Here is a 124,722-nt window from a genome sequence, read left to right as displayed (position 1 = left end):
GTTTCCACCAGACTATTGGAGCGCAAATAGTCACTTCTAACCCATTAACCAGTTTAATGTCTCTGCCCCATCATGAAAAATTAATATATGCCTGCCTTCATTTGATCAGCAGTTGACCCCAAATAAATCTGTTTTTGGTGTCTTGAGTTTGGTCTGAGCAGTGGTGGGCGGAGTTAGTGTAAATTGCCTCTGCCAACCAGATGGGCTATTTGCATTTAGAATAGACACTCCGAATATTTAACCAAGCCTCACATGCTTCACTGAGCAAAGGCCTACAGCTCTCACACACTCACATGCATACGCCTTAACACAGTTAAGGGGCCCTGTAGCTGATATCAGTGTGCTGGCTTCTGTGACAAGTCAGCAATATTTTACAGTTGCAGCCCCTTTATCTGTTAAAGGTAGTGACCTCAAAAAAGCACAGTACCAAGCACAAGCACAAAGCTAAAGGGAATGGAGAGATGGAAAACCCCTTTAATCAAACTGTTGTTGTTCTTGGTATGAGTCAAGCTTCATAAATGCTCTTTGGTAGAGTTGGATGGAAATGTTTGGAAGCATGCTATTTGTTTCAGTATGCCTACATTGATCATTTGATCACCCTATTTTACAGCATTTTTAAGTTGAAGGATAATTCCCTACAAGCTATATAAAGCCAAAGGTTACGTCTTTGTTTTTCATGTCTGGTCTCTTCACGTGTGCAGCAAATTCTGCAGGCTACATGGAGCAGATTAGCTAAGTCAGAGCTTATTTACAGTAACTGGTTTCCAGTCGCACTTGCTTCCCAAAAGCTAAAAACACCCAAGCCCAGTGGAGAAGTCTATATTTAGGGTAGGATCTGATTTCATACGTAGTCTATTTGAAAAGTGGAATCGGCTCAGTTGTGCGGACAGACGTGTGTGAACCCACTGCACTCAAAAATTCAACCAGTGTTTACCATCTGCTACCTGCTAATAATAATGGCACTGATATGACTCTGGATTATCTTGCATAAAGCTGTAATGTTACTGTCTATTTTCCCACAGGGCCCTGTCACTAACTACTAACTAACTACTAGAAAATAAATTGCTTTTGAAAGTGTCATAAGCTTCCTTAGAGGGAGAACAGATGAAAAGTCACACCAATCAGAGCCTAGGTATAGTTAGAGTGGCTCCCCTCTTCCCCCAGCTAGAAGGTTGACATGTTCCTGTTTATCCAGAGACTTTGGAATTTAGGCCCTGTAGCTTAAGAGACAGTGCTAAATTAACATTAAGGCCAAACATTTAAAGTAGGACTCATAGGAACCTTAGAAATGCCACTGTCATAAAATGTTGCACCATTAGACAGCAATAAAATGGATTCAAAAAACACTGAGGCTATGCAAAATGTTCATGATGTATCATTTGATAGTAGTCTCTTTCCAGTCGGCATGTGACAGTGTAGACAGTCCTAAAGTGGAATGTTTCTATGGTGATGCACCATCTCACGGAAAGTACAAGACGAGAGTTTTCATTAGTTGGCATCTTAGTTTATTCATTTTATTCATGTATTTTTCAAGCGTTCAAGTTCAGAACAGACAATTCCTTGGTGGATAATTATTTCTCAGTGTGTGACGGGTCGAGCCATTAACAACACTGCCTAATCCTTGTTCGTTCAAATGTACACAAACATGTTTTAAAAAAGCTCCACTATGTTACATTTAAAGGATTATTCTGGGTTCAATACAAGTTAAGATCAATCGACAGCATTAGTGGCATGAAGTTGATTACCACAAAAATTAATTTTGAATAAAAAAACAAAAAAAACAAGCAAAAATCGGGGCTACAGTGGGCCATTTACAATGGAAGTGAATGGGGTTGATTTTTGGAGGTTTTAACGCAGAAATGTGAAGCTTATCATTTTATAAAAGTACTTACATGAATTCTTCTGTTAAAACGGTGGTATTATTTGAGCTCTAGAGTTGTTTAATTCATCGTTTTTACAGTTGTTTTAGTTTTTTTCGGTTTACGGCATTACATCTTCATAGCAACAAAGTTGTAAAATTGGAAATAACTTTACACAGGAAAGGTTAGTAAGCAATTTTATCACACTAAAATCATGTCAACACTAGGGTTGCAAAATTCCGGGAATTTTCAAAGTTGGAAACTTTCCATGGGAATTAACGGGAATTAATGGGAATAAACTGGAAATTTGCAAAATTGCAAGTTAGCCTATAACAGGGAACTTAAATGTAGTTGAAAAAAAAAACCATCTTGCAGCATAATCTTGGTTAAAACAACCAGATTTAATGCAAATTCAGTTGAATTTCTACTCTGCGCATTCCTCAATTACATGCACACAACACACTACTTACTGCAGGCTGTTTACTACAGCAGGACCATTGAAGCCACACTACTGCATTTGAGCCCAAGGACTACATCAAGTCAAGTAAGTTTTGATGATATTATTAGGGTAAATATATTTGATCTATGGTATTAAAGTTTAACTAGCAAATACTAAATCAAAATGTGTTTATACAGTAGCTAGCTAGCCAGTAAATCTGATATGCTAAATGTAAGGTAGCTAACACCACTTCATTGACAATTTAAGAGGCTAGCTATCATGGTGCTAGCTAGCTCAACTGTGATGCTGTTTCTTCTGCCTTCTGCTAGCCAGTTTTCTGTTATCATACAAGAACGTAGGTTATAGTTTGATTTAGCATGCTGATTGAGGAGTGTTCATCTTGAAAATCTAGCCTATTTCTGTCCATTTGTCCAGCATCAATTGTAAAATATTTTTACCATTCCAGAATATTCCAATTGTTTAGCTAACTATTTACAGTATATATCTGTGCATGGCATTGCATTAGTGTTTTTTACAAGCTTTTTTCTAATCTTACTCTACAGAACAATGCCGCGTGCACCGTCTGATGTGTGGATACATTTCACCTCAGCCAATGTAGAAGGAAAGGCTGTGTACATTTGCAAATACTGTGCAAAGACCTATGTTAAGAATGCCACAAAGATGCAACAGCATATAGCCAAGTGCCCAAAGTTTTTCCAGTATTTCCAAAATTCCCCAGCTTAACTTCCTATGGAAAGTTTCTGGAAAGTTTCTGGAAATTTACCGGAAATTTTCCGCCCCTTTGCAACCCTAGTCAACACACATATTGTTTATGTCCTGTGGCTATGCTTTTGATACTTTTTGTGTATTTTAACATTTACAGACTGGCCCCATTCACATCCATTGTGTCTGGCTGCAACCCAGATTTTTGCTTTTTTAAAGAAGGGACAGGACAAAATAATTTTTTGTTGTACATATCTGTGGAATATTCCTTTAAAGCTGAAGTGTGTAATTTCTGCGCCACATAAACAGAAAAAATAAACATTTTCAAACAGCAGTTTTTGTGTCGGGCTGGACAGGTCGCTCAAAACAAAGGAATTTTAATAGCGCCACAGAAAGACACTGTTTACAATTTTAAGAAAATTAACCTACAAATGGCTTACTTATAGTTGTTTCTGCATATTAAGCTGGGATAGAAAAATGTATTTTAACACCAAAAAAGTTACTTTAGTTTTAAAATAAGATACACCAAATTCATAAAAATTTTTTTACAAAAAAAGCATCAACAAGACCAACCTGCTGTGACTTCTTTACCCATAAAATTGCCAGGTTTCATTCTGGTAGGTCACATGACTCAGTGTGGAATTTCCCCTGTTCTGCAGAAAGCCACAGAATAAAAGCCTTGTTAATAGGGGAAGCACTCGTGCTCACCAGCAATTTCATCACGGCTTTAGGCCATAGCGAAGAGATGATTGGGAAGAAAAAGATAAGGAACCAAGGTTAAAGGAGAGGACGTCACCATTCTTGAACTCACCACTGATATCACAACAAACAAGACCATTCAGAGTTCATTCAGTCATTGTGCAGCTGCAAATTACTGTGACCGTAGTTATTTTGTTTAAATGCCAAAGCATTCTAAAATGCCTTTGGAATGTGTTTAGATGTAATTATAGCAATTATTTTTATTTAAATATAAATTTATACATTATCTGACCATGATAATTTAGGGCAAGGCAAACAGAATAATCAAATGGCAATGATGAGGCTTAATGACTATAATGTACACATATTTATTAACTAGCAGGGCTGGATCTAGTGGGTGGGGTGGGCTTAGACCCCCAAAATTATACCTATACCCAGACCCCCCTCAAGGGCAGGTGAAGCAAAGGGTCGACCCTAACGAAATGTGCTGGAACTGAAGACATGCGCACACCAATATCCACAGAGGTAATTATATTTCATTCCATTGAAGTCTTTTTAATACATGCAAAAAATAATTTTCAGGAATAAAATATAATGAATGTTCTGTAAACAAAGCAGTTTATACAAATGTTTAAAGTTCAAAGTGTTTAAAGTGAATTTGTTTGAGATAAGTTATTTTTGTAACAGGAACTGTATAATTGTACTTCACTTCCTTGAGCTGTTTCTCACATGGACAAGGACAACCAGCAAAAATATAATTTATTGGTCTAATGTCTTCCTCTATGTACACCATTCGTATCTGAAACTTAATGGAGAACAGTCACTTCCTTTGTACTCTAAGCATCCATAACTGCCCCACCAAGGATTTATTGGTATACAATGAAGGGTATGTTCATGCAGTGAAGGGCTCTTACTGTAGGATAATAGGGCACCACTGGGTCTGTGTGGATGGTCGCAGTGCTTGCACGTTTGAGTCACATGAAAATTCCTGTCGTCTCCCCCTTGTGTCATTTCCATAAACAACAAAGGGCTTGATGGCGGAAATTTGTTTAGCCTACTTCTGGGTGCAAGGTTCCCTTGTGTCCCACTCAGCTAGAAAAAGTGCCCCACTTACACTTCACTACTCAGTCACAAGAACACATTGAACAGACTGCAAAAATGCTCCAGTTGTCATGTACAACTGATTTTGAGTGTTTTTGTCAGAATGGGCCTGAAATGAACTTTCAAACAAAACAAAATCTCTGTAGCCCCCCGACCCAGTAACCCAGTAGTCTAGATGGGAACCAGCCAGGTTGACTTGGAGGAACGAACAGGATCAAAGTTATGTCTGTTCAGTGAACAACAACTGATGGCCTACATATATCGAATCATCAAACACTTTCAATGTTATTACAAAATAACCTACTTTAATATACAGTGGCACCAAAATGTATTTGGACACTTAATCCACACTTAAAAATGAATGAGTCCTGGTCCCATGGTTATTTTTAGTGGATATAAGACATCAGTACCACTCAGGTTCATACAGGTGTCCTAGCAGAGCAACAGCAGGTGTCGTTTATAACTTTAACTTTGGACATGTTCTACTAATGTTTGAAAACCAGCAAGTGTCCAAATACCTTTGTCTTCATTTTGAACAGATTATGTATTTTCTTTTTAAATTTAAAACAAACTACTTTTTTGTTTAAATGTTTTGCTTGAAAATATATTATAATCTATATAATAAATTATAATAAATAATTATAATGCAATAATAAATGTTACTTAGTTTGATTTTGGTTATCCAATACAATCCAAATTTAAGTGTCCAGATAATTTTTGGGACCAATAGAAAGTCTAGACCAGTGGTTCTCAACTTTTTTGACTCCCATTCTGATGGTTGATGTGAACATTAGCTGAAGCTCCTGACCCGTATCTGCATGATTTTATGCATTGCACTGCTGCCACACGATTGGCTGATTAGATAACCGCATGAATAAGTAGGTGTACAGGTGCTCCTAATAAAGTGCTAAGTGACTGTATTATCTGTTGCTATATTTATTGCATCATTCATGCAAGTGCCTTTTTGTGCTTATGACCGTAATTAAGTAGTTTATTTTTCTGCATTTTGGCCTATTGTCAGCCTGTCCAATTTATAGTGCACACGCTCACGTACAGCAGATCCACACACCAGCTGTCGACTCCCCCTCCTCTTACTGTGCCTGTTGATCTCTGACCAGTTCTGTCCAGGAGCAGAGAGAGGAAATGTGAGTCACTTGCTTCATCTTACAGATCTATTGGTCCATGCATAAGGTGCTTCTGGGCACAGACGCCAAATCCCTCTAAACCTTCTGATCCTGCATTTTAGATTACAAGAGCCACTTGTCTGCAAGATTTCCCCTGAAATAGAAGTAAGCACTATAGGATACAATGCTTGTGCATAATCTATGCAACCTCAGGCAAGTCTGTGAATAATTTTGAAGTGTTTAATTCAACACTGGGAAAAGGTCACTTTGTAGCCCACCTGGAGCTTTTAACTGCTCTGGTTTTCTTCTTCCCCAATCTGCTCTACTAGAGGACTTACCTTCTTAAGCAAACTCTTTTAATTATTTATTTATATTGGGGTCCAAATGTCTGAGACCGCAGTAAAAAATAGGGGATTTTTTACCCCCATTTTCACTTTGACCTTGTTAAAGGGTGTTCACCCAAACATGAAAATTCTGTCATCATTTACTCACCCTCACTTCATCAAAGATGTGTATGACTTTCTTCCACAGAACACAAAAAAAGATTTTTAGAAGAATATCTGGAAGTAAATGGTTATTAGGCCTTTGAAGCTCCAAAAAGCAGATAAAGTCAGCATAAAGGTAATTCATCAGACTCCAGTGGTTTAATCAATGTCTTCTGAAGCGATTTAATCGATTTTGGGTGAGAACAGACCAAAATGTAACTCCTTTTTCACTGTACATCTTGACAGCAGTCTCCTTGGCGATCATGATTTTAAGCTCGATTACACTTCCTATAGCACCATCTAGTGGTCTGCGCATGTGTCAATCACTTGGAAGTGTAATCAAACTTGAAATCATGATTGTGCCTTGAGACTGCAATGGCAAGATGTACAGTTAAAATGGAGTTCGATTTTGATCTGTTCTCACCCAAAATCAACTCGATCACTTCAGAAGACATTGATTAAACCACTGGAGTCTTATGGATTACTTTTATGCTGACTTGATCTCATTTTTGTAATACAAATTTGTGTATTAAATTAGAAAAATGCAAAAAAGAAGCACTTTCACTATTGGTCTCAGATTTTTGGACCCCACTAAATTTCAGTATTTCTTTACATTGACCACGTCAGTCCAGTGGCTCGATTATCTATGACCTGCCTGATCCCAGTCACGTTTTAACACTTGACACCTCATCCCACTACTGTACAGCCTACTGCCCTAGATAAATTAATAGGCTGCTTTTTCCATCCGCTCAACTCTTGAGGTGATAACGACATTCATATTTGGAGCAGTGGCCACTAACTAACATGATTCTAACCAGCGGCGTAGCTAGACCCTGGCTGATAGGGCTGAAGCCCCGGATCTTTTATTAATAGCCCTGAATTATTTTATTTTTATTTTTTGTGATGGAAAAAAAATATGTAGGCTTAATGTTAATTACATCAGGGACAAAAGCAAAAAGGCAGGCTGCAATTCTGGCTTCAAATGTAAATGAATTCTGATCAGTGAGCCCAACTTGCATTAATTGACAGTTCACACTTTGACTTTTACTTGCTGTTCATGCTCAGGTTCATCAGACAAATTGCTAGGAATGCCTCGTGTGGGAACTTTCTATTTTCTCTCATGGGGGTGCAGGTTTTCTGAATCAGAGGCACTGAGATTTTATTATGCAAGCCTTATTTCTTAATATATAATCTATAAACCTCATTTCTAATCTTCATTTGTTTATAACAAGCCACACACCAAGTAGATTTTAATGCATGCACCAGTCATCTTGTTCGGTTATTCGGGTTTAGTCGGGAGTCGGTACGTGGGAATAAAGAATGTTTATTGCAAAGGAATTTCCTCAAACGCTACTCAAAATAGCAGCACAGTGAGCTATAAGCCTTAATAGCACAATACAAAGGTTTTGAATAGATAAATTTCACATTAAAGTCAAACAAAAATGATCAAACTGTCACTGCCTGTATGTGCGCCCTGCCCGTGCTGGTTCACATTTTCAAGTCATGTGCATGAAGTGAAACTGCTGCGTTTAAATAGCCTCTTTGGGGTGCCTTGATTTTTAAATGGTTTCAAATCAAATGACATTGAACTTGTCTAATTATTGTACTTAAGTCTGTACACCAGATCAAAAGGGGAAAAAAGTGCTGTCTACCGTTTATCAAGCGTTGAAACTTTGCTTTATTAAAAACAACCTAGAATCATGTTTAATAACAGTCATGAAACCCAACGCTGAGTGATCACCAAGTGATCCCACGTGGCTATAAAAAAAAAAGATTTTGATAATAAAGTCGTAATATTTTGTGAATAAAGTAAAAATTCCGAGAATTAAGTTGAAGCATTATGAGATTATGAGATAAAATCATTGCATTGTGTGAATAAAGTAGTATATTAGAGAGGAAAAAATCTCAATATTAGGCTAAACAGAGCGTCATTATCACAACGATAGAATGGACGCCGAGCCAGCAGCTTCATTAATGCACGAGATGGATGTGGAGGACATCGTTACATCATACTTTAGGATAGGATTTTGCAATAAAGAAATCCTTGGTCTTTTGGCTCATCAGCACAGAGTTATTAGTATCCGGACTCTGCAGCGGTTATGTAGGAAATGTAATTTATTCAGGAGAAAGAACCAGACAGATTCGAGAAGTCCCACTTGGCATTGTTATTGGGTTTTCCTCTCTAAACAATACTGTAACTGAGGGGATGCTATCACATACAATATCTTGATATGGACTTATATAATTCATAGCAGTTCCAATTATGTTTTGCTTCACTTGAGTTTGAGCCTATATCTTCTCGTAATTTGTACTTTATTCTCAAAATATTATGATAAATGACAATTGCAAATTTAAATTGTTAAACTACGTTGATTTTATTGTTAGTGTTAGTTTCTGCACAATGAACAAACGAGCTGACAAGTTGTACTTCTCACTTTGATCCTCCGCAATTTAAATTAAAAATGTCTTTGATCCATTTATTGTGCGCCTGACATTTGCTCATATAACGTTCTGAACATGTGTCAGTGTTGTGTGCTTAATATAGGCCCTAATTGTTATTTGACAGGTAGGGTGGTTATTTTTTAAGTCATGGAAGGAAGGATTCTTCTTATTTTTATATTTTAATATGCCCTGTGGGATAAGCCCCAGATGTCACTGAAGCCTAGCAATGCCCCTGGTTCTAGCTGCAAGTTGCTGATGCTCCATGACCTTAAGAGAATTTGAGATACAAGATGGTTTAATATATTTCAGTGCATGCATTTTGAATGCTGTCCACCTGGGTTACATTTAGCCCTCCCACTTGGCATGGTTCCCTTCCCCAGATATATTGCACAGGACTGGGATGGGCACCACCACAGTTACGTAGTGCTCATGCATACTCAATGACCATACTGGGGTATTTGAACCAAAGGCCAGCTGAGTTGTTCCTTATCATTCTCACATGGGCGGTAGTCACTAGTCTAATCCCTCTTCATGTCTTCCAGAGGAGAGAGTTAAAAATAAACTGCCATGCCTGAGATATCTGCATACATATCACATTCTGATATTGATGCAAATACAGGCCTCACGTTTCAGTATAGATTTCACTGCCTAATAGGATTAACTGAATTACCCCAGCAAGGCCTCTTGGCCAATTAGACTTCAACTTAAATAGTGTGCACAGATGTCTCCAGAGCCAGGGCCAGTAGGAATGGAGCCATGGACACATTGCACTCCTCACCCTGTCTAGTCCAACCTTGAACTAGAATGCACAGCATTGCACCTCAAATAAAATATTTACACCAGGTTATTTGTGGTCAAGCAACAATGCAAAGAGCTAATGTGGGCATAGGGAAACTCAATCAGAAGAGCACCTAATGCAGCTCATTTTGGTCTTTACTAAGAGATCTGCAACCTGTTTCTGCAGAAGTCAAAAGGAAAACCAGAAGTTAGCAATGGTTTCTGAAGTATTTCTTGACAGTAAGGGAGTGTACAATGTCTTAGAAATGTAGCTTGACAAGAGACTTGAGACTAATTTAAAATTAGTTATGTTCTGAACCCATAATTAACAAAAACTTCAGTGACAGAATAACCAGAATGACAAAGAAAGGGCTGTATGCTCAGAAAATGGAGAAACTGCATTATTCACAAGATGCCTACAAACACAGTTGTAGGATTTGAGCTACAAGCAAAGAAATTATGTGCCTCTCTGCACCTCTTACAAACCATCATTCCAGTTTCTGCATTCTGCAAACCAGGCTGGCATTTACTCTAGATAACTAAAAATCTGAATTATTCAGAGATCTCATACTGATGGCTCAGTAGAATATTGCTCTATTGCTCTCTTACAGAAGCTTTCACGGTTGTTGTCTGCATATTGTAGAAGACTAGAAGTTGTATAAAAGTATGGACTAAGAAATAAAATGATTTGAATTTCCTGTGTCTTCAAGTTTAGGTCCGAACACACTTTGGCTAACACAAGATCATATACTGTAGACCACTTTTGATGCTTATGAGCAGGCTAATAACAAAAGTGTTATTGAAATATGCAACTATTCAAACTAGCAAAAGAACTACCGTTGTCTGGGGATGCATTTTGCTCATTTTATTGTGTATATAGGAGAAATGTACTTTGCTGTTTACAGTAGTTACTTTGACATTTAGGCTTGATTGCACAAAATATGTTCTTAACTCAACACATAATTTGGTATATTAATGTAAATTTACTGTAAGATAAAATAAATATGAATTTAAAGGTCGAATGAGCAATTTCCAAAATAACAACTTGAGTCCAGCCTCAAACTCACGCCATTGGTTGAGTCAGTGTTGCTGTGTCAGACTGATCAGGATGCTCAAACAAACAGATAAATTATTTGATAGTGCCTTATCAGTGTCATGCCCACATCAGTCTCCACTCCTTCCTTTTCCTGCTGAGTACTGATTACCCATACCTGTCATCCATTATTGTCATCCATCATCAAGAACTCTCTATATACTCACCCCTTCCTTCAGTTCATTGTCAAGTCTCATCTAGACCCAACTGATGTTTCATACATCCTTCTTGCCTCCTGAATTACCATCTTCAGTTATTTGTTCATTGTGGTATTGTTCTTCGATTATTTCTCCTATTTTGTTTGAGCTTGTTTTGTTTTGTGTTTCATTTGGATTCAGTCATCTCCTCTGGTCCTCTTTTTCAATGACAAGACTTGACCAAGAAAGTAAACCCAGCGGGAGCGGCGTCTCCTCTCGTTACGCTCGCTGATCATGCCCATCTTCTCCAGCGTCATGAGGAAATGCTGACCAAGATTCTGAGCACACTGGAAAAAATGCAGCGGGCGCGACCTGGTGTGTCCATGGCCTCAGTCAGCACATCATCTTCCGCAGCTCAGGTTCCGGTCTCGCCTAGTCCAGCACCGGCAACATCAGGCAGCCCCTTGGCGACTCCAGTGAGCTATTCTGACACCACCGAAGAGTGTAGCGGGTTCCTCCTCCAATGTTCACTGACGTTCAAGAGGCAACCTCAACGCTTCCCCACCGAATGCTCCAAGATCGCTTATATCATCTCCCTTCTCACCGGGAAAGCTCTGCAGTGGGGAGAGTCGAAATGGCAACAGGGAGGTTCGGTCACACAGTCTTTTGATGCTTTCACAACTAATTTGAAGGAAGTGATTGAACAACCGATGGGGAAGTGAGCAATTGAGCCGTCTTCAATAAGGCAAGTTGTCTGTCCCAGATTATGCTCTTCGTTTCCGTACACTTGCTGTGGCCACAGATCCATCTCACCGGTGTCGACGATGCTATGGGGTTGGAGAATTTAATCCAGTTTTCTATCCGTGTTGATAGGCGCCTCCAACAAAGTGCAGAAGAATCCACAGTGTTCTATCCACAACTCATTCCAGTGCCTAGTTTTTCTGAGGTTGAAAATATGCAGATAAATTCTACCCGTCTGACACCGGCTGAGCGGCGTATGAGACAACTCAACAACCTCTAATGTGGAGCTGCCGACCATGTACTATTTAAATGCCCTATCCACCCAACTAGACTCCTGGTAAGCTCTCTTACGTGTGATCCTATTTACTTCCAACCATTCCATGTTCCCATCCTGATCATTACTCCTTCTTCCTCCCTCATGGCTCACGCTCTCCTCGATTCTGGCTCAGCAGGCAACTTCATCTCACACTCCCTCTGTCACTCAACATCCAAACCAGCTCCATGACCAAACCCCTTCCTATCCGATCAGTAGTTGGCAAACCCATTGGTTCAGGATTCATCGAGCAGCAGATGGAACCACTTGTCATCCAGGTAGGCGCCTTGCACTCCGAAAAATTAACTTCTGGTTCTCAAAAACTCCACTAATGATGTGGTTCTTGGTCTCCCTTGGCTCTGTCATCATAATCTGGTTATTTAGTGGATCACCAATGAAGTGTCGTCCTGGGGAGATCGCTGTTTTTCACAGTGCCTGTTTCTACCCAACCGTCTAACATCTCCTGAGCCTATTATCTGTCAAACTACCACCATCGAGAGCCCTCACGTCTCTCCAAAGACCTCCATCCTTCTTGAATACCAGGATTTAACAAAATTTTCTGCCCACAAAGAGCTTCCCAACTCCCTCCACATAGACCCTGGGATTGTGCCATCAACCTTCTTCCTGGAGTCTAGCAAGTTCTACCCTTTGTCTCTTCCTGAACAGCAGGCCATGGAGGAACAATGTGGAAGAAGCTCTAAGTCAGGGGTATATCCATCCGTCTACATCACCAGATGCTTCAAGCTTCTTCGTGGCCAAGAAGGATGGAGGTCTCCGCCTTTGCATCGACTACCATGCCCTTAATAACATCACTGTGAAGTTCCGATATCCATTACCCCTGGTTCCTGCGGCCCTGTGACTACTGAAAAGGGCCAGCATCTTCTCCAAGCTTGATCTTCGTAGTGCCTACAACCTAATACGTATCCGTGAGGGGGACGAATGGAAGACCGCCTTCATCACTTCCAGTGGGCACTATGAATATCGGGTGATGCCGTATGGTCTGGTCAATGCCCCCTCAATATTACAGTCTTACATGAACGAGATATTCCATGATGTTCTTCACCGTTTAGTTATCGTCTATATTCATGATATCCTCAACCTTAGAAGAACACACTTATCATGTAAGACTGGTTCTGCAATGTGTTCGGGATCACCATCTGTACCTTAAGGCAGAAAAGTGCCTCTTCCACCAATCCTCCATAGTCTTCCTTGGTTATGTCATCAGTCCTAGTGGTATTAAGATGGACACCTCAAAGGTAAAGGCAGTAACATCCTGGCCCCACCATTGACCATGAAGGAGTTGCAAAGGTTCCTCAGTTTCACCAACTTTTATCGACGGTTCATCTGGAACTTCAGCACGGTAGTCGCACTACTTACCAGCCTACTTAGAAGCAAACCCACAATGCTTCCCTGGTCCTCTCAAGCCTCCGAGGCGTTACAAATACTCAAGATGACATTCACCACGGCACCAGTTCTCAAGTACCCCGATCCTGAACTCCCTTTCCTAGTTGAGGTCGATGCCTCCACTACCGGAGTAGGCACAGTCCTTTCTCAATGACATGGAAACCCCACGAAGCTCCATCCTTGTGCCTTTTTTTCAAACTGGCTCCGGCTGAGCACAACTATGACGTTGGGAATAGAGAGTTGCTAGCTATTAAACTGGCACTTGAGGAGTGGTGCCATTAGTTGGAAGGAGCCCATTTCCTGTTCACTGTCATCACCGACCACCATAACTTGGAATACCTCCAATCTGCTAAGAGACTCAACCCCCAACAAGCATGCTGGGCATTGTTTTTCACCCACTTCCAGTTTACGGTCACATATCATCCAGGGTCAAAGAATCTCAAAGCAGATTCCCATCTGTATACTCCGGACCATGCAAGCTCCACACCCGACCCAATCCTTCCTCTTCCATCATTGTCAGCCCCATCCAATGAGATATGGAGCAGCAAATCGCCCAGGCCACAGCAAATGAACCTGCTCCAAACACCTGTCTGCCTGGTCTCACCTACATTCCCTCACTCCGTAATCCCAACTCCTCTCCTGGATCGGGACACCTAGGAACCTCCCATACCCTCGACCTTGTTCAGAACAGATATTGGTGGCCTCAGCTCTCTCAAGATGTCAAGAACTTTGTCCGCTCCTGCCCTGACTGTGCCATGGCTAAGGTCCCTTGCTGACTCCATGCAAGAAAGCTACAGCCACTTCCAATCCTTCAAAGACCTTGGTCACACCTAGGCGTTGATTTTATCACCAACCTTCCTCCATCCCAGGGTTTGACTTGTGTCCTGGTAGTGGTCGATCGATTCTCAGAGGCTTGCCGACTGGTACCACTTAAGGGATTACCTACTGCCATGGAAACCACGGAAACCCTGTTCAACCCTTGTCTTCAGAAACTACGGACTGCCTGAAGATATTGTTTCTGACCAAGGTCCCCAGTTAATTTCTAGGGTATGGAAGGCATTCTTCCTTCTCCTGGGTGTCTCCATTAGTCATTCCTTGGGTTATCACCCCCAAACCAATGGCCAAACTGAGAGGAAGATCCAGGAGATAGGTTGCTGCCATAATAACCAGCAGGAGTGGAGCCACAATTTATCATGGGTGGGGTACGCCCAAAACTCCCTTTGTCATCCTTCCACTGGTCTCACCTCCTTACAATTTGTCCTTGGCTTTCAACCCCCATTATTTCCCTGGTCTGGAGAGCTTCCGAGGTTCCTGCCATGGATGACTGGTTTAGGAATAGCGAACATACCTGGAACACCACACACCCTCATCTCAAACACAGCATCCGGCACCAGAAGATCCAGGCTGATGCCAGATGATCCGAAAACCCCCAGTACCTTCCCGATCAGAAGGTCTGGTTCTCCACCAGGGACATTCATCTCGGCCTTCCCTGTCGAAAGTTAAGTCCTCGATACATATGTCCTTTCGCCATCACACGTCAAATCAACCCGGTTACATATAGATTATCACTCCATTCACATTACAGAATTTCTTCCACTTTCCATGTCTCACTTCTGAAGCCTTACTTACCCTCTCTCGCTCTCCTTCCCCTGCAGAAACCGATGGGGGTCCTTCCCCGCCACCACCGCTGCTCCTGGAATATGGCCATTTTGGACTCCCGGCGTCAGCAGGGTCGGCTACAATACCTCATTGACTGGGAGGGGTAAGGTGAGTTCAACCATCACTACCTGGACCGTCCTGCTCCCCGAAGGCAGGGTCGTCCTCCACGTTGGGTGTTCCGTGCCTCAGGAGCAGCCCGTGGGGGGGGGGGGTTGGCACTGTCACATCCACATCAGTCTCCACTCCTTCCTTTTCCTGCTCCTTTTACTGATTACCCACACCTGTCATCCATTATTGAACTCATCAAGAACTCTACATATACTCACCCCTTCCTTCAGTCCATTGTCAAGTCTCGTCTAGACCCAACTGATGTTTTTTCCTCCTGAATTACCGTCTTCAGTTATTTTTTCTTTGTGGTATTTGTTTTTGGATTATTTCTCCTAGTTTGTTTGAGCTTGTTTGTTTTGTGTTTCATTAAACTCGTAGCATTTGGGTTCAATCATCTCCTCTGGTCCTCTTCTTCAGTGACAGTAAGGGGGATTTCTTTCTCTACGATTCCAACACCTGAACTCTTCATATCCCGATTCCATTCATCCATTAATCCATCCATCCATTATAGCCACTTATCCTATGCAGGGACACAGGTAGTGCTAGACCCTATCCCAGCTGTCTTGGGCCGAAGGCAGGGAAACACCCTGGAGAGATGCGATCCGATATCAGTGTTTTTTCTTTGATCAGTTTATAATATCTATAACTCACTGTGTGGAACTGATTGGAAGTATTGTTTTATGTGTAAAGAAACACAAAACTCTAACAACACAAAATTGTTAGACAAAACATGTGTAGCCTATTAAGAAAAACTTTTTGTTTTGTAGTCTACTGGATAATGCAGTTGCAAAATTAATAGTAATCCAAGTGAAAGTCTTCAGTATAAAAGAAACCAGGTCTCTTTACACATTTCTTTTTCCAACTTGTACCTGGACAGAGCTCTTTTTGTTCACTTTAGTTGTAATAGGATATCAGTCTACTTTTCAATCACAGTTATTTTCTGAAAACCAGTCTGTTGTAATTTTCAAAATAGTAGTAGTAGTAGTAGTAGTAGTAGTATTAATAATTACATTATTATTATGACTAAATATTTAAAATGTATTGGACAATACTAATATATTTCAATTTCAATTTTTAATTTCATAACTTTAAAACCTTCAGGCTTTTATTTTGGTGCAACACTTCAAAAAGACTTTTGAATGTTTGTGTGTGGGCTAGTTCACAGTAGTTAATGTCGCTTCTCATTCAAAATCTGGTGAAATGCTCCACTGGTACAATTCTCAATGCTTGTTATAACCAAACCAAACTATCAAGCATCTACATCTGAGATGGAGCTTGTGTGAAGCACTCACATATTGTGCGCCGCTTAACGTACCTCCCTTAAAAAGGTAAACAAAACAGACATCCTTACCCTAAACCTGCATATAAACCTAACCGATTGTGTCCAAAAAAGCAAATGCAACATGAAAAGCAAATTTTTTCAAGCAACCACATCATTTCATGTGACTTCTATGTTACTTTCATCTCATGCATCAGCTAGCGTGTGTGGCTAGGTTCGAGTCTCAGTCTTCCAAGTCCAAAGTCCAACACTCTATCAGGTGAGCTATCACACATGTTAATCACAAACGTGTGTGTAAATAAAGGTGGGTCTGTAATACAAGTGTTAAAATGTACTGTTTTTCAAATGATGTGTTACAGTAAAAGTGTTTCGATTTCATAACATAGCAGAGTGTGAGTAATAGAGTAAAAAATAAGTGTTTATAATCAACCACTGTAGTCGTGATTTGTGTGTAAGTGAATAAAACGCACAGTTGTTGTAGCACCTCTAGTGTTCATTTCACCTGGAAACTGCGGCAAAACATAGAATGTGGCACTTAAAACTCAATTTGCACAAATATATTTATAGTAACGTTCATATTATGAAAGTAGATTGGCTCATTCTGTGAAGCGTGCTGTACATGCAGACTGTATATTTATTTACTAAACACAGCCCTTCAGTATATTCATTTATTAAACATAGCCTATTGCTGCCAATACCGATCCAGTTATCGGATCGGTGCATCCCTAGAGTAAATTACAAGAATCACCATTACAGTAAATACTTTGTCTCACCATACAACAATAAACTAAAAACCTTCAGTAACATTTTATTCCAAGGATCAGTTTTGACTTAATACAAATTTAATGTTACAGAGTATACTATGGCTGTGTGGTTGGCCTTCAGTCTGCTTGTGACGGGTGTTTAATCCCTGATCAAGTGTCTGTAATTGCTTTGCCTCTGACTGAGCAGATGAGCCGGACTCACTCACTTACCTTGCCCTGAATGCCGCCTTGTCTATTTTTATACTGATCCATGACCAGCTGTGCTGACCCAAATCATTATCTTAATCAATGTTATATATTTCACAAAACTGGCTTTGGATCAGTGGAAAAGCAGACTTCTGAACAGCACCCTATAATAAGCAGACAGACGTAGAGTCTTTCAAGACCTTCCTTTTTGCCCAATTCTGCTGACATGGGAAAGCACTCAGTGGTTAGGGTGGTGGGAGAACAAAGCTGAGCTGCTCCAACAGCTGCTCGACAGAAGGCCTGACCATAGAAAGCCTGTGCTTCTTTCACCATTTGCTTGCATGCAACAAAGACAACAAACACACACATCTAAAAACACATACACGTGACTCTCTCACACAGACAAATACATATCCATGGGCAAATGACTCTAAATGGCTTACAGAGCCTTACAAACTGAGAAGCTTTTCAAATAAATCTTAAATTAAAAAGGTGGTAACCTTTGATTGTTACCTCAAGGATCTATTTCTACTTGATCTAACCCAGAGTAATGACTTTAGTTGGTACAACCTAATTTGTCAAGTTGATTTAGTTAGATTAAAAAAGTATTTTATTATGCGAGAAGAAAGAGACAGTGGAGTGCTAAGTGAAACTAGCACAGCTATGTACACTGTAAAAAATGTTTTTGTAACCTTAAAAATGTGCTTCATTTGGTGGTTTTATCCAAGTCAAAACTGTTATTTACTTAATCAACCTGAAAAATTTGGTTACACCAAAAAAACAAAAAACAAAAAAAAAACCTTTTTATGTTTAAGAAATGTAAAGTTTAAGAACATTTTTATGGGTTAAATCTTAATTGCAGTTTACCACTTTTTTTTCAGTGCAGGTGTTACCAGGGAAAACAGTCAATTAAACAGTTTAGCGATCATAAACAAAAATAATTGGCTGCAGAATTCCATGATTGTCCAATCAGAATCAAGTATTTCAGAGAGCTGTCTAATGAATAGGCAGATACATGTTGGACTACTTTAATGCTTGTTACAATCACAAAGGTCACTTCACAGAGTGCTTAAGAAACTGTCTTCTCCTTTTCCTTTGCTTGGTCCCTTTAATAGCAGCACACCTTTTAGATGCTGAATCTGATGCTGAATGATTGAGTGCTGATACCTTAACCTTTTTTCAGCATCATTTAAGTAGCTCAAAAGTCACTGAACCCAGTACAGACAACAGTTAAGTAGCTTAGAGCTGCATTATTGTTTTGTATCTAGTCAGTCACGAGTACCTTAAGAATAGGTCACTCCTGTGTATTTGTGGTCTGTAGGGAGAACAACTCATCCTACAAAAGACAGGCAGGAAGGAAAGCCACCTGTAATCTTGTCCAAGACGGTTTTCTGCATTGCAGCCAAATAAAACCTGACACTGGGTACAAATAACCTGTTTACACAGCAACAGCGATGACTTGCAACAAGCTTCCAATACTATGGCATGAGCCAGTGTCTAGCAAGTTCAGTGACCTGCACAATATGCTATGGCTGGCCTATAGCCAGTTTAATGCATGTTGACCTTTTTTGCATAGAAATTATTATACTATTACCAGATGTACAACACTAATATTGGTAACAGTTTACAATAAGGTTCCATTTGTTAACATTATTTAACTACAACATGAACTAACAATGAACAATACTTTTACAGCATTCATTCATCTTGGCTAATGTTCATTTTAACATATACTAACTTGTTCATATTAAACGTGTATATGTTAAAATTAGTTATGCATTATAAACAAACATTAACTAACAATGAACAATTGTACTTTTATATACTAACATTAACCAAGATTAACAAATGCTGTAAAAATATTTTGTTCATTGTTAGTTCATGATACCTAATGCATTAACTATGTTAACAATGGAACCTTATTGTAAAGTGTTACCCTAATATCAATTAAAATATTTTCCCATGTCAAAAAGTTTCGATTCGGGTTAAAATCTGGCATGGGTCCTGATCCCATTCCCCCCTTTTCTCATTCCAACTTTCTGCTCTCTACATGTCATATCCATTAAAGGAATAGTTTAACCAGAAATAAAAATTCTGTCATAATTTACTCACCCTCAGGTCATTCCAAACCCGTAAAGAGTTGGATAAAAGTAGTCTATGCAATTTGTGCATAATAGTCAAAATATTTTGAAGGCATATGATAGGTTGAGTCCCTTGAAATTTGAAATTTAAGTCATTTTTCAGTGAAATTCTTGACGTCCGTTGCGCATTCATGAAAGCATTAGAGAAGCTTGTTCACAGTGGCATGAATGTTTACGCAAGAATGTTGTTTTAAGCGCTAAGCAGCATAAGTTCTCGCATTTACATAAAACCTATCGTATGCCTTCAGAAGACTTGGAAAATAATGCATGAGTCGCATTGACTACTTTTATGATACATTTGAGTCATTTTTTAAGCTTTAAAATGGGGCCCTATCCGCTGCCATTGTATTGACAAAACAGACTGAGATATTCATCAAAACATCTCTTATTGTGTTTTGCATAATAACGGTTTTGAAGGACATGAGGGTGAGTAAATTATGACAAAATTTTAATTTATTTCTTTAAAGGCACAATTCCATTAAAAAAGTTATGAATGCCTTTCATAAATTGCATATGGCTCATACCCCTGCAGGTTTATGGAACACATTCTGCTCTAGAGGTTTGCCCAGGAGAAAAATAGGCCACTCAGGGGAAGCTTTTGGCAATTTTCTTTTATAGCACTGCTTTTGAACAAAACCATTCCCTTAGAAAAAAAAAAAAAAAGGCTGCAGTCCAAAAGTTCTTTCTCTTTTGTAAATATCAGTATATACAGAAATACTCAGTCTATTCAGTGCATCAAGAGGTCAGACATAATTCATTCCCGTTGTGGTGTCAATACTCCCTTTTCCGTCTGGTGACTTTTTAAGTCTGGTGTCCATCAGAGAATTGTAGACTGTGCTTTCTCTTCTTTTGTTTGAGTCAGTATTGCATGTAGTAATGTTACACTATAAGTTATATATAATATATAGCACGGACAAAATAAAGGTTAAAGTAGATCAAAATGAGGAGGGATGGAACTGATTTTATATTGTTATTTAAAATTTCCACAAAACACTTCATGTCATGACAACTGGGACATTGAGTGTGGAGTCAGTCATTGCTGATGTCTCTTGTCTGGCTATTTAAACATTTTCATGAAGGTGTATGGAGAGCTACGCCAGAGAACTCTATCACAGTTTGCTTTTTTACCTCTTTAAAGGCTGTGCTTCTCTGTTGAAGCAGGTAACAACTACCAGAATAGAGTTTTAGGAAGATTAAAAAGAGAAAGGGTTAGGTAATTACTATTAGTGGCCAGGAAGAGAGAAAAGTGAGAGCAGATGCTGTGAGTTTTTATGAGGGTGCCTGTAAGAATAAAAAAAAAAAAAAAAAAAACTCATTCCTATTTTTCTTCCCACAGAAATAAGTTGTTATGTTTACACCACAAAAACAGGGGCTCACTATAACCCCAAGTTTTCCCAGGCAGACGCTCCTCAGATAGACATTTCTAAAGAGGAACATGTTCTCATTTTCCTGCTCTCCAGGCAGACTGTGGAATCATGTGCTATTTCAATTCTGTCTGAGGCCTGCTCAATTCAACCATAAACAAATCAGCAAAAACAGACCACAGACAGCCAGAGACCGAGCATAAATTAGTTAAAGGTTAAGAGAGGAGAAGACAAACAAAGGTGAGACACAGACAATTTCAGGAAGTTCATTCTGGAATAAACAACTGCTGATAAGGTTAAACAGAATAAATAAATCACCTGTAGATAAACCTGACCACAACACTGGTTGAGACACAGATAAATGGGGAAGTTCATAAAACAAAACAAAACAAAACAAAAAAGCAAAGACCAAAACAACAAAACAAAACAATATAAAACACAAAGCAAAGACCAAAACAACAAAACAAAACAAAACACAAAGACCAAAACAACAAAACAAAACAAAACACAAAGACCAAAACAAAGCAACAAACAAAACAAGAAACAAAACACAAAGCAAAAACCAAATCAAAACAAAACAAAGCAAAGACCAAAACACACACAAAAAAACAAACAAACAGTTGAGAAAATACATAAAACACCTGTACACCACCCCTTTCTCATAATACATCTCATAATAATACGTTTCCATTTTTAATGTTTTTTCTCATTCTTATTTTTAGCATAAAATAGCATTTTTTACATTTTAATCACCATAAATTAAAGATAATACAAAAATTACTACAATTATGTATAAATAAATACTTCATAATTTAAACATGTTGTTTTTTAGCTGCATTACAGTACTTAAAATATTTTAGCATTACACTAATGTGTTCAAATTATTATTTGGATTTATTGTTATTTTTCTTCAAAGCGAAAAATATAATTTCTTAATTCTTTCTTTTTATTTTGGTGTGAACACTGACATATTCTTGACAGGTTTTGTAAGATTCACATACCAGATTTAAAAACCTGTTGATGGGGTAATACAAGTAGGCCAAACTTCCTGTTGCTACCTCTTCCTTGACTGGGTTGCAATCATTGGCTCGTCCTGACCCAAGAACAGTGCTGCTGTTACTGAGGCCTCTGGTTGTTGCACAGGCATGTGGAATGTTCGGGTTGTGGGACAAATGTTCCTTAAATGCAGCCCCACCTACGAAAATGTTTGCCACCACAGTTGTGGGGATCTGTGCGTGGCTTGTGCGGACATGTGTTAGACTGCAATTGCATGAGTGCCTGCGTGCAGGGGGCAGGGCAGGGCAGCGCAAGTTTGCTGAGCATAGGTTTAATAAAGTATGCCCTCAACCCAATGGCGAAACTCAAAGCATTATCAGAATGAAAACAAAGACATGCAATGATTGTGACAGCAAATGCAGATTCACCTCCTAAAAATTTCATGTTTATTGTACAGTGGCACATACAGAAGATTAATGAATATTTTGTTTTGGCAAACTTGTCAATCCTGATTCTTGAAAAAATGCCATGAGAATTCTTTCAATTAGAGTTGCTGTTAGCCAGAACTTACCAGGCCTGTTGCATGGCCTTAGCTATAAATACACAGCCTTCCATAGCTTTTACAACCATAGTCTGTCACAATAATGACATGGTCATAGTTTATAGCATTTTTTTATGACAAAGTAGTCTGCACTGACAGTGTGTGAATAAAAGTGTAAAATTCATAACACATTGGCAGGGCTGGGAGGCTTAATTTTGAAATGTATTCCACTACAGATTACAGAATACATGCTGTAAAATGTCATTTGTAACGTATTTCGTTAGATTACTCAAGGTCAGTAACGTATTCTAAATACTTTGGATTACTTCTTCAGCACTGGTAGATTTTTTCATTTGTTTTGACTATAAAAACTCTGCCAGTACAGTAAGACAAAATACAATGTTAAAAATACATTCTCTGAAAAACCTAAATATCTTATGCAGTGTTGTTTCTAAAAACAAGATAAATCAAATTGATCTTGTTTTAAGGATTTTTAGATATTTTTACAGGAAAACAATACAGAAATTATTATCAAGAATATGATTTTTGCCCTAATATCAAAGGTCTAACTAGAAAAAAAGAAATTATGATCCAACATTAATTTTCTTGATAAAAAAATATGATTGTGCCTGGTAACATGTGCATGTAAAATGGCTAGAAATAGCATTTTAGCTTAGCGTAAAGCTGACAATTTACACAAGTTTTATTTTTATTTCTTGTGCTCCAAACTTACTTCAAACTTACTTCTCTGTCTGCTCGTATGAATGTAACACATCATAAGAAAGTGTTTCACCGCTGTTCAAATGCACTTTGGATCGCATCATTTATATGTATAAATGTTTTTCTTCTGCGAGGACTAAATATTAAATGAAACAAATGACAATAAAATGCAAAGTAATCTCTTCAGTAATCAAAATACTTTTTGAATGTAACTGTATTCTAATTACCAATTATTTAAATTGTAACTGTAGAGGAATACAGTTACTTATATTTTGTATTTTAAATACATAATCCTGTTACGCGTACTCCGTTACTCCCCAACCCTGCACATTGGTGACTCACTTTACACTGACATATTTCATCAGCAAGATAGAAGCTCTCAGTGTGACTGCTACTCAGGTGGGCATCCAATAAAATCTGTTTGTTTTTATAGCTGATGCGATCCTTCCCATCCAATCTTTTTCATCAGATCTTCTGCTAATATTGACTATTCTAGTAATGGTGTGCTTAATTTAACATTTTTATTTTTTGAGTGAAATTGTATTAACTTAATTCAGTTGAGGAAAACTTTTCCACACAATTAAATTGAGCCTTCGAAAATCAGCAAAAATCATATTTTATAATAGATTTGTAATAGTCTTGTATGAACTAGATGTAATGAAAATGTGAAGGTCTGAGTGGTATTCGAACATGGTCACCTGAACACACTTCAATGCAGAGTATCAGACTACATGCATAGCTTATCACTCTGCTCAGTGTACCTTTTTTGTACCTCTAGTTAGGTTTTTTAACTAGTTTTGGGAACATAATTGTACCATAATGACCTACTGTGCACCTTTAAATGTACTGTACATTTGCCACCACTAGGGATCCATATTTTAATCTAGTAGAAAATTAAATGAACTAAACTACATGATGATGTTACATTAAAAAGTAACGGTCAGTTTCCAACATATCTGTGTCTGCCTGGATCTGGACCTATGTACATTTGGTAAGGCCTACAGCTAATGAATATTAATGTAATCCCAATGCAAATGGATGAAGCAAACTTCCATTTTACAAATTATTTTAACTGATTGCACTCAAAATGATGTTGTGACAAAATGTTCAAGAATTGTGTTGCATTTAATTAACTGAATTGTAAAAGCAGCAATTTATTTTACCTTGCTAGCACCATCGAGATAAAATGATGACTGTCAAAATGGCCAGATGGGAGAGAGTAAAAATTGCCTTCTCTATTTATACCTTTATCATAGTTTAACCTCGTGCGACCCTGCATAAACATGCATGGACATTGTATTTTGGTTTCGCTATACGCAACGCATAATTTTAATTCAATTAAACTGACTGATCTCAGTTCAGGAGACTCTGTGCTGTCAGTAAAGTGTTAAACTTTCAATGCACGAAGTCATGTGACAAAATATCACGGCACTGACCACAGTGGAGTTTGTATTTGAGAGAAACGCAAACAAAACAACATCTGGTAAGAAACCGAATTAAGTTTTTACATTGAAACCTGTTTGAATCAAAAGATTAGAGTCTCTAGTTTCATCTGATATGCCATTTTTAAAAATTTGAGCGATTTATCGCAAAACGCCACGCTGCTAAACACAATGTACAGAAATGTGTACTTCAGCGCCTTTTTTCCTTTATTAATCCTGTATTTACTGTGCATTATCACACTGAGAATCAATGGGCTCATCCAAAAGCTGAAATATTTTGATTTCTGAAGCTAATATGTGGAGTTAGGATGAAAATAAGGTGCATTTTGAACTTTTCTGAGACCAGGGCAGACAGACAGCACACTGGAGGCCAAGTCATTCACTAAATAAGGAGCAAGGGAGCATCCTATAGCTCTCTATGCAGCTAAATGCATTCACTCCTAACATCCAGTCAAAAGTTCAGTTTCAGGCTGCAGATGATGTTTGGACCACTCAACATGATTGGTAGACATGGGACAATGATAATCAGTACATAGATTCAGAACATGGTTGGCAGTGACTGGATGATGCTGGCCATTACTTTGAATCAGAATTAATTATGCACATTTCTGGTATATTGTCTGTAAAATCTCAAAAACATGAATAACCAACACTCCTGGAAACATAATAAACAATTTGATGAAAAAAGCAGACTTTCTATAGCTTTGTATTATTTAAAATTTCACAACTTAGTTCCACATATGTTGCCATCAATTTTTTGGAAAACAAATTGCTCTAGATTTTTTCATGTTTATTAGGTGTTACTCATTACAAATCAGAAAGGGAAATGGTACATACACACAGCAGTCACGGTCGGGTCTCAGGAGGTTTTTGAACTCAAGCGACCCATACTTTTGCTTTTAGTAGACCGAGCACAAAAATGGTTGACTCTAAAACACACTATACCAAAACTATTAACATTATGGGTGCATTCTCTACAAACTCAAATCAGCTAAAAAAGGCATGTAAATGCATGAAGCACGTGACAGCAATATGAACAATCAAGGAGCATGTTTTTTTTATGTTTTTCTTGAGGGCATCGATGAATTTCCCTGAAGTGACAGCATTGGAACAGCTGTTGTTTTGATTCTCTCCTTTTATGGTTTTATGGACTCGTGACAAGTTATTACTCTAAAACCCTGAACAACATCTTGTGAGAATCAGCAGGAAACTGGCAATACAATATTAAAGGAAATGTTCACCCAACATTTATAATTCTCTCCTATTTTACTCACCCTCATGTCTTAGAGGTGTTTTTGTCCATACAAAGTAAGTCAATGGGGTCCAAAACTTTCAAGCTCTAAAAAGGACATACAAGTAGCATAAATTCCATGTGACTTGAGTGGTTTAATCCATGTTTTCTGAATCTGTAAAATCACTTTGGGTGAGAAAAAGACCATAAGAACTCCTTACAAACTCAAAAGTCAAACTGGTATGAGACATCATGAGGGTGAGTAAATTATGAGAGAATTATCATTTTTGGGTGAATTATCCCTTTAAATCAATTTCTGGGTCACCACACAATAATACTGCAATTCAAAACTAAGATATATTGCAACCTCTTAGTCACTTGTTTCTCATTCATCTTCACTGGACTTCATTAATAAGTTAATAAGCTGTATTATAATAATCTAACTTGCTATAATACATCTAAAAACGCTAAAAACAAAAGACGTACAAACGCCTTAGCATGTTTAGTCAAATTTAAAGTGATGGTCAATCTCTTTTTCCCCAAAAATGTTAATGTAACTAAATTCTTCATTTTTGCCATTAGAATATTGATACAGTACTGCGAGGTAAAATATCACGAAATGGAAATATTGATTTGATTTTGCCCACTTCTAATACAGACCTCTTCCTTTCTAGAGAACTGCTGCCCTTAAGAAAAGTACCAGCATGAGCAATATCAGGCCTCACTTTAAAGTGTAATTTTCCTGAGTAAGTTTGGAGTACATCCAAATCAATATATCTGACGTATTGAAAATAAGCTCAAAGATAAGCCTCTTTTAGCTAAAAATTTCCATGACATTACCAGTGCCTGGAAACAGTATACACTCATGTCCCTCACGAAAAGCATACAAGTCAGGCTCAGTTTCTTTCTAAGGAGTATTTCCCCTTCATACACCTCAGACACATAACGAGATGACAGCGGGTGGCCTACAATCCCTTATAAACACTCCATATGGCCACAGGACTAAGTCTTTGTAAAACCCTCAGCCTGGAAAACTGTCCCTGATACAAAGGGTAAGGGGAGGGAGGGTGCAGAAACTTTGCAACTGTGGCTAGCCACTGATGAGTCCATATGGGTCATATGTTCAGTGTGTTGGATCCTTAATGGGATTGACTTAATCTGCTCTCCTCTAGCACGACAGTTTTGTAAGACTAAATCAACCATGTAGTCACTAAATAAATAAAGTTGAGTAAGAAAGGATGAGGTACGAGTAGCTACCTTGACTCAATGTTGTTCAAAAGTGGACAAAAGTATATGGACACCCCCTTAATTTGGCTATTTCAGCTCCACCCAATACTACCAGGTGCATAAAATCAAGCATTCAACCATGCAATCTCCTTAGACAAACATTAGAATGATGTGTACCAAAGCCCCTTTGTGCACTACAGAAATGGTTTACTGAGTCTAGCGTGGAAGAATTTGACTAGCGTGCACAAAGCCCAGACACGAACCCTACTGGGATAAATTGGAACGTCGACTGCGAATGAGGTCCCATCGCTTATTGAGTGCTCATTATTCCCTTTTAATGCCCTTAGTTTTGAAATGAATTGTTCAACAAGTATTACAAGTATCAGGCTGTGGTGTTTGGGTTTCCTAATTCTTTTGGCCATATCGTGTAGATTGTTAAAGGGATGGTCCTTACTTGTCTCTGACAGGCTTCTATACTGACACATCCACACTAATAAATCTCCTATAAACACATACACTCTATATACTCTGAAAACTATTTACTAAACATGAACATCGATAACCTGAAGATGAATGGACCAACTAATGGCTATTAAAACTCAACAAAGCAATCTTAGAACACCTTGCAGTGTAAACGCAAGTAGCTTAAGCCACTAAACTAAGTGTAGAACAAGTTGACATTGAAGGAGTGTTTCTGGTTTCATTTGAATAGATGATCAACAATAGACATATTTTCAATTCTTTGAGTTAAGTTAACAACAAGCTTCAAATCCTAATCAGGAAAACCAAAAACTGGGTGGAAGGTGAAGGATATGGGTAAATTTAAGTAGCTGTGCAGTTTGTCTTGCCAAATTCAAAATATTAAAAGTTTTAAGTTTTTACAGTTAAGAATATTGTGAGATCCTATCTTGAAATAATCTGTTTGAAAAGTTTTAAATGTGCATATTTTGACTAAATGGGATGTTGGTAAAAAATGTAATACAATTTTGTCTTTGTTTTTCCTGTATGGCAGCATCGGCATTGATTAATCAGCTGAGCACTGAGCATGTAAATATTGTGGACAGTTTATGTGCTCAACATATGTAAATAAACCAACAGACCTGTTTGTCCTCTCTAGTTTCACTAGACTAGAGTTTCAGGAAGGCTGAAGATGGCAGTTTGACAAAGACAATATATTTTGCATCATTGACACAGTATTTATTTCTGAATTTCTCCAGATGTCCTGTGACCTACTGTTTTTAAGTATCTTGTTTTCTGAAATTTTCCCCATCATTCTGCCTAGTGACCTACTTTTGTGTCTTTAGTACTTCATAAAGTGTGCACATTCTACCAAACCAATGTTTATTATTTGATTCGAATGCACAAATAAATAGAAAATTATATTAATTGCATACTATTAAACATGTATACACTGTGTATCATATCAAACATTCAGTAAAATAATTAAGGTTAATGTATCAGAAAAACATTAAAGGATTAGTTCACCCAAAAATGAAAATCCTCTCATGATTTACTTACCTTTAAGCCATCCCAGATGTGTATGACTTTCCTTTTTCAGCAGAACCAAAGTGAAGATTTTTATAAGCACATTTCAGCTCTGTTTGTCCATACAATGAAAGTAAACAGGTGCCATCAGGCTGCTGGCTGTTTGATGGTCCAAAAGGCAATTTTAGGCAGCAGAAAAGTAATCCACTTGACTCCAGTCAATCAATTAATGTATTCAGAAGCAAATTGATAGGTTTGTGTAAAAAAATGTATCGAATAAATAATAATAAAAAATAAAAATAAAAAACGACTGTGATTGGCCAATCCTGGGCAGCACTGAGAAATGTAACAGGTACAGGGGCGGACTGGCCATCGGGAGAACCGGGACTTTTCCCAAAGTGCTGGCTGCGAAACGGGGCCGAATGGGCCGCCACAAGCTGAAATGGGCCGCCACGTTATGCAGAATGTGCTACAAAACGGCGCCGCGATATGCAGAAAAGGACAGCGACACCCCTCCTGCTCAACATCTTTTGGGCCAGTTTCTACATAAAATCCCAGGCCGATTTCTCTTTCCAATCCACCCCTGAACAGGTACCACTGGACACCACCATCTAGTTGGACGATACAAACTCGTACAATGGAGGGGGGACTTAACTTTTTTGTCTGATTATGACAGACTCACAGTCACGCAATTGCAAGGTATCTCATACTAAATTATTTTCAGCGTTGATAAAAATATCTATACAAGGACAGATGCATGATTTGGGGAGATAAATCACCCCCTTCACTGCCCAATTCTACGCCTATAGGCCTAACCAAAATAACCAATAAGACCACTTGGATGTAAAATTGAAGCAAAAAAGGGAACAAGAGGACACAGCAAAAACAGTAGGTGCTTTTAAACAGTATTACCAAATCCACATTGAAATGGACTACTACTCACAACTCACATGAGCTGCTTTTTGCTGATTTGATTTCGTGCACGTACAAACTGTTCAGACTTGCAGTCCTGTTCACTCACACATTTACGTGTTGGACATATCTGTTAATGCAGTTTATAAAGTGATCACGTGTTCACGAACGTTAGTAATTGAAATGGCATCAGACTTGTTTACATAAGTCTGAAATGTGCTCTGCTGAGAACTAATTTGCAGAGGCGTACTTCGGTCTGACCAGGGTTCAAACTGAGATTTTGGAGGTAGGGAAAACGTTCATATCTAGCGGTGACCAGCGCTAGAAAAGAGTGCCCCTCTGGATCAAACAGAAACTGGACTGGAGCATACTGCAGTTGAAGTGAATGGGGCCAGTCCAAACTGCATTTTTTTTTCCCTTTTTTAAATAAACAAGGGATGAGACAAAATTATTATTTGTGGTAATCAACATTATGCCACAAATGCTGTCAATTGAGCTCAACTTGTACTGAACCCAGAGCATTGCTTAAACCCCTGTGTATTACAACTACAGATTGGTGAAGGTAAGAAGAACCTCTCTAAAGACAATTAATGCCCCATATTAAACAACTTAAAAGAGCCTGTTGCCAGACTGTACAGTTATGTCCACACAACAATACAAAATGTACTTTAAGAAGTTTTGCACACTTCTGTGATGAATCATAACTCAAGCATGAAAATGATGCAGCCACAAATAGCAAGGATTTTTCTGTGCTCATTCCTGCATAAACATTTTGTATCCAAAGGTGTGCTCATAAGCCTGTCAGTTTGTCATATGGAATAACATCCAAACATTAATGTTCAAATTTTTATTGATTAATATGAACCCTGGAAGCAAGCTTCCTTCAGTCATTTCAAACTGAACAGGTGCAATACGTCAACAGTGTTTAAAGAAATATTCCGGGTTCAATACAAATTAAGCTCAATCTACAGCATTTGCGACACAATGTTGACTACCACAAAAATTAATTTAAGGTTTGTCCCAACTTTTCTCTAATGAGGCACTTATAAAGGAAGTGAATGGGACCAATCCGTAAACGTTAAAATACTGTTTCAAAAGTATAGCCACAAAACGTAAACAATATTCGTGTTAACATGATTTTAGTGTGATAAAATAATTTACTAACATTTTCTGTGTAAAGTTATATCCAATTGTACAACTTCGTTGTCATGATGACATAACGCCATAAACCCAATAAACTTTACAGCTCAAATAATAAACAAGTTTTAACAGAAGAATTAATGCAAGTGTTTTTATAAAGCCAAGCTTCACATTTCTGCCTTTAAACCCTCCAAAAATTGGCCCCCATTCACTTCCATTGCAAGTGCCTTGCTCTAACCTTCATTTTTATTTTTAAGAAAAGGAGGGACATGTCTAAATTACGTTTTGTGGTAATCATCATTATGCCTGCACAGAAAACTGAATAATGCACAGCAAAGAAAACTGAAGAAATGTTTCAAACCAAAAAACTGGTAATATCAATTTTATTTTTTTAAGAAACTAATACAAGCTCATTTGGTTACTTCTCATCATGTGACTCTTCATTTATTCATTTTCACTTATTTTCATGCGTTCTTTACTTATCATGCTCTGAACCACATAGTCAACAAACATCATTAAAGGAAAATTACAGCGTTACCTTTTATTTCTCTTTAAAATATGAATAACAGTACAAACTCTATAAAAGGGTGAACTAAAAGTAGTACAAAAACCTGACCAATAAGCTGGAAGAGAAACATTAGTCATCCTGTGCTGAGCCTTGATGATTTAGTCAAGTGTGTTCAGTTAAAGGCACAGAAGTAGAATCCCCCAAACGAGGGGTCCATGCACAGAGACGAACCAAAGAGAGACAAGAACGTGACAGGGTGCTTTGGTAAAAAAAATTAATGTTAATGCAAACAGTCAGGGACACTGAAGTGATGCAGAAAGATGCGGAGTGAGCGAGACAGTTATTTATGTGCTGGAGATCTGAGTAGAGCATAGACGATGGATTGAGAGAAAGGATTTTACAAGCAAGAGTTTTTGTAGAAAGAGGTAGACAAACACCAAAAACAACGTTTAAACCACTTTTGCCTGGATACTTCTCATTAACTGCAATTTCCCTGATGTATTCCAAGGGGACACTGAACCACAAAAAATTTGAAGGAGATGACGTATGAACCCAAAACTGATTATGATTGGACAAAAACGATATAAATTACTAACTGTAAGCACCAATGTCTCTAAAGCTATAAATACACTAGGTCTTCTGACACCTAGCTTATTTTGAGTGCTAAAGGAATATTCCGGCTTCAGTACAAGTTAAAGGAATGTTCCGGGTTCAGTACAAGTTAAGCTCTATCGAAAGCATTTGTGGCATAATGTTGATTACAACAAATAATAATTTAGACTTGTCCCTCCTTTTCTTAAAAAAAACAAAAAGTGAATGGGGCCAATTTTTGGAGGGTTTATAGGCAGAAATGTGAAGCTTACAATTTCATAAACATTAACACTTCTGTTGAAACTTGAAAACTTGTGTAAGGCCAATTATTCGAGTTGAAAAGTTGCTCAAATACAGTCGTTTTAGGGTTTTAGCCATTTTCTATGTCGCCATGTCAACGAAGTTGTAAAATTTGATACAACTTTACATAGTAAAGGTTAGCAAGCAATTTTGTCACACTAAAATCATGTTAATATGGGTATTCACATCTTGTGGCTATACTTTTGTGTACTTTTTAAACAATGTGTATTTCAACATTTAGGGATTGGGCCCCATATTCCATTGTAAGTGCCTCACTGTAACGCCGCTATTTAAAGGGGGGATGAGTCCAAATTTATTTTGCCACAAATGCCGTCGATTGAGCTTAACTTGTTTTGAACCCAGAATATTCCTTTAATTATCCTTGCACCTGCTGGACAAGTGGAATCATACGTAAATCGTATGCAAATGTTCTTTAATACCTGAGAAAGACGTGATTTTGTAGTTTTGTATCAATGGAAAATAGAAAAGACACAGACCTAGGTTTTTCTTTATTTTCTAATTAAGGGGACTTTTGCAGTCACTTATCTGGTATCCTCATTTCTAACCTTGGTCCAGGTAGTGCACAGATGCTTTGCATCCACCTGTCAGGGCCATTGGGTTAAGCACCTTTCAGTTTCACAGACCTTTAGCATATTAGTGTCTTACCTTGCAACAATTAGTTTCTAAGCATTCAGTGTTCAATTCACAGCTAGAAAAAGTGAGGCAGTGTCAACATGCTTACTTTAGATCATTTAAAAAATAAAAACTCTCCCAAAGATGCATATACCTTTTGTCCTAACAGATACAAGTTGGAAAGATGGAAAACAAAACAGTCTGCCAGAGACCCTTTAATAAGAAATACTCAAACTGCAGACACGACAAGAGCCATTATGAATGATCGCAAACAAGGTGGGTGAATGTGCTGTGTGCTCGACTGTATTAAGAACAGGATTTTGTCATGTAAACCTCAAGGACTGAGGAAGAGTGAAAGGGGAAGAATATAGGTCACAATGTAGAGATATTTCAGACTACACAATACCACTACACTCACAACTGGAGTCAGTCAGGAGTCTCTCTCTATCCTGATGTTGAGCTTTGGGGGAGAGGAATTGCCCATGTGTACGTAATGTAATCTTTTCCCACCCTAACACAGTGGTTGCTGTAGTCACCACAGGCTAAAAAGAAAAAAAAGTGAAATGCTATTGGATCAAAATTGTGGACAAGGTGGTGGTTAAGAGGACTGAAAAAAAAATCCCCAAGGCAGTGTGGTCATCTAACATATGTCAGGCTTCTGTCTTTATCCAGTACAGTGAATATGTTTATGAACTTTGCTATTGTCACAGCCTCACACTGGTTGTTTGGTATCTATCATTGCTCAGGGCAAAGAGCACACTGTTATTGAAAACACTACCAACGTGCAATTCACTTCCCCCACCATCTGCTTTGGGAAACACGTATTTCCATGTACAGGCAAACACGTGATCTTGCCTAATGCCTTCAAGTGAAACCTGACCAATATCTTTCAAAGTATCACCGACAGGCAACACCTGTGAAATAGTGGCCATCTTTCCCAATACCTCAAAGGAATGGGCACAGCCTTAAGATAGCACTGTGTCCCTAAATGACATATAGGCAACTGTTACTCTGTCACTACCAAACAAGTCTAACTTTCTTACATCTTGCTCTAGGGTGACTTAAGCCCAAAGTATATTACGGTTTTGATGCAAATGCTAAGCGTACAGTCGAAAGCTAGCCTTTCAAAGTACTTCATTTGACTGTGCGCGCATACAAAGGCGGTTGGCGCATGCGCACTATGACTGCTCTGAAAGACTGGACTATTTATTTTCAATAGTTTAGAACCAAAAATGTCTTTAAATTCCTTCAGACTTGAGTTATACAAATGCAGGTATCTCCTGACCTCCTCACATTTCCACATTCGTCTCTTGTTGTTTAGTGGCGATTATATCTTCTAGCGCTTCTTTGTGACAGCAACGGCTCAACTGTAAATGTTGGCACATTGTGAACCCAGAAATTAGTGCAAATAATTCCAAGTGCGTGTGCATACTACGCGTTCGGAGTACGTGTGGTTAGAAAAACTGGGCTGCATGCGTTCAGTGTTCAAGCACTTTGATGATGACGAAATTTGAGTCACGCATCCTGTCCTCCAACAGTTCGCGTCTGACCGAAGCATACTTTGGGCTTTATCCAATGTAACAGCTTCTCAAAACATAAACAGTGTTGTGGACTGAAATAGGCAAAGCCTTATCCTCTCCATGACACACTGGGGTGAGGGAAATGGAGCAACTGGGCAAGTTTAAGGGAAGTATACTCTTAAAACAGAATAAAACTAGCAATGTGCTCTTCTGACTTCATGCTATGATGAGCAAATTATTCTTAGGGTGTTAATTATAAGAACTGTAGATTAGAGTCAGATGCTTGAAAAAATTCAATGAAAATTTCACTCGAAGCCCTTAAAAATGAAAAGAATCACACATACATCTAAAAACAGCCCTTAAAGATGCAAAAGTTTTAAGTTTGTCTGAGCAGAAGTAGTGTAAAACACAGAAAGGACAGAACTATGAGCAGTCAGCATTAAAATTTCACCCACCTCAATCATCAGCATTCCATTCCAGACCAAGATGTAAAAAAAAAACAGCCCTGATATCAACTTTCAATTTCACACACCTTTCCAAAGGCCATTTGATTAAAACACAGTATAGTTAGGTTTGTTTGTTTTTTTGTTTTGTTTTTTTGCTTGTTACACTTCAGTAAAATTTGAAGACAAAACATAGAGTTTTGACATTCAGAAAAATCAACAAACCAATAACAAAGAAAAATTCACTTCTAAAACTGCTACAAATATGTCTTTAATCCCTGAAAAGCTAAGGAATCCCTATGAAACGAGCTTTGGCAGCACTGTACGCAAGGGTATACTACCACTGGTGTCCCCCATCAAGGTGGTCCGCAGTTTGTTGTTGGTTGGGCCCATGACAGGGGGTACTTTGGAGATGATGGTGGGAAAAGAGGTGCTGTGCTCTGGGATCCGTTTGGGCACCATGGACTTCTCTCCACAAGGTGCAGGCTTGGGCAGTCTCTTATAGAGCCAGGGGTGTCTCAAAGCCTGAACAGGTGCCATTCTAGTACTAGGGTCCCAATCCAAACACTTCTTCAGAAAGTCAATGAATGTGGGGTCATCACAGCCCTTAAGGGCTGTCACCCACTCCTTACTGCCTGGGGGACCTCGCATTTTTCCTCGGCGAGAACGACTCCCATTGATCACCACGGTGCCATTGCTAAGCGTGCTCACTGTGCAGTAGCGTGGGTGGCCTTTGGAGCTGAAGAAGTTCTTGGCACGCTTGGCTTGCTCCAGCAGTTTCTGAGAGGGCACACCCAGTAACTCCATCATGCAGGCCAGCTGGTCACCTTCATCTTCTCCAGGAAACAGAGGGTATCCTGTAAGCAACTCTGCCAGAATGCAGCCAAAGCTCCACATGTCTATAGGCATACCATATCGAGAACCCAAGATGACTTCCGGCGCCCTGTAGAAACGGGACTGGATATAAGTGTAGACCCGCTGGTGATCAAAACAACTGGAGCCAAAGTCGATGACTTTGATGCCACTCCTGCCTTGCTGCTTCAGTAAGATGTTCTCTGGTTTTAGGTCACAGTGGATGATCTTATGGCAATGGAGAGCCTCCAGGCATTGGAGAATAGAGTGTGCAAACTTGCGTACCAGCGGCAGACTGAAACCCTGGAACTTGTTGCGTTTAATGAGCTCATACAGGTTCATGCTGAGCAGCTCAAAAGTCATGCATATGTGGTTGCGAAAGGTGAAATTCTCCAACATGTGGACTGCATTCATACTGCCAGTCTTATCATGCTTCTTCAGGTGCTCCAGAATTCTGATCTCCTCCGCAGCTTGCCGATGAAAGCGCTTCTCATTGCGCACCATTTTTAAGGCAAGATGCTGCTGTAACTTATGGTCATAAACCTTTGCCACCTGTCCAAAACTACCTTTGCCGATTACCTTGAGGAACTCATAACGATAGGCAAGATGATCATGAGGTACGTGGATGTAACCACCCTGGTCGTCATCATATCCACAGTTGTTGGTGCCCCCTGCCACTGCCTGCCTCTTCTTAGCATTTGGTCCCAGGAAGTAGATCTCAGAATAATTGTGGATCTCCTGCTGCTCCAAGGTGGTCAGTTGCTGCCTGTGTTGCTTGAGAGCTTGTTCTGGAGTCATTGGGGTGGCAAGCTTTGTGACTTTCGTTGAGCTCTCTGAAGATTTAACAGAACTGTTACTGTCCACACTTCTCTCTTTGGAGATCGCAGATTGGGGCTTGGCTGCTACTTGAATTGTGCCATTGTGCTGGCTCACAACGTTGACTTTGCGGTTGTAGGTGTCTTCGTAAACGTACTTCACCTTCATCTGTCCTCCTCGGATTGCTTGGTGATCTTTCATTGTAGGCTTGTTGACACCCTTTAAAAGGAAAGAGAGATATTTCAGTAGTCTGTAAAAACAGGACAAATAAGTTGACCATAGCCAACATTATTTTTTCAGATGAGTCAAAGTTCAAAACTGAAGAAAGGCTGCCTCCCATTGATTTTCGCAATAGAATGTGGCTGGAAATCATTGTGCTGTAACTCTGAGGTTCTATCAGACCAGTGTTAAGTAATCAATAGAGCAAACGTGCAGCATTGATCAGCTGGCAAGTAACCCTGGGAATACCACGGGTCTGGCAGAGAACTTTGAGCATGAGTGATAATTGCAGCGACAGAGAATGCTAGACACTGTCTCCATGGTCTGACTGGAATGTGAACAGCAAACTGGTAGAACAGGATGTTGCTTTCATACTCACAGAAGATACAGGTAAAGCCTAAAGCTTAAGTCTATTTCAAAAAGTTAAGACCTGCGATCAAGCTGTTTACCCCAATACAAAGAACAGGAAGTCAATAAAAAAGGGAGTATGACTTCAACAAAACATTTTTCCATCACTTTCTTTCAGCATAGCGCTTGGCATGAATTCTCAACATGGCCACTAGACCCAACTATATCATTAAATTTGCATTAAGCTTTTGCCTTACATAAATAGTGGTTGGATATGCCAGTCCTTGTGGGCTTTGCTGAGTGATTGGGAATAGAGGAACTATCTTTCATATTCAGGATGTTTAATGCACCATGACTGCACTCCAAGTCCCATTTGTATTCAAGATTCCACTATCAAAGATTTATGGTTTAGCCCAAGCTATAGCCCGTTTGGCTCTGCATTCCGCAAAAGAAAAACAGCCGAAGACAGAAAAGAGGCATCAGAACAAAAATTAGGTCACACAGATGAAAATATAAGGTGAAACCACAGCCAAGAACACTTTGCCAACCATAGTGGTGGGGGCAGGGGCATGGAATGGAGGTTCCGAGTAGTGAGACTAAAATAGAATCCCGTGTGTTGGGAACTGAAGGAAACTGTAGCGACTAGCCAAATACTTCAGCTGTCTACTTACAGACTCTGGTGTTCAATCACAACAAAATCCTTAAATACTGAAATGCTTAGGCGAAATTAGACAAAAATTATCAACAGGGAGTATACAGTATATGATGACCTAAATGTAATCCGTTGTGTGGGAAATGGTATGATCGAGTAGCAGTACTGGAAGCTTATATGATTGAGCAACAAAGGGCTTGTATCCCAATTGACAGTTAATCAAAGTTGACCTCTTACGCTTATGCTCCTGCTCACTCAGAGCTAAGATTGTTTATTAAATGTTTAAGGAAGACCAATTACAAGTTTCTGGGGGTAATACCTATTTGTTACACTGTTATTTCAGAAAAACTACATAATGCCCCGCATCAGAGTGATACAGTCTAATAACCAAAAATAATGCCACCAGGTTCAACATGTACACTGAATTATTTATTGCATAATACTATAGATCACACTAGGGAATTGGATTATCATATCCTTTATCATCTCAGGTCCCATGATGAAGCATCATGCTACATGGACCACACTGAAGGGCTTAATTATAGGGCTGTCAATCAATTAAATATTTTTAATCAAATGAATTACACAAGATGCCAATTCATTAATTGCAATTTATTGCATATCACAGGGCTCTAAAATTCAATGAAAATAGTTGCAAATAAAAAAAAATTGTGACAATAATTTAAAATCTAGTCGCATTGACAACAACCGGGATAACTTTGTGTGCGTTCATATGCAGTTTTTTCAGATATCATCTTGTGAGTTAATAAATTAGATCTTAAGATTTAAAGCCAATGTGTCTTACGCTGCTTTTCACTTTTTCTGTAGAGATGAGCTTGCACGCAAATATAAGCACAGCCCGAGCCACGATGTCCCATTCGCGAACAAATTACTCTTTTTGAACCAGGTGTTTTTAATGAATCAGTCACTTTCTCAGCACATCATACAGTGAATCAACCGTCAGCGAGTTCACAAAGGACTACCGGAATACCGGACATTTATATCATGCGATTGCTGATGATCTACTGTTGTTACCGCCTATTTTGTTATGTGAAAATGTTCACTTTGTAGTGTAGTTTGTAATACACAATGACTGTAAGAGTGCATATTTTGTTTCCCTTATCTGTTTGAGAGAGCACCTGTGAGCACAGACATTTCAAAATAAGAATCCACGGTGTATTTGGGGCTTGTTCATAATTAAAAGTCCCGATTATGTACCAAATATTTTATTACGGTCATTATTATTGATTTTTTAAACTATTGTCTGATTTATCGGTTATCAGTTGTCTTTCTTTTCTTAGGCTTTCTATCTTACTTCTATCTAACAACCATCGAGCCATTCAGTAATTTGACTACAAAAACAGCAATTTGGCTCCTAAATGTTTCAGTTTAGAAGCCAATGGCTCCATAGGCTTTTTTTTTTTTTTTTTGTCTGGAGCTTTTTATCAATATATAACAAATAAAGATAATTCAATATATGATTATTATCAAAAGAATAATTATAAATGTAATAATTAAGATAAATTACATTACATTACTGTAGCAGATGAGTGATTAGACAATAGCCACAAAAAAATGGCTTTAGAAGTGAATATATTGTTTGCTTTATTTCCATATTATTGACATTATAACTCAATATGGTCAGTATCACACGAGCAAGAGTGCTATATGTCCATCTATCAGCACAGCTATTGTTCGGCCATAGAAAATCACAGCTGTGCTGATAAATGGACAATACAGCTCGATTGCGAGTGTGATATTGCTTTTACACAACAGTTCAACAAACAGTTAAATAAATTCTGATTCTGATCACCTGTGTCTGTTGCATTGATGAACAGTTATGCTGCAGCTGTTGGTTTAACTCTATTCCTCAGCTATAGTGTGGTAGTAACCCGCTCCGATCGTGGAGTGATGCTGCCATACATGCTATCAGAATTATCCTATGAATATTTCACTAACATTCAGGTGTTTTTATGTTGGAGGGAAAACTTGGAGGACACCAGTTTCATTCTTATATTTTTCTTAGAGAAATCTTATTTTGACACAGACACAAAGCGCTCTCCACCATGTTGAAAGTTTACTTCTCTCATCCCAACTCAGAAACTTGAGTATCACGTAGGCACCCTGGGCATGTTTGAGTACTCCATCTCTGGCAACATTCAACGGTGATCGGCGGTAATGCTGAAGCTGTTAGTTAAACTCTATTTCTCTGTTATAGCATAGTAGTAATAGCACGTTAAAGGAATGTTCCGGGTTCAATACAAGTTAAGCTCAATTGAAAGCATTTGTGGCATAATGTCGATTACCACAAAAATAAATTGACTCGTTCCTCTTTTTCTTAAAAAAAAAAGAAAAAAAAAAGCCAAAATCGAGGTTCAAGTGAGGCACTTACAATGAAAGTGAATGGGGCCAATTTTTTTACATTAAAATACTCACTGTTTCAAAAGTATAACCACAAGAAATAAAGGATATGTGTTTAAATATGATTTTATTGTGATAATATCCCTTATAAACCTTTTCTGCGTAAAGTTATAGCCAATTTTACAACTTTGATACCATGACGATGTAATGTCAACAAACCCTAAAACCACTGTAAAAATTACAATTTATACAACGTTACAGCTCAAATAATACACAAGTTTTAACAGAAGAATTAATGCAAGTACTTTTATAAAATTATAAGCTTCACATTTCTGTTTAAACCCTCCAAAAATTGGCCCTATTCACTTCCATTGTAAGTGCCTCACTGTAACCTCGATTTTTGCCTTTTTTTTGTGGTAAACAACATTATGCCACAAATGCTGTCGATTGAGCTTAACTTGTATGGAACCCAGAACATTCCTTTAAAATGAGTAAAGTAGTAGTAGTAGTAGCAGCAGCAGTACAAATGAACTAAAGTAGGACACATTATTCCATCTGTATGTCAGACGGACGATTTTGGAACGTCTCAATTTGGTTGCGTTTCACTGGTTTTCGACATCTTGTGCATAAACGCTGTGTTTTAATGCACTCTATCAAGTTAAATGCAGTTTGAAACTTTGAAAAAAGCATTGAGACCTCTGCATTAATTTTTTTAACACGTTATTTTTTTATGTAATTCCACTAAATTAACGTGCTTAATCGACAGCATTGATAAAATATTAAATTAAGTTTTACAGTTATTCAATTATTTAAACTGGGCATGACTGAGGCACTGACTTCCTGTGTGATATACATACTGTGTGGCACAATTTCAAACTATGTGCTGCGGATAGTAATGTAGAATGTAGGATAGAATGTAGGATAGAATATGGGGGGGAAGACTTGTCTAAATCTGTGACATTCCTAGATGCACAAGTGGTAGCAGCACAAGTGCTCAGCTAAGCCTCAGAACCACAGGGGTGAAAAACTGGGTAGGGAATTGTTCTAACAAGAACAGAGAGCAGTATTGGCTAACTTATGACTTGATAGTGGGTCAGATTTTCAAGCCTACTTATTCTTCACAATACAGTGAGTCACAAACAGTTTCCTGTTCAGACGAGCACGAGGGAAATATTTTCTTCTAGGGCTCACTGAAAGAATGCCGTGAGAGTATGACCTCTAAAAAGTCATGGGCACTGGGTCTACTCTACCACTGGGGGAACAGGAAGTCAGGACTTACAGTGTGTTTGGGGAGAGGGGGCAGCCCAGAGGGACTCTGTCCATTCACATCAGCATCCTGGTTCACAATGTGATCGGTCCGCATGTAAGAGTCATACAAACCATCCCCGTGGCGAGCTGTGGAGAAAACAAAACACAAAATGAGTGTCTTGACAAGCGCAGTTCTATTTGGTGTTTTGACGTATTTCCTCCTGAAACAGGAAGTAGGGGTGGGACATATCGAATGGCTTGTCCCTTTTTTAAAGAATAGCTAATATGAATAAACTCCAGCCACTTCTCCTTATACGACACCTATTTCATTCAGAAGTGATCAACTCTGGAAGAATTCAAGCGTGAAATGCCTAGTTATTGCTCCTCAAAAATTCAAGCCAGTGGACCCATGACCATGGTGGTTTTGGTTGGAAAACAGTCAAAAACGCACCTCTCTGCATTTGCAGCTTCAACTGACGTCAGGTTTGTGTACATGACAGGCTCTTGAAGGGGCGGGGTTAAAACTGACCAAAAAAGTTTGACTACTGGCTTAACCACTGAGCAGAGAAGAGTCAGTCATATCAGTGAAAGAGCAAGTTGACATTTTGATTAAAGTCTAGAAGGTCAAAAAAAACATATATATATATATATATATATAAAAACAATAATGCATGGATGAATCGTTCACAATAAGACCAGTAACATGCATTTTATTATCATGCTGACCTAAAAGGGATAGTTCACCCAAAAATTAACATTCTGACCATCATTTTTTCTCTCTCCTCTAGTTCCAGTCTTTTTTTTTTTTCCTTCCTTCCGTGGAACACAAAAGGAGATGTTAGCAGAATGTCAGCCTCAGTCACCATTCACTTGGCTAATATTCTGCCTTACATCTCCATTTGTGTTCCACGGGAAAATGTAAGCCATACGGGTTTTGGCCAACATGTGGGTGAGTAAATGACGATAGAATATACATTTTATTTTTCTTTAGAATTTTCAATCCCTTTTACTTGTGAATTCAGGAACAAAACAAATGCATATAAACTCAATCAGGTGCCTAAAACAACACTGTAACCCTAACCCCTCATGTTATCATCCAATATATCCCTTACATTAATGAGGATTTTTTTTAGTGTTACATATACATAAGGAAGTGGTAAAAGAAAGCAACAGCCCATCTGAGTAACACAAATCCCCTTAGGGAGGTATGCAACCAAGTTGCAGGTACATCAGACAACAGACAGTCTCTTGAGCACACGACACAGCAGATGGCGAGATATTTAACCAGTCTTTATGACTCATTTCGGTGTCAGCAGCTTCCACAACTTGTTGTCGTATTATAATATTGGTAACACTTCACAATAAGGTTCCATTTGTTAACATTAGTTAATGAGTAAGTTATCATGAACTAACAATGACTAAAATATTTTTAACAGAATTTATTAATATTTGGTAATGTTAGTTTACAAAAATACAATTGTCCATTGTAAGTTCATAGTGCATTAACTAATTTTAACAAATACAACTTCTGATTTTAACAATGTATTAGTATATGTTGAAATGAACATTAACCAAGATCATTAAATGCAGTAAAAGTTTTGTTAATTGTCAGTTCGTGTCAACTAATGTTGTTAACTAAAGTAAACAAATGGAACCTTATTGTAAAGTGTTACCACATTATCAAATGACCTAGACCAGTTTTGCTTTAAAAGACAATGAGTACAGCCGGTTGCAGCATGGTTGGAGAAATGGGCACTAGTGAGTTTATGACATCATAAACAAAAGAATGAGCTGCATGTTTGTATGCAATCTTGTCATTTGTGAACATTAATTGCACAATCCCTCATATCCAATACACTTATTGAACATTCAGAGAATTCGATAAACTGATCATTTGGACATAATATGGGCCTGTTGTTCCCAGTGCATTTTAAGGGCTGATGAACATGTAACAACTCTATGTGCAACCAATAAACTATAACAAAGAACTGTTAACATTTCAACTAAGCAGTGCTGGTTTAGTGGCATGATCAGCATATTCAAAAAATAAAATTGTTAATCAGCTGTCTTCAAATAGTCTCTGCTTGCCAAGTGAGCCACAGCAAACTCACAGAGCTGGATTTTACATTTCATATGGCAACACACTGGAAATAATTACCTGCAGTTATGGGGCCATCTGGTTTTCTGCTCAATATCATCATGATTGCACGCAGTCAACATCAAATATTGCTTTTTCCTCTTAAAATAGTTTCACCAAGGCTAGATCCATCCAAAACTATAATACATGGCTGATGGGGGTGTCCTTAGAAAGCCAACTAGAATATCAATACAGGGGATGCGTCTCAAATGTCCAAAGACTAGAACTTCACAGTGCTGCAGTGTTCAGGCATGATCCCCTTTAAGTTGTTTTTATTAGGCTTATCAGTTTGACCACCCGTACAGCAAGACTGGAGCAGTAATGTTGACATCTACATTTTCAGCATACTGAAAGTAAACAGAGGAGCCAACCAAGCAGATACTGAGATAATCACTAGCTAGATTAACACACGGTCCTTTACAAATAAAACCAAAACAATGGTCGGTTAGAAACGGCCTGGATCACACCGTCTTCCTCGTTGATGAAGATGATGGTGGCGGAACACTCGCTGGAGACTCACAGTTGCAGGGGACACAAAAGCGTTTCCGTCAGCGCGCATCAAAGCACAAACTGTATCTTTAAACCAGAATCACACCGAGTCCAAACACTAAACCGTTGTCGACCATCTCCACTCTTTCCCTCTCTCGAAAATCGTATTGTTAGTTTGAACAGAAGAGGCATCCCAGCCCGAGCTCACTGTCCAACAGGAAGCTAAAGCTCAAGCTAGCGTTTCCTCTTGTACGGAGAGTAGGAGCCAAACTTGTTTTGGGCACCGTTTTAAATCATAATCCTCCAGAACGCCGGCAACATATGAAACAAGCTTTCTCAAATGTCGTGTCCTCGAAAGGTCTGGGTGTTTTGGATCGGTGCGCGCATAGATGTGTGGTTTCTGAACGTGTTGCTAAGAGCGTCTTCAGCTTCGCCCAGCGCTACGTCATCAAACAAGGAGCGCATGAGGGGACTGCCTGAGGCGGGGTCAAAACAACGCCATTCTGGCTTAAACTTCCGCGTGCCTTCGGGGTTAATAATTGGCCAGATATAAGGAAGTGCCTGTTGAGCCAAAATGGGACTGTTTACAGGAAAGGCAACTACTAAGACTAGCGTTTAAAGGAATAGTTCACCAAAAAATGAAAATTCTCTCCCATAATTTACTACCCCTCATGCAGTCCCAGATGTGTATGACTTTCTTTATTCTGCATAACACAAACGAAGATTTTTAGAAGAATGTCTCAGCTCTGTAGATCCATGGTGGCTAAAATTTGGAAGCTCCAAAAAGCACACAAAGGCAGCATTAAAGTAATCCATAAGACTCCAGTGGTTAAATCCATGTCTTCTGAAGCAATCCAATCATTGTTTTTTTTGGCGAGAACACACCAAAATGTAAAATTTACTCTAGTCTCCTTGACGATCCCGATTTTAAGCTTCCTAGCCCCATCTAGCGCTCTGTCAAGCGCTATGAAGTGTAATCGAGCTTGAAGTCATGATCGTGCCTAGAGACTGCAGATGTCAAGGTTTACAGTAAAAAAAATATTTACATATTATTCTCTACAGAAGTCATGGATTAAACCAATGTAGTCTTATTGATTACTTTTATGCTGCCTTTATGTGCTTTTTGGAGCTTCAAAGATTTTTTTAAAAAATGCTTTTTCAGCATTCACTTACATTTTATCGACCTGCAGAGCTGAGATACTCTTCTAAAAAAAAGTCTTCATTTGTGTTTAGCAGCAGAAAGACACATCTGGGATGGCAAGTATATTATTAGAGAATATTCATTTTTGGGTGAACTATTCTTTTAAGTTAATTATAGCAAATCATTCAATTATTTTGAATATTGTATTATTGTAAATAGAAAAATGATACTTGGTAGTTTTTCTATACTATAGAAATAGTTCATTGAAAAAAAATGAAGTTAGAAGAGAGTAGAAATATTGTTAGAAAAGGGAGACACTTACATATGAATCTATGTAGGGTTATCTATGTACATACGTAACCATATTATTTATGTTAATAAATGTCCTGTTGAAAGTTTATTATGAGAGAGAGAAAGATGGTAATATGCAATATAGGTGGATAACCAGATCAAGCATCTTTATCCATCATGTCCCTTTTACAGTAAATATGGAAAATATCACAACACAACCCTGGTGTTATTCTACGCTTAAAATTGCCTTGGCAAGTCTGGTGTTGTCAAATACTTTACAGCCCAAATATATATCGACACTGCTAAGAGTGCATATAGGGGTGACAGAGGTGACATGGTGAGACATGTCAAACTAAATTGGGTGCGCTTACAATGGTGCTGTGGCCATAGTATGCTATGCTTAGCCGTCAGTCTTAGGGGAGGATGAGACCTGTCTGTATTTGTGTCTTTAAATGACATATTGACTTTGTTTTCAGGTTGACCTCTCTAGCAGATTGGACATTGAAAGTTTCTGGGTGCAAGTCTTTCCAAATACGGGCATGCTGTTGAAACTGCAGATAGATTTTACTGACTGTTTATTTAAAGCGTGGAGCCAGTTCAGACCAAGTTTGTAACTGAAAGTAATTAACATGTTTTTCTTGTAATATGCCATGTGCACACAAATGTGCATAATGTTTACAAGTACGCGTGCACTCTCTGACCCTTGAAACTTGTGTTTAATGCTCTTTGTGCCATGCACATGACATATAAGTCAATATACTTCTCAGTTAAATGATGGAATCATATTGGTTAAAATTTGTGTGGTAAAACTTTAGGTATGTTTATATGATTTAGCAATGCAGCAAAGTTTTGTGCACTGTATCTATAAAATAACTTCTACTATAATTATTACAACTATCGTTATACCACAAATAACCTTTGGTTATTAACTACTTGCACTTGAAACTAACTCTTTGTATAGGAACTGTAAGATTAGGGTTCCCTCTGCTGGTTATGCATGACTTGTGCAACTGTAATCATTTAAACTAGGATAGATATAAATCTACTTTCTTCTTTTCTGTATGTAGAAAATCATAATAACCTAAATCAACATCTTTTCAAAAGATGTTCACATTCTTGACTGAGATTTTGCTTTTAATATGAGCTTAAATTATACAGTTGCAGGAAAATGTATTTGAAGCCTTTGGAATTAGCTGGTTTCCTGCATTAATTGGTCATAAAATGTGATCTCATCTTCATCAAAGCCATAAGTATAGACAAAGCACAATATGCTTAAGCTAACAACACACAAAATATTATAATCTTTCATGTCTTCATAGAACACATCCCATTAAACATTTACAGTGCTGTGGAAAAAGTAAGTGAACCCTTGGATTTTATAACTGGTCGATCCTCCTTTTGCAGCAATAACCTCAACCAAGCGTAACCTCCCACAGTAGCTGTGGGATCAGCACAACGTTCAGAAGGAATTTTGGACCATTCTTCCTTACAGAACTGCTTCAGCTCAGCCATATTCTTAGGATATCTGGTGTGAACGGCTCTCTTGAGGTCATTCCACAGCATCTCCATTGCAGTGCCCTTTTTATGCCATATGTAGTGCTGCGTGTTCTTCTCAAGCAATTCAACCTTAGTGTCATCAGTCCTCAAAACATTTTCCCAGTTGCGTTTTGGAGTGTCAAGGTCGTCTTGGGCAAACTTCAGGTGTGCAGCGATGTTTTTGTTGAAAAACAGCGGCTTCCTTCATGGTATCCTGCCATGGACACCATGCCTGTTTAATGTTTTCCAAATATTAGACACATGAACAGAGATGTTAACCAGTTCCAATGATCTCTTCAAGTCTTTAGCTGTCACTCTAGGGTTCTTTTTTTTTTTTTTTTAACCTCATTGAGCATTTTGTGTTGTGCCCTTTGAGTCATCTTGGCTGGAAGGCCACTTCTAGGGAGAGAAGCCACAGTACTAAATCGTCTCCATTTATAGAAAATGTGTCTAACTGTGGACAGATGAATATCTAAGCTCTTCAAGATAACTTTGTAACCATTTCCAGCATTATGAAAAGAAACAATTCTTGATCGTAGGTCTTCTGAGATCTCTTTTTTGCGAGGCATGGTCCACGTCTGCAGATGCTTCTTTTAAATAGCAAACTCAAAATGTTTGAGTGCTTTTTATAAATCAAAGTAGCTCTAACCCACACCTCCATTCTCGTTTCATTAATTGGATATCAGGTTTGCGATCTCCTAACTCTGAGCTTTTTTTTTTTTTTTTTTTGTCATCTTTAGCCTAGGGATACACTTACTTTTCCCACAGCACACAAATAATTATATTTTTTAATGTCTTTATTGAACACATCCCATTAAACATTAACTTTAATGGGATGTGTTCAATAAAGACATTAAAAAATATAATTATTTGTGTGTTGTTAGCTCAAGCATATTTTGCTTTGTCTATACTTGTGACTTTAATGAAGATGACATCACATTTTATGAGCAAATAATGCAGTAAACCAGCTAATTCCAAAGGGTTCACATACATTTTCTTTTCACTGTAAATTAAATGTGTTTGAGTTTTTAGTAGTTGTAAGCACCTTTGATAAAATACAGGAAATGTAGGTAATGTCAGGCATCTCACTTGCTATTCAAAATAATTTTTAAAACTTTATTAACTAAAACGTACAGAATTTTAGGAACCAGAGTAAGTTACCTAATTTACTGTATATCAGTTCAAATAAAAATTATAATAAAATAAATACATTTTATTATAAATTTCAGTTAATCAGACTTGTTGACATTAAAGGATGACCTTTTATTTTATTCTTCAGTATATTTACAGCTTTACAGATATTTTAAACATTTGATACTCTGAAACAAAAAGATAGGCAATAGTACTAATTTGTCCACATACTCAAATTTACACACACTAAAAGTGAACCAAAAATAAATTAAACAAACACGCAAACATACACACTCTTCAATTTTAAACACTATTCCCAAAAAGTCCCACATGGACTTGATGGCTCTGAAATTAAAAGCACCTGGCTATTGCCACTGCCACTGCGTGAAATCTCTCAGCATGTGGGGTTATAGGGGCATACAACTAGAGAATATGTACAGTACACAGTCAAAAATAAGCTACACAGAGACTAAAGGCACTGCAAGCAGGAATATGGCTGTCAGGGAAAAGCAGCCTGAGCAGACATACAAAACGCCTGCCTCTTGCTCAAGATCAAATCAAATAGGGTGAGTACACGGTTAGAGTGATTCACATGGAAACTTAAGACTCTAATGTGCCATCTCTACAAATATTCCTCCTAATGGGTGCTCAACCCTAATAAAAACCAAACTCTTACCATTCCAAATCATAACCCTGACCTCTGCCATGATAAAACGGACATAAAAGCTTGCCAGAACTCCATACTTCATTAAAGGAGCACTCAGTAAATTTCTTTGCTAATTGCTAAACTTCTAGACAGAGGGAAATGCTAATAGAAGAGTAGTATTTTTGAAAAATATGTTTAGAATGATCACTCGCATAAGATGAAAGAAAAAGCTGCTTTATTCTACATACTGTATTGTGAGGGGTGCACGTTCATGCTGAGGTGATCCCTTATCAATCATATGCTTTCACTCGTGGAATAAATGAATTATGGCTGACTGTGAATAGTTCATTTTTACATCAACAACATTGGTAACTTCTGTTTATGCTGCATCTATGCTGCTCACTGAAATTTTACTGAGTGCACCTTTAAGATATGGGACTTAAATGTGCTTCTATGGTGGACAGTATAACGGTGACTTGAACATCAAATTGAAAGGTTCACAGTTATTTCAAACCAGTAGGAATTAACCCTTTGGTACTTTTGAATGATAATCACTATCCATAATGGCATCCATAAATTAACCCAGTGCCATAGACAAATTTAATTCACATGCTTCTCTTGTTCCAAGGATTGATGGTACATCATTTTCAGAGAAAGTTACATTCTTAAAAACATAAATCCCTTTATAAATGCATTATTTATCAAAGCAAAAAAGGAGTGTCTCATATCCCAATTACAGAATAATATGGATTACTGTACATACTGGCTGACCAGTGTTTTGTTTGCATGCCTTTGATGGTGTGCAAACAATACACAAAAAAACAGGAAGATCTCTGAATTGCCTTTGTGAGTTGTTTTTTCTAATGAAATAACCGGGGGACTTGTCCTGTTGTACTTTGCTGTAATATAGATTCATATCCTAGAAGATACAACCCATTTGCCCAAGTATCTAGGATATATCCCCTAATCTAACGTGAATATTATGTATATTATATATTTTATATTATGTGCTAAAAGCTGAACTGATAAACAGAGCACACAATGTCGCTTGCGTGAACTGAACAATCCTCAAGTCCACTGATGTTCCCTGCATGATACATTAAGCACTGGTTGCTTATGTGAGATGCTCATGTGATTTATCAGTGCTGAGGCTGAATGTTGCTATAAGCTTTGACACCTGAACAAATGAGGACTCTTTTCAGAAACTCAACACTGAATAACAGTCTGCATGGGTGCTTTTCACATTTCTAGGAGATTCAGCTCAAAATGTTAGATCTGTAGCTGTATAGATGATATAGAGTATCCATTGCTGTGGGACTTTACCAATGATGGCTATCCCAAAGAGAAGAGCAGCCATTTTGTTACTTGAAATAGAAGGGGCGTAGATTTTGATACCGTTTTTTTGTGTAACCAAACCATGACTGGATCCCTACAGAACTGTGCTGCAGGCTGAAACACTTTCAGTAAAATACAGTACAAGTTAGACAATCTCAAGTATAAAGAGTATAATTCAAGAGAGTGAAAGTTGCTTTTTTTTTTTTTACAGTAATAAGCATGTTATTACCATTTATTAAGCATGTATATTCCCTGATAGAGGCTAGATACAAGCAGAGAGACCAAAGGGAAAGTCATGCTTTATGTAACACTTGCAGTAGCAGCAATAGCAGCAGCATGTAAAAAAAAAAAAAACAGACAGACTGGGTTGATGTAAAAACAACAAGAAAAACCAAATGAATCCCATTTAAATATCAAAAAGCATGACTGCCAGACACATACTCCTGGCCTTTCAACAGTGTGCCATTTCCAGAGAGAAAGATTACTCTTTTAGCTTCAACCTCCTCTTTGTCTTGGTCATGTTTTGCACTCTTTGCCCCTTTTTGGGGCCAAAGATCGCAAAGTCATGCTAAGAGCCTCAACAGAGTCCTGAGTGGAGGGTTTGTAAGTTAGTCTGTTGGGCTACTGGTCCTCCAGGCTGGCCCCGTGTCGCCTAAATAGGGCAAGGGAGAGTAATTGTCCTGCATTAGCCCGGTTTGCCCTGAACTTCACACAGAGCCTGCAACAACTTCTCCTTGTAGGCAGCGTAACGCTGCTCCACCAGCCGCATGCGATCCTTCTCTTCCTTATCCAGGATGATTAGGAAATTCTGCAGCTCAGGGACTGAGAATGCATGCCACTGGAAGATAAAGAGAGAGGAGACATTATTAAAGACATCGTGAAATGAAGTTCGCTAACCATTATAGCACAGATAGGTTCTGACTAAATTCTGATTGGATGAGGATAGAATTTGAAGTTGTTGTAAAATGCTGATAAATTCCCACCAGTGACTGCACATTCTTTATTTATGCATCAAGTTGTTATGTTGCTTGGCAACCATAAAAGCCCTACAGTGAGGCTAACACCCTGTCTACACCAGATGCAAGTGTCACGTCAAAAGCAAACACACACACACACACACACACACACACACACACAAGATTTTTGCTGCTTTTTCAATTTACTTAATTAAAATTAACTAAAGCAACACAATTTGAACATTTTGTGCCAACTTGATTTCACTGCATCCTATCCATTTAAATTTGTAAAACAGTAGTTTACTTAATCCATTTGAGTTGGGACTACATATATACTTTTTGTATTTGCAACACAATTTTGGAACATTTTGTAACAACCTGATTTAATTGCATTCTATACACTTAAATTTGTAAAATGGAAGTTTACTTAATCCATTTGAGTTGGGATGCTTGTTATTGTTTAATGTTTTGTTATGTTGAGATTTAGAAGAGGTTCTGTAATTTTTGAGTTTTGGGAGCTCCAGCTAACGATGAGTATAAGTAGATGTAGCACATTAAAATTGATTGCTTGCTTTGCTGAGCAATTGCTGTGCTAACCATTGCTAATACTAAACTACACTTTGTAGCACTTTAAACCAGCATGTATTTAGCATGCTTACATTCACTTTCACTAGTTAGTACATTAAGAAATAAGAGATTTATTTGAGTTACACTGAGATATCTAATTTATTTGGGTTTATCCAATTTAACTACATTCTTTCTACACAAAGTCTTTGTGTTGAAATTACATAGTAATTTTAAGTTAAGCAAACTAATTTTAAACATGTGGAACCACAGTATACAACTGAATCAAGTTCAGCCAAAGAACTATAAAAAAAATAAATATATTTTTATAATCAATGATGCAGTCTGTTGCGGAGTGTTGTGTCGACTGTAAACTGATGCCCAGTTATATTGCTGACGCACTGCAGAGTTACTCCAGCCACTTTACTATTCCATCCATCTGAAATAAAATGATTTTACTAGCCAAATATCATCTGTTTCAATGTTTTTGCTTTGAATTTTGTTAGATACATATTTGAATAACTTCTGACTGCTACATTAAAGCCAGTTTTTTTTCATCTTTTGTTTCTAACCACATTTACAGGCAGTTTTACCAACAATAACTTTACAATAATAATTATATAGTACGTAATTGTTTAAACCAGTGGATTTCAGGTGGAAAAAGTAGGATACAGGTTATTTTCCCATTTAACCATTGATAAAGTCTACTCAAGCTCACAGCTGATTAGTCTGTGCTAACTGCACTACATTTAGAATGTTCACTTCGACGCAGGTAAACAGCCTCATGCCGTTGCGTAACATCAACGGACATGCTTGGCGCAGACAGGGTCCACACTAATCCATTCTTTTCTGAGAGAGCAGTTATTTTGCTGCATTTACACCTATATTTATACCTTATTTCCTTATTATTACACCTCTTGTTTTATTTCCTCCATTGAAAATTTAGACTTTGGGAAACACACTCTACTTTGGAAAACTATGCCATTAAGAAGCCAAAAGTTTTCAAACGTAAACAGAATAGTGTAAATGTGGCCAGAATAACTGTATTATTTGGCAGAAGAATTGGTTATTCCAATTATTATTACTATTAAATACAACCATTTATTGAACATTGGTGTCTTTAATCATGTTGATTTTGCCACCCTTTTATAAAAGCAATAAGCTACTCGAGTCCGTGCGTTACAGTGATTTTACCACGGATATGGAGGTTTTAGGCACTCCGCTTCATGTCAAGCTTAAGAATGCCCCTTTACCGGTGGTAAAATCACTAACACATGGCCTCTCATGGCTTATTGCTTTATTTTACTTTAGTAACGTGACATTTTCAAGTGAAGCGGGATATTCAAAGAAAAGAAATTCAGGAAGGGATTTTATCCATCTCCAATGGATTGGATGGTGAAAAGTGGACATAGAAGTGGGAAAAAAGAAACAGAGCAAGTAAACAGATTTTAATGAACAAATACAAAAGAGAGTTGTTTTGTATTTGGAATCATTTGTATGAATAAGTCATGCACAATGAGACCACAAAGTAGTATTGAGAAAGTAAATGGTCAATTTTGATTCCATGTTGACTCGATATTAAATCAATATTACAAAACAGCTGTCGAAATAGCTCACCTCCACCTCGCCAGTCTCGTTTTCCTTAAGAACAAAAGTCAAGTTCTCTAGATCAGGACCCGCTAACAGCCTCAAGTAGAGCGGACACTCTGATAATGGCAGCTTTTGGAAAAGATCTGACAAAACAAGCAAACAACACATTAATATTACATGATCTTAAAGTATATTACATCTTCATTTAAACATACAGACATGCTTAGTTGCTCACCCTGGCTATCTCGTCGGGTCTGGCGGTAAAGGGCAAACTTGCGTGGGTTATCCTGTACCATGAACTTCTTTAGCAGGCCCTGGATGACCTCACTGACCGTGGTGGTACTGCTGATATGTATCTGCTTAACAGCATTGCTGGGCAGGTAGAAGGATGTGCGTTTATCTGAACTATCAGAAGAGGAACATGGTCCTGGTAAGTTCCCTTCCACAGAGAGTACAGTCACGGGCCTGCGCAACTTTAAATAAACCTTTATGAAACCAGTGTATGTGCCATCTGTGCCCTGGAGAAAGACAAAGGATCTTCTATCAGAGCTTTTACACACAATTACATTCAAAAGATAAGTCTTCATTCTCAGATTACAACATGATGTTTTGTATGCACAAATGCTTTATTTAAAAACTCACTAATTTCATTCCATTCTCTGTCACTCTGGAGTTGTAGTCCTCTATTTTTGTTTTGATTTCTTCTTCTGTGAGAGATGTTGCCTTTTCCTCCTCTTCCTCTCTTGTGACATTCTACAACCAAAAAATACATAGTGCACGAAAGGTCACAGAGGTGCATCTTTATGTCAACATAGAAGAGGCCTTGTACAGTCCTAAAGTACTGTTTGAAAAGGCCATCAGCACCAATATCACACAAAAGCTAAATTTGTCTTGTGTAGCTAGCTAAAGACATTATGAATGTGTCATGGCATAACTTGACAGCCTTGGGAACAGATAGATTGACGTAGAGGAACTGCTCTGATTGTGCTCTTAGCTAAGTTTTAGGTGAACATTTCTTTGCAAACAAGTAGTTCCTCTGAACTAGATTTTCTATTTATTTACTTCCATTTAGTGTAGAGAGAGCAGAATGCCTCTCAGAAAGGTGGAGGGAAGGGCTGATTGCTGCTGAGATTAGAGAAGACATTTATGTGGTCCAGGGATGGATTACCAACCGGGCCAATGGAGCCAGTGCCCAGGGGCACTTGACTACCAGGAGCCCGGGGGGGCCCTGGGCTTTAAGGTTGCGTGATCCAGTTTGGTACAGAAAACCCATCAACAATGAAACCAAATGTTTATTTATGCTTGAATATATGGGTCCTATAGCCTACACAAGGCCTCTTAAACAACGCTCTTGGTCTATGAGGGCTCCCTGGCTGGCACTCCTGTTACTATTGGGCCCTGTGAATATGAAGATCTCCAAACCTCTTATAGAACCATTGTCCCATCCTGTTTCAAATTATATTTATTTGAACATTTACATTCTTTGAGCTTCTTTCTTTGTGTGAAAGGTATAGGAAAAAGTACTATTTATCAGAATCAGAAAGAGATTTATTGCCAATGATTACACACACAAGGAATTTGTTTTGGTGACAGAAGAAGCTTCTAGTGCACAGAGACAACAACAGTACACAGATAGTAAAATAAAAATAATGATATGTGAATAAGATACAAATATGTATATATATATAAAATAGATAAATTTGTATGTACAGGTGTGCTATATACAAATAGCACACCTGTACATACAATTATTAGTATAACTGTATAAAGAAAGAAAGAAAGAAAGAAAGAAGGGAAAGACAGATGGAGACGCTGTTCCCACCACCCGAACATCACTTTTTTTTTTCTTTTGCCTAAATTGTTATTCTAAAAATGGAAAACAATGGGCACAGAGAGAGCAATAGAGTCTGTTTTAGCATGGTTAAGATTTAAAATTTGAACTGTCAAAACTTACACACTTTAATACAGTTGGTTGAATGACTATAAAAGACCCTCCTTCAAATATAGAAGTACAGCCAATTAAGTAGTGTGTATATTTGAAATTACAGATTTTCTTTTTTTACTGGTCCAATGAGATTTTAGTGGCTAAGGCGCTTGAAATAACTGGTCCAATCAGATTGTAATACCTATTACCGCTAGACTAGTGATGTCGAAACGTTCACGTAACTTTTGTTTGCTAATTAATGCATAACAATGGATCTAAGGAAAACAAGTGGTGCTTTTAAAAGAAAATCCAAAAAGATCGGGAAAGCGAAGGAAGCTATTTCTCTGAAGAAGTTTCCTTCAATTTCTAATTTCTTTGCAAAACCACTGGATTTCAACAACAACGAGGAAATCGCTAGCATTAGCACAGAGCCTTGCACTAGAAGGGAAGGGGCTGCTACCGTTTCCCATTCTGAGGAAGAAAAAGAGGAGGATATCACCACTTTTTGTGAATGTGATGATAATTCCACAAAGATCCAACACCCATCACTACCAGTCTCAGAGCAGGTACCTCAAATCTCCCGCAACCCGGCAGGCACAGACCACCCAACAGCAACAACATAAAACGGGCGCTTCAGACCAAGGTTAATATAGTTGTGATTTTTATTTATTTTTTAATTTAAGTTTGTCAAATGTTCAATGTTTGATTTAGTTCCATTTTAGTTTTTTCCATTTTAATTTCGGTTTCAGTTTATCTCATCTTTTTCAGTGTTTTCTTGCTTAGTTATTTTAATTCGTTAACGAAGATGGTTCAAATATGTTTACCGCTGAAAATGTATTCATTAGTTCATCTCAAAATAAATAAATAATAATTAAAAAAAAAACTCTAAATATTGTTAATTTACTCTCATATCGTTGGGTGCCAAATGTGGTATTATAGATTTAATTATTTAGTTTGATTTTTAAGGACGGGTTCACATAAGAGCAGTATTTTGAGGCCAGGCATGGGGAAAACAGGGTGGTTTTATGGTGACAAATAATTTTTTGATTCATGTGATGCATTAAATATGTGTATATTTGACAGTTAATTCATTAAAGACGTGTGTTTTATACGCCTTAATTTGCCTCATTATTGATTATTCATTGTGTAGCTAATATTAGATTTGTAGAGAGAAAAATACCTTGATTCTGTAAACCCTGTACAATGTGTACAAATGCTTTTTTAGAATGGTTTGAATATTCATGATCATCATAACTTCCACTTTCTATTACTGTGAATGCGCAGCTAAGGGAAAGAACAGGAAAAAATGGTGGGAGGGGAGGAGGCCCTTGGAGATAATTGGCCCCGGGGCCTTTGCAAGTCATAATCCGTCCCTGATGTGGTCAAGATAACAGGTTATCTGCCCATCACAAGAGGCCATTTCATTATACACTCACCGCCACTTTATTAGGTACACCTGTACATCTAATTATTCATGCGATTATCAGCCAATCGTGTGGCAGCAGTGTAATGTATAAAATCATGCAGATATGGGTCAGGAGCTTCATGTTCACATCAACCATCAGAATGGGGAAAATGTGATCTCAGTGATTTCAACCGTGGCATGATTGTTGGTGCCAGACGGGCTGGTTTGAGTGTTTCTGCAACAGCTGATCTCCTGGGATTTTCACTCACAACAATCTCTAGAGTGTAAAGAGAATGGTGCGAAAAACAAAAAACATCCAGCGAGCAGCAAATCTGTGGGTGAAAACGGCTTGTTAATGACAGAGGTCAGAGGAAAATGGCCAGATTGGTCCAAGCTAACAGGAAGGTGACAGTAACCCAAATAAACACGCGTTACAACAGTGCTATGTAGAAAAGCATTTCTAAACGTACAACACATCGAACATTGAGATGGATGGGCTACAGCAACAGAAGACCCCTCCAGATACCACTACTGTTGCAGTGGGCACAGGCTCACCAAAACTGGACAGTAGACGATTGGAAAAACATAGCTTGTTCTGACAAATCTGGATTTCTGCTGAAGTATGCAAATGGTAGGCCCACTGCAGCCTCAGTTTTCTGTTCTTGGCTGACAGAAGTGGAAACTGACATGGCCTTCTCCTGTTGTAGCCCATCCGCCTCAAGGTTTGACATGTTATGCATTCTCAGATGCTATTCTGATCACTACAATTGTACAGAGGGTTATTTAAGTTATCATAGCCTTTCTGTCAGCTCGAACATGTCTGGCCATTCTCCGTTGACCTCTCCCAACAAGGTGTTTCCGTTCACAGAATTGTCACTCACTGGTTGTTTTTTGTTTTTCGCACCATTCTCTATACACTCTAGAGACTGTTGTGCGTGAAAATCCCAGGAGATCAGCAGTTAAAGAAATCCTTACACCAACAATCATGGCACAGTCAAAATCACTGAGATCACATTTTTTCCCCATTCTGATGGTTGATGTGAACAATAACTGAAGCTCCTGACCCGTATCTGAAGGATTTTATACATTACACTGCTGCCACACAATTGGCTGATTAGATAATCGCATGAATATGTAGATGTACAGGTGTACCTAATAAACAAAAACATTATGTTAAATCCATATTGAAAGTTACATGGAAGGATGAGAGATCCTTCACATTCTTTTAAAGTAAATGAAATAACTTCTGCTCACAATAGTAAAACTTGAATTAAAAAGGAAAATTCTGGGTTCAATACAAGTTAAGCTCAATCAGCAGTACTTTTGGCATAAAGTTGATTACAAAAAATAATCACTTGTCCCTGGGTTACAGTGAGGTACTTAAACTTGAAGAATGGGGCCAATCCATTCACGTTTAAATACCCACTTTTTCAAAATTATAGCCACAAGACGTAAACAATATGCGTGTTAACATGATTTAGCGTGATAAAAATCGCTTGCAAGCCATTTCTGTGTAGTTTTATCAGATTGAAACTTCGTTGCCATGACGGTGTAATGCTGTAAACCCTTAAACCCTAAAATGACCGTAAAAATGACTAACAACGTAAAACTTGAGTATTATTTGAGCTGTAAACAGAAGAATTAATGTAAGTGCTTTATAAATTTATATGCTTCATTTCTGCCTTGAAACCCTCTAAAAATTGGCCCCATTCACCATTGTAAATGTAACCTCATTTTTCACTCTTTTTTTTTTTTTTTTTTTTAAGAAAAGGAAGGACGAGTTGAAATAATTTTTTATGTGGTAATCAACATTATGCCACAAATGCCATATTCTTTTAATATTTTATGAACAAAATTGGTCAAGAATGTGTGTTCTGGGTGGTTGCAAGGAAGGTACATGATCAATACCTTCTATAGACGTTATAGAAGCAGTTTGACGGCTTCTATAAAGTCTATTCATTTACAAAAGGTCGATTACTGGAGAATTGTGTTGCTGACTGTGCTAAGCTTTAGTATCTATTTTTTATTGATCAAATTCCAGGGGGCACTGTCACTCAGTGAGCTGTAGATACCCATCAGTGTGTTTGTGTCTACAGAATGACAGCAACAGTTTCAGTGTCTGTCGAGACCTCTTTAAACATACAGTATACGGGTTTATCTATACAGGACGTGGAGTCTTTACACGGAAATGTTTACTGCAGTAATGGTCACTGAGGAGTGCTCTACTGATCTATTATGATTAATCAATAAGCACAACAGGAAGAAACACTTTTCATTAAGAATTTTTGCATATTCAAACCCCCAAGGATGTTCTATTTTTCCCTCTTATTCACGACAATAAAAGAGAAGGAAGAAAGAGAGGTGGTTTCACACAATCAAATGATAATGTTCCTCTGTGATGGGGTGAAAATCATCTGAAATTAAAGGGATGGTTCACCAAAAAAGTAAAATTCTGTCATCATTTACTTACCTACATGTCATTCCAAACCTATATGACTTTCTTCCATGGAAAAGATGATGATAGGCAGAATGTTCAGCCTCACTCACCATTGACTTTTATTGCATCTTTTTTCCATACAATGAAAGTGAATGGTGATTAAGGCTGTCAGTCTTTAACATTTTGCCTAACATTTAATTTAGTGTTCATATGGGTTTGCAACGACATGGGTGAGGGTGAGTAAATGAAATTTCTTTTTTGAGTGAACTAAACCTTTAAGCACCCTACTCACGCTTCTGATGAGCATTGATATGAAAAACCCTTAAAGGGGTCATGAACTAAGAAATCAAATTCCATTGATCTTTTGACATATAAGAGGTCATTGCACTATAAAAACATCCTGTAAGTTTCAGAACTCAAAACTTTCTCATTAGTCTAAAAATAGCTTATATTAAAGCCAATCTGCCAAAATGACAGGATGTGGAATGTGCCACTTTATTACGTAATAGTGTGGCTAAACACTGCCTCCGCAGAAGAAGATCAACGCCTGCTTCTACATCACTGCCTGTTTAGCCCCGCCCACCGATTCACACATGAAGTAGGTAAATAACGAGAGAGGCAAATGCAGGTCTACGCAGAAACCAAACGATAAAGATGGCTCCGAAGACAACAAGATGCTGTGCATTGCCAAGTTGTGGAAAAACACACTGCATTGCCTTCCATCTGATCCCAACATTAGGAAAGTGTGGATGAACTTTATTCCAGGCCACGTCAGTAAGAACTTGGTCCTATGTTCACTTCATTTTACCGTGGATTCGTTTACAAACAAGGCACAATTCGACGCAGGATTTTCAGAAAGACTGAAACTAAAAGACGATGCTGTGCCGACTATATTGGATCCGACAGTAATGTCGCACCACACAAGTGTAACTGTTTTTATTACGTGGTCACTATTGCTTTGTCTGTTATTACAGATCGTTTGATATGTACTGAGTATTTATGTGTTTTTAACCTAAATCACAGCAGCGTCCATCTATGAAGGATGTAGGCTGTCAAACATACATGCAGTTTACATTTTTAAATATGCAAAACTGTTAGCCAATCATACCAGTGGGCGTTTACTTCCGAGTCTACAAAACGCCACGCCACGCAAACGGTGTGTTACGATGAGGGGGGTCAAAACAGGACAGAAAATAGCCTATTACTTCTAAATTATGATGTTTTTTGATGTAAAAATCTTGATAGCATTATAAGTGGACCTCAGAGAACAGTACAAAATAAAAAAAAGGCAGTTCATGACCCCTTTAATATGTTACATATTGTCCTCAATGCAGTATGAGCAGATATAATGGAGGAAGACAGAAGATGTGTGACACTGATTATTCCATCATCTCCAGTGATGAAAGAAACCGTACTCATGGAGGAGGTATTCTAGGGGGTTTGATATGCCGTGCAGTTGCTAGCAAGCCTTAGCAACAAAGATTCAGACTGGGATATTTTTAGCTACTAGCTGCATCCTCTGTAATGCACTCAAAGTGAGTTTCTCTCTTCTTTTTCTGGGACGAAAGAATAAGAATGAAAAAAGTGGGATCATTTATTCATGGAGATCCCTGGAGCGTCAGCATGTTAGCTCAATGTCTCATTGAGCAGAACACACACACGCACACACACACACACACACACACACCTAAAGACACCAACATTAAGGCTGAACAGAGAGGAAAGAGAATCTGAACCCAATTCAGGGTTTAATTTGTGCCAGAACAAGCCTGCAGCTCAGGAATTTGATTTGGCACCTTGTATGCCTCTTTAATTTATGCTATAACCAGTACATATGTTTTGTAGTCAGGGTCATGTCATGACACATTCACATATACAGAAGCAACGCATCTGAAAACTTTACTTACACAATCACACATATACAGTATTTACCCTATTGCAAATCAGTAAACTCAACATCACTCTAACAATGTTATAACACACCTGACCTCAATTTACAAATTAAAGGGATAGTTCACCCAAATATGAAAATTCTGTCATTATTTACTCTAACTCATTTAGTATCAAACCCATTTGACTTCCTTTTTTCCATTGGGCATAGGAGGAGGATGTTAGAAAGAATGTTAGCCTCAGTCACCATTCACTTTGGAATGGAGAAAAGATACAATGTAAGTGAATGGTGACATTAGAGGCTAACATTAGAGTAAATGATGATTTTTGGGTGAGCCATCCCTTTAAGCACAGGCCCACATACTAGAGCTGGATAAGGTTAAAAACATACGGGTAGTAAGTTTAGAAATAATTTCAAATGACAGCAAGGCAAGACATCTTGTTGTGACAGAAGAAATGTTCAGACAGGAAATGTGCAATGGTTGCTGCACTTGTAATGTTGCATCGTGTGGCATGTGGTGGCATGAAAGAACTACCTTGGCAAATGAAGCGGCACAAAATCTTCAATGAGGGGAAAAATGGGTCTAAATGTCACACTAGCATCTACAATGCATGAGATTCTCTTTTGGTTGGCAACAAAAACAAAGAGCTACGAGCTAAGAGCTACTGTGACAAGAGCTTTGAGAATTATCTCATGGCCTGTGCATGCTCCCTGTAATATTTATTAGATTCAGTTCTTTAAATTTCTTTCTACCTGTTTTAAAAAAAAAAATAATAATTTATTGTTTGGTTTAAACCAGTAACAATGTTCAAAGACTATCCGGGTGACTCTCATGGAAACATGTCCAGGTCATATTTCACTCTAAAATCAAAAGAAAAAATAAGAAAATGGTTTGTGTGAAAAAAAAAAAAAACATTCAGGGGACCCACCCCCTTTATTTAGTCAATCAGAAGCCCACTTTGCTTGTAAATTATTTTACATGTTCGGGATTGCTGACATCAGGTTGTCTGACATTGGTGGGAGGGTTTTTAGAGAGAGGGTGTATGGTTGAAAATGTTCTACTTTGTGACATTTTTGATAATTTATAATGTTAATATTTTCATAGGAATATAAATATAAAAAATATATAAATAATATTCATTTTCTTTATGCAAAATATCCAAGGTTCCCACCCTTTATTAAACAATGACTTTTCATGATTTTTTCATGACCTTTCCATGTGTTTGTGATTACTGAATACAGTTTGTTAAAAATAATTTTGATTGAGACTTATTTGCAATGGAAACATGTAGAACCGATTTTTGAACTGTTTTGAATTGGCTAATTCATTGAAAATAACCGATTCAAAACCTGACCAATTTAACATCAACATTTTACTCCACACAAGAGCAATATCTAGCTAATGTAATATTTTAAAGCAGAGAAAATCTAGAATATATATTCACTAAAGAAATTTTCGTGAAGTCTGAGGTTTTATTCATTTTCATGACATTTCCAGGCCTGGACAACAAAATTTCCAGATGTTTTCAAGTTTTTCATGACTTTGAAATCACCTTTTTTTTAACTTTCTTTTGATTTTGGGATGAAATAAAGTATGACCCAGACATATTTTTTAAAGCCTACGTGATATTCATACATCCACCAGGTTTTGAGAGAAAAAGACACAGAAAATAGATTTCTGTGGCACCCTCTTCCTTTTCCCAATAGGTTCAGTCCCTTGGTGCACACAACCAAAATCTCTCAGGAATTCCTGTATTTGTGACAGGAGGACTGTGGGCTGCTAAAAATATCTTTCTCCCTCCCTTCCGCATCTAAGCATTTCCAAAGCATAGAAAGTGGCCTTTTGGAACAATGGAGTCAAACAATGGAGACCAGTTTGAATGTAAGTTCTTCTACTGAAGGTCTCATTGAAATACAGTTAAAGTCAGAAGTTTACATACACCTTAGCCAAACACGTTTAAACTCAGCTTTTCACAATTCCTGACAATTAATCATAGAAAACATACCCCGTTTTAGGTCAGTTAGGATCACTACTTTATTTTAAGAATGTGAAATAGTCTGAATAATAGTAGAGAGAATGATTTATTTCAGCTTTTATTTCTTTCATCACATTCCCAGTGGGTCAGAAATGTACATACACTTTGTTAGTATTTGGTAGCATTGCCTTTAAATTGTTTAACTTGGGTCAAACCTTTTGGGTAGCCTTCCACAAGTTTCTCACAATAAGTTGCTGGAATTTTGGCCCATTCCTCCAGACAGAACTGGTGTAACTGATTCAGGTTTGTAGGCCTCCTTGCTCACACATGCTTTTTCAGTTCTGCCCACAAATGTTCTATCGGACTGAGGTCAGGGCTTTGTGATGGCCACTCCAGTACCTTGGCTCTGTTGTCCTTAAGCCATTTTACCACAACTTTGGAGGTATGCTTGGGGGTCACTGTCCATTTGGGAGAGCCATTTGTGACCGAGCTTTAACTTCATGGCTGATGTCTTGAGATGTTGCTTCAATATATCCACATAATTTTCCTTCCTCACGATGCCATCTATTTTGTGAAGTGCACCAGTCCCTACTGCAGCAAAGCACCTCCACAACATGATGCTGCCACCCCCATGCTTCACAGTTGGGATGGTGTTCTTCATCTTGCAAGCCTCACCCTTTTTCCTCCAAAAATAATGATGGTCATTATGGCCAAAAAGTTTGATTTTTGTTTCACCAGACCAGAGGAAATTTCTCCAAAAAGAAAGATCTTTGTCCCCATGTGCACTTGCAAACTGTAGTCTGGCTTTATTTTGGCACATTGGCTTCTTCCTTGCTGAGCAGCCTTTCAGGTTATGTCGATATAGGACTTGTTTTACTGTGGATTATAGATACTTGTTTAGCTGTTTCCTCCAGCAACTTCACAAGGTCCTTTGCTGTTTTTCTGGGATTGATTTGCACTTTTCGCACCAAACTACGTTCATCTCTAGGAGACAGAATGCGTCTCCTTCCTGAGCAGTATGATGGCTGCGTGGTCCCATGGTGTTTATACTTGTGTATTATTGTTTGTACAGATGAACGTGGTACCTTCAGGCATTTGGAAATTGCTCCCAAGGATGAACCAGACTTGTGGAGGTCCACAATTGTTTTTCTGAGGTCTTGGCTGATTTCTTTTGATTTTCCCATGATGTCAAGCAAAGAGGCACTGAGTTTGAAGGTAGGTCTTAAAATACATCCACAGGTACACCTCCAATTCATTACACCTCTTATCAGAAGCTAATTGTCTAATTGTCTTAAGGCTTGACATGATGGAATTTTCCAAGCTTCTTAAAGGCACACTTAACTTGGTGTATGTAAACTTCTGACCCACTGGAATTGTGATATAGTCAATTAAAAGTAAAACAATCTGTCTGTAAACAATTTTTGGAAAAATTATTTGTGTCATGCACAAAGTAGATGTCCTAAACGACTTGCCAAAACTATAGTTTGCTAATATTAAATCTGTGGAGTGGTTAAAAAAAATGAGTTTTAATGACTTCAACCTAAGTGTATGTAAACTTCTGACTTCAACTGTATACACCGATCAGCCACAACAGTAAAACCACCTCCCTAATATTGCGTAGGTCCCCCTCATGCTGCCAAAACTGCACCAACCCACATCTCAGAATAGCCATCCACAAATATGCCGCTCACTGGATGTTTTTTATTTTATTTTGGCACCATTCTGAGTAAATTCTAGAGACTGTTGTGTGTGAAAATCCCAGGAGATCAGCAGTTACAGAAATACTTAAACCAGCCCATCTGACACCAACAATCATGCCACGCTCCAAATCACTGAGATCGTATTTTTTCCCCATTCTGATGGTTGATGTGAACATTAAATGAAGCACCTGACCCGTATCTGCCTGATTTTATGCACTGCTGCCACACAATTGGTTGATTAGATAAATCACATGGATGATTGTTGGTGCCAGATGGGCTGGTTTGAGTATTTCTGAAACTGCTGATCTTCTGGGATTTTCATGCACAACAGTCTCTAGAATTTACTCAGAATGGTGCCAAAAACAAAAATCATCCAGTGAGGGGCAGTTCTGCGGACAGAAACGCCTTGTTGATGAGAGAGGTCAACAGAGAATGGCCAGACTGGTCTACGATACTGACAAAGTCTACGATAACTCAGATAACCACTCTGTACAATTGTGGTGAAAAGAATAGCATTCTGAGATGCAGGTTGGTGCTGTTTTGGTGGCAAGAGGGGGACCTACACAATATTAGGCAGGTGGTTTTAATGTTGTGACTGATCGGTGTATGCACATACTTATACTACATGACCGGCAACAAGCTTGGCAATCTCGCAACTCACGTATGGTGACATATTTTCCAGTGAAACGTAGAGCAGGACTTGACTTTATCCACAGGGAATTGATTGGGCCATGAAAAATGGACATTCCATCCCAGGATGGAGCCAGGTGATTGGAAGCCAAGTGATTGGAAGGGATTGGTTAAAAAATGAGAGGGATTGCTGATGTCAGCAGAAAAAGTAATTTTAAAGTTATTACATTAGATTATGAAGACAAAGATTTTTTCTTTAATATAATATGGACAGATGAATCATTTAGTAAGTAAATAGAATTCACTGAGACTTTAAGACTGTGCACCCTGCTAGAGGGAAGACTTCTTGCTGTACCAATCTGCGAGTGAAGGCCATAATTCAAGTGCGCATGTGTTTGAACAATGTACATGTGTGTATGAGATGGTATATTGATGAGAGAACAGGTTCATGCTGTAGAAAACAGTGCGTGTATATTTGTGACGGTGAGCACTTGTGAGGTGGGAGTTGTTATTGGAATAAAAAGGGCATCATAAGCATGTGTGTGTAAGATTGTAAGTGGGTGGATAAAGCGTGGGATATTGTATCTCCAGTCGATTCACTCTCATCTCTTTTGCTCACTCTATCTCATGTCATTCAGGGAGCTGGCTCAGTTCTGAGCCACACACACACACAAGTTCAGTGTACCACGGCCCTGAGACAAACCTCACCACAAGAGGTAAAAAAAAAAAAAACCTTGGCATGCAAAACCTGATTAGTTCTTTCCGTGTTATATTTTCCAGCTGGGAAACATCCAACACTCTGAGTCAAAACCTGTAATACGTCCCCATATTCCACATCATGCACTACCACTGTAGTATAATCTAACTTGCCAAGCAAAATGCACCAATACAAATGCATGAAATATAAATTTATAGGATCTACAGAGGGGCCTGAAAGTCTGCGACCACTAGTAAAAAAAACCTTCCATTTAGCATTTTCAAGTTTGATATTTTTTCATTACAAATGACAATATCAGCATAGCAATTTAAGTGAAAAGTTAAATTGAACATTTTAAATGAAATAAAATAAAAAAAAATTTTATTTGGTATGTGCCCCTTTTTGCTTGAGTATGCATTTGAGCTGGAATGGACTCCAAATGTTTGTGCAAAACCTGATGATCCATGTTATCCCAGCATGAGTTGAGAATCTTCCAAAGAGCATTTCGTGTGCTTCAATGCAAGCAAGGAAATCTAAACTTTTTGTACAAAAGAGTTAAAGGTGCACTCAGTAATGTTTTTCCTCATTTAAAAAGTTTTACTTCAAATAAATTAATTGTAAATTTTAGAGCTGTTAGAATTAATGCATGCAATTAATTAAAGTTTAATGCATTAATTTTTCTTAATTGCGATTAACGCATTTACCGTGCATAAACACTGGTTTGAAGGGCGTAACCTTTGCGAAGTGTCCGTCCAGAGTCATTACACTGACGCACACACCACAAACACACACAGCAGTGATTCAGTGTCAGAGACCAAATGATGGGGAAAGGAGCTCCTAAAGCTATTTAAAGTACAAAACAATGGGACTTGTGATAGAAAGCAAGTATTTTTCAGCCTATGTACAGCGCATTTTAATTACCACAGAAGCACGTCAAATCTTAACCATTACCAAAACACAGAATGAGACGTTTTTGTCTGCAAGCTCTTTTCATGTGGAGTTCAAAGTGGATCATGAATGTGGCTTCACGACTGATGTAACAAAGTGGATCGCCAGTCTACCAGCAGATTAATATTGTGGTGTATAAGATATTAAGAGATTTAATGTCCATTACAATGAAAATGCAACCTACAGTATGGGGAGACTAGTTCTTTCAATTAGTAAACTTCCAACTTAGACTTTGGGAAACATTTAATGTTACTTGAATTGGTGCTGTTTTAGTGCATTTCTATCTTTATACTGTGGAAGGCTTTGTTTGGTAAATGTCCTAAGATGGAAATAAATGCATTTTGACAGAAAAATAATATATAGTGTCAAATTTCTGCACTTTCAAAATCTGCGATTAATCACGATTAAAAATTTTAAGCAACATTTGTATGATATCATAACCACTCACGTGAGATCAAGACTCCAGTTGAATCAGTTACCTTTATTCAACAAGAAAAAAGCAGTTTTAGCTATTCTACATGAAGAGCGTCCCCTCATGGGGGCTGCCATGTTCAAATAACATGACCAGCCAACTACAACTTGCTTAATCTCAATAAACACTCTGTTATGTTAATAAAATTAATCATGACTTCCTGTGAATAGTAAACTTTTACATTGGCTTTGGTAACTTTATTTAACCCAAAACTTTCTCTTTGTTTCCTGGTTTCAATTAGATTTTGAATATCAGATATTCAATATGGACTCTAGCTAACTGTGGGGTTTTCATTTCCCTCCAAATTTGAGACAGACCTGATCTGAGAAACCTGTGATTTTTGCAGTGAGTGAACAGAGCTGAAATCAAACCAGACCCGGATATCCTGCGACTGCACAAAAAGCATTGTGTGGCAGACAGCATAACTTTCCAGAAGATTCCTTGTGGTGGATCGACAAGGAATTAGGCTTGGCACAATATTATTTTGCTACTGTAGTTAGGAAACAATATAAGGCTCAGAGAAAAGTAGGAAAAGGCTTGCGTTGAGCAAATATACCGATAAAACCCTGCCTGTATGAGTTCATGAGGGGAGCATCTGAACAATACGGCTTCCTCTTTTGAAAAATGTCTTTCATTGTTAAAAACTCCGGCCTATTCTTTCAAACAGTAACTGCATTTTGATTTAGAGTTAAACAAACAGAGGAAAGAAAGTCATCTAAAGCATAGGTAAAGGGTGTTACCCATGTACACAACAAAGGTGACCTGGGGCACGACCTGAGTAAATATCAACTTACAGAGCTTACATCACATGAGAGAGAAGGGCACGGCTGTAAATGATACCTGAGTGACATCTTCAAGTCATCACTGCATGTCAAGTAGGTGTCCTTAAGCGTGACACATGGCTACTCAGACTGATTAGGGAACACAATGCCAGTAGTGTCAATTTCAGGCAACGTACAAGCCATCTACGCCTGCACCTGTTGAATGGCTGTGATATAACAATCTACATCTGTTTAATGGCACAGATACTGAACGTTCCAGTTTTCAGTGTGAGAAATATATAAAAAAAAAAAAATAGTTCTACAGGAAGTGAGAGTTGCAAGCTGTAGTGAACATTAGTAGACAGCCCTAATGTTCAGAGGAAGTCTTTTGACACATTGTTGTGTGTAATTTTTGTGCACTAGTGTCGATAAATGGGAGTCCCACCCCAAACATACGCCATTGGTTGAGCCAATGTTGCTGTGTCGGGCTGGTCGGGATGCTCAAACAAACAGAGTGATGTCTTGATAGCGCCACAGAGCCACAATGTTACACTTTTTGGGTGAATCGACCCACAAATGCCTTACTTATAGTAAACGGCACACTTCAGCTTTAACAGATCTTGCAGATTGTTATGGCTTTATTAATGTCTCGTTTATGCATAGATGTGATTCCTAGTCCTGCATTTCAAAGCAGCTACAGTTCATATTTTTTGTAAGGCCTCTGGTGCCAACAGGAAGTTAGACGGCATTTATCAGCTTCCTTTTTAAAGATTTAAATACCTTGAAATGATTTTTTTCTCTCGCTACTCTCTCTGCCGCAGTGTAAGAATGATGCTTTGCATTCAGCTCCCTCCCACACGTTTCATATGTGCACTCATTCTATCTCTCTCTCGCTCTCATTACTGGGTCAAGTGTGCAGTAGGAGACCTCCCTCCCACTCTGTAGCCCTGCACAAATGCAAAGCCCATCATCTACATGCCTGGATAAACAGCGTAGATCATCAACAGAGTCTACACCATCAAGATACTCCCCTGTAACCACAAGCTCAAAACTATCCATTCACACACGCACAAACAAATGCCTTTGATAATGTGTATGATCTTAATGAAGGTCTTAATTATCTATGCAGTGTGCTGTTTGTTTTATGCAATATTTCCTATGACATCTCCATAGCAAATGATTTGAAGTTAGCACTTGGAGTTTTAAAATTGCATTCATATAAACAGCTATTATAGTAAGGCAAAATAAGACAGGCATTCTGCTAGACTCATTTTGCTGTAGCATCCTAGGTAGGCAGCCATTAGCAGAAGCACCACCACATCGGCAAAGCGAAAGCAAACTAGATATTACAATTAGTAGTACTCTCTTCAGTATGGTTTATGTATGGCCCATAACTTACATTACACCACTCTTTGAGTGCAAAACCCTGAGCAAACTGGCTGATGTTTGCATGACTTTCCCTATTCAAATGTTATTGTCTCCCTGGCTGCCCTCGAAGAGGAAGGCATTTCATTTGGCTGAAGGTCTAAGGAAACCAGAGACAGTGATCTAGCGTGATCACTGCTAACTTTTCATTCCTCAACTAATATATGGGGGGGGGTGGTTGCCTTGTGTGCGGATGTGGTGTTGACTATAACAAGTTTCTAGAATCAAGGATGTAACAAAATCTACAATAATATACAAGAACTGGTTACTGAAAAACACATTTATTGATCTCTGTTCCCCTCAATGTCTATGGTTGTACAGCAAGAGGTACACCGATTTATCTGGATTTTTTGTTTCGATTAATCAGTGCCGATAGTTGCTTTTTGGAACTATTGGTTATCAGCAATATTTTTCATTTTTTTATTCCTCATAAATAAACCTCATCTGGTGAAATTATAAGCTATGAAAAGCTTAATTTGTTAAATAGTTATATATAGAGCACTGTAACCAAGCAAAGTCTCTGTCATTTTTCAAATAAAAGTCCCCGGTGGATTTCAGGCTTGTTTATAGTTAAAAGTCCCATGTTATGTACCAAATCTTAATTTTCTGGTTATTATTATAATTTTGGTTGCACAATACACTACTTTTAGGATTTGATTCATTTTGGACTCTTGTAGCCTCAATGTATGTGCCCATCAGAGTAAGAACTCTTTGATCATTCTATAAAAATAAAAAAAAAGACGAATCGGCTGATTAATCGGTTTTTGGCCTTTTCCACCACATTAGTTATCAGTGTCCGCAAAATCCACTATCAGTTGACCTATAGTTATGGCCCTGCCTGGAATAATTATTGAATGGATAAGAAACACCATTTATTAAAGCACTACAGGCAGTTTTCTTTATCCATTAGCAATATTGCCCTGTGCTTTTAGTTTAAAAGCCGGTGTACTACGTTTTACGCAGTCGTATAAATAGGAAGTGCATTATTGATCCATAGACCAATATTAATCCCAAAACTCACAAGAAGAACATGCACATTAAACTGAGAATGACAGCTAATTGCCCATTTATCTATTCCTAAGGTTACAGATGGAAGCATCGGTTACTTTCCAAGATCCTAAAAGGAAGTATCACAAGTAAACTTGCTGTGTGGTTTTAACTGCCTGTTCAAACTGCTCTCAATGTGTGTCTAGTCAAAACAAAACAATGTGTCTTATAATTGTCTGTCACACAACAGATAAAATTACAAGTAGCACCCTACTCCTAGCAACATAATATAGAAACAATCAACACTTTGTTCATGCATCACACTGACAACTACACAAAAAAAAACCTGAAACTCAAACATTGCCCAATGAATGCCCTCAAACTGGTACCTCGCATTGTGTCCAGATGAGAACAGGATGAATAATTTACAAGGGAGCTCTTTCCAAACCTGATACCACAGAGAGTGATGTAAGGCTGGTGAGCTCAGGTGTAAAGTTTGAAGTGTTTGAGGACAACTGGATTAGATGCATTAGTCATGAATACCAATCAGACCACTTTTCAGTCATTCAACAGTAGCTAAATCTAAGTCTAAGATTGAGAGGACTAACAGGAAGCCAGTCAAAATACTGAGTCATGTAAAATAACACATTCACAAATTCAGGGAAGAACAAACCTTTTTGGCACAATCAGCAGCCAGTTCCTTTCCCTCACAGCATTATAAAGCTCTGAGGGTGTGAGTGTGCACTATGTACACTGTTGTGTTAGAGAAGAGAGTCTATAATGAACATCAAGATACTGTATATAGCTAATGAGTTACAAGTAAAACCGCATCGTAAAGTAATCCACATCAACGTTTTTAGGTGGATGATATACTGAATCAGTCTCACCAATTGAGGATGAGCAAATTAATGAACCTAAGCTGTATAGAAAATGAAACGTATATGTCTGTCAGGACATTCAGTACTTCAGATTGATTGTGAAATAGGCCTACTTCACTCTTAACCATCTCAAAGTGTGAAAAAGAGGCCTAAAATGCTTTTTCAATAATAAAACCTTTCATAAGAGCATCTTTAAGTTAATCATCTTTAAGTTAGTCATCATTATACATTTAGCAAATAAGTAACCTTGACACAAGTGGAATCTCCCCTCCTACTAACACTTTTCAACAGTCATCCCCCAGGCCGAGTCAACCTTAAAATGTTGCCTTCACCTTATCTGCTCATTTCAAGAATGGCAAACCCAAACACAATATGGACAGTGTTTCAAGTACATTACTTAAAACTAGGGTAAATCTAAGCTTTCAGTCAGACAGGTGTGCCAAAGTCACTGTTGCCATGAGAAGTATATTATTTGACAGCAAGGGAACAATGCAATTAAACACTCTTGTTTCTTTTTGAAGTCATGTGAGTTCTTCAGAGAACTCATTTTTTAAATCAGTGTTTGCAGTCACCCTATACAGGGGAAGTTTCCACTGACAATTTCATAAGCAAAGCTCTTGTTCTACTGTACAGTCCATCTAATCTTACCATAACAAACTCAACAATGAGTGCGTTTAAATGCAGGATCTTACATCGATTATGCTTAATAACCTGACAACGTTTAAGATCATGTAAATGACTTACTGTGTTCTTTTATTGGGGAAAGGTCACAAACTGCTTAAGCAAAAATCGATCGGCACACAGATATTTGTCCATTACCTAGAACACATTTACAGACGTTTTAGCAATGTGCATGCCTTGTGTGCATGTCTGTTTACATTTCGATGTAAAAATTGGAGAAAATACAAAAAATTTTAAATGCACAAAACACTGCCAACTTAAATGTGCTTATTCTAAAAACCGCTTACATATTGAGTGCATTTATATCCACATCAATATGCTGAAAATGACAAAAATCAGCTTGTTTAAACAATCCAACAATGCAAGAACACCACAATCAAATGAGGATTGAAATTATTGGGTTATTTTCTGCTTTTGACATCAAAACATAAACAGTTATACGCCCAACAATTATGAACATTTGAGTAGCTGAGTGGTGTGTGTACATGCAGAGTGAAGTCAGGGTAATGGCCAAAAATCTACATGTGCTGATCGGTTTTTGCTTAAACTGTTTAAGATATTATGCCGATAAAGGGAAATCAGTTAAATGACCTTACACGCTGTCAGCTTATTAAGCATAATCGGTGCAACAACATGCATGTAAACACACTTAATGTCGCTTAAGCATAAATGGTGCAAGATTGTGCACGTAATGTTGAACAAAAGGGTGATCTCAAACACAAGAACACAAGAGACGGCAAATGTTGTCACACTAAATATATTCTTGTTGCAGCTTTTCCCATGTAAACAAATCAGGTGAAAAACCTGTTCTAAATGCATGCATAGCATGCTATGGACAATTCTCACAATTCAGCAGTTCATCAACTGTTAGCACTTGAGAAACTTCAAGAACAATGAACACTGTGTCACTTCCGTGCAAACTTCCATGAGGTGCTTCTCGTTTCTTGATTTGGGTGTGAATGAGCTTGCTCTCGGTGCCTCAAAACCCTCACCATCACATTTGCTTTGGCTTCATACACTACCTTAGGTACTTGCTTGGCCTGTGGCCGGCGGAAAAAAGAGGTCTTGGCTGTGAAGAAGGTGAAGTCATCGCTCTCTTCGTCCAGGCTGCAGTACCCACTGCTCATACTATTGCTGCCAGTCATTTGCGGGGGAGGATCCAGTTTGGGGGACTCGGTGTCCACCCTTTGCGGGGCTTCAGGGGACCAAACGCACCATTCCAGGCTCCAGGGGAGGGAAGGGGAGGATGGGCTGGGAGCGGGGGACCACAACTTCAGGTGAAGGGCCAGAGCTCCACGTGCCACCAGAAACACGGTGCAGAAATTCAAGAGTGCTGTCACTCAGTGGTGCGCACGTTCCGAGGAGCGTGTGCAACTACTGCGGCCGATATCTGATGCTTAGTTCCTGTTTCCACAGGTCGCAAACAGGCAGTGGTTAAAAAAAAATAGGTTCTTTTGCTTGGTTTAGTCAACAGTTCAGTGCTTGAAATCCACAGCAAAAAAAAAAAGAGCACAGTTTGCCCATTAGAAGAGAAAATTAGCCCAGGGTTGAAGCAAGCATGTCACTGCACATGAATTGCTTGTACTGGCGTCTACCAACTCACAAACACAGTCACACAGGATTGCAGTCAAAAGGCTCCTGAGCACCGAAGATCTGGTTAATGTTGTGTGAACGTTGCACAGACATTGTGAATATTCCTTCAGCTGGCTGAGATAGATGCTCCAGTCCACAGTGAGGCTACGGCAGATGCTAGAAAGAAGAGAGAAAATCAAACTGCTTCTTACAGCCTCACAGTGACTGAAAAACTGTTGTACTGCACCTCCCTCCCTTCCTCCTCCTCTCACACAAATGTGCGCACGCTCTCTCTTGCTTGCACTACCATCTGTGGTTGGGTCTGTTATCTGCCTATGAGCTTGCGCAAACACCGTCCTCCCCCCTCCCTCCTCCACTATCGCTCTTCCTGCATGAAACTGCTCTTTGCTCAACTTAAGACACTTCCTACTGAAGGGAGTGTGCATTTGTGTGTGCATATTTTTTTAGAGCCTATTTTACATAACATCTGATTTGCAAAGTGCATCAGGCAGTCCCTGATGTCAGGCAGCATGAATCAAGAGTGTTGTTAATGCAACTGTAACATTAATACATCAGGCTTTCAAAAGAAAAAAAGCCTTCGTATTTCTTTCAATAAAATACACATCAGTGGAATAAAGATTTAAAAGGGGTCATGTCATGCTTTTTTTTTTTTTTCTACTTTATTATTTTCCTTGAGGTTCACTTATAAAGTTAATAAAGGTTTTTGCACAAAAAACAGTCATAATATAGTATAAAATTACCTTTTTTCCACCCTGTCTCTGGCCCTGTGTCTGAAACACTCGGTTTTCTGTGCTATCCCCTTTAAGACTTGATTGTACGCTCCCACTGTGTTATGATTGGCTAACATTTCTGAAGCGCAAACACCCACCTCCAACACTGCTGCAACTGTTTTTTCCAAGAATAAAAGAATGAAAATGTGCAAGCGATTTACAAAATCCCCTGAAAGCACACAGTCCAGGCAATCATTAATAGCTATATGTTCTAATTTATGTGAAGCACGATATCAAACTACTATAGTTGTTCACACTGCACTGTGACATCACAATGTAGCCAATTTAAAAACAAGTCTATAAACCATAGTATAAACCAAAAATGCTCTTTTTGGACTGGAAGGAAGTTTTGAGTTCTGAAACTTACAGTATGTTTTTATAGTACAATGACCTGTTATTTGTCAAAATATTAAGGAAAATTTGATTCCTCATTACATGACTCCTTTAAAAGCCACAGGTAGAATTCAAAGGCCTTAGCTGAACATCATTACTGTTGTACAGTATATTAATAATTCATCATACTTAAAAGTCCCACTGTCTTTCCACTGTAACTTTGCTTTTTTATTCACTCTCACACAAAATCACAGGTACTATGGCTGTTTATGACTGTATAAACACTTATTTTTCACTATTACTCAAAACCTGCTATGTTATTATATCAAAACACATCATTTGAAAAAACATTTTAATGCTTGAATTACAGACTCACCTACATTTACACACTTATTCCAATGTGATTAGCTTGCGTGGTAGCTCACCTGATACAGTGTTGGACTTTGGACTCAGAGACCCAGCCTGGAGCCAGCTAAAGATGCTCGAAACGAAAGTGAAAAAGCGAAAGTGCCATAGAAGTGACATGAAATTATGTGGTTGATTCATTAGATTTGCTTTTAATGTTGAATTTGCTTTAAAAACACTATCAGTTATGTTAGGTGTTGATTTAGGGTAGCATGTCTATTTTGTTTACCTCTCATTTAATTTTTTTTAACACCATTGGTTAGGTTTAGGTTAAAGTTATTGGTTAGGGTGGTACACTTTACTCATTAAAACATTCATATAATATTCACCTTAAAAGCCTTGTTTGATTACAACAATTTCACTTGATTTTGGCACCCGCTGGACATTTCCCTGGGAAACTGTAGCCAAATGTGTAATGAAGCACATAATTTTGGTTTGCAATAATGTTGCCATTGTCAAATACATTTTGACAGCATCTAAATCAATAAGATCATTAATTAAAGCTGAGAGCACACACACACACACACACACACACTAGGCTCCAGACAGATGCAAATCATTACAAGAGCATCAAGACATTAAATGTACACTTTTCTGTGAAGGTTAAAATTACAGCGACATCTGATCCTTATCCAGGCTTTTGGTCTTAACCTTTGACCCTGACCTTGGGGGGGGGGGTTGGTGGGTAAGACACAAAGCCCAGCTGGAGCACCAGTATACACTGTATACACAATATAAATACGAGCACAAGATAATCATGAAAGAAAATCACTGTATTTTCATTGTCATTATAGGAGCTAACAACTTTATATTTATTAAGAAACAAAACAAACAAAAAGACACCAACAGTCCATTAACTAGAAAAACCTTCCTATAAAAGTTGTCTTACAGTAAACCATTTCCATGTATGCTTTTAGCGGCTCTACAAACAGACCATAATGCATGCAATTCCAAAGAATGCTACTATGGTAAAACACACTGGCAATATGATGGCTTGAAATTAAGATCATTTATCACCTCTTTTTCATTTCCCGCTTTCCTCAGCCCTGTTTCTCCGGCAGGGAGGTGATTCCTCACAAAGGGAGATGAAAGTTTGCCACTATAAATTATCAGAGTTTCCCTCATCAGCTTTATTGGATTCTCACTGAACAATGTACTGGGCCACATTTCTGTCATCATCTTTCAGACTTCTCTGTTGTTGGACACTATATAAAGCCCTTATCCATAAACTGTGATGGGTGATGTGGTGCTTGAGCAGCAATAGACATAAAAACATCATCACCAACAACATATGACAAATTACCTAAAGCTGTGGCCTTGGATCGCATTATCATAATCAATGAGCTGGATCGGGGGGAAGACACTTCTAGGGCTGGTCGATATCCAAACCCTCTGGGGAAGTGGTGGTTCATTTTCTGACTTCTGTCAATAGACCCCAATTAATTGCCACCAGGGCTCAATCTTTTCCTTCCAAAGAGTTTGTAAGGGGGTTTATGCAATTGCCCAGAAAAACATAATCAATATCATGGCTGGACGGAGTGAGCAAAATCAAAGTAAAATCACCCAAATAAAGCTCCACACTAAAACCGCAACAGGTCCAAAAATGGAGAGACCAACAAGTGTGATCCCTCCTGCTAGGTTTCATCACATATATTGTGAATGGAAAGCCTTATTTGTCCCTATCAAATACAGCCTCTGAAATTGTCTCGCTACTATATGAAGTATGGAGTGAAAAGGGCCATTCAAGTGTGTATAGAGAGCTTGAGGTTTTGTGCTTAATCAATGTCCCTGACAATGATAATCTATCTCAAACAGGGTATGAGATGAACAGCCTCTCCTGTCATGGAAGCAGAAAGTGGTGTATTTTCCTCCATTTTTGTTCCAATTGCTCTTTCCTGTAATTGGTTTAGTATTGTGCAGACGACACATTCTGTGAAGAGTAACAGAAGGCTTGGACAGATCATGACAGGGATACTCAACTGTCAGACACCGGACACAGCTCTTGATACACAGCAGTATTAAGTGCCGTTAAGATGCTCCATATGATACACTCCTGATACTGCTATAACACCTCTCTCCCTCCCTCTCTTGCAATTTGTTAAATAATGCTTTCAATGCTTGGTGACGGCAAAGTGTGTAGGAGAAACAGTTTTGGCACAGTTTGCAGATGCTCTGCAACAATGGTATATATACTCACAGAGCACTTTATTAGTAACTCTATGGTCCTAATAAAGTGCTCGGCATAGTCTTCTGCTGTTGTAGCCCATCCGCCTCAAGGTTCGACGTGTTGTGCATTCTGAGATGCTATTCTGCTCACTACAATTGTACAGAGTGGTTATCAGAGTCACCGTAGCCTTTCTGTCAGCTTGAACCAGTCTGGCCATTCTCCGTTGACCTCTCTCATCAACATGACATTTTCGTCCACAGAACTGCCACTCACTGGATGCTTTTTGTTTTGTTTTTGGCACCATTCTGAGTAAAATCTAGAGACTGTTGTGCGTGAAAATCTCAGGAGATCAGCAATTACAGAAATAATCAAACCAGCCCATCTGGCACCAACAATCATGCCACGGACGAAATCACTTAGATCACATTTTTTCCCCATTCTGAAGGTTGATGTGAACATTAACTGAAGCTCCTGACCGGTATCTGCATGATTTTATGCACTGCACTGCTACCACATGACTGGCTGATTAGATAATCGCATGAATAAGTAGGTGTACAGGTGTCTAGTCAAGTGCTCAGTGAGTGTATATATATTTGATTAACCATCATTCACACAACCATGTATGCTCCTCCGTTTTCAGAGGTGTGGAGTTCTGAAAGCAGAGACTGAAACGTTAGAAGCTAGAGGAACCACAACGATGGAGTGTTTAAGTAGATAAAGCAGCCATATCTGGCACATCACTTCCTGTGGAGTCAGCTCACTACTCACTGCCATGTGTGTGTGTCTGCATATGTAGCTGAGTATTTGACACTTCTAGTGTAATGAAAGTCACATAATGGAATGCTGCACAGACCCTTTTATTGCTTTTCTCTCTTTTAGCTTGTTTTTAGGATGCTCATCGGTTGCTCTAGCCACAGCATTATTTTACAAGCAGCTCAACAATGAATGTGGAGTAAATTAGGCTTGCCAGCTCATTCCTGAAATCCACGCAACAGATCCTGAGCCATGGCTTGCGTATGTGTGTGGGCATGGATAGATTTCGTAATTCGAGTACGGAGCTGTAGTAAGGCACATTTTTACACGTCTCTGTGTGGGTATTTTCTGTGGGTTCCAAAAATAGGGAATGAAAAAAAACAAAAAACAGATTGTATATAATATATTCTGGGTTCTGTACACTATCATAGTTGCACAGAGACAATGTAAACAGCACAGGAAGAGAAGGGTCGTTCTTCATGCCTTTTAAAGTCAGCATAAGTTGGCATTCGCAATATATTTACTTGTGTAATGTGAGGTATTCCCTTGTGAAACGAATATTCAACGAGAATTAGGATGGGACTTCATTGCAGTCGAGCACCCACTTTTAAATAGGTTTTTTTGACTGGGATGTTCAAATTGGAGACCATCTCGACCTACCCCAATGGCAATATTCTTTGTAAAATCTATTCTTATTTGCTTGAGTAGGCTTTATTTGATTAATGTTAAATGGCATTAAACTACCATGTTAACTGTTGAAAAGATAAAAAAGGCTGCTTTTCCAAAAACATTAGCCTAAAACAATAACTAAATAGCTATTTGGCTTTTGGTTTACAGTTGTGACATTGCATTGGTGATATTTAAAAGATGGACACACAGCAGATGCTATGGTGAGATGGCAGAGCTGATAAAAATCTGTGTAAATGGCACATGCAAATTGGGAGAGAAGACATTTCTGCTGAACTGCTCGAGGTCCCCAGCTGCTATATGGTGGCTTGAGGGAGCTGCAGTGCATGCACCACAAAATAGTGTGTGTGTTTGCTGTGTGCGTGCATGTTTACACACCGAGGACAGGAAAAGGAAGTGTATGAGAGATGACAACAGCCTATCTTCACTACTATACAAGAGTCAAAGCCAATGAAGTACCTTTAACAGCTGGAGAAACAAACCTCCCAAACAAACACACAGTTACTCTCACAGCCAATACACATTCAGAAAATAATAACAGCTTCTGTAATCTTGCAAATGAATTCTTGTGCCTGATGTTGCAGAGCCCCATAGTGGACTCCAGGGGCTTTCAAGTGAAATCAGTTGTTTTTATGGGGGCCATGGGGATGTTAAATCTGGTGGCCTCAGGGTGGAGCACTGCCTTAGCTAAGGTTAGGCTTCCTATCTCTGCCCTCTGTAACATTCTGACTGTTGGTTGGTGTTGATGTTACTGTAAGGCTGTAAGGCTACCAAGAATGAAAAACATACAGAAGCAGGCTATTAAGACAATTACTAGACTGAGTTAACACTAGCGGGGCTAATGTTTTGAGGACATAGGGGGGATATGAGGAATATGAGGGAAAGCACATTGTGATATGAGGGAAATTAAGGCAATGTGCATGAAGAACATTTTGTATTCTCATGAAACAAGGACGAAGAGAGAGATAGAGACACAGGGAAAAATTTCACCCAAAAATAACAGCAGTAAAGTGCAACAAAATGTGGGTAGAATATTTTAGAAAATTTTGATTAAGAAAGGAGATTATTCATCTTTTCCAAGAGGAACATTTTTTATTGTACGGAGGTTTCTGTTTCATAGCGAAGGAGATTTAATGTTTACCTTAATTATCAGTAATGTTTCCCTAAAAGTTAACTTTGTCTCAAACATTTCTCCCAAAAAATTCTTAGAAGAAACATAAATAGAAACAAATGAGACAGTTGAGATTGCAGATTGAGTATAGAGCTTTAAAATGAGTGGATAATTAAAATTGTGAATTGCATAGCTCTGATTATATAGTCTTGGAAAAATTTTATGAGAAATGTTTGCAATCATAATTAAATCGCAGACATTGGTATCTTGAGATCACAATTTGGGACACTGTTGAGAAACCCTATACAAAACCCTATACAGTAATCTTATATATGGCCATGTAATCAAATAATATTTCATATATCTGAGCATGTATAAACACTGATGAGCCAAAACATTATGACCACCTGCCTAATACAGTGCATCCGGAAAGTATTCACAGCGCTTCACTTTTTCCACATTTTGTTATGTTACAGCCTTATTCCAAAATGGATTAAATTCATTATTTTCCTCAAAATTCTACAAACAATACCCCATAATGACAATGTGAAAGAAATTTGTTTGAAATCTTTGCAAATTTATAAAAAAAAATAAATAAAATAAAATAAAAAAATAAAAAAAATCACATGTACATAAGTATTCACAGCCTTTGCTCAATACTTTGTTGAAGCACCTTTGCACCAATTACAGCCTCAAGTCTTTTTGAGTATGATGCTACAAGCTTGGCACACCTATTTTTGGGCAGTTTCTCCAGTTCTTCTTTGCAGGACCTCTCAAGCTCCATCAGGTCGGATGGGGAGCGTCGTTGCACAGCCATTTTCAGATCTCTCCAGAGATGTTCAATCGGGTTCAAATCTGGGCTCTGGATGGGCCACTCAAGGACATTTACAGAGTTGTCCCGTAGCTACTCCTTTGTTATCTTGGCTGTGTGCTTAGGGTCGTTGTCCTGTTGGAAGATGAACCTTCGCCCCAGTCTGAGGTCCAGAGTGCTCTGGAGCAGGTTTTCATCAAGGATGTCTCTGTACATTGCTGCATTCATCTTTCCCTCGATCCTGACTAGTCTCCCAGTTCCTGCCGCTGAAAAACATCCCCACAGCATGATGCTGCCACCACCATGCTTCACTGTAGGGACCAGGGAATTTTGTTTCTCATGGTCTGAGAGTCCTTCAGGTGCCTTTTGACAAACTCCAGGTGGGCTGTCATGTGCCTTTTACTGAGGAGTGGCTTCCGTCTGGCCACTCTACCATACAGGCCTGATTGGTGGAGTGCTGCAGAGATGGTTGTTCTTCTGGAAGGTTCTCCTCTCTCCATAGAGAAATGCTGGAGCTCTGTCAGAGTGACCATCGGGTTCTTGGTCACCTCCCTGACTAAGGCCCTTTTCCCCCGGTCGCTCAGTTTTGCCGGGCGGCCAGCTCTAGGAAGAGTCCTGGTGGTTCCAAACTTCTTCCATTTACGGATGATGGAGGCCACTGTGCTCATTGGGACCTTCAATGCAGCAGAAATTTTTCTGTACCCTTCCCCAGATCTGTGCCTCGATACAATCCTGTCTCAGAGGTCTACAGACAATTCCTTGGACTTCATGGCTTGGTTTGTGCTCTGACATGCACTGTTAACTGTGGGACCTTATATAGACAGGTGTGTGCCTTTCCAAATCATGTCCAAATCAACTGAATTTACCACAGGTGGACTCCAATCAAGTTATAGAAACATCTCAAGGATGATCAGTGGAAACGAGATGTACCTGAGCTCAATTTTGAGTGTCATGGCAAAGGCTGTGAATACTTATGTACATGTGATTTTTGTTTTGTTTTTTATTTTTAATAAATTTGCAAAGATTTCAAACAAACTACTTTCACGTTGTCATTATGGGGTATTGTTTGTAGAATTTTGAGGAAAAGAATGAATTTAATAAATTTTGGAATAAGGCTGTAACATAACAAAATGTGGAAAAAGTGAAGCGCTGTGAATACTTTCCGGATGCACTGTATGCTGTTGGTCCTCCGCGTGCCACCAAAACAGCGCCGACCCGCCGAGGCATGGACTCTACAAGACCCCTGAAGGTGTCCTGTGGTATCTGGCACCAAAACATTAGCAACAGATCATTCAAGTCCTGTAAGTTGCAAGATGGAGATGCCGTGGATCGTACTTTTTGGTCCAGCACATCCCACATATGCTCAACTGGATTGAGATCTGGGGAATTTTGAGGCCAGGGCAACACCTTGAACTCTTAATCATGTTCCTCAAACCATTCCCAAACAATGTATGCAGTGTGGCAGGGTGCATTATCTGCTGAAAGAGGCACTGCTACCAGGGAATACCATTGCCATGAAGGGATGTACCTGGTCTGCATCAATGTTAGGTAGGTTGCACGTATCATATTGACGTTCACAAGAATGGCCGGACCCAGGTTTCCCAGCAGAACATTGCCCAGAGCATCACACTCCCTCCACCTGCTTGTCATCTTCCCACAGTGCATCCTGGTGCCATCACTTCTATAGGTAAACAGCGCACACAACCACGGCCGTCCACGTGATGCAAAAGAAAACAGGACTCATTGGACCAGGCGAGTTTCTTCCACTGCTCCAAGGTCCAGTTCAATGCTCACGTGCACGTTCGACGGTGGACTGGGGTTATCATGGGCACTCTGACTGGTCTGCACATACGCTCCCCCATACGCAGCAGGGTGGGATGCAATGTGTGTTGACACATTCCTTCTGTAACCATCATTAAAATGTTCTGTGACTTGTGCTACAGTAGACCTTCTGTCGGTTTGGACCAGAAAGGATAGCCTTTGTTGCCCTCATGCATCGATGAGCCTTGGGCGCCCAACACCCTGTCGCCGGTTTGTGGTTTGTTCCTCCTCAGACCACTGTTGGTAGGTACTCACCACTGGTGACCGGGAGCATCCCACAAGCCTTGCCGTTTCAGTGATGCTCCGACCCAGTTGCCTGGCCATAACAATTTGGCCCTTGTCAAAGTCGCTCTGGTCCTTACTCCAGCCCATTTCTTCTGCATTCAGCACGCTGACTACGAGAACTGATTGTTCGCTTGCCATCTAATCTACCCAGACCTTGACATGTGGCCTTGTAAGGAGATGATCAACATTATTTGCTTCACCTGTGAGTGGTTATAATGTATTGTCTCAGAGTGTGTGTGTGTGTGTGTGTGTATATATATATATGTATGTATATATATATATATATATATATACATACATACATACACACACGCACGCACGCATATATACACGCACGCACGCACGCACGCACAGTATATTAGTGCTGTCAGTTGATTAAAATATTTTCATAGTTAATTTTGAAAGAGCTGAAATTTGACTATTTACTTTTTTCCTATCATATGCATTCACTGTAATTGCTTCTTAAAGCAAACAAAACTATTTATAACAATGTTTTATTAACATTTTCCAAACAAAGCATTACACAGTACAAAGACAGAAAAACACTAAAATAGCACCATATGTAACATTAAACGCTTCCCAAATTGTAAGTGGGAGGTTGACTAATTGAAACAACTAGTCCCCTTAGTTTGTGTATTCATAGCAATGGGGATAAATCTCTTAAAGCCTCATCTTCCACAATACTAATCGTGGCTATCCAGTTTGCTACAGCAATTGTGTAGCCACATCTACATGATTTGCACCGCTTTGAACACCACATGAAAAGTGCTTGCAGATAATGTCTTTTTGTTTTTATTGCTGGCACTGTCCACGTAATGATACTTCATCCGAATTGTATGGTAAAACTTAAGCGCAACACGACACCAGGGAAATGCTGATGCTTCAAGTCATGTAAATGCGGCTTATCACAAGTCTCATTTAGGTTTGTTTTGTACAACAACAACAAAAAAATACGGTTAAGAGGTTCTCTCTCTATCACTTGATCATTAACACAGAATTGCTGTTGTGAGTGTGTTTGTGGTGTGTACACAAGTGTAATTTCCCCAGACACACTGCAAAGGCTCCACCCTTTTCCAACCAGTGTTTGGAACTCACACAGGGCTGTTGACATTAGAATCAAATGTCAAATTGGTAAAAACATAAATCACGTAAAAAAATTATGCATTAAACATTTAATTAACTGAATGAATATATACAGGTGCATCTCAATAAATTAGAATGTCGTGGAAAAGTTCATTTATTTCAGTAATTCAACTCAAATTGTGAAACTCGTGTATTAAATAAATTCAATGCACACAGACTGAAGTAGTTTAAGTCTTTGGTTCTTTTAATTGTGTTGATTTTGGCTCACATTTAACAAAAACCCACCAATTCACTATCTCAAAAAATTAGAATATGGTGACATGCCAATCAGCTAATCAACTCAAAACACCTGCAAAGGTTTCCTGAGCCTTCAAAATGGTCTCTCAGTTTGGTTCACTAGGCTACACAATCATGGGGAAGACTGCTGATCTGACAGTTGTCCAGAAGACAATCACTGAGACCCTTCACAAGGAGGGTAAGCCACAAACATTCATTGCCAAAGAAGCTGGCTGTTCACAGAGTGTTGTATCCCAGCATGTTAACAGAAAGTTGAGTGGAAGGAAAAAGTGTGGAAGAAAAAGATGCACAACCAACTGAGAGAACTGCAGCCTTATGGGGATTGCCAAGCAAAATCGATTCAAGAATTTGGGTGAACTTCACAAGGAATGGACTGAGGCTGGGGTCAAGGCATCAAGAGCCACCACACACAGACATGTCAAGGAATTTGGCTACAGTTGTTGTATTCCTCTTGTTAAGCCACTCCTGAACCACAGACAACGTCACCTTGGCTAAGGAGAAGAAGAACTGGACTGTTGCCCAGTGGTCCAAAGTCCTCTTTTCAGATGAGAGCAAGTTTTGTATTTCGTTTGGAAACCAAGGTCCTAAAGTCTGGAGGAAGGGTGGAGAAGCTCATAGCCCAAGTTGCTTGAAGTCCAGTATTAAGTTCCCACAGTCTGTGATGATTTGGGGTGCAATGTCATCTGCTGGTGTTGGTCCATTGTGTTTTTTGAAAACCAAAGTCACTGCACCCGTTTACCAAGACATTTTGGAGCACTTCATGCTTCCTTCTGCTGACCAGCTTTTTAAAGATGCTGATTTCATTTTCCAGCAGGATTTGGCACCTGCCCACACTGCCAAAAGCACCAAAAGTTGGTTAAATGACCATGGTGTTGGTGTGCTTGACTGGCCAGCAAACTCACCAGACCTGAACCCCATAGAGAATCTATGGGGTATTGTCAAGAGGAAAATGAGAAACAAGAGACCAAAAAATGCAGATGAGCTGAAGGCCACTGTCAAAGAAACCTGGGCTTCCGTACCACCTCAGCAGTGCCACAAACTGATTACCTCCATGCCACGCCGAATTGAGGCAGTAATTAAAGCAAAAGGAGCCCCTACCAAGTATTGAGTACATATACAGTAAATGAACATACTTTCCAGAAGGCCAACAATTCACTAAAAATGTTTTTTTTATTGGTCTTATGATGTATTCTAATTTTTTGAGATAGTGAATTGGTGGGTTTTTGTTAAATGTGAGCCAAAATCATCACAATTAAAAGAACCAAAGACTTAAACTACTTCAGTCTGTGTGCATTGAATTTATTTAATACACGAGTTTCACAATTTGAGTTGAATTACTGAAATAAATGAACTTTTCCACGACATTCTAATTTATTGAGATGCACCTGTACTTTATATTTTAAATTAAAATATATAAAATATATAAATAATTTTTATTTGGGGGCCTTTTCTATGGATTTCGATTAATTTGCAAACATTTTAATCGATTGACAGCCCTATATAGCAAATGCACACACAGAAAATGGCAATATAATAACAACAGTGTTGTTCAAACCTAAGAGCTGCTTTGACAAATGACCTTGAGATGAACACGCACTCATTTCTCTGAGATTCATCTACATTGGTCAATTGTCCCCCAAAGCCCCCTGGCACTGGTGTGGCTGTGAAAGAGCTTTGTTCAAACAAATGCTTCTGGCTTCAGAGGTCTTTAATGTCCCTGCAGCATACGACGGGGTGTCCAGCTAAACAGGGGCGAAGCACCAAATGTTGTGCCCTGGGCACATAACTATTTTAGGGTCCCCCTCATCATGATTATGTTCCTCACATATTCGTTTTGTTTTCTTAATGTGAGGAAAATTCCACATGTATCTCATTATATTCTGGGGAAAGAAACCTTTAAACATCTGATGGTACATTTTCCACTGAGGTAAAAGATGTTTAAATATGCGCTGTAGATGTTTCCTTTAACAAACAGTTTGTTTTGAATCATGCACGTGACTTTATTTAGCAACGGTCAGATTGTTGTTCTTACTGTTCAATATAAAGCATGTAATGATGCAGTAGCTAATAATGTTACTGGCCAACTGGTGAATATTTTCATTTTATGAAAATAAAACAGGAATACGGGAGGAGACAAGGCATATTAGGGGAACTCCCCATTTTTACAGATGTAAAATGATGCTTTATTCCTACCAATAGCATGTTTTTACCAAATATAACATCTTCAGCATAATATTATGGAATATCAATTAGAGATGACATAAAATAATTGGCACGTTATTTTATCGATATATTTTTGAGGCATTAATATATAAGAATTAGCTGACATTTAAATTAGAAGCCTAATTTGCATGGTTTCCAATTCACTTAGTTGGCCTCTGTTTAACAGTCTGGTGTACTAGCGTTGAGAGACAAGAGGGTGATATAACATTTACTGAAGCCGGTCACGTTTAGGAATGGCACAGGTATCACACACAGAGGGCGAGCTGATGTGGTGTAGCAAATGGCAGTCCAAAGTTACAAAGGTTTTTTGCACTTCAAGAATGAACAAAGTGACGTTGATGAGTTTGCAAGTTGGGAATGAAACTGGTGTAACTGCGCAAACTCAACGAATAGAAATGGTGATGTTTATCATGCAATTTCTCTGTATGTAGCCTTGAATAAGTCTTCCATTCAAGCTGTCAAACCACAAAATGACATACTTGTAACTGAAAATACATTGTGCTATATGAAAGATACATACACACAAAATATCATCCAGCGATGGCTAGAGGAAATAATAATTGTCCTTTGATTTGGGTTGAATTTAATGAAAAACTATGCGAGTTGCGCTCTGTGGCACTGCAGAGTTTTGACGCTGAGCGTACTTTTGTAGAAAATAATTGTTAAAAATGTTAGAACGTGCCATGTCGTCCGCCTGACGTGTCTGGTGCGCGACCCACTTTAATTGAACCTGCTGCTCACACTTTACCAAAGTTGAAAAAACAAATACTATTGTGCAACAAGCAGCCTGATATTATCGATATTCATCTGGAATATCTTCTGATTATCGATGTGTGAAAAAGGCATCAATCCCAAGCCTAATATCAGTTTAGCCTTTCTGTGGGCCCGCCTCCACAATGAAGGCCCCCTGTTACTCAGGTCCACTCTTACCTCTGGTCTGATGCCACTGCAGCAGGCTGCTGTTTTTGTTGTAATTAAGTTGTAAGTGGCAGTCTTAACAGGCTGTCTGCATTTCCTGTGCATTTCTAATGCCTGTCTGAGCGCAGAATGATAGGTCTCTCTGGGGTTTTTAAATGGTAGCAAAGACAATTACACTTAGCTTGTTAACGACTTGAATCCTACACAAAGATGCCAATGTGTAGGGCATATGGAACACCAAAAGCTTTTATATGCTCCAATTCATTAAGTTACTTGTTTTAGGGATGTTCCTCATGTGTTTTGTAGCAGATAAAATCCATTTAGACACCCTGACATCCACACGCTCCTTTAATGGAGGCATTCACATGCAAATCACACACCACAGAGGTGCAAGACCCTTGACTCATTCTGCATAATATAGCTGCGCAGGTCTGCCTCTTGTGGTGAGGCTGGGGATAACAGACAATTGTAAAAAGGGTTGCTATGTACTGCATACATTTACCCTAATCTCTTATTGATACAATCTGTAGTTCACAAGACCAAAGCCCTGCCCTGTGTGAGTAGAGGACTAATGTGAAATTTCATTTCTGTTGAAAAATAACCATAATGCCCTCTGCTGACAGCTCACCATTCAACAGCTTTCAATCTCTCTGACAGCACAGACCAGCTGGGCTTGCTTTATTCTCGATTTAGAGGAGATGGAAAGAGACAGGAGGGGCCCCTAAATCAGATAGACAGACTGCCACCACAAGAGAGAAATTAGACAGAAAGGCTTTTTTAAGCAATGACTATGCTAGGAAGACATCCTCTTTTTCCAGGCATGTCCTCTTTTTCAAACCCAAAAAAAGCATCTCTCCGGGATTTTAAAATATGCCTAAAAATTTGGAATTTGTCTTCATATTGATGTGCTCTCTACAGTTAGGGCTATCATACATTGTGTATTTTTACTTTAAACCTTTTTAACATGTCCTTACATCATTTTTCTGACCAAAAGCGGCAGAGCACTCCCTCTCTCTGCATGCGCGCTGTATTTGGGTACATGAGAGAGATCGCCAGAGCGCTCAGTTGCAATCAGCCTTAAAATTCAATAGTGCGTTAATGTAAGTACACTTTTAAAAGTATGTTCCAAACTTTTTGAATTATTAAATAGAACACCAGTTTCATCCTGCTCGTGCATGCTAAGCATTATCATTTTAAATGAAAATGTTAACTATATTGAGACAATATTAAATGTACTACATATCAGGGAAATTAAAACTAATATGAGAGATAAAAATAGACAATTGTGGAAATTTTAAAACTCAGTCCCTCAGATATTTGTAGGAAAAAAAACCTGCATCACTGTTCACATACTATCTACACTAAATATTATGTGACTAGCACAAAACGTAGGCCAAAAGAGAGTTTGTTATTAAAATTTGATCTTCAGGGAGGTGCGCCAGGGCACTGAAAAGTGTGAAACATAGTTGGGTTACAACTTTTTTTTATTCTCTCACTCCGGTCTGGTGAGAAACAGATTGCTGTATCTGAAGCTTGTTCTGTGGGGAATTATTATCTGTACTGGCAATTTTTTTACATTTACATTTATGTATTTATCAAATGCTTTTTCCTAAAATGCTTTTCATTACAGCAAACATTATAGGACACAGATCTTACCACTGTTCTGTCTCCTTGCGTTTAAAAACTCTCTATAAAGTGTGTATAAAGTGGTAATGGTTAAGTGAGTGAACTTACCATGTCCGGAGGATCTGTGGCAGTGGGCCTCTGTGGATTGGAGGATGCCACATCCTCTGTCTGCTGGTCTAGTTGGTTGCAGTCCAGCTGAACAAGCCCCTGACACTCCAGATGACATGTGTAGCTGCAGTCTGGGGGCCAGAGACAAACAGGGCACACATAGTCATGAATCACACATAGAAACTGCACAGTTTAGAGAACAAGTAAGGGCTGCCAACACTCATTCAGGTCCTAAAACAGCACCATGTTTGAAAGGGCTGGACGAAGACTGGGCCATGTGGCTTATTCACTGCAAATGTCAGTGTCAACATGAAACAATCTGCATGTCATGCAGTTTGGAAATGTACAGTATATATACAGATATTCACATATCTCCATACACATGCAACACTCACAACACAACAGCACTGCAATGACTCTCTCTCATTTACTCTTTTAGACAGTGTGTCTGGTGTGGCCTCAACATAATTAATGTTTGTTGGTGGTTGAGGAGATTCCCCCTATACTATATAAAGTGCTTTGAGTGTCTAGAAAAGCGCTGTAATAAATGTAATGAATTATTATTATTTATTCAGTCATTTGGAGTTATCACACACACACATGCACACACGCACACACGAATAGCGCTGTAAAACAGTGCCCTATTCAGGCAACCTCAGATTATAACAGGTACAGCTAAATGTTTTTAGAAATCTGGAGACCTTTATTCAGCTCTATCAATAGAATGCGTTTGTGTTTGGCGCCATCTAGTGGATGCCTAATGCTCACAATTAAATGTTGCACTTTTAGGAGGAACAGTTACAGAGAACAATATGGGTGTATAATTCTTTTGCTCTTTTTTTTTTACAATTTTTTTTAACACATCTATAATAATAATAATAATAATAATAATAATAATAATAATTTAAAAAAAGGCTGAATCTTCTCAACCTGACAACTATTTTAGAATATTTAATCTTAACATGCAATATTCAAGGATTGTTCCAGGATTAATACGCTCGTTACACTCAATCATCAGTGTTTGTGGCATAGTTTTGATTACTATAAATTAATTTAGATTTGTCCCTCGTTTATTTAACAAAAAGCAAAAAATGTTGTTACAGTAAGGCACTTACAATGGAAGTAAATGGGGCCAGCGCATAAATGTTAAAATGTACTTTGTTTCAAAAGTAGGGTACAACGCGGCAAAGGGTCCCCCCGGGTAAAAAGCACTTTTGATTTTATTTTCTCCCAAAACACTAAAATAGCAACAAAAACTACCACAGTACTTTCCTAAACATCTGTTTGTCACTATGCACTGCAAAAAAAAAAAAAAATCCTGATCCATGAGATCATTGTGTGTAATGTCTAAAGTTAAATTCTGAGGCAATCTGATCTAATATTTAAATTATTATTATTATTATTATTAATATTATTATTTAAATCTATGTATCTAATGAGAATCCCTGAAATTTGAATCCCTCACATTTGAGACAAAATATTTGTCATTTTTAGTTTTGATCAAGGTGATTAAATTTTATTATTATTATTATTATTTTTAAACTGTCCAATAAGTGAGAGGATGGTATTTGGGGTAAAAAGCCCACTGTTGCATGGGCTAAAGGCCCCCTAAAACATATTGCTGTTGTTTTTTAAGTGGGGGGAAATTGTTTGTAATGAAAAATGTTCAAAGTGGGTCACATTGACTGATCCAATCACACTGGAGATTCATTTGTTTATAGAAGCCAAATGGGGTTAAAATTAAGAGGAAATGGTGACCCTTTTTTTGAAGTAGTTATTTTTAATAAGCATTATCTTCATTTGTCACTCAAAAACGAAACCTGCTGTCTTAAAACTATTTGCCTAAGCTGACAAATTTTGCCCTATAACTATTGTCCCTATATCTACATGATATCACAATAACCCCCCTTGGGCCTTTTACCCCAAGCCCTCACCACCTATTTTTCTTTCTTTCTTTCTAAACAAAAAAAATCTTCTATTATTATTTATTTTTGAACAAAATATGTTGCACCATCATTATTAAAAAAAAAATAAATAAAAATAAATAATGAATTGTTTAAACTTGATACACTTGACCAGAAAAATGACATTTTCTTAAAGGTGTGCCTTTAGCCCCGTTGTAAACTATAGCCCCAAAAGGTAAACATTATACTTGTTAACATGATTTTAGTGTGATAAAATTGCTTACTAACCATGTCTTTGTGAAGTTATGTCCAAATTATAACTTCGTTCTCATGACAACAAAGAATGATCACTATAACTAAGCTCAACCACCACAAGATGGCACCAGAGTGCAACATCATCAAAAGTTAATGGAGGCCAGTGAAACAAGGTTAACAAGGCGTAGAACAGACAGCAGTTGTTTACTACCTGCCAAGAAACTTTTCATTGAGGAGGGATAATTTTCTCCACCCGTATAAACCCATCCAGGGCCCATTTTTTTTTTTTTTTCCATGTTCTTGCTGGAAACTAGCATATCAAATAAGACACTGGCTAGCTACTGTTATTATACAAAACATTCTATTTAGCATTAGAGAGGACACACCAGTGTCCGATCAGTACAGAGAGTAAAAAACAAGCCCAGCAAGCATCCATTTTCACTCACTGCTCACAGCCACATGGTAACCATGGAAACAACTTTCAGCACACTAGATATTCTGCAGCACCGGCTGACCATGATTTTACATGACATGGGCTATAGTCGGAATGGAATTCTAGCTTACCATGTTCAGAATACTGAATAGTATACGCTGTATACTGCATGTTTAATTCCACAATGTGTCCAGTTATCATCTTATTAAATCATCACACAGGAAATTGAAGGTCGAGCACATTGCATTGTAGGATACATTATGCCATGCAGTGTGCTCTGTTGTATACAGTTTATTTTGGCAAATGTTGTAGGTCATGCCATTTTATGCATACAGATACTGCAGCAATAGTAAGAGTAGTAAGAGAGTAGCCTATGCTTTCCTGAACGAAGCCACAGTGTCCCGCTGTAAGGCTGCACGGTATTTACATTCATACAGTATGTGTCAAGGGTTCGTTCTCGTATATTAGTTTGTGGTCAACAATACAGAGTGCTTAAGTGATAATGACAGAGCCCAATGTGTTTACCTTTTCTTTATAAACCCAGTCCAATAAAGACAAAAACATCTAGACAAGGTTGTGTATCTGTCTCTGAAGACCAACAATATCACTGCTGATGCACAGAGGGAGTGATAGATGTCAACAGTGAATACGGATTACCAGCAGATTGATTATCAGTGGCAAACACATTGCTACTGTCAGTGTGGAAGAGCAGGGAGGTGCCAATTACAGTGAAGGGAGACTGGGAATGCTAAGAGGCCCTACAAAACAGATAACACACGTGGAAAATGAACGTCACTTTCTTAGGTGTGTCACTCACAGCAACACAGCCAAAATATAGATGTTCAGGGGAATGTTGAGCAGGACCGACAAAGAGTAGCCAAACCAAACAGACTGATTGAGGATCAGGAAACGCGTTAAGGGAGGAGGTGAAGCTTCCCTCTGGCTCAGCCTCTCACCTTCAACCTCAGCTTGATATCAACAGTGTAGTTTAACACAACACCCTGATAACTTCACACAGCTATAGTATGGGAACAACTTTTAGAGAGGAAAACCCTGACACATGCAGCAACAATCAGGTAATAATATTGTAGGTCAAAAACCTCCAACTAAAGTAGTGTTCAAAAAATATGAAGTCAAAAAATATGAAGATAGTCTGTTTTTGCAATTGCAGGAAAAAGTATGTGAATGCTGGAATTTACCTGGATTTCTGGATAAACTGGTCATATAATTTGATCTGTTGATTTAAGTCACAACAACAGACAAATACAGTCTACTAACTGTGATCCTTGGGAATCCAAGCATTGAAATGCATGGTAAATGTTTCCTTTCCCCTTAAATGTGATTTTAGGAAGCCACTGGTTAAAAAAAAAAAAAAAAAAAAACGTTTATGCATATTTTCCTTTGGTGTGAATTTGAGAAAATGTTGCAATATTTCTACAACATATACACACATATGTACATATTATATATATATATATATATATATATAAAATCTCACATTACCAGTGGGTCAGAAGTTTACATACGCTTTGTTAGTATTTGGTAGCATTGCCTTTAAATTGTTTAACTTGGGTCAAACTTTTTGGGTAGCCTTCCACAAGCTTCTCACAATAAGTTGCTGGAATTTTGGCCCATTCCTCCAGACAGAACTGGTGTAACTTAGTCAGGTTTGTAGGCCTCCTTGCTCGCACATGCTTTTTCAGTTCTGCCCACATGTATTTTATCGGATTGTGATCAGGGCTTTGTGATGGCCACTCCAATACCTTGATTTTGTTGTCCTTAAGCCATTTTGCCACAACTTGAGGTATGCTTGGGGTCACTGTCCATTTGGAAGACCCATTTGAGACCAAACTTTAACTTCCTGTCTGATGTCTTGAGATTTTGCTTCAATATATCCACATAATTTTCCTTCCTCGTGATGCCATCTATTTTGTGAAGTGCACCAGTCCTTCCTGCAGCAAAGCACCCCACAACATGATGCTGCTACCCCCGTGCTTCACCGTTGGGATGGTGTTCTTCGGCTTGCAAGACTCTTTTTTCCTCCATACATAACAATGGTCATAATGGCCAAACAGTTTTTTTGTTTCATTAGACCAGAGGACATTTCTTCATAAAGTAAGAGCTTTGTCCCCATGTGCACTTGCAAACTGTAGTCTGGCTTTTTTTATGGTAGTTTTGGAGCAGTAGTTTCTTCCTTGCTGAGCAGCCTTTCAGGTTATGTCAATATAGGACTCGTTTTACTGTTGATATAGATACTTGTCTACCTGTTTCCTCCAGCATCTTCACAAGGTCCTTTGCTGTTTTTCTGGGATTGATTTGCAATTTTGCACCAAACTACGTTCATCTCTAGGAGACATAATGCGTCTCCTTCCTGAGCTGTATGATGGCTGCGTGGTCCCATGGTGTTTTTACTTGCGTACTATTGTTTGTACAGATGAACGTGGTACCTTCAGGTGTTTGGAAATTGCTCCTAAGAATGAACCAGACTTGTGGAGGTCAACAAATTTTTTTTCTGAGGTCTTGTCTGATTTTTATTTTTTTTTATTTTCCCATGATGTCAAGCAAAGAGGCACTGAGTTTGAAGGTAGGCCTTAAAATACATCCACAGGTACACCTCCAATTCAGTACACCTCCTATCAGAAGCTAATTGGCTAATTGTCTAAAGGCTTGACATGATTTTCTGGAATTTTCCAAGCTGCTTAAAAGGCAGAGTTAACTTAGTGTATGTATACTTCTGACCCACTGGAATTGTGATACAGTCAATTAAAAGTGAATCAATCTGTCTGTAAACAATTGTTGGAAAAATTACTCATGCACAAAGTAGATGTCCTAAACAACATGCCAAAACTATTGTTTGCTAATATTAAATCTGTGGAGTGGTTAAAAAATTAGTGTATGTAAACTTCTAACTTCAACTGTGTGTGTGTGTGTGTATATACATATATATATATATATATATATATATATATATATATATATATATATACACACACACACACACACACACACACACACACACACACACACACACACACACACACACACAGTTAGGGCTGTTCGATTATGGTATTGATATCATGATTATTTAACATAATTACTCACTGACTTTGGATACATCATGCATTTATTGAACTTTTTTTTTATTATTGCCTTTTTAACAGTGGATTTCCTTGAACTTTAAATGTAAACTGCACTGGGTAGGGGAGAAGGCAATTGTCATATGATAATTATTTTATGTCATGTATGGTATTCAAATAAAGGAAAGCCTCCATCACCACCATTATCAGCAGGGATGCTCACACTTCTATGGAACGAGATTTACTTTTTCATCATGTTATTGCGGCAAGATCTGCCATGTACAATAAAGGCTATACATTATCACAATACCAAAATGTCAGTAGTCTGTAGTGAAATTTGACAATTCTCAATACCAGCTTCAAAACCACAACAAATAATAACACTAAATAATATGTTAATTATGGAAGAATGGTTTCAAGTTCTTAAGTAATTATTCAAGACTAGTAAACAGTCAGTAATAAAATAACAAAAAAACAACAGCAATGAATAGAAGTAGATTAAAAACAATAGAACAAAAAATTAAATTTAAGAAAATTCAGTGCTTTTTAACAGCTTTAAAAGTTTTTAACAGCAGTATTCAAGTAAACATTCAGAATGAAATGCAACATAAAACTACTGGTCTTCACTCTATGATTATAATACATTAACACTTCTTAAAGCTACAAAAGCTAGAGCAGTGAGTGTTTTCTCATTTTCTTATGGTTGTTTGATTATTATAATGACACACTAGACAGCAGCAGGTCTATTAGCTTACATTTATACTTACAAGTCCGACATTTTAATACAAATCCGCTTTTTTCTCCGCTGTTTACGTTCACTTTAGACATCATTCTCTGTGTTTACAAAAATACCTCATTAAGATGGGCATTTTGGTCAAATTTTGAAATATACTTGACCATTCAGGTGTGCATTAGCATTCTCGGAACACACACATATTCAGCACACACATACGCCGCCTGTCGATCAAACAGGGCGCAGCCGTTACAAGATCGCTAGCAAATTATCTAATTACATGCTCTGGATTACTTTCAACAGCAGAATAAGAATATTAACTTTATAATAAGTGACACAGGCCTAGGCTATCACAAATATAGCCAGTTATTTTTTCGTTATTGACGTTTTAATCAGTCTGCTTGCCAGGTCGGGCAAGTAAAATTCTCTTTCACTTGCCCCTTCAAAAATCGACTTGTCCCAGACAAGCGTTAATTTCGAACCCTGATTAAATATTGTATTCAACATTCTCTGATAACAATTTTTTCTTCTGCAGTATAGCTCCTAAAGTAAATGTACATTATTTTAAATGAGTTTTAGATATTATTTTGGAAAACAAGCCAAAAAAGACTAATCAAAATGTAATTTGTTCCAGTGTATAATGGGCTAAGATTACACTCTCTCACCTTTATGTTCACTTCGATCCATCTTTAACTCACAAAAAATAAACTTTCTCTTCTTAATAGAGCTGCGTGTCACCGATTTTCTTCATGATAAGACACTATAAAATATATTATGATTCACTACGTTGCGAGCCATCATGTTATATTCTTGCTGCAGGAAACACGCGCGAGTGACGAGCGTCAGAGTGTGCATCAGCCGGGAGAAGATTCAATCTCTTTCCCCGTTCACTTCACGCAACCCATAGACGCGGCGCTAACTGCACAGAGAATTGTCAGTTTTGGAGTTTATTTTCATAACCGGCTTCCTTATTATTTGAACTTTAATAAAGGATGCTTTAAAGATATAACGCCAGGGTGTTTCATTGCAAAACGGAATGCAGCACAATAATTGTTTAATCTCGATTATCTTGTTTTCATAATCATTGGAAGCCAAAATCGTAATTGAAAATAAAATCTAATCGCCCAGCCCTTCATACATATATATATATATATATGCAATTTGTTTAACTCACAAAAATTGTTGTTTGTATTAACATGTTTGTATAATTTGTATTATATTAAGTTGTATAATATATATTGTAAAGAAAGGGTATAATTTAACTGCTTCAGATTAATTTTTGCATTTTTTTCTATCAGAGAAGTACCTGGGGGTTTAACAAATAACACACAAACAATGATACATTTTCATGTCTTTATTGAACACAGTGTGTAAACAGTCACAGTGCAGGGTGGAAAAAGTATGTAAATCCCTAGACTTCCTATGACTAAATTTACTCCTCAGTTTCAGACCCTTCTAAATGGGACTCAGTTAAATGTTCCAAACAAGATTGAAGGTTTACAATAGTCAAATCTTCAAGACTCTTTAGACAACATGTCGAGGGCTCGATGTAATTAGTCACTACGCAACAACATGCTCCTACAGCCAGTGTTCTTATCCTTTAAATCTAATGCACTAAACACTCTGAACATATGCTCCCTACCCCCTCCATCTTCACCTGCCCTTAATGCATTGCGGTTTGAACCCCCTAACCCTTATTAATTGAGGAGCACCGCCAAGGACTAATTACTGACTGAGAGCTTCTGGGGGTACAGACAGTAATGCAGAAGATGAGCTGAGATTTAACAGGTCTTTAGATGCGTCCTCAATGTGGAGCATAATACAATATCCATGAAGAGTCCAAGACTGACCAGACGGAGGGCAAATTTTTGGCTAAACAATTCTACTGTGTACAATCACTTCCACAGTCAAGAGATCCTCAAATCAATAAATGTTAAAATAATTTCCTTTAACTTTGGCTGTTTAGCCAAAAGGACTAAACAACCTGAAAGGATGGAATAACTTTAAATGGAACAACATTTATCCATGTTTTCCTAGTTACATAGAAGTGGCCCATACAGTGGCCCACTTTCGTGACACTTAAAAATGTATGAATGTTTCTTGCTTTAATTTACAAAATATCTAACCAAGTGGCATTTATTTTAGAAAAAGATAGCACAACCACACCTTTCAAGAAAAACATTTCAAAAACAAGTTTTTCAGGTTTCAAATGTCAAAACAATGGATCTATTGTTCAAAATTTAGCAAAAAATATTTGGACACCATCTGGTTTTCAAATGTTGGTAGAAAATGTCTATAGTTAATGTGATGAACTGCACCTGTGGTTACTCTGCTTAGACACCTCTGTGAACTCGAGGAAAACAGACTTCACACATCCACTAAAATCACACTGAGATCAGCACAAAGTACAAAAATAGCCCAGAAAAGTGAAGTTAGTCCTGAGAGAAGGTCTAGTATGTTTTTGGAGGAAAACGTGCCCCAAAGGCTATTTGTTTGGCCACAGTCCCTTGTGGACTTTGCAGTCAAAATTCTTGTGTAATTTTTGGAGACACTTGGGTCATGGATAGAGAAACCTTATAGACAGAGCATTACCCATGTTGTTTACATAACCTAGAAAAGCTTCAGCGCTGTTATAAAACAGTGCTGATGACAGAAGCCCTTGCAGTAAGCAGAATTGCAGGAGGTCAAACTCTTGTCCTTGTAACATTAAACACAATGTTTTTTCGGGCATATGTGGAATTTCCTCAGTACAAGAGGTCAAATACTTGCATCTCTGCTCTTTAAATCTCTGGGCCTGTCCCTTTAAAACATCACTTCCCATATTAACATGGTTACTTCCTCATGTTGTTAAATATGCTGACCAGTAAAGGGTTTGGTTACTTAGCTGGAACACTATGCCAAACTCCCCTGCAATAGCTGGAATGTGAGGGGGAGTTTGTGGAGGGGGCGAGAACACTGATGCCTTTTTGTCCCTCACGCGCCTTCTTGCCTCCCACTTACCTCTGACATTTCTGATCTCCCTCTTTTCTTCCATACATCAGAATATTTCCACCTCAGTATTCACAGTTCCTTCTAAGAGCTAAAGCACAGTGCACACTGTGCAATTTTGGCCAAGAATCATAATTTGTTTTTGTTTTTCTATTATTGCAGGGAACAACTGGCAACCTTTGATTACTTAGTGCGAAATGCTCACAGACTAATTGCATTTGCAATAAATCTTAAACCTAATTATACAATGGAAAAAGACAAACTTTTTTTCCGAAGAACTAAGCATCCTAGATGAACTAGAGGTCTGCAACCCGACCTCGGGTAGGGTTCGGGTCAGTTTTTCAAGTAGGACTTCCGTGTGTAATGAATGAAAAAATAAACAGGCTTAATCTCCAGGCTTAAACCCTGAAAAGTTACTAAGTTTGTCCACAAGGATGCTAGAAATTGGGATAAGTGGCTCAATCCCCTGTTATTTGCAGTTCGAGAGATCCCACAAGGCTCCACAGGGCTTTCCCCATTCGAGCTGCTGTATGGGCGTCAGCCATGTGGCGTGCTTGATGTCATACAGGAAGCTTGGGAGGAGGGACCTTCAAACAGCAAAAATGAAATTCAATACGTTCTTTATCTTAGAGAGACTTTGGGTCGACTAACACAGGAGAATTTGCTCAAAGCTCAGGATCGTCAAAGCTGACTGTATGACAGGGGCGCTCGACTACGGGAATTCGCACCGGGAGATAAAGTGCTTTTAATACTGCCCACCTCAAGGCAAGTGGCAAGGGCCCTTTGAGGTCACATGGCGAGTCGGAGATCGCGATTATGCTGTACATAAGTCGCAAGCTCTCTCTGAGGGAGACGAAGGACAGCACCATTGAGGAGTCTTGCGATCAAGTGGGCTGTCCTTACCCTCCACTACTACCTGCCAGATGGCCTTCACCGTCTGCTCAGATCCCGCCCCACTCCAATGGCTCCACCACATGAAGGATACCAGCGTGCGGATCACCCGTTGGTACCTGGCACCAAATTGGTTGGTACCAAATTTGAGGTGATCCACAGACAAGGGACACAGATGGCTGTCGCTGATTTTCTCTCCCGAAATGGGGTGGGGGGGAATTGGCAGGCCGGACGGTTCCCTGGCCTGAGTCGGGTGGTGGGGGTATGTGGGGATGGGGGCGTGGTCGTGTGTCTGTCTGCGGGAGAGAGAGCGGTGAGGCTCATCACCTGGGTTTTCATTATCTCTAACACCTGTTTCTTCGTATAGTGATGGCGGAGGGAGACTTGAAAAGCGCACAAATCCGTCAGAGTGGCAGAGAGAGTGGCAGAGGAGAGTGGTTTACCTTGTGTTGTGAAAGAGAAACGGAAAAGACCCTTCTGTTTACGTTGGCTACTGAGAGCTCTTTTATGTTGAAGTTTTTGTTTCATAAAGAGAGCAAATAAATACTCACGTTACTAGTTCACTGTCTCCTGACTCCTCCATTGTCCAGAAATCACGGACTGTCACAAGGGGACTGTTAAATTGTTTCATTTTATTCCATATTGTTCTGCACCAAGTGAAGTTTCAGCAAATAAACGGTAAAGCAAACGGTCAGGTTCGGGTTTCATTTTATGGCCTGTGCAGACCTCTAAGGTAAACATCCAGAAAAAGTCAGTGCAATAATTTTTATGCAATACTAATAGTTATCTCAAATTGTAAAACTATTCTTACTAGTTTTAATTAAGTTACCATTTATCTCTAAACCCATAAGTTGACATTAACAAAAACACTGAAGTGGTCCTTGAATAAATGATATCTGTTTGGTCAAAACAAGGGAACTTATGCAAAAAAATTAAAATAATTTTTATTGAAAAAGTATATAGGTTTAATTCTTTTGACTATTGTTGTTGTTTTTTTGTAGCTGGTTGATAGTTGTGATTTGTGTGAAGTCTTTTACAGTGTACAAGACACCCTTTTCACACAGTAAGTATAATTTAACATTTAGCCTCCGGCAAAGGTTGCTCTGAAGAATGATCAGTCCACAAATTCTCACTTTTGCCCAGCCACAGAAGAGTGTAATTTCTGGGCTACTACCCTCATCAAACGGAATTGCGAAAATAATCACTGTTTTGAAAACTCCCCCGTCTTCCATTGGTTGACAAACGGACAGTACCACCCCAAACTCGAGCCGATGTTGTTGTGTTGGGCTGGACCGGCCACTTAAACAACAAAGGTACGTTTTGATGGAGCCAGAGTTATACTTTTAGATGAAATTAATCTATGGCAATCATGTTTACAAGTTGTTTCAGAAGTCACCTTAAACCACAGAAAGCAGTTTTTGGGACTGAACTTGTGACATATGGAGCTGTTAGACATAGTGTAGTCAACTGACAGTGACTGAAATCTTCCGTCAGACTCGCCTCCACTTTGCTAACGGAAACTTCACTGGGTCCTTGTGTAGCATTAGTAACTGCTGAAAGGGAACAAAGTCAACATGATCCTACAAGTCATACATCCCATACTCATTTGGATACTGAGCCTGATATACATATCAACATATGGAATGTTTCACTTAAACAGACACCCCCACATGTAGTTTAGGGCCCAATGGAAAAACAGGATGAATCCAAAACAGAGACGAGTGCCCATACATGCTCCAAGTTTTAGGGGCCATTTACACAATGTTTTCAACTAAAAACTGAAAACTTTTTATGCATTTTGGCTGTTCGTTTACACGACAACGGCGTTTTGGGGCCTGAAAACGCAAACTTTTGAAAACAGGTTTCAAAGTGCAAATTTGTGAAAACGATGACGTCATGCGCACGCATATTACGTGTTCAGTCTATAGGCATGCACACGAGTACTTCAAAATAATGCGCGAGACATTCAAAACTACAATGATGGAATACAGGACTGTGTTTGTGCTGCTCAAGATTTTGAGTTTATTGACGCTTCTCCAGCAAAGTGTAGATTTACTGCATCACTACTACAACCAGCGATCACCATCTTCATTGTTTGTATTCACCGCTCTGTGGAAGAATGCTTATGTACGCAGGCACGTAGTGTTTCTTTACAAAGTGACATCGCCAATTACTGGCCTGGCATGCATAATACAGCGTTTTTAGTCGTTTTTGCGGATCCGTGTGAGAGGGGATCGTTTTGACAAGGTTGTCGTCTGTACGCGAAGGAAAAACTTTTCCGTTTTTAGTACATCATTGTCGTGTAAACATACCCTTAGTTAGAGCACAAGGACAAATGGAATGCATTTTAATACCTTCACTTCAAGTCCCTGCCATCTGAAACTTTGTGAGAAGCAACATTCTTTCACTGTGACAAAGGCATCCTTCTCCCATCATTTGTGTGTAAAAACTACTTGACATATAGCCTATATAGATCAGCAAAATGCTAAACTGTTTTGCATAGTGGCCCCAAAAAGTGTATGAATTTAATTGTGTTAAAGTATCAAACCAGGTTGTATTTTTTTTTTTTTAAATAAAATAGGTAACACTTCACAATAAGGTTTCATTTGTTAAAATTAGTTAACATGAACTAACAATGAACATTTTTACGCCATTTATTAATCTTAATGTCAATTTCAACATATACAAATACACATTTTTAAATCAAAAGTTGTGTTTGTTAACATTGGTTAATGCACTATGAGCTAACAATTAACAATTGTATTTGTTGCTGAGTGACTCAAGTCAGGCTTCCTAAGCAACCAATTGCCCAGTTGCTAGGGTGGGTAGAGTCACATTGGGTTAGCCTCCTCGTGGTTGCTATAACGTGGTTCTCGCTCTCGGTGGGGCGCGTGGTGAGTTGTGCTTGGATGCCGCGGAGAATAGCGTGAAGACTCCACATGCACTACGTCTCCGCGGTAATGCGCTCAACAAGCCATGTGGTAAAGATTCGCGGATTGACTGTGTCAGACACGGAGGCAACTGAGATTCGTCCGCCGCCACCTGGATTGTCACTATGCCACCACGAGGACCTAGAGTGCATTAGGAATTGGGCATGCCAAATTGGGGAGAAAATGGGAGAAAAAAAAAAAATTATTTGTCAATTTTTTATTTTTTATTTTTTAAATCCCCTTTTCTCCCCAATTTGGAATGCCCAATTCCCACTACTTAGTAGGTCCTTGCGGTGGCGCGGTTACTCACCTCAATCTGGGTGGTGGAGGACAAGTCTCAGGTGCCTCCGCTTCTGGACTCAAGATGGCGCTGAGTATGGCTGCTGCGTTGCAAGCTCCGAAACAACTTGGTAGTGTTTTGTTAGTTTTGTTTACAATTCTTATGTTTTTTGTCTTGGATGTTGTCTGCCTTATTGTCTACGACAGACAAACAATTTTGGACATTGGTTCTGCAATTACACACCGTAAACCAGACTTCAAATTCCTCAATGCCGACCCGCTGTTTACAAAGACGCCAGCGGAGCACTTTGTCTGGGCTGCCCGGCCGCGAAAACGCAGAAGGAAAAGGGGAAACAGAGCCGGTGTTCTCATCAGAGTAAGATGTCGCGCAAATCGACCTCCACTACCCAGTATTCTACAAGGGAAACGTTCAGTCTCTGGACAACAAGCTCCGCGAGCTGAGAGAGCGGATCTCTTTCCAATGAGAGACGAGGGACTGCTGCATTATCTGCCTTTTTATTCCAGATTCAGCCATCGAACCTGCGGGGTTCTCCGTGCACCGAGCGAAAGACCTCTCAGGTAAAAGTAGAGATGGTGGTGTATGTTTTATGATCAACAAATCCTGGTGTGATCAGAAGAACGTACATTCTATCAAGTCTTTCTGCTCTTCTGATCTGGAATTTCTCATGCTTCTGTGTCGACCATTCTGGCTACTGAGGGAATTCACAGCGGTCATTATCACAGCTGTGTACATCCCCCCACAAGCCGACACAGACCGGGCACTCAAGGAACTGTACGGGATTATAAGCAAGCACGAAACCGCGCACCCTGAGGCCGTGTTCATTGTGACCGGGGACTTTAACAAAGCCAATTTTAAATCAATTGCACCAAAATACCACCAACACATCAGTTTTAACACACAAGGGGACCGGGTTTTGGACCATTGCTACTCTCCCTTCCAGGATGGCTACAAATCCCTCCCCCGCCCACCATTTGGCAAATCAGACCACTCTTCCATTCTACTTCTGCCTGCTTACAGGCAGAAACCGAAACAGGAAGCACCCACCCTCAGAACGATCCAGTGTTGGTCGGACCAATCAGAATCTATGCTACAAGACTGTTTTAATCACGTGGACTGGGAGATGTTCCGGTCCGCCTCTGATGACGACATCGAGGTTTGCGCTGATAGCGAAACATGTTTCATCAGAAAGTGCGTAGAGGATGTTGTTCCGTCCAAAACAATACGGATCTACAAGAACCAGAAACCTTGGATTAATAGTGACGTTCGCGCGGCACTTGATGCACGGACCTCTGTTTTTAATTCTGGGAACGCGGAGGAGCATAAACAAGCCAGTTATGCTCTCCGAAAAACTATCAGAGCAGCAAAACACCAGTACAGGAACAAGATTGAAGGACAGTTTAACACCACCAACTCTAGAAGCATGTGGCAGGGAATTAATATCATCACGGACTTTAAAGGAATAAAAATTCCACCGTGAACACCGCTGCCTCTCTCCCGGATGAGCTAAATCATTTTTATGCACAGTTCGAGGGAAATAACACAGCCCATGCAGAGAGAGCTCTCGTGGCCGAACCTATAGAGGTTAGTTCACTCTCTGTCTCTGTAGCGGATGTAACCCGATCCTTCCCGACGGGTGAATATCCATAAAGCTGTGGGTCCAGATGGCATTCCGGGTCACGTCAGAGCGTGCGCAAACCAACTGGCTGGTGTTTTTATGGACATTTTCAACCTTTCCCTCTCTTTGTCTGTAGTCCCCACATGCTTTAAAACGTCCACCATTGTGCCTGTACCAAAGCAATCCAAAATCACTTGCTTAAATGACTGGCGTCCTGTTGCTCTGACTCCCATCATCAGCAAATGCTTTGAGAGACTAATCAGAGATTACATCTGCTCTGTGCTGCCTCCCTCACTAAACCCATTGCAGTTTGCTTACCGCAACAACCGCTCCACTGATGATGCCATTGCATCTACAATACACACTGCTCTCTCCCACCTGGAAAAAAGGAACACTTATGTGAGAATGCTGTTTGTAGACTACAGCTCAGCATTCAAAACCATAGTGCCCTCCAAGCTTGATGAGAAACTCTGGGCTCTGGGCTTAAACAGCTCGCTGTGCAGCTGGATCTTGGACTTCCTGTCAAGCAGATGCCAGGTGGTTAGAATAGGCAGTAACATCTCCTCATCACTGACCCTCAACACTGGAGCCCCGCAGGGCTGTGTTCTTAGCCCACTCCTGTATTCCCTGTACACACATGACTGTGTGGCAACACATAGCTCCAATGCCATCATTAAGTTTGCTGATGATATGACGGTGGTAGGTCTGATCACTGACAATGATGAAACAGCCTACAGAGAGGAGGTGCACACTGACACGCTGGTGTCAGGAGCGCAACCTCTCCCTCAACGTCAGTTAGACAAAGGAGCTTGTGGTGGACTTCAGGAGAAGAGAAAGAGAACACAGCCCCATCACCATCAATGGAGCACCAGTGGAGAGAGTCAGCAGCTTCAAGTTCCTGGGTGTCCACATCACTGAGGAACTCACATGGTTCGTCCACACAGAGGCCGTTGTGAAGGCTCATCAGCGTCTCTTCTTCCTGAGACAGCTGAGGAAGTTTAGAATGAACCGCCACATCCTCACACGGTTCTACACCAGCACTGTAGAGAGCATCCTGACAGGCTGCATCTCCGCCTGGTACGGCAATAGCACCGCCCCCACAACCGCAAAGCCCTGCAAAGGGTGGTGCGAACTGCCAGACACATCATCGGAGGTGAGCTTCCCTCCCTCCAAGACATATACACCAGGCGGTGTGTGAAAAAAGCTCAGAGGATCATCAGAGACTCCAGCCACCCAAGCTATGGGCTGCTCTCACTTTTACCATCAGGCATGCGGTATCGCAGCATCAGGACCCGCACCAGCCGACTTCATGACAGCTTCTTCCCCCAAGCAATCAGACTTTTGAACTCTTGATCTCTCACGATCAATATACATCAGCACTGCACTTTATTAATCTTATTATCTCACACTGGACTGTCATAAATTATATTCTCTTAACAACACACTGGCAACTGACTATCAACCGACAGCCTGAATGTCAATATAGTACAATACAACCTACTGTACATTTTATATATACTACTGTATATATAAAACAAAATTATTGTATAATGTGTATTCTATATTGTGTGTATTGTATAATGTACATTGATTGTTATTATTTGTATATTGTGTTGTGTGTATTTATGTGTATATTAGATTTAAAATTGTGTTGTGTAAATTTGATGTTTATTTGATGTCACGACTGCCATGTTGCTCGGAACTGCATCCAAGAATTTCACACACTATTGTACTTGTGTATATGGTTGTGTGACAATAAAAGTGATTTGATTTGATTCTGAGATGGTCAATCCACGCATCTTATCATGTGGCTCGTTGTCCATGACACTGCGGAGACTCCCAGCATGTGGAGGCTCATGCTACTCTCCATGGTCCACGCACAACTTACCACGCGCCCCATTGAGAGCGAGAACCACTAATCGTGACCATGAGGAGGTTACCCCATGTGACTCTACCCTCCCTAGCAACCGGGCCAATTTGGTTGCTTAGGAGACCTGGCTGGAGTCACTCAGCACACCCTGGATTCGAACTCATGACTCCAGGGGTGGTAGTCAGCGTCAATACTCGCTGAGCTACCCAGGCCCCCACTGTGTCATCTAATTCTTAATAGAGCCTGATCGATATGGGATTTTTGAGACCGATACTGATTTTAGAGAGGGAAAATTCATTGATTACCGATATGGTGGCCGATATAGCTAATTTTTGAGCTGGAATGAAAACAGACATTTTCAATGTGGATTTTTCACAGATTTTGCACCGATATGACTATGCAAAGGTACTCAGAAGGCTGCTTTCTTACATTGTCAACAAATTCTAGAAATGAACACTGAGAAAATAAATAAAAATACAATAAATAGCTTAATTAACATCAGTACGGTATGTTTAGTATCAGTCAAATGCTGACCATTAAAATAAAGAATAAATTCAAATAAAATGAATAGCTAAATAAACATCAGTATTACTGTTTAGTATCAGTCAATGGCTGACCATTTAAATAAATAAATTAAAACAAAATATACAGCTAAATAAACATCAGGGGCCGGTTGCACAGCTATAGGTATGTTACAACTTAGCCTAGCTGTGGCGTAAATGGGCACTAAGTCACAATTTACGCTCTACTAAATATTTGAGCGTTGCACCATTAAATTTATGTAGGACGTAACCCTACAGATAAACTAAATATATACACGGAAGCCTCTGACCAGGAGTGACGGATGGAATAAAAAAGCAGACTCATTTAATGACATCAATGAGCTCATGTTTTGGTTGACAGGCATCAGTCCTTTCGACATATGTGATGATGTTGGCATTTACACTCATTTACATTTACGAGAGAGAAAAAAAAAAAAAACGTACTTTTAAGTGGCTCTTCAGCATGAAACCGATCTAATGGTGCCGTTTTTAGCGTGCGTCCGTGACAAGTTTCAACACATTCAATATATGTATATATATATATATATATATATATATATATATATATATAGGATATTAAAATGAATAAATGTCTGTTATTCCAGCCTGTTGTATTAGTATTTATCACCCCTCATTTATTTTAGATACAGTTCCTATATATTGTTATTTACTCAGGGTGAATATCCTATTTATTAAATCTACTTTTATTACGCATTCTATTTTAATGTCTGGAAAACCAGACTTTTAAATATTACATTTTATAAATGCAACGACTGGAAATGTTCGGATGAAGGGGGTACCAAACTGTGAATCCTGAACAAAACAGATTGGTGAATACATGTTTACACATTAGCTTCCACTCAGCTGACAACAATGAAAGTAGGTACGTGATTAACTAGTTTGCTATAAGCTCGTTGTCACGGAGAGTAAAAGATGGACTTTATTTACTTTCCAGCATTGTGTCTCACCAACTTGGTAACAGCGTGAAATCAGCACTCACCACACACAATCCACCACCACACCGTTGTCTGATGAGCTGCAAAAAGATGCTCTGACGTTTACCTTTCAATCTGCAACATTACTGACTGCACTGACAAACTATAGCTGGCTAACAGCAAACAAGAGTGACATGGTTGTCAGGGACAGGGTTAACGTTATATTAGTTATATAAAATGATTGGGTAATTTTTTATTAACTTTCCAGTATGTATTTCACAAACTAGTTAGCAATTTAATGAGAAGAGACCGCTCAAATCCACACGATTTATCTCCGCCCTGTCTGCCACCGTCAGTTCAGGGTCAGCTGTGTAAACAATGGAGTCAGAGTGTGCTCTGCTGGACAAACTACGCTATGACACCAATTCTAAAGTATTGTTTTCTGCATTATATGTTCTGAAAAAAAAAATGTTTTCATATCGGCGCATATCGGTAAAATATACGCAGATACGATATATCGGTGAAAGGCTAATATCAGCCGATAATATCGGTCGACCGATATATCGGTCAGGCACTAATTCTTAACATTAACAAAGACTAATAAATACTGTAAACAACATATTGTTAATTGTTTGTTCATGATACCTAATGAGTTAACTAATGTTAACGAATGGAAACTTAAATATAGCAGTGCACTTTAAGTAAAACATTTCATTATTAGAAGCTTGTTAGGTTTTAAAGGATTCACAATGAATATTTGGACACTTTCTGGTTGTCAAATGAATGTAAAATGTCCACAGTTGATGTGCTGAAGTACACCATCAGTTACTAGGACACCTGTGTAAACTTGAGGTGAACTGACTTCATACATCCATGAAACATTATCTTTGGACCAGTAAGATAAAGGTAAATGCAAAAATAAAAAGTGAAATTAGTTGTAAAAGCATTTTATGTTTGCAGAAGCTATTTTGGTTTTTTGGTCCAAATATTGTTGGGTCACCAAAATGTTCTTCTAATTCCCTCAGTTTATAATAATAAAAAAAATAAAAAATGAAAGATTATATAGAGCCGTTCTCATCCAGGGGAAATTATCCCACAGTAAAACAATGGCTGGCGCTCAGTATTAATACCCTTTAAAAACATAATGAATAGAAATATCCTGACCCAATTAATGCTTAGCTTAGGAAAACCAAAGCCTGCTGAGGTGAAAAGATGTGAAGTATCGACCTGGTCCGAATCAGGATGCTTTGTCTTGTGATGCATGGGCAAAACCCTTTAGATGCTAAAGATGCTGAAGGAGTAATAAAATCCAATCTAATGGATTTAATAAGCTGGAAGCATGCATTGCCCTGATCACTGCGGACCTTAACACATGCCACTGAAATGGATTCAAATGTACATCTAGCTTACGAATGTCAAGCTGACCCTGGTTGCAGTGCACTATAGGAGGTAAATGGTGAATTAAAATCACAGTAAATGTGAATGGTGGGTCATTAGTGACAACTAACATAAATTAAGGTGTTTGTAGTGTTTACTCTGAACAGATGCTGTCAAAGTCTGAATACAGACAGGATTGTTTATGGTCTTATCAGCATTTCACAGCCATGCTTTCAAAATCAAGCTCACATGCACAAACAGAAAATTGGGTGTAAATTTGTCAGAGCTGGCAGAATTCTTCTCTACTTCTATAAAACTGCATCCTATAGTACTGTAGACACCAATGGCTAAATGGGTGGATCACAAAAAAAATGTCTGGGTCATATTTCAGCCCAAAATCAAAAGAAGGAATAAGACTACAGAACTATAGAAAAAGAAGCCTATTTTAGGACACTTAAGATTATTGCATTTAGACATTCCTCCCAAAATTACCGTAATGTAAATAAATATTATTTTCACTGTATAAAGTACTGCACCCTTTTGTACTGTAATATAGTAAAGTATTACTATAGTAATGTAGAATCACAACAATAATGGAAATTACAAAAAATATAAAAGTAAAACTTCTAGATGCATTACAGTGATGAGAATTTTGGGGGAAATGAGTTTAAGCCTAATTGTCATGAAAATATTGTCACAATGCAAAGAATCTTAATGGATCTAAAAAACAAATTTTTTTTTAACATCATTTTTGATTTTGGGGTCAATTGTGACATGTTTTCTTGAGATTCGCCACAATAGTGGGCAGAGACTTTAATAAAACGCAGTTTTGCAGTCGCCTGGACACTGACATACACATGGTAGCCTGGACTATATCAGTGCTTCACTGTAATATAAACCCATCTAATGCATTTACACCCAAAACTTTATATACAAACCAGGAAATAGGAAATAAAATAAATCAAATGTTTTTTGCTAAAAAAACTGAATACAAATCAGCTTTTTAAAGCCTTCAAAGTAAATTGTCTTTTACAGTTGCATTTGTTTGATATATTTGCATTTGTTTGATCTTATTCAAATACTCAAAGCCTCAATGATGAACTTTAAATCTGAAAAGCTGGGAATTTTGTGACGTGAAAAATTCATACCCCCTGCCATTGAGCTCGGTCTTACTCAGTATGTCATCCACAGCAGTGAGTCAGTGTGTGTGCGTGAGCTGATGGCCAACAACGTTATGAAGCGGAGAAAGAGAGAAAAGTACTGCCGTCATCTCATACACTCTTCATCACATGCATTTCCGAATATGGGACTAAAAAGGCTCATCTTTGCCAACCAGCTTTTGTACAAATTGGATTGGCCACTGGATTGGCATCATTAGCAAAGCACTCAGTCTGTGATCCTGCATTGACCATTTTATTTCTAAGTGTTGCTACAGACTGCCATATAAAAGAACTACAGCTCTGAAAAGTCAACAGTATTACTTTTTACTTCTGTGGAACACAAAAGGAGATGTTAAGCAGAATGTTAGTCTCAATCATTATCATTTGTCCATACAATGAAAGTGAATGATGACTTAGGACAATGTTATGCCTAATGTATCTTTTTGAGTACCAGGGAAGAAAAAAGTCATATGGGTTTGAAACAACATGAGTGAACAATGACAGAATTAAAATTTTTGGGCGAACTACCCTATATTATATATATAGAGAGAGAGAGAGAGAGAGAGAGAGAGAGAGAGAGAGAGAGAGAGAGAGAGAGCGAGAGAGAGAGAGCGAGAGAGAGAGAGAAAACAAGAACTCAATGCATTAGAATGTGTTGCTTTACATTCAAGGGAAGTTAACTTGCACTAAAGCAGATCACTTTATATTCATTAGGCTGGTCTACTGTATCTTTGCCTTGCTGTACTCAGAGATTCCAGTCCAGATCAATGGAAAATTCAAATTCAGCTCCCTTGGCTTCAGTTCAAAATGTCTTTTTGCTAAAAACAGTACCGAGATGAAATTCATCCACTAATCGTCTGGGCGTCTAACAAACAAAGTCTTTCTAGCAAGTCAGTCCACTGGTGGCCATCTTTTGGAACACTCCCGGAAAGCTATTTCCAGTCATGACAGTGCACATTGAACATATTTCAAAACAGCAGTAAAATTGGACATAACTGGAATCATAAATTGTGCTTCTTCAGATTACGATAAAAAAGGCTTGTTTAGCTAATGTGTACATACATGATCTCGAGTTGATTGACTGGCGATGCCTGCATCAAAAAAATTATTGGCTCTTTTACCTGTAAGGCGGGACTTCCTTTCTACATCCGTTGACAATTCGGCGTTCCAAATTCTCCCATTCATTTTAATAGAATTCACCGTCTCTGCTAAATAGTCTCTGATGGGAATCTGAATATGATATGACACACATACAAACTTATATTCCTTAAGATTGGGCAGATTTAATTAGATTTAATTACTTGCTGAGGCAAGCCTCACTATTACTATTGCTCATAATTAGGGTTAATTATTAAACTTCAAAATGTTTTTTGTCAAATGTTTAGGAAAGTTTCACTATTACTTTTCTAAGCAATAGTACTGGTGGACAATAAAAATCTCAAACATTTTAACTTAGGCCAGTTAACAACCTAGCAACCCCCTAGAAACTAGCTAGCAATGTCCTAGTGACCACTATGAACAACTTAGAAACCACAGCGCAATGCCCTAGCAAGTAAACACAACATGCATGCATAGTGTCAGCGAGTTTTGCACAGGCAAGTACTACTTAAATACATTTGTTGGAGTTGTTACTATGGCACCATAGTGTGATAAAGCATTATCCTGATGCCATCCATGATGATTACTGTATATTGCACTCTGCCTGTCTGGTTTACTGGCTCATACGAGAACCACAGGAGCTTTTTACAGGCTGGGTTACAGATCAATGTCGCCCACCCCACTCTATTCAACACACGAATGGAAAACAATAGGTAGGGAGAGAATGAGAGACAGAATTAGAGAGGGAGTGAGAAATAAAGCAAGAAAAGGAACACGATGCACCAACAAGGACAGAATGGGGCTACTTTAAGAAACATTAAAGTCACTGCAGAGCTTTTGACTGAAGCCTAACTGGACATGTCTAGTCACAGAGGACAAAAGTACATCAAGTTCCCTAAGGCACAAATTCATCTACTAAACCAAACACCATTTTATCCTCCCAAGCCATCACCCATCCTGTCCACCACTTATTTCTCATTTGTCCTTTTTCCCTCTCTCCTGTTACCTGATAGCATGAGGGTCCCACTGCTGCTGGAGCGCCGCAACAGGCGGAGGCCCTCGGACCAGGAGCGGGACTTGGGTAGGCGGCGGAAGAGCCGACCCAGGCGCTTGGAGACTTGTCCGAAGCAGGCGCTGGCCACCGCCTCTTCCGTCCTCATCTCCGGCAGCATGACCGTCGCTATCTGTGGCCGGTTGCGGCCATGACCACAGTTCCACCACTGCGTCCCGCTCCAAGTTCCAGGACAGTGGGCGCTCCCGCTGGGGCTGGAAGCCTGCAGCTCCGTTTCGTCGCGGTGTGGGATCCCTGCACCAGTCGATCCGGTGTGTCCACCATCGCAGGGCTGCGCTCGGTTTTGTGTTGTGCACTGACTGAACACCCCCCCTCCCTGCCTTTCTGCCACCCTGCACCCCTACCCTCACCCAATACCCTCTCTGACACAATCCCCCCCTCTACTCACTCACTGGTTCTCTCTCTACTCCGGTTTCTATCTCTCTGTCTGTGCTCCTTTTTTTTATCATGCAGTGCAGAACTCATACCAGATCAGACTGCACCCACTCATCCGGCTCTCTGCAGCATGTTTTTTATTGAATTGTTAAAGGTACAGCCGCACTGCATTCCTATCTCCTTTTCTCTCTTTCCCTCTCTATCGATCCCTCACTCTCTCTCTGTCCCTCCCTCTATGCATCTCTCCTTGTCACTCTTTGACACCATCGTCATGCCACTTCCTGGGTGTCAGAATATGGTCTCACGCTTGGAGAAACCTGTTGTCCTAAAGGATGTATCAAGTTCTGATCATCAACACGCTGCCCCATGGGAAGAACACCAACATGCTCAAGACCACTCTCCCTCAGAGTTTCTGCATTTTTCTTAGTCTCTCTCTCTTTTTCCACCTCAGTGTGCATCAATAAATAAGGAGAATAAGTGTGCTTGTATCTATATCTCCATTCGCATATTCCAATTTAGAGATTCAAAACTTTGATCTGTCTTTTTATTAAAGAAAAATTTAATCCCATGTTACTAAAATAACCCTTTGTTTAGCCCAACCCCAGCAATGGCTGCTGTGAAAAAAAAAACAGGTAGAGTATATAATGCATTTGACTTTTGATTATAATAGATGGGGTGGCACATTTCTTGCAGTCCTCGCACCCCAGTTCTCCCAGAAGAGGGAGCGAGTGCAAGAAAGATATAGAGGTAGAGAGAAGTAGCCAAGGGCAACCTAATTATAGTCTGTGATAACTCCCAACAGTTGTGTCACACATACAATATTCTGCTTGTACTCACTCCTCCAGTTCTGCAGAAATATATACAGCCCCAAACATCTGATTCACACACATACACATGCAATCCTGCTGAAAAAGAAGCATAGTTGATCACATGTATGTTGTGTTTTGAATTAGAGCTACACTGATGTATCAGCCAAAACATCAGTATCAGCTGATAGAAGCAATTGTCTGCACTTTCGGACATCACCCGATTGTTTCAAAACAGCCGATGATCAGGGCCATTGTTCAATAAGCCTACAGCTCATGCTGTTTGTGAAAGAAAATGTCTCTTGTGTGGAATTACTTTGAATTGGGTGACAGTAACAGTAGAATATCTAAGCTAAACTGTGTACATAGAGAATAAAGTTATTATTTCAATTTCTTACCAAGTTTGCAATAATTAATGGTGATTTGAAAAAAGGCAGCATAAAAACAGAACCCCAAACCATCTGTTTAAGCAGATGTTTTTCTAAATAACTGGATATTGTATTGGCATTCAAATTTTGTATCGGTATATCTCGATTTTAAATGCTGGTCCACAACACGGGATGCTGGTGAACTGGTGTTCCAACATTTTGACTAGCTTAAATAGCAAAACTTCCTTGAAACCAGCATTACCAGAAAAACCATACTGGTTGGCCAGCCTCACCAGTTAAGCTTAGCTGGTGAAGCAAAACACATTGATCATTTTACTAGTTAAGGCAGAGACTATTTAGCAGAGACAGGCAGCTTCTTTTGAAATTAATGGGAGAAATTGGAATGCCCAACGGTCAACAGAGGTAGAAAGGAAGTCCCGACTTACAGGTAAAAGAGCCAATCATCTTTTAGATGCAGACATTGGCTGTCAATCAACTCGAGAACGTGCATGCACATTAGCTATTATTGATGGGAAAAATTGCAATTTTAGCGTAAACAGAGGTAAAAAAAAATAAAATAAAAAGCACAATTTATGATATCAGTGTTGTCAGAATTTCCTGATGATTTGAAATACGTTCTTTGATTGTAAACTTCATTAACTGTTTTGGAGATTTTGGTCTTTCCTCATTCAAGTAGATAGCAGCATTTGTATGCCGCTTGTTTACAAATCGCTGCCCAGGAGTGTTCCAAAGATGGCGCAGAGTGGACTGACTTGCTAGACAGACTTTGGTTAAGGCCACTTAAATTAGGTTTTCCAGGTTTCATAAGCAAAAGCTGCTTCTGAATACTGTGAAGCCACAGTACTGAAACAGGAAGTGTGATGATTTAAAAGGCCCAGTCCATCTGTCGTTAAAGGTGAATGTTGTATTGACAAGCCATAGACAAAGCTTTTGCTGTTTGCCGTTGACCTCAACAAGGTTAACACCACGCACATCTAACCACAAAAATGTCTAAAATGTTGTACCTCACAAGCAAAGATATTACATAGGCTCAAAAATAACACTTTATATCAATGAGTTTAAGGTTTAGAGTTAAGCTAGTACCAGAGGGTATATTTATTTTTAAAACTGGGGGATTAGAAAAGCAGACCACTTCTTCTGGAGGTTTTTCAGTTTTCTTACCTGAAAAAAAAAAAAAAAAAAGCTAAATGGAAATGGGTTTTAAAAGCTAAAAATGTTTACTTCTCAGTTAAAATAAGAGGACAACCATTTAATGCTGTCAAATAAGACTTTTAGGACTTTGTTCCTTTATAAGTGGATGCAGATCTTCCATAGGTCCAGAATTAATTAGTAAATTAGTCTACATCTCCAAGCAGCATCCCTTCACTTTGCTGAAGCCAAGGGGATGACATTCTTCTTTCAACTAATACAGACTGTCTGAAACTTTTAATTAAAAATCAATCCAATGTCTGACTGGCATCCACGGACTGTAATCCATCTGCAATATGGCTAAATACAATTTTACACTAGCATGGATTAAACACAAAGGGCAGACAGACAGCATCCCTCCATTATAGACAAATGGGTGCTGAACTGAGTGGGGGAGGTTGACAAAAATGAGCCAGATTAGACACATAAAGCCAGACTGAAGGAGGAGTGTATTTTGAAGGAGAGAGAGATTGCCTTCGGGTACTCAGAGCTGGTAAGATTGATGCTTTAAGACAGGCCCAGTGTGGAGCTCTTTTTTAGCTTTATATCTGAAAAGGCTACCCGAGGAGAACTTGCCGTCTCACTCATTCACCTCGTCTAAACCTTGTGACCTTGTCTAAATCTGCTGTGACTCAGCAGAAAGTCATATATTGTAGAGCGAGGAGTAACCAGATTACAAGAGAGAATTCTGTAATGGTAGTACTAAAAACAGTAGAGCACGCAGTGTTTCTTTCAAAATCAGTTTAGCTGTGCATTTGTGCAACCGAAGACTAATGAAAGGTTTTAGGCTTTGAAAGTGTGTGTGCGCATTGTTTAAATGAGAAACAGTCCAAAGGAAAATTATATTGCTCCAAAGATGCTCTTTTATAATTCAGTTCTATGAAAAACAGAAAGTAAATGCGTACTCATAAACATTTCTGCGAGATTCAAAGGTTGAATTTTTGCTCTAAAATTAAAGTTTTACTCCACTGACGGTATGGTTTAAGGTTAGGGAGTAGGGTTAATAAAATGTGCATTCCTGTTGGTTATATAACTTTATTTAACTCTAAAAATACAACTTGTTTTTGGCACCACCCTGTGGAGATTTCACGTCAACAACACTTCTATCTTCTGCCACTGGAGACAGTAGTTCAACTTTTGGTAAGCACAGACCAATTTCAGCAGCAGAACTTTTGGCCTCCTGTTGCCGAATTCACAGTGTGATCAGCCTGGAGATTACTAGGGTTATTTTCCACAGGAGAGAAATCTGAGGCAGAAAACTTCCATTTGGTCTTCTTTGATTTAATCTCATTGAAACAATTGAGATCTCATTTGTGATTTTCTTTCCTTTGGGAGAGAAATTGAACATAACGGAGCAGAGTCGTTTATGGAAAGACATAACCACTGATGTTCTCAAACTGGCTCTCTCTCATACTGTGTGTATAATTATGGGCTGTGCGCATACTAAAATGGTGATCCGTAGTAGTCAAGATGCTCCATCTTTAGCCTGCCTCCACCACCACAATCTCTTAAATACACCATTTCCCTGCATGCTCCAAGATTGGGCCATTTATAAACAAAAGTAACAACAATGGTATTTTCAGACTCTGACGAAACAAACACTTGAAATGTGCTTTACCCAAGAGTGAAGTAGTATGTTCACATAAAGTACTCCAGCAAAACCTCTACTAGGGAAGTTTTAGCCTACAACAGAGCAAAGAGAGCTAGAAACCGATGCTTATGATAAAGGCATATCAGAACATGTTCATGGAACGCTGCAAACACACAAAACCCCCATGAACTGAAAGATGCATATCTAAGAAACTGCCTTTGGAAATTCCCCTCTCATCCCAAATTGAATCTCCCTAGTTGAATCTCCCTCAGTGACAAACCACAACAAAACTACTCTGGAAAATATGCACCCCACCCTGGCATTTACAATGAAAGGTTAAGGAGAAAGGGGAACAAGTGCTTAAAAACCATGTGGTTTCAATGGAAATAGTGGAAGTCTATGAAACGTGATAAGGAGCTTCTGCAAACACTTTGTCTTCTTTCTTGGCTCACTGCAGTAGCCTCTGTGTCCTCAAAATATGGATGGCTGTAATTGGGTTAGTATTATTCCTGGTGCCACTCAGTGATGCTGCTTTGCAGGAAAGGCTATATATTAAGGGGTGTAACGGTTCTCTGTAAAAAACAAAAAACAAACTAAGTTTATTTACGCATCTGGAGCAAAAGGTTTTGTGAAGAAAATAAAGTTCCACCTGTGTTTCACATGGGTCAACTTGATGACATCACTGTTCTGCTAGCGTTGTTGTAAGGGGGTTTAGTGGAAAGGAGGAGGCGAGAACCGGCTTGACAACTTAAATAACAATTTATTAAACAAAAACCCAAACAAAAACACACAACTAAAAACACAGCACAGCTGTCTGTAATTCTCTCTCTCTCTCGAACTGTCGTCCCCGGCCGCCTTTATCCCTCGCGCGCCCCATCAGGCTGATTGGGGACCGGGTGTGTCTCATTCCAGCCCGGCCCCGCCCTCCTCGGCTCTACAGTTGTGTGTAGCTGAAAATGGCAATTGGAGAAAACGAGCCGCTAACAGAGAAGCCCGCAGCGTTATTCACGTCTCCTGTCTGGAAACATTTTCTTTTTGCAGTCAATTACAACAGCGATGGTCAAAAAACATTTACAAAACAGGCACTGTTTGCAGACAGAGTGCCGCATACTGGTAATACATGAACATATAATCATTTACAGCGAAAGATAGCACATGGCGCGCACAGAGCCGCAGATGAGCCGAAACTGCACACACTCACTTCCGTTTTTAAGCAGGCACTCAGTGCTAATTCGGACAGGCATAAAACAATAACTAAAGCAACTGGGGTGTTCATTGCCAACAATATGTTTCCCTACTCCGCTGACGAAGATGTGTGAGTTCCGCGTATGATTAAAACTCTCAAACCGCGTCACAACATCCCTCGTATGCATTTTAATAGCAAAGTTCCTTCTATAGTGATGTACAGCTTCCGAATATTGAATATATGTGCAGTAGAGTTTGAAACGCTTTTTATGTTGATGCATGTAGCGTAATAGTGCAGGTATTAATTTAAAATGTTGATTTAGTAATTAGAGAAAAGGTTTTTTTTAGTTAAAGACCATAATGAAAATTAACCATGGTTTTATTCTAGTAATATTTTAGTAATCATGACAGCTGTCACCATGGTTTCTTTGCAGAAATCATGGTTTTGATACAACTAACCATGGTTTTATAACAGTAATATTGTAGTTTTCATACAGTAACCATGATTACACTATATATTGTAAACATGACAGTAACCATGTTGATTTTGTGGTTACTATGTTTTTACTACAAATACCATAGTTAAACTATGGTTACTATAAAACAATTATTTTAATTAAGGGCAAACCTGTTGAAGTGTTTGTTATCAAAGAGAGTATTCTTTGTTTGGCAGAAATCTATATTTTTCTGAACATTGCAAATACCAAACCATACCGAAACCGTGAACCTAAACCCATGATACAAACCGAACCGTGAGAAGTTTGAACCTTCACACCCCTACTAATATATATATTATATACACACACACACACACCGATCAGCCACAAACCACCTGCCTAATATTGTGTAGATCCCCTCGTGCTGCCAAAACGGCACCAACCCGCATCTCAGAATAGCATCTCTGAGATAATATTCTTCTCACCACAATTGTACAGAGTGGTTATCTGTGTTATCGTAGACTTTGTCAGTTAGAACCAGTCTGGCCATTCTCTGTTGACCTCTCTCATCAACAAGGCATTTCCATCTGCAGAACTGCCCCTCACTGGATGTTTTTCGGTTTTGGCACCATTCTGAGTAAATTCTAGAGACTCTTGTGCATAAAAATCCCAGGAGATCAGCAGTTACAGAAATACTCAAACCAGCCCATCTGGCACCAACAATCATCCATGCAATTATCTAATCAGCCAATCATGTGGCAGCACAGCAGTGCATAAAATCATGCAGATATAAGTCAGGAGCTTCAGTTAATGTTCACATCAACCATCAGAATGAGGAAAAAAATGTGATCTCAGTGATTTGGACCATGGCATGATTGCGCACACACACACACACACACACACACACACACACACAATCCTTAATCTGGTGAATAATGGCTATAAAACGCTTAATTTGGTAAATACTTAAATACTGAGCATCTTAATGTAGCCAAGTCTCCATTTCAAAATAAAAGTCTCAAAATAAGTGTATTCCAGACTTGTTTATAGTTAAGTCCTGTGTTATGTACCAAATCGCATTCTGGTTATTATCGGGATTTTGTTTGCACAATAAACTGCATCTGGGATTTTTTTTTTTTTTTTTCATTTCTGACTCTTGTAGCCTCTATGTCTGTGCCCATCACAGTTCAGAAAGAATTATTATTTTATTATTATTATTATTATAAGAACAATTATTTTTATTTTTTTTACATTTTATATATATCAAATTTAAAAACTATCGGCAGATTAATCAGTTATCTGCCTTTTGTGACAAGAAGTGACAGTTGGCTGAATGGCAGTTTCGAGGTGAAATTTCCACTGTGTGGCGCTTAATGACATATTTTCTCCCAAACAGATGGTTAAGTTTAATGCTCTATCGAGTTTTAAATCAACGAAACCTACCTTCCTACCCTAAACCTAACCGATAGTGTCATAAAAGCTAATGCGAGACAAAAACGCCATTCATGAGGCAACTACACCATTTTGTGGTGTTCTATGACACTTTTGGCTTATTGTCGACTCTCATGCTCTTCTGGATTCGTGCCCCAATCCTTAACTTTGCAAGTGCAACGCTCTCAGTTGAGCTACTGTGCAGCTTGGTGGCCCTTGAATAAGCTTGTAAATGTAGTTGGTTATGTAATGCAAATGTTAAAATGAAAAGTGTTTATGAACTGATAATCTGCTGTTTTGCCCATGAATTGTGTGAAAGTGAATAAAAGTTGTTGTAGCGCATCTAGTGTGTATTTCACCAGAAAACTGGCACGAGATTTTTGTATGAGCCATGTAAAAATCATTGGTTCTCTCACTTTTGAGAAGTCATAAGGACTGGTCAGTGAAAGGCCAAAATTTTACTTTACTGCAGTCGATTAGTATATTTTGGAATAAGATTGAGATGTACTCTTTTCCATTTGCAGGGATAAAAGACTGCTCAGAAATGGGATGTGCTGACAAGTGCATCAATAAATGTGCCATTTCTGAGCTCTAATCCTCATTCCTGCTCAATTCTAAATTGTACACTATAAAATCGCTGCAATTTCACTGTCTGTCCTTTATCAAGCAGTTCACTGCAGTACCTTTGCAAAAGAGAACTGCTGACGCACTGCCAACTCAGCAACACTTTACACACAAACGATTATCCAGATGCACCATGTGCACACATACAGAAAACACATACAACCAAACATACTGCGTAGAGCCGCAGGCTGAATGTCTGTTATCAGTGTGCATCACGGTAAACTCACAACCATCAATGGCAGGACATTATCCAGCATTCTGTATGAAATCTCCTCTTAAATAAACCTAGAAATATAGGCCCTGATCATCGGCTGATGACCGAAAGAGCAGGTAACTGCTTTTATTGACCGATGCTGATGTTTGGCCAATAGATTGGTGCATCTCTAGTAATAAATGTTGCTTCTGAGCCATTGAAAAGGATACGATTTTAACAGAAATGTCAGCTCTTTGGAATCGAAAAGGAAGAGAAGCATTCTCATCAGCAGCAGTGCATGTCATGATGGGAGTGGAGAGCAGAAATAATGCCAGAGCAGAGGCAAATCATGCATTGAAATGACAACCTACCAAGAGAGCCAGTTTCCAGTAAACAGTATTAGCAAATACCTCTAAATGAATTAGAAAAATGCAAATAATTCAGGTAACTGGGTCCTCTCTGCACATAGATTATTACATAGCAGGCAAGAATTCCTCACTTGTGTATGTAAAATGTTCAAGATTAATTTCTACAAGCAAGACAATTGTATAAAAGAAGAGAAAACCCCTCAGTCACAATTAAGTCATTTAAGAGTCCCTTCATACTCTTGGCCTAGTGGGGGAGGACCCCCTTCTGTTTCACATACTAATAAGCAAAAATGACAAATAATGAAATAGAAAAACAAACAAACATTGACTCCCCGCCACATCCTTTTCTCACCAACCTCCTCCCTCAACTCTCTGCATGTATCAGCATGCTTCATTTTGATTGAATATACTGGAAGTTCACACAAGAGGCATACAAAGACAGCAGAAAATACATGCAAAACAAATGCCAATATCATAGATAAAAGCAATAAATTCAACTTATGGCTTGGATACAACAGAGCGTCAGGCTAAAAACTGAGTGTCTTGAGGACATTTTTGGCTTATTAAAGGAATATTCCGGGTTCAATTCAAGTTAAGCTCAATCAACAACATTTGTGGCATAATGTTGATTACCACAAATATATTTCAACTCGTTCCTCTTTTTCTTTATAAAAAAAAGGGAAAAAAAAAAGAAAAAAGGAGGAAAAATCTATGTTTCAGTGAGGCACTTACAATGGAAGTGAATGGGGCCAATTTTTGTTAGGTTTAAAGGCAGAAATGTGAATCTTATAATTTTATAAAAGCACTTGCATGCATTCTTATGTTCAAAATTGTGTATTATTTGAGCTGAAAAGTTGTTTACAATGTTGTTTTAGGATTTTAGGGCTTATCGCGTTATGTCGTCAAAGCAACAAAGTTGTAAAATTGGATATAACTTTATTTAGAAAAGGTACAAGGAATTTTATTATACAATAAAATCATGTTAAAACACATATTGTTAATCTTGTGGCTATACTTTTGAATGTTTACGGACTGGCTCCATTCACTTCAATTGCAAGTGCCTCACTGTAACCCAGATTGTCGATTGAGCTTAAAGGGATAGTTCACCCAAAAATGAAAATTCTCTCATCATTTACTCAACCTCATGCCATCCCAGATGTGTGACTTTCTTCTGCTGAACACAAATGAAGATTTTTAGAAGAATATCTCAGCTCTGTAAGTCCTCACAATGCAAGTGAATGGGTACCAAAATGTTGAAGCTCCAAAATTCACATAAAGGCATCATAAGGTTACATCTATATCATATGTTACATTTATATCTTCAGAAGCGATATGATAAGTGTGGGTGAGAAACAGATCAATATTTAAGTCAGATTTTACCATAAATTCCCTGCACAAAGAATGCAAATCACCAAAAGCAAAAGAACGTAAAAGTGAAAGTGGATATTGACAATGAAAAAGGACTTCAATATTTATCTTTTTCTCCTCCACATTTATCATATCGCTTCTGAAGATATTGATTTAACCGCTGGAGTCTTGTGGATTACTTTTATGCTGCCTTTACATCCTTTTGAAGCTTCAAAATGTTGGTACCCATTCACTTGCATTTTGAGGACCAACAGAGCTGAAATGATGAGAGACCATTTATTTTTAGGTGAACTCTCTCTTTAACTTGGTTTGAACTCGGGGCACATTTAATGCATGGATTGTTTCTCTTTTTTTGTCAATTAAAATGTTTGCTGGGCCTTTATATCTTTAGAGAGTCATCTTGTGCTGAACGCATTCACCAAATGAACAAACAAAACAATAGTTAAACATATCTATCAATCCATGACAAACAGACAGCTGTCACTTACTTTGACACTTGAGCGCAGCGCTGCTGATCTGGCGGTTGCAGGCGTCGCACCAGTCCTGGCTCACCTGTCTGGAGGTGAAGCTGTGGCCCTCTCCCCTCTCTGCCTTTACCCTCGGGTCCCTCTGACTGAAGATGGACCATGATGCCTCTCTTCTCAGAGGCTCGCTGCGCATCTTCACAACTCCAGATCTCGCTTGTGTCAACCGGTCAATCTGGAGTCCCTCCAGTTCCTCCGGCAGGGAGCTGTGGGAGGAATTGCGACGTTCTTGTGGTGATGAAGACGTGTTGGTCTTAACAGTGTCCTTCACCGGGCATCTCCGGCTCCCTGCGCTGCTGTGCCTGCGTGTTATTCCGTTATTATTGTTGGCATTTTCTCTCTCCGCGCGGCTCTGCTGTAATATGTGACCAATCATGCCACCACTCTGTGTATTCTTTGGTATCTCAGTGTCACGTCCACCATCCACAATCGACCCGTCCATACTACTACAGCGTGGCGAGCCGGCGCCACAGGCTCGGTTCTGTGATGTTGAAGGCTGCTCGTTATTTAATAACACAAGCGAAGCTGAGACTGCGGATCTCGCGCTCTCCACATCACTCTCTCTGTGTCGCATGATCTTCTCCAGAGACCATTTACGCGTAAATTTCTTTCTGTCGCTCGTCTTCAGATTGTGAAACAGCTGTTGGTCCGATTCCAGGTGGTGTTGAGAAGGGTGCTGTCCTAAAGTGATGGACGCCATGTCGTTCGGCTGGAGTAGTATGCGCGTGGAATACAAACTAAATTGAAGCGCCAGCGCGAGCGTGTGGTGACGTGCACACTCATCCAGCAGAAAGCTTTAAATGTCACTGGCTAAAGCGGACGCGCGCTCTTTAAAGAAGACAGCCTGCCCATCACAAAGTCATGATGATAATAGCTGTACTGCGGCGTTGTTAAACATAGCATAGCAGAGGGCAAGCAACTTTTATTTGGAGGTGAAATATGATGCAATTAATCAAATATGTTGTCATTGAAATGCTCAGTAACTGTTAAAAAATTATACTGTACAAAGTTCATAGAATAAGTAGGACCTATTGGCCCCAAATACATTTTAATTTCATGTATAGATAAATTAATGTCACATTCTCAAATGTGTTCATAATATTTGAAAGATTATTCCATTTTATTATCAATATTTGTGCATTATTTTAAGCATAATATTAACAAAAAATATTTATATTCTATTTATTATATAGAACGTGAAAACAATATCTTTTATAAATATTGTAATTTTTAATGAGAACAAAACTCATTTTAAAAAGCTTCACACAGTGCCTTAGGGCATCCCATTACTTTTTATAAACAGCATATGCAGTGTCAAGTACCTTTTTTTATATACCTCACACACTGGAGAGCGAAAATCTCGACAAATACAAAACATCTAACACATAGCGGCTTAAAAAATGGCAGTGAGGAAAGCTGATAAAATTTCCATTTGAAAACAACACACAAACTTAAAACCCCCCAATGGTCCCTATAAGGTCACCATAGCTCACTCTGAGCGCAAGGAATTCCCCTGTCACTGATGTCACTATGTAATGTGACATCAGAACCCACCTAACACATCTTTCACTTCCCAAATGAAACTTACAATATTCAGTATACAGTATGATGAGTCTTTTGACTCCTGTCATTTTTTGTATGATGATAATCTTTGTTCACATTTTACAGGAGCCCAGTTCAAGGCAGTCAAATAAACAAGAAACAAACAGAAAATGCAATTCCACAGCATAATCTGATGTGGTCAGAATACCAAATTTCCTTCAGAATTCCACGCTGTGAGATAACTCTGCTATGATCAACAGACAAAAAGCAGAATCAATTCCACAGGGCAGATTTAACATATCTATCCCTGTTCCATGGATGTGCAATAATTACGTTATTGTCAGCTGTATGCAAAGTTCCATCAATATTTAAGCAAAGGGGTCTCTAGATTGCTTAGTACAATTGCAGTTGGAATAATATAGATCTGTGGTAACTTTATGGAGTTGTTGGGAGTAACTTCTTGGCTTTTTTGACCAAGAAACCTATGCATTTTGCTCTTTTATCTGCCTGTCCTGGTAAAAGCCATTAACTTGTGTAAATTGTGTAAAACACTAGTAAATTGTGCAGAACTTTTTCTTTACGGTAAGAAATTGTAAGCTACAAACAGGGTTGGGAGGGTTACTTTTAAAATGTATTCCACTACAGACTGCAGAATGCATGCTGTGAAATGTAATTTGTAATGTATTCCATTAGATTACTCAAGGTCAGTAACGTATTCTAAATACTTTGGATTACTTCTTCAGCACTGGCAGATTTTTTTTTTCTTCACTTGTTTTGACTATAAACAAGTGAAAAATATCTGCCAGTAAGACAAAATACACTTATATTAAAAACACATTCTCTAAAAAAAGCCTTAATATCTTATGCAGTGGTACTTC

At 38.8% G+C, this 124,722-nt stretch overlaps 2 protein-coding genes across 5 annotated transcripts; both read right to left on the bottom strand.

The window, feature by feature from the left end:
- Positions 1-30,901: 30,901 nt before the first annotated feature.
- On the bottom strand, positions 30,902-44,101 carry LOC127426144 (dual specificity tyrosine-phosphorylation-regulated kinase 2-like). 2 transcript variants are annotated; one of them, XM_051672713.1, is made up of 3 exons: positions 43,182-44,101; positions 41,055-41,170; positions 30,902-36,414 (listed from the first exon to the last, which is right to left on the bottom strand). In XM_051672713.1, exons 1-3 carry the CDS (start codon positions 43,222-43,224, stop codon positions 34,825-34,827), a joined length of 1,749 nt encoding a protein of 582 aa, XP_051528673.1. In that variant the 5' UTR covers positions 43,225-44,101; the 3' UTR covers positions 30,902-34,824. The 2 variants fall into 2 exon arrangements, with proteins under 2 accessions (XP_051528673.1, XP_051528674.1); XM_051672714.1 differs by lacking the exon at positions 41,055-41,170.
- Positions 44,102-47,719: 3,618 nt separating this feature from the next.
- LOC127426145 (ras association domain-containing protein 5-like) lies at positions 47,720-123,085 on the bottom strand. 3 transcript variants are annotated; one of them, XM_051672715.1, is made up of 6 exons: positions 122,267-123,085; positions 88,643-88,773; positions 53,482-53,592; positions 53,075-53,357; positions 52,867-52,982; positions 47,720-50,567 (listed from the first exon to the last, which is right to left on the bottom strand). In XM_051672715.1, exons 1-6 carry the CDS (start codon positions 123,000-123,002, stop codon positions 50,415-50,417), a joined length of 1,530 nt encoding a protein of 509 aa, XP_051528675.1. In that variant the 5' UTR covers positions 123,003-123,085; the 3' UTR covers positions 47,720-50,414. The 3 variants fall into 3 exon arrangements, with proteins under 3 accessions (XP_051528675.1, XP_051528676.1, XP_051528677.1); XM_051672716.1 differs by lacking the exon at positions 122,267-123,085 and adding an exon at positions 111,758-112,104; XM_051672717.1 differs by lacking the exons at positions 88,643-88,773; positions 122,267-123,085 and adding an exon at positions 72,674-73,526.
- Between the last annotated feature and the right edge of the window lie 1,637 nt (positions 123,086-124,722).

Source organism: Myxocyprinus asiaticus, chromosome 35 (genome assembly GCF_019703515.2).
Source record: "Myxocyprinus asiaticus isolate MX2 ecotype Aquarium Trade chromosome 35, UBuf_Myxa_2, whole genome shotgun sequence".
Lineage (NCBI taxonomy): Eukaryota > Metazoa > Chordata > Actinopteri > Cypriniformes > Catostomidae > Myxocyprinus > Myxocyprinus asiaticus.
This window is presented reverse-complemented; position numbering and strand designations above follow the sequence as displayed.

Excerpts from the sequence above, each read along its gene's own strand:
- LOC127426144 (XM_051672713.1), bottom strand. The coding sequence starts at position 43,224 with ATGATGATATTGAGCAGAAAACCAGATGGCCCCATAACTGCAG. Across the intron at positions 41,171-43,181 it reads AGATGGCCCCATAACTGCAG|CTCGCCACGGGGATGGTTTG; the intron begins GTAATTATTTCC and ends TTTTCTCCACAG. Across the intron at positions 36,415-41,054 it reads CCCCTCTCCCCAAACACACT|GGTGTCAACAAGCCTACAAT; the intron begins GTAAGTCCTGAC and ends TTCCTTTTAAAG.
- LOC127426145 (XM_051672715.1), bottom strand. The coding sequence starts at position 123,002 with ATGGCGTCCATCACTTTAGGACAGCACCCTTCTCAACACCACCTGGAA. Across the intron at positions 88,774-122,266 it reads CGCTGCGCTCAAGTGTCAAA|ACTGCAGCTACACATGTCAT; the intron begins GTAAGTGACAGC and ends TCTGGCCCCCAG. Across the intron at positions 53,593-88,642 it reads CCACAGATCCTCCGGACATG|AATGTCACAAGAGAGGAAGA; the intron begins GTAAGTTCACTC and ends TTTTGGTTGTAG.